This window comes from Haliotis cracherodii, unplaced genomic scaffold (assembly GCF_022045235.1).
Source record: "Haliotis cracherodii isolate W230 unplaced genomic scaffold, xgHalCrac1.p SCAF_2, whole genome shotgun sequence".
NCBI classification, from domain to species: domain Eukaryota; kingdom Metazoa; phylum Mollusca; class Gastropoda; order Lepetellida; family Haliotidae; genus Haliotis; species Haliotis cracherodii.
This window is the reverse complement of record NW_027266275.1, coordinates 42,539,274-42,683,452: the sequence shown is the minus strand read 5'-3', so window position 1 is coordinate 42,683,452 and position 144,179 is coordinate 42,539,274. Positions and strand designations below refer to the sequence as shown.

The window sequence follows — 144,179 nt, the reverse complement described above, 5'->3', positions numbered from 1 at the left end:
AACACACATACATGACTAACTCACTTACAATGTATTTCCAGGTTGCATGTTTCTATGTAAGTGTCTTTCAACAAAGTAAGTGGTTTCCCCGTTCTTGTCGTTGTGAGTGGACGGTACAACACATATCAGGGATGCACTGTTACGATTTTCTTGTATTTAAGGTAGTTAGTGACAGCGACATGTCAATTATATCGAAAAAAGCTCGTTTCATGTGTTAATGTCCCAAACATGTTGAAATAGAACACATCAAATGTGTATTTCATTTAAGATTGACACACATTCCTAAACATGTTTAGATCTAAACATGCCGTGTATGTGTTTACATTCTAAACACATATTTTATAGTGTATATAAAACAGATAGAAGGTTGAACATTCAGGCACACAAATAATTTTATGATTGTCAATCACCTGTACATCATCATGGTCAAAACCAAAAAAGGAGGCTTTTTAACCTCTAAATAGGTTATGTATTATGTGGGAAAGATATTCTGTATGAAGCCCAATACACAAAGTCCTGTATAATTATATAGTTAAAACGTTGGCGTTCCTTTAAATCAATACGTATTTTAGCTTTGGGCAAGAATTGGTCGGCAGTAATAACATTGTGTATCTTTCGTGGTCATGGTGGTGAAGTAACTGCTTACATTAACTTTGATATGGACTTCCTTTCATATCGTCCTGTCAGTTTTCTGGTAGATCTAAGGCTACTAATATCTGTATGATGGAATACGAGGGTTTACTGACAGAGCCTCACATAGAAGGAATTGCGTTATAGTGAAATCTGATGTTGTGGACATCACACGATATTATGGAGATAATTGAGCAAATTGTTTCTCTGTGACAAGTCACAAAACCCAAACCCGTCAATAAAGACAGTAAATACAAGGGATGGATTCCCCCCTTCCTATGTCACCGTAAAGAGGTGGGCATCTGGGTTAAAGCGTGGCAAGGAGAGCCTTGAAGACGACCCCCATCTTGGAAGGCCTGTCACGTAAGCAAAACATGCTCCAGAGAATCCACGATATGGTGATGACCTACCGGCGAAAGACTGAAAGTATCAGCTGGTTCCAAAGCTCCTGGCATCTTATAAAAAACCTGTCTCGTGATACTGTAGCTCTGTTTGAAGCTGATCCAGAAAGTTTCTTGCAATGATTTGTGACTATGGATGAAACCTGGGTTCACCACTTCCAAACAGCAACCAAAACAGTGGAATCATCTGACATCACTGCAAACAAAGAAGGCAAAGGCTTTCCCTTCAGATGGAAAAGTTAAGGCCTCCGTGTTCTGAGATGCCGAGTATGTCATCATATGGCCAGACAATAACGGAGCATATATTTTCAGGCAATTACGATATGAAATTAAGACTAAGACACGTGGAAACCTGAGAAAAGGAGTTTTTTCCCCACGACAAATTAGTCAGTGCATGAATCATTGTCATGGCTACACTGCATGTGTGTGTTAAGTAGTAAGTAGATGTCATGACAATACGTTTAGAATGTCGGTGTCAAGTAGTTAGTAGGCCCATATCTGGGGTTCCCCACCACACATAGTTCTGGAATATTGCCCACTGTCGGTGTCAAGTAGTTAGGAGATGTCATGACAATGTGTTTAGAATGTACTATGACTGTCCCTGAGTATATCAAGTAGTTAGGAGATGTCATGAGAATATGTTTAGAATGTACTATGACTGTCCCTGAGTATGTCAAGTAGTTAGGAGATGTCATTACAATATGTTTAGAATGTACTATGACTGTCCCTGAGTATATCAAGTAGTTAGGAGATGTCATGACAATATGTTTAGAATGTACTATGACTGCCCCTGAGTATGTCAAGTAGTTAGGAGATGTCATGACAATATGTTTAAAATGTACTATGACTGTCCCTGAGTATGTCAAGGAGTTAGGAGATGTCATGACAATATGTTTAGAATGTACTATGACTGTCCCTGAGTATATCAAGTAGTTAGGAGATGTCATGACAATATGTTTAGAATGTACTATGACTGTCCCTGAGTATATCAAGGAGTTAGGAGATGTCATGACAATATGTTTAGAATGTACTATGACTGCCCCTGAGTATGTCAAGGAGTTAGGAGATGTCATGACAATATTTTTAGAATGTACTATGACTGTCCCTGAGTATGTCAAGGAGTTAGGAGATGTCATGACAATATGTTTAGAATGTACTATGACTGCCCCTGAGTATGTCAAGTAGTTAGGAGATATCATGACAATATGTTTAAAATGTACTATGACTGTCCCTGAGTATGTCAAGGAGTTAGGAGATGTCATGACAATATGTTTAGAATGTACTATGACTGTCCCTGAGTATATCAAGGAGTTAGGAGATGTCATTACAATATGTTTAGAATGTACTATGACTGTCCCTGAGTATATCAAGTAGTTAGGAGATGTCATGAGAATATGTTTAGAATGTACTATGACTGTCCCTGAGTATGTCAAGTAGTTAGGAGATGTCATTACAATATGTTTAGAATGTACTATGACTGTCCCTGAGTATATCAAGTAGTTAGGAGATGTCATGACAATATGTTTAGAATGTACTATGACTGCCCCTGAGTATGTCAAGTAGTTAGGAGATGTCATGACAATATGTTTAAAATGTACTATGACTGTCCCTGAGTATGTCAAGGAGTTAGGAGATGTCATGACAATATGTTTAGAATGTACTATGACTGTCCCTGAGTATATCAAGTAGTTAGGAGATGTCATGACAATATGTTTAGAATGTACTATGACTGTCCCTGAGTATGTCAAGTAGTTAGGAGATGTCATTACAATATGTTTAGAATGTACTATGACTGTCCCTGAGTATGTCAAGGAGTTAGGAGATGTCATGACAATATGTTTAGAATGTACTATGACTGTCCCTGAGTATGTCAAGTAGTTGGGAGATGTCATGACAATATGTTTAGAATGCGCTGACAAACCCAGAAACATAATCGTGGCGAGCCGGGATTCGATCCTAGTTTCTGTCGTGCCGCAAATTGCGGCGCCGAACACACAGTGAGTGAGTGAGTATGGTTTTACGCCGCTTTTAGCAATATTCCAGCAATATCACGGCGGGGGACACCACAAATGGGCTTCAAACAATCTACCCATGTCGGGAATAGAACCCGGGTCTTCGGCGTGGGGAGCGAACGCTTTAACCACTAGGCTACCCGACCGCCCCCCCTAACACGTAGGAGTCAAATTAACTTGAAATTTCAGTGTTGACATGAAAAGTTAAACAATATGTAGGAGGGTGTGGGGTGGGTAGCTTGGGTAGAATTTAACAGATGTTGTTTATTTTGTATGTTGTTTAACGCCGCACTCATCAATATTCCAGCTATATGACGGCGGTCTGTAAATAATCAAGTCTGGACCAGACACTCAAGTGACTGACATCATGAGTATCGATCCACGCTATTGGGATACGATGACATACATCAACCAAGTCAGTGAGCCTGACCACCCGATCCCGTTTGTCGCCTTTTATGGCAAACATGGGTTTCTGAAGACCTATTCTACTCCGGATCTTCACAGATAAACAGATAGCAGACACACTGCGGATGTAGTTCTTGATTGGCGATGTGTGGGGAAGACAGAGAGATACATTAAGAGACGCTGTTGCCAAATCTGGCCCTAAGGTCAACCATAATGCCCTGACCGCAAGCACCTGACCCATTTGGCCACTCAACCAACCGAAAGGCATCAGCTGATACTTGAAACTGGCCGTGAAGTCAACGCGTATGATTAATAAGAAGTTGGAAAGGAAGGAAACCTATCTACAACGTTCGCAGGTAATTACGAACGGAGGTTAACACTATACTGGTGTATAATTACTAGCTGTAGAAGATGTAAAGAGCAAAATATGAGGCTACTAAAAAGTAACACATCCGTCTATGCTGGTCCAAACGAGGGCAATATGTGACTTCTATAAAACGTTATAATATAAGAAGCCACTATAATATAGTAGTGTTTATAATATAATTATTAAAAACATTTCAGACGTCTGATACGTGGTAGTAGCTCTTAATTGTTACACAGAAATAGCCTGCTGGCAGAGGATTCAGCCATTGTGTCATTGTTGTATACTGTTGTATTTGGCATTCATATACACAACAGCAAGACACAACATAAGAAGAGTTGGGATCGCTCAAGGCGGGTCATGATTGTGGAAACACGTATTGTCGATTTAAAAGGCTTGTTCCCAAGTTAATCTCAAGTGCTAAATTTAGAACGGCAAATGTAATTGAGATCTTTATAAAGATTCCAAACCATCAAAACAAATTGAAAAAACATTTAAGGTATTAAATTCCAACGTGGAGCCCCTGTGTGGTGCAGTCAGCGTCAATAGGTACCTGTGTTGAAACACGTAGGGCTACACACAAAAACACGTTTCAAATTTCGGTGAAAGTTGTTGTAAAGCAAAAAATATATAGGGGGGAAAGCGTTAACAGATAACATGGTTACATTTCAGGGATTGTGGGAGTAGTTGAGTGCGTGTGTGGAAAAGACAGAGAGATACATGAAAAGACTTTGTTGCCACATTTGGTCGTGAGGTCAAACAGTGAGGACACAGGACTACAGACGTCCTCATTGAGACAACGAAAACATGGACTACCATGTGCTCAACGTATACTGTCGGTGTTGCCTTGGAATGTATGGTTGTTGCAGTTCAATAGTCTAAGCATGACCACTTCTGTGCATTTCAGACTATTTAAAACAATTTGATATTTTGAAAAATAGAATGCCACTTAGACGAGAAAAACACGTTCCTGTGTATAGAGAATGGCATGAGATTGATTTTCAATTGACTTCAGCTCTTATAACATATGGCGGGAAGATGCGCAGAAGAAAATGTCAATTTTACATTTCCTTTTGTCTATTTGCGTGTAAATGCGCTCAGTTCACGTTGTTTTATTTCCTACATCGAAGGACACAAAGGTAGACAAATATCAAGGTTGAGTATTTTTAGAATTATCTGCACTTGGATATTTCACACATGAAATAAACCATTCGAAATATATAGAGGACATTTCATGTGTCAAGTGAAATATCATGTTTCTCTCATCGAGTGACGGAGGGAATGGAGTTATTTTCTTTTCCCCAGTCACGAGATGAGAGAAACATGATATTTCACTCGACACTTGAAATATCATATTTAGCTTTTTGTGTCGTTGTCTTCCGGAAAATTTAATTATTTCATTACAAATGAAACGTAAATTCTCCCTACCTAACTCAGAGGGACGTTCACCACCCCTTGTATTTGCTACTTAAAAAGTATAAACAAAAGTAACAAAGAATATCACGAGTTCAGGAAAGTCTTTATCATACATTTAGATATGATTCACTACAAAATCAACTATAACAATATCTATTCTTAAAATCTACAATATCGCTGTTGGAAGTGTAAGCATACACGCTGGTCAAGTTACAAAAATGGCGCTTTTGGAAACAAACAGTCTCAATTGACGAGTTAAATGAGACATTTACTGTTCATAACGAACTATTTTCAAGAAATTAAGTAACATCAAGAAGCGATATTAACTCAGTAATTGACCATCTGTCATTACTATGCCTTGTCAACGTGAAACTAATGTGAAAAGAAAGTCAAAAGTTTGTGTACTGTCCGACTCTTACGATAAAGGGAAACAATTTGCGGGGAGGTAGCTCGTGTATGACAATTGTTCCGTCAAAGTTGTTGAGCTTACTGCAGTGAAATATCAGGTGTTATTTTCATATCACGTTTCAACTTAAGAAAACTCAGTCTTTCACACTGAAGCACATTATAAATGAGAGTATTGTTGACAACAGAAAGGGTTGAGAATGTGTACAGTCACATCACAAACACGGGGAGTCAGAAAACAGATTGTACTTTCACATCAGACACGGGGAGTCAGATAACAGTCAGTTCTCTCACATCAAACACGGGGAGTCAGAAAACAGATTGTACTCTCACATCACACATAGGGAGTCAGATAACAGTCAGTTCTCTCACATCACACACAGGGAGTCAGATAACAGTCAGTACTCTCACATCACACACGGGGAGTCAGATAACAGTCAGTTATCTCATATCACACACAGGGAGTCAGATAACAGTCAGTACTCTCACATCACACACGGGGAGTCAGATAACAGTCAGTTATCTCATTTCACACATGGGGTGTCAGATAACAGTCAGTTCTCTCACATCACACACGGGGAGTCAGATAACAGTCAGTTCTCTCACATCACACACGGGGAGTCAGATAACAGTCAGTTCTCTCAATTGCAAAATACAAACGTGGAGTCAGATAACAGTCAGTTCTCTCACATCACACACGGGGAGTCAGATAACAGTCAGTACTCTCACATCACACACGGGAAGTCAGATAACAGTCAGTTCTCTCATATCACACACGGGGAGTCAGATAACAGTCAGTTCTCTCAAAATACACACGGGGAGTCAGATAACAGTCAGTTTTCTCACATCACACACGGGGAGTCAGATAACAGTCAGTTCTCTCAAAATACACACGGGGAGTCAGATAACAGTCAGTTCTCTCACATCACACACGGGGAGTCAGATAACAGTCAGTACTCTCACATCACACACGGGGAGTCAGATAACAGTCAGTTCTCTCATATCACACACGAGGAGTCAGATAACAGTCAGTTCTCTCATATCACACATGGGGTGTCAGATAACAGTCAGTTCTCTCACATCACACACGGGGAGTCAGATAACAGTCAGTTCTCTCAAAATACACACGGGGAGTCAGATAACAGTCAGTTTTCTCACATCACACACGGGGAGTCAGATAACAGTCAGTTCTCTCATATCACACACGGGGAGTCAGATAACAGACAGTTCTCTCAAAATACACACGGGGAGTCACACATCACACATTGGAAGCCTGTACTCTCACAAAGCACACGTGGATGATAGGGTAAGTGAGCAGAGTTATGCGTCACATATCTGGACGAGTGTATTGTGGAATAAAGTGCACCCAGTGATGGATAATGACAATACTGATCCTGTGGCCTAATGAAGGCTGCGGTAGGGAACTGAGGTGCAATTACGAAAAATGTGAAATACAGGCAATCTCACGTTCGTTAATGTTTGACTGTCTTTATAATCAATTTTAACCATTTTGACCTACTCAGATCTTTAAGTCATTATCTGCGCTTCAAACGTGTAGCTATGAATATACATACAGCTGTATTGATAGCTGGCTTCAAAGCAACCAAAATAATACCTCATACATAGGTAAATGTAGATTCAAAAACAGGGGTTGGACAACGATCCGGTTTATTTGGTTTGCTTTTTACAGTTAGATGTTGAAATATTATACACTTCCCTTGCCATTGAGTTTTAACGTCTTTCCTGAAGGAAATTTGACTAGGGTAAATATGAACCACGTTTCATACAGGTATTTCTGATGTCACCTCTGCTGGTCGACTCAGGTTCCAGACAGACTGATAGCGCGAGATACACAGATAATTTATAATAGAGACAAACATCGACCCCTAGAACTCTATGCTGCCGAGATTCGCGCAGAAACTGCTGACGCCTGAATTCAGAGACAACGATGAGATGCTTGATTGCCAAAACTGAGGGTCATCCGACACCCGCCATGTTTGAACACGTGGACAACAAATCAATGCTTAATACAAATAATTATCGAAGATCACTGGTTTTAAACGACAATAGCATGCAGAGTAGTTTATTTATATGGAAAGATTATGAACTTATAATGAAAAGTTTAAATCTATCATTTATGAGAACTATTAGTTTGTCATCAGGGAGAAAAAACTTTGAAATAACTTCGGCGACCGTGAAAACTTATTCTCGCCGTGTCCTGCTGCGTGATTCGATCCTGTAGGAACATATTTGCGATTCCTTCGTAGCTGTTTGTCCACTGCTTCAAATCTATAATGCCGCACTCTGGCAGCCTTAATCACCGACACGATGCTGCAGAGCGCCCCCTACGAGCACCGATCAGTAAATTTGCTGTCCAATTGGCCACGTGGTCCAGGGGGCGGGTTTTCGGGGGCCCCCACGTGCCCCCAAGAGATGTGGTGTAATGGTCTGGTTTTCAGAGAAAGAATTAACACTGAATGCCGCAGGTTACACACCAACCTGTTGCGATTTACTGAAGATTCCATGATTTGATTGATCAGTGTAATATTAATTGGAGGCCAGAAGGCTCACATGGTCTTCATTGAGGAACTACAGACGGGGTGAAGGTGGACGACATAGCTGCTGCTGCAGGCATTGATTGTAACATTCTGACAGAGAACTGTCACTTATTCCCATCTCATCCCACATCGGCCGAGTCGTGCCCCGCATTACTCCCACTCTCTACATTATTACGTTATGACTGTGACTGCGGTTATGAATGCGGTAAACTCTGTGGTTCTTCCTTCACTCTAGGATATCATTTTGTATAACGGAGACTTCGTGAACTTGTGTCAAAAATGCCCGCTTCTTTACAAGATGCACTTATGTATCGGACACTTGACCGACCCATGCATACCCAATATAAGAAATTCGAATGGGCCAAAATGCATGACCGTGGACTAAGTGCAAATGATCGGAAACGTATGGCACTTGCCTCAGGACATATACCCCTTCATGGGGGCATGTCACCTCGGATAGGCCGGCGTATGGGTCCTGGTCAGCCCAAACCTAAGGCCCAGCAGACCGTGGCGTCAGTCAGGAGGAACTTGAGCGTGGGCAGGGAGATGAGTCGAGACTTCCTCACCCTGGCCTGCTATAATGCAATAGCCACTGGTCAAATGAGTATTCTCAAGGCCATATACAAGACTGGCAAAGCACCCCAGGTGGATAAGAATGGAAACACCCCCCTACATGTGGCTGCTAAGTGTGGTCAACTGAGGTCATTGAGGTGAGTACTGGTCAGTCTAACAATGTAGTTAATATACATACGCCTTACCTGGATGGAAGTACATTCAGGGTTTATTTGACACCACACAATTACATATCATTACGTGCTAAAATACTAAAATAACCTTCATGACAGATGTCTTTTTATTATACTCCCATTACGATTCCGAAAGAAGTGCAGAATTTCTGCATATATTCAATTCTTTTAATTATCTGTTTTGTTAAACAATAATAATCAGAAGATATGCATAGACATTGCTTTAGCCGTCATCAGTAACGCTGCAGCTATTCTACATCCCTGGGGAGATGTGACAGGGGCATATTTCCCTGGAAACAGCTGAGGAACGATCAGCACTTTAAAATCTGAATGATTCCATGCTCCTTTAATCGAATGGGTGCTTCATAAATTATTGTGATCTTTCTTTAGACGATACCTATTCTTGGCGCAACCGTCTGCTGCTTGCGACCTCTTCTCATGGGCAATCCTTTTTTTTCATTTCGCAACATTCATTATTGTCCATATTTTAAGTAAGGGGACTTCCTGTCTGAAATTACGTTCAGAATACCCAGAATCTATTTCATCGTGATAGTTGGTCCGACAACGCATGAGACAAAATGTAACCTGGCCACACGAAAGGGTTGTAGAGACTGTCGCAAGTCATTGTTATGAGAGGTACGAAGGTCTGAATAGATACTCTGAAAACATGCTCTTTATCAGTTGATGATGCCGATCACTTAACGTGATATAAATCATATTAACTAAAACTATATCTATAGATACATGTGGGAATGTGTATATCCTGCGTCATGAGATGTGTAAAACGACAGTGTGGGCTAACCCGACCTGTAACCCCTGACAACTATTCTTCACGTCAGTACTATAATTAGTGTGTAAGTGGCGATGTCAGCCTGGGACTGCGGGTTATAACCCGATATGTATCGGTCTCTTACAGATAGAAGTTTGCAGGGTAGATTGCAGAGAACCAAACATATGCCAAATTCATTGAAGGGGGTATATTAATTGTTGAAAGGAACATATAAATCTTTTGGAGGGAACACATATATTAATGAAGGGAACATATTAATTGTTGAAAGGGAACATATATATTGCTGAAGGGAACATATATATTGTTGAAGGGAACATATATATTGTTGAAGGGAACATATTAATTGTTGAAAGGAACATATATCTTGTTGAAGGGAACATATCAATTGTTGAAAGGAACATATCAATTGTTGAAAGGAACATATTAATTGTTGAAAGGAACATAGTAATTGTTGAAAGGAACATATTAATTGTTGAAAGGAACATATTAATTGTTGAAAGGAACATATCAATTGTTGAAAGGAACATATCAATTGTTGAAAGGAACATATTAATTGTTGAAAGGAACATAGTAATTGTTGAAAGGAACATATTAATTGTTGAAAGGAACATATTAATTGTTGAAAGGAACATAGTAATTGTTGAAAGGAACATAGTAATTGTTGAAAGGAACATATATATTGTTGAAGGGAACATATATATTGTTGAAAGGAACATATATATTGTTGAAGGGAACATATATATTGTTGAAGGGAACATAGTAATTGTTGAAAGGAACATAGTAATTGGAATCATTATTCGCATATCACCTTATTCGTACCATGTGATTGCAGTAAATCCGCTCCGAAACTTCAGTGCTTGAAACTTCAGGCACTTGTTCCATTGGACTGTAGGTCGGCGGAGACAATATTCCACTGGGGAATTAAGCAAAGCCAGTAGTTAAGAAGCTACTGCTTGTGGCTTGTATGTATGGAGCCAGCTGACGTGTATACCAGAGTGTGGGTGTAGATCTGAAGCTGGACCCGGGCCGCTGTGACGTACGATACGTTGGACCATATTGAGTTTTGAATCCTGCAAGGTGCTACATAAATAGTTGACATGTCAGGGCACCTTGTGAGTGTGTGCCACAAGGTTTGAAACTAAGCTATTGCAAATACTGAAATATCACTTGAAGCTATATACACAATTATATATTGTCAAAGATACAAAGAGTTGATTTGCTTAAACGAACATATTTGACGTGGGTAGCCAAAAGTGCACCGTGACTCGTAAAGCGGTTGACACCGAAGATTTTGTCTTGGATTTGACATAATGCACCTCGTCTTTAGGAAAGTAAATCTGCTTAAGTTATAAAGAATTCGCGTTGCCGTTTATATCGTGTCTATGCAAACTTACGTCAGTTGGTGTCAAGGGAATGCCTATCGAAATATTATGATCGAGTGATAGGTGTACACGATGCATTTAACTACCGACATTACCGAAGGAATGGATGAAGAGACGATTTGAACTGACACGTATGTCAGCTAGAAGCGCAGGTATATGAACGATTAATTAAAGCCCTTTCAAATGTGGACACACACAGCACACAGAAAGGCTGAATGTTTAGTGCTGAGTGGTCACTGTTTCCCAAATGCATGCAAATAACCCTTTCACATTGAATTCCACACCGTATCTTCATGCATGACACTGAATCATCTGTATGTGCACCATTCCGAACATGCATGGGGGAATGTGCAACGGCGACATATCACCGAGTGAAGGCAGGATTGATTTGAAGTTTAGGAGAAGAAAATGAAGTTATATTTAAGGTCAAGGATGGGCATGATCACGTATACTTGCTTATCATCTTGCGTTTCTAGTTAATCAAGGCCAGCGTCACTATGGGCGGCATACAATGTACCGCTAACTGTCACTGACTATGAGCAGCCACGTGACACCAGACTAAGTGTTTAAACATACCTTTATGCGTTTATACTTTATAGTTTGGGTCAAAGACTTGCTCGTGCAAAAAAAGCGGCTTCCCGAAAAACTCTAAAATCAACTTTTTAAAGTAATTGCAGCCTTGCCTCTACATAAGTCCTGACGGTGGAAGTGTAGACAATGATGCAAAGTCTATTCTACTTCATATGAACACATCTGTTAATTTCCGTAATTATTTATTAAACTCCCCTGGGCCAACGAGGAACATAATCATACCTCGAAAGCTGTAATGGAAATATTTATTATCCTATTTCTGCGAAAGCACCAGCGGATAGATGTTGTTGTTGTAGATGGGATGCTACAGCGTCACGATACCGATATTCCACGCTATCTTGTATGTTTCTTTTAAATGAGTTACCACGACAACAGTGTTTTAGTTAATATAAACAAAATCCATAATTTGGGAAATTACCGAACTGTTACTGGGTATTGCCGGGCAGAAAAAGGATACTTTTGAATACTGGATTTGATCAAAGCACGACAAACGTTATCAAAACGTTACTAAGCTGAAATAGTTGCCGAAACGCTGCAAACGTAAGATACAAATAAAAACTGTGACACCCTTATCAAATACATCACCATCGAATGACCATTTCTTTTTTGTTTCATGTTTAGCCTCCATCCAACGTGGGTACTTGATGTTGCCCCGGTGTTCTGTACATTGACTCACTGGCTGCAGGTCATCAAGCCGACCCAGCCAAGTTACGTAGACTTTCAACCGCGTTCTCCGTAATTGCAAACATTTGTTCTCTGAGTCTAATTTCATCATTAATTAGCATGGTAAACACACGTGCATGACAAGGTGAAGCTGACACATCTTTGATTGTAAACTAAAATGTGGAGCCAGACCATAGGCATGGGAACTTGAGTGGTGGATGACAGGGTTAATCTGACGCCAGGGGTTGTAGCAGCTCATGTTGTGCACAAAGTTCATAAGCCAGGTACACATAGCATGCAACAAAATGAAAACAGCAACAGTTAGTCTAGTCAGAATATATATATACAAGTGATTTCATCAGGTGTATAAGTATTAATTAAATATAGAAAAAACAGTCCGTGCTTGTCCGTGCTTGTCAAAACTCCTTTATCCATACAAGATCTTTCGCCGTTCAACGGCTCTTCAGGTGTAATGAAAACTTTAACTTTAACTTTTCTGTGTACTTCGCCTGCTCCGGATATACACAGTGCTATGTCATTAGACGCCATGTCATACATGTTGCAAAACATAACAAACCGATGCATTCTCGTTGATAACCTGCTAAGCCTCGTGCTTGTTCCTGTTTCCATGCCCATTGTTTTAGCACACTGTAGGACACAGCAGTTATTTGCCCGACCCAACAAATAGAGGGTTAGAAATACAGGCTTGGGTGAGATCAAGCGATATCTACACTGTAGATATCGCTGCAATGAAATTGCATCACAATACTTGGCAGACCATTGTGACGTCAATGGTTACCATGACGTCAGAATCAAAGGACATCACTAATGGCTCTGCTACTGAAGCTGTTAGCAGTACTTTTTACACTTAAGACACTGCTTATTACTGTCTACAAACTGAAATTAGTTGGAAGAATGATGTTTGATGATAAATAAAATCTCACCCTCGTGTCTGTTGATATCAAATACATCAACACTCGTTGATAAAAGTGGAAAAAATCCTCGGCAAGCCTCGGAGTTTTTCCACTTTTATAAACTCTTGTTGATATATTTGATATCAAAAGACACGAGGGTGAGATTCTTTATGTCCTTCCCAAGACATGATGATCTGTTGATGTGAATATCTTCAGATGCGGACAGTTAATTGGATCGGCAGGTCTGTTACTTAATGTTAAGGTGAGGCGGCCTTCTGGTTTGCGACAAAATGTCGAAGATGTCAGCTGTAAACATGATTAGATAATATACATGGTTTGGCTATTGCTGTGTTAGGTATTGAGATTTACTGAAACACACAATTAAACACGTCACACTGTCGTTGATGAAAAAGCCGGACCTCTACATATTTTAAAGAGAGTAGTTTGAAACGGAAAGTGAGCATGCAAAAAGGGTGTTGAGACTGTTTGGCAGTCGAGTTGTCCTGGTGGGATTATCAGGAACATGAGGGAGTGCAACACTGTGTTCTGTGACAACAGACAGACACTGGCCCCGAGGCATTACCCCTGTAGTCACTGCCCTACCTAAGACATGTAACACTGGCTTCATATAGTCGAAACTGTAGATAATATTTGATTGTGTTGTTTCTAAGCAAGATGATCCGCATTTTAAAGAGGGCATGCTAAATTCATGCAGAATGATGCAGTTGACAAACTCACATGTGCCACAATCCGCCATAACACTGAGACGTTGAATACATGCTAGGACCGTGTGTTATGTCGTCACCGCCTGTGTTCACCCCGCAGTGTAGACCTTGTTCAAACGATTGAGGATGGTCGGAGGACATTTGGTTATTGGAAAAAAAGAATGTCTTATTTTGCTATCAAACTGAAACTGGGGTCGTTTCTAAATGTTGCAGCCGTTAATTTGCCGTGATGTGTGTATAAGAATTTCATGTAATCTCATTAAACCCGTGTCTCAAAGTAAAACCCCTTGAACGACATTCTCTCAAGCAGTGACAGGGATTAAGTACTGCGTGGTTTACCAGTTATTGTCCGTGGTCTTGACTTGCGTTTTCCCGCTGCAATGATGATACATTCAGGCACAAAAGTAGCTGATGTGACCTACATCAACTATTTCACTTATCAGTCTCAGGAACCTTTCCTCTCCAATACAGGCACAAGAAAATAGGATAATTACTGTTCAGATTGTTCAGCTAACTCTAAGGATCTAGAATCTTAGTCTCTGTCACCAGATTGGGCATGTTTGTATGAGCATAACCACTACAAACATTGAATACTCATTAACTGCATTTGACTTTGGTACTGTAATCTAAAACAACACAGAATGGACTGGTAATCCCATGTTTAACTGTATTATGTATGAACCAATTCTTTCTCCATAGACACTTCTTTATCATCATATTTCCATGTTTCTTTTATCCTTGAAGAGAAAAACTGTCATCAGAGATTATAGCTACAAACCTACTGCCACCAGGTAGTATAGGCATGTACGTGTATATGCATAGAAACATAACGTTTGTCCTGATGTAGATAGTGGAGGTAAATGAGTGACTGCTTTCATTAGCCATGAGTGAGACGAGGACAAGGAATTTATTATTAAGAAAAAGCTGCACATTTCAGAAGGTCTGTCAGGGTGACTCACAGTCCAGAACCCCAGAACATGTCGCCATGGTGGGCAAAGATCAATTATAGTCGATGTTTTACCTATAAAAGAATGCAGTAAATGAATGTCTATCTCGCTGTGCCCAGTGCAAGGTCAAGCATCCCTGAGCTAACTCCCTCAGCACTTGATCGAACTTCTACTGAAGCAAACCCGGGGTCAAGGTCGACGTTTTTCAGCGGTCCAGCTGCCGTCAGGGTTGCTGAGGGAACATAACAACTGTTTGTTCCCTTTCAACAATGTTGACAGGGTAAACAGTTTAACATTTAATCCTCCAATATCTGTCCAGCTTCAATTTGCGCGTGGTCAGATCCTTCATCTTATGTTGGTGTGCGTGAGGTGATCTCCTCGTGTCCACTGCTGACCCCCCTAGCCGCTCTCTCGCCGCTCTCTCGCCGCTCTCTTGCCGCCCACCAGCCGGTTTCACATTCTTCATCATTTTGTGTTGGCCGATCGTAATAACAGTTATCAGTGCTACAGCTGAATGTCACACGCCCGTTACATTACGCCACACCAAATTCGCATACTTGGACACGGACTACATGTTTAGTTTCCTTGTTCATTTAACCGTGAAAAAGGCATATATGGCATGGAACTGTTTGTAAATGTTTGGAAAAGTTGGAATCTTTTTGGATTGAGACCAGACACATCTGTCTGCATTAATGTTCTGGGAAGTTGCATTTGATAGGGTTCGGCATTGAATGTCTTAAATATTAACAAATTCGTAAGACATGATAAGAATTATACAATTTTACATATTTACAATATTATAAACGAACAGATACGAAGTAAAATAATAATTGTACATGCGATGTAACTGCAATGTAACTGCAATGTGACTGCGATGTAACTGAATGTAACTGCGATGTAACTCAATTTAAGTACGATGTAACTGCAATGTAACTCAATGTAACTGCAATGTAACTCAATGTAACTGTAATGTAACTGCGATGTAATTGCACTGTAACTGCAATGTAACTGCGATGTAACTGCAATGTAGCTGCGATGTAACTGCAATGTAACTGCAATGTAACTGCACTGTAACTGCGATGTAACTGCGATGTAACTCAATGTAACTGCAATGTAGCTGCAATGTAGCTGCGATGTAACTGCAATGTAACTGCACTGTAACTGCGATGTAACTCAATGTAACTGCAATGTAGCTGCAATGTAGCTGCGATGTAACTGCAATGTAACAGGGGCGGTCGGGTAGCCTAGTGGTTAAAGCGTTCGCTCGTCACGCCGAAGACCCGGGTTCGATTCCCGACATGGGTACAATGTGAGAAGCCCATTTCTGGTGTCCCCCGCCGTGATGTTGCTGGAATATTGCTAAAAGCGGGGTAAAACTATACTCACTCACTGCAATGTAACTGCCATGAAACTGCGATGTAACTGCAAGGTAGCTGCAATGTAACTCAATGTAACTGCAATGTAGCTGCAATGTAACTGCGATGTAACTGCAATGTAGCTGCACTGTAACTGCAATGTAACTGCGATGTAACTGCAATGTAGCTGCAATGTAACTCAATGTAACTCCAATGTAGCTGCAATGTAACTGCGATGTAACTGCAATGTAACTGCAATGTAGCTGCGATGTAACTGCAATGTAACAGGGGCGGTCGGGTAGCCTAGTGGTTAAAGCGTTCGCTCGTCACGCCGAAGACCCGGGTTCGAATCCCGACATGGGTACAATGTGAGAAGCCCATTTCTGGTGTCCCCCGCCGTGATGTTGCTGGCTTATTGCTAAAAGCGGGGTAAAACTATACTCACTCACTGCAATGTAACTGCGATGAAACTGCAATGTAACTGCAACGTAACTGTAGTGTAACTGCAACGTAATTGTAGTGTAACTGCGATGAAACTGCGATGTAACTGCAATGTAACTGCAACGTAACTGTAGTGTAACTGCGATGAAATTGCGATGTAACTGCGATGTAACTGCAACGTAACTGTAGTGTAACTGTAGTGTAACTGCGATGTAACTGCGATGAAACTGCGATGTAACTGCAATGTAACTGCAACGTAACTGTAGTGTAACTGCGATGAAACTGCGATGAAACTGCGATGTAACTGCAATGTAACTGCAACGTAACTGTAGTGTAACTGTAGTGTAACTGCGATGAAACTGCGATGAAACTGCGATGTAACTGCAATGTAACTGCAACGTAACTGTAGTGTAACTGCGATGAAACTGCGATGTAACTGCGATGTAACTGCAATGTAACTGCAACGTAACTGTAGTGTAACTGCGATGAAACTGCGATGTAACTGCGATGTAACTGCAATGTAACTGCAACGTAACTGTAGTGTAACTGCGATGAAACTGCGATGTAACTGCGATGTAACTGCAATGTAACTGCAACGTAACTGTAGTGTAACTGCGATGAAACTGCGATGTAACTGCAATGTAACTGCGATGTAACTGCAATGTAACTGTAGTGTAACTGCGATGTAACTGCAATGTAGCTGCGATATGGCTGAGACATGGTAGTGATTGATTGTTGCAAATGCATACATGAACTCATAGATATAAATTTTATACTAACAGGGTTCTGAGGCCTTTAGTGTTTGACCTACCAGTCTGTCGTTTCGTGTGAAATCTTCTTGAAATGTATTTGCCCACATGTTTAGTTAATTCACACGTATTTCAATTGTGATTCAAAGTGAATGTATTATTATTATTATCCCTCGCCACGAAGTGGGGCGGGAGAAATAGGAACGGAGTTCGTCTGTCCGCCTTAAGGCTTTATAGGACTCTTTTTTATATAGTATATATTCACTGCTATATGAACAAACAAAATTCTAATGTGCCCCATGGCGGGGGATAGTGATATCGCTGTTTTCTTCTTATTATTGTTATTATATACACATAACAGATGTGAGACGTCTTCTCAACAAATACAATAATAATGAAAAAGAGTGTCAGTGAAATACCGCTATATTTCTATTGTCATATTTTTAGAAAAATATAAATAAATCGTTTACTGAAAAAACAATTGTTTAACTTGAGAGGGTGAAACGTTATGTTTCCTAACCCGACACTGAGAGTTTAAGGCCGAGAATGAAACTGGTCATTATCGGGATTTCTTGTTAGTCCCTTATGAAATGTTTCTCTCTATTTTGTTGTGCACTGTGATCCCTTAATGCATGTAGACCCGCTTAAAGTGCAGTTCAAACACAGTTAATTCCCCACATTCCTAGGAGATGATCTGCATCTTCCTTGACGTCATGACTGTGACGCGGCGGCGGTCCCGTCACTGACTCACATATCGACCGGAGCTTCTGTAACTTCTCCAGTGTGCTTTCCTCTTAGCTGGTGTGTTTGTTACAACGTGAGTCACAGCTTACCCCCAGCGTCGTCAACAGCTGCCCCGGCTACACACTTCAACAGCATGCAGGTAGCATGTTGATAGCGTGCTGGTAGCACACCTGACACACCAACAGGCTTAGCTAGCCCAAACAGCTCCCCGAGCATTGAACACGAACCTGGCAGATTCCACCGAATGAGAAACAATAAATCATGCACAGTATCACTGTCTGTCAACGTGTCACTCAATAGTGGAATGGCCTTGTTATTTCCCACCAACATGACAATGAATATGAAGCTCTCGTTGCTGTTTGTCTTGTACCGATGTGGCACTGCCTGTTGTCCTCACACCTGCTAGCTGATGGACGTTCAGTAAAACAACACAATCACTGGTGAATACTTTTGATGCAATAGATTCCCTTCATACGACAATACAGATTACAATCTTAATATGATACAAATACTTTGTATAAATAAATAATTCTTTGGAAGTATATGGTGATGAACATGCTAATAAATCATGCTATATCTGTTAGTTCATGAGCAGTCTCCTTTGTTGTTCTGCTGTCGCCCATGTGATCCCCCGCCTGAAGATCACACGCGCGTTTTGTTACATAACTACACACGTCACAGGCTCTTCAAACAGTCTGTTCCACCAGAGTCTGTACAGTATAGAAACCCAAAAGAAGAGTTCATTTTTTCCTCAAATGCATGCGAACTTTACATATGAGTTTTGAAAGGGAAATTTGAAGAATCTACTTTGCATGTGTTGATTACAACATACGGCGTGAATGAATGGGTGGAACGGAAATGACAAGTTCAACATCTATTCTAGTTCTTGTTAATCCCAGCACATCACGTGGACATTTGGTTTCAAACACATCGAGCTCCCTTTATTTTCAGAACCGTATGCGACCTGCTGTCTGGAAGAATGTGATACTGTTTGAAATCACGGCATGGCCCGGGTTCCATTTTACCACTGTTCGCTAAGACAAACTGTCATTAAAGAGAGTCTGTCTGTCTTGAAATAGCGCATTGAGGGGACATGTTTAGTTGTTAAACACACCGAATAATACAACTGGTTTCTACTGACAAAAGACGTACATATCTATAGATAAACAAGCAACCTCTAAATCACTGTACCTGGTGCCTCGTGCTTACTCATTCGACTTTCCAAGTTTAAATATATTTGAGTGTTTCTTCGAAGTTTAAAATAATTGTCCCCATCTGTGTCACACCAGTTCAACATTGGCTTGAAAAACCCACACGATCGCGTTCTTTTTAAATACTCATTGTTTAAAGGTGAAGTAATACATGCAAATTCAGGGAATATTTTAAATTTCTTTTTTATATAAACTTCACACGAGTGCTATGATGTGTGTGCTTTGACGAATCCTATCAACAAATATACTAGTATGCAGGACTGATCTTGTTAAACAGATGTTACATGAGTGTCGGGTCAGTTATTCGGTTAATTAGTAGCAGGTACTTTCACCATGTTTTAGGAGTGGGTTAAGAGACATATGTTCATGAGTTCATGTTGCGGCTCTTGTGTATGGGAACCGTTGCTGACAAGTATATTCCCTCTTGTATGTAAACTATACATATTTGACTAACGCAAATGGTTCGGTCGTGACTTGGAACCAATATGGTTACAGATGGCATGCATTGTATAATATACGTTCTTGTTCACATTATTTGCCAATCTACTGATAGACACACGAGACACGCAGACACCGCCTAATAGTGCAGTGAGAGGCCCTGCGTTCCAGACATAATGACATCATGTTTTACACATATTTTGTTGCCCAAACCATTATTCATGTGTTTCACGTGCAATGTGGAGACTTACTATGCGGTGCTATAGATGTAAACGTATTATAAGCATTAAACCATTGACGCCCCTCATCCTACCTACACACTCCTGTATTTCAGATGGCTTCTCCAGCACTCCAATGTTCCTCTTCTGGCCAAGAACGCCCGTGGGGAGACATGTCTGCACGTGGCTGCCCTGCAGGGGCACCTGAAGTGTATGCAGACCATCATTGTGTGCAAGAAGGAGAAGCCAAGCATTGCCGTCTCTGAGCGCGACAACCTCGGCATGACGGGGCTCCACCACGCCACCATCGGCAACAGAGAACGTCTCGTACACTGGCTGGTTCAGGAGTTTGGGAAGGACCTGTGTCTGGTCAAATCTTGTGACGGTGTCCTCGCCATTCATCTCGCAGCTGCAGCAGGTGCGACAGTGACAATTCAAACATCCCTCTGTATATTTATAAATACGTCCATTGAATAACCTTACATAATTAAGTTTTTAACAATTGACACTATTATATCATTAGTTATCCACAAACTAGAATAATACAATAGTCTGATGTGGTGAAATGTTTCATTATAAGCCTTCATATCCTTTAAGTTAAAACCATTATCATTTATCATTAACCACATGGAATTAAAGCTGAGGGGAGGAGGGTGGAGTGTGTATAGGGTGTAACGGTTGGGGGGGGGGGGGGGGGGGGGAGGGGGAGGAACGCTATGAAAGCTGAATCTGCTACTGAGTCTATTTTCGGTCGAACCATTATTTCTATCAGTTCAAGTTTGTAAGTTTTGTGTGGTGACCGTGAGGTTAATATTTCGAGATGCACGTTCAAGTTCAAGAGTACAATGTAAGCATTGTTATGTTAATATTTTCTTCTTGAAGTTGAAGTTTGTGAGGGGTGTTTGTGGCTCGTGACGTTTTTGAAGTGATATCACTCTCTATATAGATCGCCAATCAGCATTTATGAAAAACAATACAGATCGCCAACACGTAACGCTGTATACACAGGACAAACAACTACACACAAAACAATCAAGGACAGTTAATCACGACTTTGTTCCATTAAATTATTTATCTTACTGAATGTGTGGTGTATATTTGCAGGCAACAGACAATGTACGGAGCTTCTGGCACAAGCATGCAAAGGATCTGTGAATATGACCGATGTTTTCGGTGAGTGTAGCCTCTTGGAGGGAGGAGGGCTTTATGTATGAACATAACTGTTTATTTGATACATTGACTGGGAGTGCAGAATAATGCCACGCTCTCATTGCTGAACATGACGTATGGAGAAACACAGACCCGTGCGTGTTTGAAATGACACTGTTGTTTACCTGCTGTCGGGCGCCATTGCAGAAAACCTGCATGTATAAATATTAACAATACTTTCTTGTTGTCGAGTCATGGCATTCTCAATTCCACAATGTATGATCAAATGTTTAATGTGTCTTTAATTTTAGAATTGCGATAACAAGATGGCGTGTTAAGGTATCCTATTACGAGCTTACTTTTCTTCACAAAACAGCGTTATTGTTTACACCTGGTATATGTTGGTTCTAACAACATCCACAATGCCTAGTACTCTCAGATCTTTGAGAGAGAGAACTCATTGTATTTGCTACTAATCTAACTGAGAGATATTTGAATACTACAATCTTAAAACAACTGCTTTAACAGGAGTAACATATACATATCAAAGATGTTCAATGCACATTGAACACTGATACAATTTAGTGCCCGTGTCATTGGGGCCATGATAGACAGAAGGCCATACTCCAAGAGGGCTTCGACTCTGCTAAAGGCCAACAAGAAGGGAATAGTCGGGGAGTGATGGTTTGTTGTCCTTGTTGGCACCACAAATACCTATTTCGTCTCGCAGTAGGCGACAATAGTAAAGCAAGGTTATATTACATGACGTCGTTACATTTAGAACATCGTTGCGTAATTGGAATGAGTCAATTCGTAACCGAATCAGTGCCATCACTTTCAGGAGAATATTGTTCTGTTCCAATCTCGTGTGCAGCCATAGCAAGACGTCATGTGATCAGCTGATAACTGATAACAGTATAAACCTTCACTGACTGTATGTAATCATCTGTATGTTGACCGCCTCCGTGGTCTAGTGGTAGAGCGTCCGCCTGGAGAGTGGAAGGTCGGGTGTGTTCGATCTCAGGCCGCGTCATACCAAAAGACGTTATAGGATGGTACTTGTTGTTACCCTGCTGGGCGCTCGACATTAAAGGGTTACAACCAGGACTGGTCGGCTCGGAGTCAGTATACTGTGTCTGAGTGGGGTATCTATGTAATCGCACGTACGCTATATAAGTGCAATAATCTTGAACGCCCCATTTCACCTCACCTAAACTGTATGTTATCTCTCACTCAGGGGCAACCCCAGTCTTCTATGCGGCACAGGAGGGACACCTAGAATGTCTGCAATACCTGATTGAACACATGGATGGATCTCTCAAAATTGTAGCTTTTGAGGGAATGACAGCGTTTCTGTCTGCTGCGGAAGGGGGACACCTACATGTGATGAACTACTTGCTGGAGAAGCAGGGTTCGGAAGCTCTGCTGTCCACCACCAACGATGGCGCTACGGTCTTTCACTACGTTGCCAGTAAGTGGCCATGTCTTTCATCTTTGGAATGCTATCTTGAGAAGTTTAATGATTTGTAATGTACAATTAAAGGATACTTATAATTCCATATTAACATGAAAATATATCATTTACATATAGTTGAAACTAGCATTGTTCTGAGGCTGAGTTTGTTTCTTTGTTGCTGAAGTCAGCAGTATTGCAACTGTGCCATACGGCCTGTAACACGCTGTAGTACCTACTATAGGGAGCCACGTGGCACGCACCCTGGCTACCATGACACCTAATCAACCCAGTACAAGTTGCTGGATCTATTCTAACCCTAATCTCCATTGAGGGCTTTCTGCGAGGTTCCATCAAGCCGAATATATAAAATTATATCTGAACTCCAGTCGAATGTAATCGCTAGCTGTATGTGGTTCCCCTATCCCTAATCAAAACGAAAGCCTCCATTAAACAAATGATGAACTTTGCCAAATCAATCATTGCTGTTTAACACGCCTCAGTCTTAATGTCCTATCCTATATCCTGCATTGCACAACAGATTGGTGTATGATCCACCGACACTCCACCACTTGTTGTTTTATGTGTCTCCGAGGGAGGGGTGGTGATTGGGGGAGACAAGCTTTGGAAGACTAATCTGGCACATTGTTAGAATGGTATCTGTATTGGTACCCGTATCATACATACTGCCATGGTCGGCACCTTCATTCACTCACTCCTTCACTTCCTGTGCAGGTACAGGTAACTTTCACGTCCTGCAGTATCTTCTGGAGATTCCTAACATTGGTGACCTGCTACGGGTCACTGATGCGTTCGACCGTAACCCCGCTCACGACGCTGCCGAGAACGGCTTCGTGGAATGTTTACGTATGTTGGTAGAGGCGGGCATCAGTCTGTATCTGCCAGACAAGGTAAGCACTGTACACCATGGACACATACATCGGCGGCTGGGCACTTGCTCCCACCACCTTCTCTCACGTTCTGTCAATAAATCAATCAATGCCGCTATGCACAAGGCACTTTTCAAACTGAGGGATATTTTGCGCCGGTGAAAACCTCTATGTCTCCTTTGTTTGGCGAAAGTCTTAATGTTACATTTAGTCTTCCGATTTTATTTCCAGAATGTTTACGTTATGCATATTTCAAAGGAATGGTATTTGTTAAGAGAGGCTTCCTGCATACCCCAGTGTTTAAACCCTACCATTGCCGTCTCCGTTAGTCACTTGCACACATGCTCTGAAATATACAGGTCGTACCTCAATACACGGATAAAAGGCGATCGAGATGCAGTTAACCCTTCACTGGCAGCAATTTACACTGTTCTGTCCTAGTTTGTGCATCTTCTGTGTAGATGTTTGTGTGTACGTGGTCATGTCACGCAGCCAATGTTCATGTGTTCCGTGCTGTCCCTAGGATGGTGAGACGCCTTTGTCCTTGGCTATGAGAAGTGGCAACCCAAAATGTGTACTGTTTGCTCGAGCTGTGGCCGACTCTACTATGGACATGGCGAGTCTCAAGATGCTCAAAAGTAAGTTCTAGAAAAGCAGTGCTTATTACAGCAGCATACAAGAGTTGAATTGGCACCTTAGCATATGTTTCTGTTATGCCTCGCCATACGTAACCTCAGATAACAATACGGTTGGCTAGATACGTCGTTAAATAGTATATATTTGGGAAAGAGAGAGTGAGTGTAATTTTAGCAATGCTCCAGTCATATCAAGGCGGGGAACTCAAAAGGTGCAGTTTTACGTTTTGCTTATGTAGGGACTTAAAACCGGGCTTGAGACGTTTCGATCAAACGATTCCACCCTTAGAGTACCACTTCTATACAAAACCAAGAGGCATGAGTTATGTATCTCACGCCTGTCTTACTTTTGTTGAATTAAACTTTCAAAAGAATATGAATCTTAATCAGAATACTAACTAACCTTTGGGTATACTGGGTCCAGTTGTCCGGTTGTGGCAAGGAAGGGGCAATTTATTAGGCGGTCTGGACAGTGTCCTTACAAGAGGAGCTCAGGGCTTCGAGGTAGGGTTGTGCTTCATGTGTGGAGTCGTCACCCAGCCTCAGTAGAAGACTCACCCAGGCTATGGAGGAAATATAAACCGGAGCTGAAATTACTTACTTAAATCCGTACACGTTGTTTTACTCGCTGTGATGAGTTTAACTATCATGTTACACCGACAGGTAGGTTGACATGCTGATGTGGATACGATAACACAATTAAAACACTGGCAAGGATCACAAGGGCTGTCGTAAAATACTTTGTACATAAGTACGACCTCCTGATTCCCGGATACGTTACGAATACATGCTCCCATGCAGCGAGCGATGTCACACAGATCGGCACTGCAGTACTCTAGACAGTCTGAACATACAGTTGACAATATAGTCTGGTTTATCAACAGTTGTGAAGTAGATCTCCTACTCAGAGAAGCGGGCGTATAATCAATGTAGTGTCTCCATTATCGCAGCGCTCGGCTATTGTCGATGTGGCTGGGGGCGAGCGACAATAGAGTACCATACCACTACATAATAAGCGAAGCGGCTGTAACAGTGTGGCGCGGGCGACGACCCCCTCGAGACTACATGTCAGCTGGGGAGGTAGGCGTGATAGGCACTCCCCCTCCACTGAAACAGTTGTACTAAATTATATCCATACTGCATGTGGAACGAGATTACTTTTACACAGACCCATACGCGATTGTAACAAAACAAAGCAGTGACAGTGTTCCAATTAACGATTACTGCAATGAACTCATCTTTGTTCTGTGTGATTTGTTATTAAAAGGACCCGTGAAGATCCGGGGTAGAAAAAGTCCTCAGCAACCCATGCTTGTCGTAAAAGGCGAATACGCTTGTCAGGCTCGCTGACTTGGTTGATGCATGTCATCGTATCCCAATTGCGTAGATCGAAGCTCATGATGTCAATCACAGCATACATGCATATCATGGGTAATAATTGCAAACACCGACAAAAGATGGCATGTCGTTTACGGGAAAACATAAATCAGACATACATATAAAACCGAGTCAAAAACATACAAGTACGGCCATAACGTAGTTTGTGTGGGATTAGTGATTGGAAAACAACTCATCGTCGGGTGGTTATAAGTACATACACATGTCACTATTTCAGGGCAGATTACTATAGGCCTATATACATGTGGCTACTTCAGGGCAGGTTACTATAGGCCTATATACATGGGGCTACTTCAGGGCAGGTTACTATAGGCCTATATACATGGGGCTACTTCAGGGCAGGTTACTATAGGCCTATATACATGGGGCTACTTCAGGGCAGGTTACTATAGGCCTATATACATGTGGCTACTTCAGGACAGGTTACTATAGGCCTATATACATGTGGCTACTTCAGGGCAGGTTACTATAGGCCTATATACATGGGGCTACTTCAGGTCAGGTTACTATAGGCCTATATACATGTGGCTACTTCAGGGCAGGTTACTATAGGCCTATATACATGGGGCTACTTCAGGGCAGGTTACTATAGGCCTATATATATGGGGCTACTTCAGGGCAGGTGACTATAGGCCTATATACATGGGGCTACTTCAGGGCAGATTACTATAGGCCTATATACATGGGGCTACTTCAGGGCAGGTTACTATAGGCCTATATACATGGGCCTACTTCAGGGCAGGTTACTATAGGCCTGTATACATGTGGCTAGTTCAGGGCAGGTGACTATAGGCCTATATACATGTGGCTACTTCAGGGCAGGTTACTATAGGCCTATATACATGGGGCTACTTCAGGGCAGGTTGCAGTAGGCCTATATACATATGGCTACTTCAGGGCAGGTTGCTGTATGCGTAGACACATGGGGCTACTTCAGGGCAGATTGTCAGTCAACTGCAGTTTGTCCCCTGAATATCGGGCCGAGACACGTGAGATATCTGCAGCTCACCAGGCTCAAAAGACGTGTTTACTAAAGACGCACGGTAAACACGAGAAGATGGGGGATCTTCACAGCGTCTGACGTCTCAGGGGGATAAGAATATTTGGTTCCGACCTGAGACACCCGCCCCCCTCCCCCCTCCCCCGTAACAAACTGTAGCTGATGTTGTCTGCTCCCTCAGGGTGCAACAAGGCTTGCAGATCAAGGCGATAGTTTTGAAATGTTATTGTTTTAAGTTCTGAGAATAAATATTTGACAAAAGAATTTTATCCTCATAAACGATCTGTTGTCACATCATGGGGTTGGTTTGAATGGTGATGTTTTGTTGATAGACATTGAAACGTCGACTGTTTGTGTTCGTGTTATTGTACATGACAGTGTGTTTTACATACCTCCACATGGCAACGGCAAAGAAGTATTACGACTGAATACTGTGCAAACAAAGAGTAAGTCCTGTCTGTAAACGTTGTGTGAGCAGGAATAGATCGAACTAGTAAATGGGTTCTCTATTAAACTTGGTTCCTGGGGAACAGTTATTACTGGAGATGAAGTTTCAGTGGGTCTGAACACACTATTGCATATCCATATACACTTCAAAATACTCTTAAAAGTTTTTCAGCTTTACGAATTTGGTAGGACACAAAATCAAATAGGTAATTTCAACAGTTAAAACTGTCCAAGTTTCTTACATTCCTGAAATTTGGTACGTTTGAGCCAGATTATCACTTCTTTATAATAGCAAAAGGCAACAACGGTATTCATATCAACGAAAATGCTAATGCGATAATGGTATTATAAGGATAATAAGTATTACGATAATGGTATTATAAGGATAATTATATTCGTGTTGAATTGAGAAGCGTATCAACAAACGTTCATACAGGTATTAAGTCATACAATTTTAAGACCGAGAAATAAATATCTTTGATAATCACACACACGTGTTTTCTTTCTATCAAGAGCTGCCTGTGTGATTGTATGCACTTTTGTTTAATGGCCCATTGTTGAGTGACGTGCAGACATGCTCTGAACGGCTGCACGGCTCACAAAGTGCGTGAGCCTAACACATGTCGGAGGGTTAGTTCGATGTAAAGACGAGCTTTAGGTAGTAATTCGGCGATGAGGGGTATTTGTGTTCTACAGATCATGTCTATAAGACCCATGTAGGCATTATGCGGGACACAACAACATTAGCTGAAACGAAAGAACGAGACAACCCTCAACGTGTCCAAATTTCCTTGGTGTTATAATAGTGTATTTATCCCCGGGACTTCACGTCACACACGCAGGGAATTCTCGTGTAGCTCAGCGAGGAAAAACGTTAAAACACCTATATTTAAAACACAAACCGATTAAGAAATACGACTATTATTGAAAATATTATTTCTATGTCTTATTTATATTTTGAAGTCTTATATGTGCCAGTGTAATCAGTTGAAAAGCTGTGGAGAGGAATGTTTGCCAACACATAACTAGAATACTATAAAGAGCACTAATCGATACGCGTGAATTTCTCACACAGAGAAACTTGGCTCCAAGTTTAACCAGATCAGCGGCATAGTGACAGTTCAGGCGCTGTCCAGGGATGCTGCTATATGCTTCAAGAGAGACAGGAAATCTAATACCGTAAGTACATGAGTGTTTACATACATAGATAGACATTTCTCTTCGAATGCCACTGGGTAGATGACACCTTCCATTCTGTATCCTAATCAATGCTTCTAAAACTCACACCAAAAAACAAAGTTGGTAACAGTGTTTATTATGTGTAAGCATATGTGTTCCGAACGTTGTCATGCGACACCTAATAATGTTTAAGACAGTAAATAACAGTGGCCCGATGAAGCAGTCAGACCTAACCGTCAAAGTACCGTATGCCCTAAGTGGTGGGAGTTCAACAACACATTTTGTTTCAACGTTCGGATTACACAAGGCACAGCTTTGACAAAGTACTAGATGCGGGTTATAGTACAGTCACAACAGTAGAAAGAAAGCAAAAGGTGAAGAGTGTGAACATTATGGGTCACATGATTGGATTCACACGAGAAATATGAATGGCGTGTATGTTCAATTTATTAATAGCTCATGTGATGGTTTCCTTGGGCTTACATATTAATTCATTTAAATCGATTCTTTAGGTGACGAAAAAACATAGTTAATTGCCATTAAGTCTAATTGAAGATGAAATGTTGTTTCCAAACTGTTCGTAACCCAGGTGTGCAGCAAGTGTATTCCCCAAAGGGCAAAGAACGAGTTGTTGCATATTCCGTATGGCAATAGGTATATGTTCTGTAAATGTAAATTGATATAATGTACACCCATTTTAAATCTTTTAAGGGGCCTTGAATACAGTTAAACGCTTTTCTCACAAGACAGGCCTTTACATTCGTTGGAGGTACACACGATAGACGACGTCTTGAAATCAGGTTAAATGTTATTTTCAAGACATGCTGAACACGCTGTAAATACATGTGATGTGAGCTTTTCAGATATTTAGAGGTCTGTCATAAGCCAGCGAGGTTTGTCATATTGTTGCCCGACACACTGGGGGAGGGGGGGAAATGTGGATAACACCTCGGATTTTCACCAACCAGAAAAAGTTGCACGTCGCTGGTACATTCGTCAAGAAATGTAATATAAGGTTAGAGAAAATGTTCTAAACTAATAGATGCTAAATGTATCGTCTTTACACGATACGAGTTTTTACAATGTTCGTAAAAAGCTAACGCGACTAAAATAGATAACTCTTTCTTTTCTGTGTTCATTATTGGGCCCATACAAGTCAGTTGTACCAGAATACACAGAAAGGCGTTGGCAATAGAAAACACACAAACATCAACGCAAAGTCTAAATGGCATAATAGTCTAACCCTTCTGCAAAGCTTAATTTCTTTGAAAGAAAATTTCAATTGGAAATGTTTCAATAACGAGCATGTCTCTCAATTTCTCCTTGCGACTCCTATATTTGTATTGGAGGAGCTGTAACATCCAGCATGCGTTCTTTGGTTTAATTATCAACCTGAGGGTTTTACCAAGTCCAATACACTTTCCTTTAACCGAACTGACATTTGGCGCTGGTGCGAGGGCGAGTTGTGGAGTGGGGAGTAGAATAGGGCTGTTTTCTCTCTGTTGGCCAAATTACCATGTTTTGTCATTAAGACAGGATTGTTAGCTGATGAACCTGGAACGCCTAGGGTATCTGCAACTGATTTGTATGCAATTAATTGAAACGTTTTGTAATTAAACATCACAGGGCAGGCTATTGTAGACGAGACGTGTGACGGACATAGAAACCCTCTAATCGCCAACTGCAACGCAGTGTCATATGGTGTCTTCTGTTTCCTTCTCCAAGGCAAACCCTGTTGATTTTCAAGGTTATATGATATTTCTATTCATTGTGTAGTTTGTAATCTGTATACGAAACCTCTGCGATAATACATGGGACAAGGAAATGTTCATCTCTGACGGAATTCCTTCTCATGTAGACTTGATTCGTGTATTTTTTATAAGATATAATCGTCTTAACAAAGTGTCATCGGTTAAACAGTACATTCACACGCTGGCCTCTGCACTGTTAAGTCTGGCTGCACTGCTGGATAGACTATATCGATGCCATTCTCCGGATTTACTTGCTTAAACTTCGGATTACACGTGTAAGTAATGCATTGTACTTGTATTTGCTTTCTTACCGAAACGTTTGTCGAAGTATATATTAATTTCATACAGCCTGTAGTCTATAAACGAGTGAATGATTGTAACGCATACGCAGTTAACACCAACATAGTTCTTGAGCAGGGCATGAATTCATATAATAATTAAAATGGATCTGTAGTTGTTGCATTATCAATAACTTGTATAAGAAGGACGTTTTCGTTTTCGTGGTGTAATATTGATGAATTATTGTTATAGAAGCGATTTAAGGACGACTTAATATGTTAGCACAACCCGTTCGAACATTACCCACTCTCCCACGAACACACACATACGCCCGCCCGCACACTCGCACCCCCCCGCACCACCCCACCCCACCCCCACCCCACCCACCCCACCCACCCCACACACACACACACAAACACGAGATCGTGGAGCCCCGCACCTTATGCCTCCCAAATAACCTAATTAGTGAGGAGTCCGATGTTGGCAGGTTGTTGTCTTCAGGAAGCGCGAGATGAACTGCGATCAGATAGGAGAGTTTACACAGGAAGAAAGACAATTGCCGGCTTAGTGTTGAGAGGACTATCACGAGAGTGATAGCCGTCCCGGGTCCTCCGTAAATACACAACTGCCCAGACCTCCAGCCAGGGCGGTACACGCCTGGTCGTGGTGAATGTGATGTTGTAACTTGCGACGCATGTGTTGATGTGCAACGTGCACACTTGATGCTACCTCTGTCACATATGTCATATGTATGAAATTTTAATCATGCACGCACGCATGCACGAACGTAAGCACGAACACACGCACATGGAATGTGATAAATACACAACTTTTTGGAATAGGCCCGTTCATAGCCTCAGACCTATCCAGGCCAACATATATGATCTTGTTATTTTTTATAAATCCAATGAAATCATTTATATCATTGAATTTTCTGCCCCTTTGGACACTAACGTGATTGACAAGATTCAGGAAAAAGATGGCAAATATGCAGACCTCGCTTTCGCAATGTCACGCTTGCATCCAAAGTACCAAGTTGTCCGACTCCTCCATTGTTCTCGGTGCCTTAGGTTTGGTGTCCCCCCCCCCCCCCCCCCCCCCCCCATTCTGTTGACTGACATTGGGAGAGTACCCGGGTTTGCTGCCGGGAATACAACCCTTCTGACAATGTGGGTAATGCAGAAGGCTGCAGTGCTGGGGAGTCTTCACATTCAAATGTTCTGGGTGGGTTCGACAAGCCATCGCTTGCTGGGAGATGACCAATTCGCTGTCTGGGCTGCGTGTAGAGGGGGCCCTGAGCTGATGATGAGCCTGTGCCAGGATCACCAAAACCCTCTTTGTCTGGGTTTGAAAACGATTATATACTGAAATACTTTAACTCGAAATTTAACTCAACTTTAACTCGAAATCAGAAAATAGGTTTTTGTGCTTATGGCCATCTCCAAACACATCGAAGGAGATTCGAAACCGTTAGAAAACATTATTGTGTTTGATTATCTCATGCCTACACCCAGAACAACTTCATTTGCTTTTGTGGCCATTTTGCCAAATATTACAAAAAGCTCGAATATGTACAGAGAACATGCATTGTACTTTTCATAAATAAGTGGGGCGGACGGGTAGACTAGTTGCTAAAGCGTTCACTATTTACGCCGAAGACCCGGGTTAGATTCCCGACATGGGTACAATGTGTGAAACCAATTTCTGGTGTCCCCACAGCGGCGTAAAACCATGCACACTCACTCATAATTAAGTGCAATAACACCCTGACTCGGGTGGAGCAGAGTTATCTGAGACAAGAAGTAAAATGGATTAACAAATTACTTCGCAAAGACAAGGATTAATCTATATTTGACACAGATATAATATAATGCTTGATTACGAGGGCCATTACACTGAGATATATTGTAGAAATGTAGAAGTTACAATGTGTAAATGACTTGTCAGTTGTCATATAAACTGTATTCAACGGCGACACGACCGTAGAGCATGCACTTGAACGCGAGTCACAGGTAAACTCACAGACTATGTTTAGTGATATAGTAGAAATGTAGGATATCTAGCCTGGCATGATGTAAAGTACTGGATTAGAACTAGTACTAACAAGATTGTTGGTTGGTTGTTTTACGCCGCACTCAGCAATATTCTCACTATATGGCAGCGGTCTGCAAATAATCGAGTCTGGACCAGACAATCCAGTGATTGATATCATGAGCATCGATCCAGGCAATTGGGATACGATGAAACACATCAATCAAGTCAGCGAGCCTGACCACCCGATCCCGTAAGTTGCCTCTTACGACAAGCATAGTCGCCTTTGACGGCAAGCATGGGTTGGTGAAGACCTATTCAACCCCGAATCTTCACGGGTCCACTATCAAGAAGGAGCGCACCACATATAGCCACAGACACTGACATCTTCCTTCTGAATATATAAGGATCACCTTCCGAACAGGGATCAGCCAGTACTTGCATTTAAAAAAGAATACAAAAACAGTTGTCGAATGAAGACACTGATCTTAATCTATTATGGATGCAAGCAAGACCCTCACTCTCTTGTCAAAGGCCCTCTCCTGTTACTCTAACCGAACTTTCAGCTGGTTGAGATTGGTATCGTACCCTGAGTTGGTACACTGTCAGTGGGGTGGGGGTATTAGGGTCCTGGCCAAGTCTGCTAGTTGCATGATCCCCACATCCGTGCTCCCTTCTGTACCGTGGCTCTGTGACACTCACTCCCTTTGCCGATCACCTGACCCCCTGGCGACACAAGGCGGCTGCGCCTTCCGCACACATAGGGCCTATCCATTGCACATATACTCTCATTTCCGGCATGCGTCAGGGGATATTTCTCTTTGTGTTTTTCATGAAGTGAACCCATTGTCATCATTATTCGATGTATGGTATCACAGCCTACGATCAGTAATCTCCATGTGTTACCTAAGTAGAAGTGAGTAGTGGCTGTATTAGAAGTGAGGGACTATATGTTAATGTGCGCCCTGTGATACATAGTTGACTGGATAGGTGAATGTCTTACTGTTCTTGTTAACTTGATAATAAACAATTTCGCCATTGAAATAGATTCATCCGAGTTCTGGGTTAAGACGCGTTGAATTAATCATATCTTAAAATGTACAAGTTAGTATCCAACCCAAACCTGACGCTTCTTGTAGCCCCCGTAATTAGCATAGCCAATAGAAACGTGCCGTTAATAGATTTGGTCATGATATTAATATTGACATTCTCGCTAACTTAATGAAGCCTGAGGCAAAAAACCAACAACGTTTCATACAATGATTGTATGCTTATTTTGTTATATGTTATGTGGTTTTGTGCTCAAATAGCGACGAAGTTTGTCAAAATGCTGTACTTCACGTTGAAACATTCATACTGGTTAGCAGTAAAATGTAACTCTATCAATGGCATCATGGTCACAGCTGCATATAATGGATTTCGATAATATGGCAGGATTATTGGTAGAAGAACTGAGACAAGGTAACATCTATTGTACAGCATAGTTCAGTCAGGAGCGGGATGAGAGTTAATCCAGTAAGAATGCCCAATGAGAGGGGCGTAGGCTGCAACCACATCCGCTGTGACCATCTGACCATCTGACCAGTCACCGGAAACGGCCATCATCATCAAACAAGTTCATTGGCTTTGTTATGGAATCCAGGGGCGTTCGGGTAGCCTAGTGGTTAAAGTGTTCGCTCGTCACGCCGACCACCCGGATTCGATTCCCGCCATGGATACAATGTGTGAAACTCATTTCTGGTGCCCCCCGCCGTGATATTGCTGGAATATTGCTAAAAGCAGCGTATAATCCTACTCACTCACTCACTCACTCACTCACTCACTCACTCAGTGTTATTGAATCCGAACATGACACTAACGTGGCCGTAGGATGTAGTTAGTGCCATTTCACCACTTGATAATTCGGACTACCTCATCCTTTCAACTTAACTACTTGGTACAAGTATGTTCTAACAATATACATCAGTGAAACGGACTTTTAGATATTTACGTTCAGGAATTATTGTCTTTTCCTATACGTCAATATTCTATTTCCGTCTCATTTTCCGCACTGTTGCCTTATGTATTATTATGCATATCTCCGCGAGAATTATACAAACAAAGAACTCCTAGTAAAGATAACAATATTGGTCAAAGCATGTATGAAACTGGAATAAAACATGTCAGAATATGTAGGCATTTCTCGTTTGGGCCCAATTAGCAGTTCCTTCACACACCTAAGCGCCATCGCCAAAGAAGATCAAATCCTCATTATTTACACGTGGGTCCCTAAAATGCATTCCTTGTGGCGTGTCCACATACTGCTGCGTCGGTCTTTGACAACACTAATATACAATAACAATGGCCTATTGACGTGCTTCATATTTCACATACATAAGGCGTAGGAGTCACTGACTGCGTCGCAGATCCTAGAGGTTTGCGCTACAGAGGTGGAGCCTCAACTGTCGTAATCCTCGTCAAACACAGAATCAGAGGTAATCCTTAACCAGCTTCCTAGCATAGCTGTCTGGATTCAGAAGTGGTTGGGCATACAAAGACTTCTCAAATAACCAAACAAACCAGCTAGAGTCTTGGTTCAACAACCATTTCTCTCGTTTTCCGAATTAGCGCAATTTTATTACAAACAGGGGTTGATAATTTGGCCGCTGGCTCCTTAAACGCAGTGTACCCCAAGCGTCCCACTCTTCTGACCGTTGCCAAAGAGGAAGTGGTAGCCCACTCGCCCCGAGGGAAAGTTACCGCTTAAGAGGTTAAGCCGCTGAAGATAGATTTTTTTGGCGACCAAAGATGGCTAGCATTTGTCTTCTGCTTCCATAGCGCTCATGACGTGCTTGAGGAGCTCTGGACTGTAAGGTCGGACTATGCAGTAATAATATACACCTAAATACACGTCGGAATTATACCATCTTCTTTTTGCAGTCTTCTCGTAAGAAAATGGGACAATACGAATCAAGTCACTCGGACTATTCAGAACTCCTTGCTCTGAAACAAGGAGTACAGATGTGGCCAAGCTGGCATCGAAGTTTAGCCTCAAGGAGGTCTCCAAGAGCCGCCAACAGAGGAATATTTCGTGGAGAGTTTATCCTTTTGAGGTCCTCACCCCCTGGTACTTGTGCAGGAAGGGACGGACGCAGGAAAGGCAGCCCTCAAAATGGTTATCTTTATGCACAGAGGAACCGTGAGTACAGATGTGATTTTGTTCCTTGAATGTCATTTGTAGTCGATCTTAACAATCTCACAGAAATATTTCAGGATTTCTCTTTTGATCTGGAAGTCTGTTACTCTGTATATTTTGTGTCATCAAGTTAACTGTTTATAGGAAACACTTACGTCACTGTGTTGCTTGTTGCGCCCAATTGGACGTGGCTGTCATGTGTCACATAATTTCCTGCTCTAGTTTTGAATCCGAAAAACATTGACATGGAAACGTTTAATACAAAATTATTTTACGTATTTCCTGTTTTCTGGATCTGTGTAGATGTGTAAATAGCCAACCACACCCAGGAGAAAAGACGCTACGTCAGACTAACTGCAGGATGAATGGGAAGTTTATATGCTCAGGTTACGGTTACCTAGTGGACATACGGGATGCATTACTGTGTATAATTACATGTTGTGGGCGTATGTATTGTGATTTAAATATAAAAAGATTAACAAAGATATACATTACCATTGCATAACTTGATATTGTATGTATTTAAGTAACGTTAAAGGTCAACATTGATATGTGACAAAGTTTGATTTTTAAACGAAAAGAAACAAAACATTCAAATCAAATAACATTTTTTCATGTAAACCTTTCATATATACATGTGACCGTACTGTCAAATAGTGAGATTCCTAGCTAAAATGTATTTTTGTTTGACCATCATGTTAACACTATTTTTATTAATGGCGGTTAGTGATGTGACACGGACATGCTCTTGTGACTGGTCATCATGTCCTGGTCTGTCATCTGTAGAGATTCACACCCATCATCGTGTATTCAAACAGCAGAAATGTCTAGCCAGTGCTTTTTGAGCCAGTTCTCAAGTCCTTGCCTTTCCTATCGACTTTTGTGTGAGAAACAAGTCACATTGTTAGCTTGCAAAATCGTTCTTGAATAAGTCGAATTTTCTGCCTACTCTCAATTTTTAGGAGCTATGTTTTGAGGTAATAACTCCGGTTTTGAATCCCTGCTAAGTGAGCGAGGGTGAGAATTGGAAGTGCCGATGACAAGCGATATCTTACAGAGCTAAAGCAAAATGTCCTTAAGCGGACAGACAAATGGTGTCGAACTGAAAGTGCCAGCAAAGAGTGCGTAACCCTGCACCTCTCCCCTCTTGACGCGACGCAGTGTGCCTTGACAGCTTTGAATGTTAGAAATTATGGACGCCAAAAGCGCGTTGGTGGTATTCGTTTCTTAAAACATCGTTTGAAGTGGCTTTGAAAAAACTACATTCCTAATCTAGCCCACTGAAATATGAATCATTGATCTCCATGTCTTGAAAGTACGTTCCTCATAGTTTGTAGCGGACAAGGATGAGGAACAAGTAATATAGAGCCTGTCTCAGATGTTGTAACCACCTTGTTTTGACAGTCAAAATTCCCGGGAAAATATGTCTCGCCTTTTATGTCATACTGGTTCCAAGAGGTGTTTAGTCTGTCTTGTCCGTGTTCTACGCATAGCGGCTGTAGAACATGTTTTGGCGTAATTCACCAGACGCCTCACAGTGCGAGTAAATCATGTTCGATACAAAGGGAACAAGAAAACGTTTCTAAAAAGAAACAAAATGCAAGGATTAAGAAAAGAGGAGCAATACAGCATGGCCCAAATCATTAGAAAGAATAACAGCATGAAGAGAAACATGTTACCGTCAGTTCTGATTCTTATACTTGATAAATACGCTTTCCTGAAAGAGCATACAACACACATTTAACTTTGTTTCCTTAGTGGCGAAAACCTGTTCTTATTTGAAAAGGAGTCTAAGTGTGAACGATGTTTGGTATTTGATGTTCCAAAATATTATACTGTTGAAGGAGTTTTTTGCAGTCCGTCACAGACTAGTATTTGAAGATGGGAAGGTTCCGGAAAAAAGCAATGGTAACCTTATTTACCAGAAATTGGCTTAATTTATACCAGTCAACCTTCCCCTGTACTCGATATTGTTATAAGTAGAAGTTGAATTATAAATATATAAGACCAGATGTCTGACATTAAAAGAGTTTCATTACTTTCTCCTCAGCAATTTTGAATTTGGTAATTCTAGTGGGCTTAGAGTGTCCTGTTCATACCTTATCTGTTGAAGGAAGTTAAATTTAGAATAACTTTATATGAGTTTATAATGAAACCGTTCATAGTAAGAAAGTGAATTTCAGAACACTTATATAATTGAGAATTGACAAAGACCTAAATGGTAAGATATAATTAAATAATTGAGGCATTGTAGCCCAATCTGTTTCTTCCCGAATCAGATTGTAAAATAGTTTTCTTGTATAAGATTATTTATGCGAAAAAGGCCACATGTAATCTCCATTCAATGATAGTGTTGATAAATTAGTATTTGCTGGGAATTTCTTTTACAAGACAAACTAGAAATAACCTAATCACCATAAGTCACAAGAACATCAGTTAGTAGCTCTCATTTACTTTTGATCACACTCCAAGGCAGTGAACACCTGCAAAATGTGCAAAATACTGTATGCAGAATCAGCGCAGTTGGTATGTGGTGTAAAGCGTTAGTCAAGGTTCATCTAATAATCTTGTCAATATTAATATGTGACACAGGGGGAACATCTAAGTCAGGGATGTTGCTAAAACAAGGAAACATGTTACATTACATATACTAAGGAAATAGGCCAACAGTGATACCGGAAGGGATGTGTCTGTCCTGGCCCCTGTTGGCAGGCACCTCTATGAAGCTGAGACGCTGAGATCCTGGCACAGGGTGTTGACGCGTGGTACACAGGGAGCATAAAGGTGCACTTGATTTCTTCTGGTGATATTAATCTTACAGGTATTTAATACTATGTTGGCGTGCTGTTTTGAGTAAAAAGTACAATTAACAATTTCCATTTTTAGCTAATGACATGACTGCAGTCTTCGATCTAGAATGTCAGAAATAATGAAATAAGACTGCCAAAGTACACGTTCTTATATGCACATAAAAACGCCACAGTCAATGCTCATTGTAACTAGTTTTGCTATGAAACATCAGTTAGTCGTGTAAAATGTATTCTCATGTGTTTTCACATCTATTTCTTGTCATAATTGTCTTTCATGTCCATTTCTTGTCGTAATTGCATTTGAATTTGGATTTTGGTAGATCACGTTGAAACCGAGTTACTGGGTTTCTAATTGTTCGAAAGACTCTAGTCTTCCTAAAAGTGTGGTACTAGGCTTCCACCGTGGTTAGTTCACAGCCTGGCATGTTCAATTACGCGGAGGTAAAACAATGTGAGAAAGTAAAGGGGATACATCTTTCGATACAACGATATGGTACCTTTGAGTGTTCTGATACCAATAACTTGGTGGGTTATTCATTCCGCCCCTCCAAAGTATGTTTAGTATGATGTTGTCATGTTGAGGTAGCCTAGTAGTTAAAGCGTTCGCTCGTCAAGCCACAGGCCCGGGTTCGTTCTCCACATGGGTACAATGTGTGATGCCCATGTCTGGTGCCCCCCCGCCGTGATATTGACGGAATATTGCCCACTGTCATGTTGAACCCTTTTTGCATCGAAAACATGTTAACGACCAGTCTCTCTCTTATAACTCACGCTTTACGTTAGCGCCGACCATTGCTTACAACGATATGTTTCTTTCCAGGTTAGTAGCAATGTGGGGAACGCGACACTAAACTGCTGTGTGGCTTGGGCATTTCAGTACACATGATAATCTTAACTAACTTCATCAAGGAACATTAGATCCAATGTATGACACACATGTGTACATGGCGATGGAAAGCCACTAGACAGTGTATTTCTAGATAATAGCAGGTAATGTTACTTCAGGCTCTTACGACCTGATCCTCGCTCGTCAAGTGACGACCCAGGACCGCTGTGATGTTAAGTATTGACTGGCGTGTGGATATGATATCAGATACCTGATGAAGAATATGACCTCCGTGAAGTATATTATTGACTGGTGTGTGATATGATAGCAGATACCTGATGAAGAATATGACCTCCGTGAAGTATATTATTGACTGGTGTGTGATATGAAAGCAGATACCTGATGAATAATGTGACCTCCGTGATGTATATTATTGACTGGTGTGTGATATGATAGCAGATACCTGTTGAAGAATATGACCTCCGTGATGTATATTATTGACTGATGTGTGATATGATAGCAGATACCTGATGAAGAATATGACCTCCGTGATGTATATTATTGACTGGTGTGTGATATGATAGCAGATACCTGATGAAGAATATGACCTCCGTGATGTATATTATTGACTGATGTGTGATATGATAGCAGATACCTGATGAAGAATATGACCTCCGTGATGTATATTATTGACTGGTGTGTGATATGATAGCAGATACCTGATGAAGAATATGACTATTGACTGGTGTGTGATATGATAAGTGAAACAAAATGACAGATTAGAACTACAAACGTAATATAACAAAACTACAGAAATGTACATTGTCTTTGTTTGTTAAAACCACTTAATTAAAAGTACAGTGTTCCTTTGTTTAAACCATCAGGTTTCGGAATAGCTACAATTGACAATAGTGAATGTTAGGCACATCAGATGTGCAAGATAACAAAATGATGTCACATGTGGTCCGGCACCGGGCACTGACATCTACATTTTAAAATACCCTTCTGTTGCCAAAGTGTGATCATGTTGGCTTGCTTTGAACTACAAAGATCACATGGCGATCAAAGTATTAGTATCTAGTTGATTATCGAATTCTAACAAATTGCATGTATAGCAGGCAAACTTCTAGTATTGTGCGCTGCATAAACAATCAACCTAACTGTGATAACTATTCATGGTAATCATGATTAGTGTTCATGCAGTTTTACTGCATGTATCTTCAGCTATATGATAATCTGATAACTATTAGTGCCATTGCACTGTACATCAACGCTCATTGTAGGAACAATCACTGCTCATTGTCGCACATTGCCACAACTAGTACCAGTTATGAACCAGTTACTAGAAACTATTAGTTTGTGTGTTCATTATGTGTGTGATTTTGTGGCTGTTTAAAAAACCCCTGAAATGTAGCAACACAAGATGACACTTTCAAAATAATCAGAATACGACGTGGACAATTTCGAGATTCTGAAAGTCATGGCTATGTTGGCATCGCTGGAGTTCTTGATGATGATACAATTACAAACCAATGGTTATTTCCCTAATACAAATTTAACAACCGACAAAGCATGAGCAGTGTCTTGTAATCAATGAAAATTTTATACAAACTATTTCACATCAACATGAAGCTACATTCTTTGTTTCAACCAAGAACTTGGGGCTTGAGATAGCAAACACTATGAGCCAACAATGTGTGGTTTACGGAATCCTGTGACGCTAGCCAGTGTGAAGTAGCATCGATTACTCACCTAGCTACACAAACAGGACCCGCAGAGCAGGGTATTAGGGAGCGGGATGGATAAGCTGATATTCCTCCTTTCAATGGTGTTATGAAGTTCTGGATTTGTTGGTGTAATTTTGGAGGTTAAGTTTTGGGGAAAAGAAAACTAGAGATACTGTTCAAGAATTCATGTGTGATGTTATTGAACATTATAAGAATAACAAAATGTGTCGGGCGTAAATATCAAGCGTACGTCATTCGACCAAAGCTGTCTTTTCGATGAACATGTAGATGCTTTCTAGTTTATAAGAGCAAATAGCAAATACCCTCTCACTTTCGCGCGTGGATCTTCAGTAGTATTTCGGAATAATGTAACATCATGTGATTGTTTTATAACCGATGCGTGGATTATAGAATGCATGGATTTACCTTGATCTTCCCTGGGTGATTTAAACAGCGAAACGTTTGTGTATCCCATGGAACATGCAGTGCAACGTGTGTGCGTCCATTCTCAGTGTTACCCCCGTGTGTTGTTATGGCCAGAAATTATCACAACAGTATAACCACATTACAACATGAAGATTATTTGGGGAGAGGTCATAGGCGTTAACACTTTAAGACCATGTTGATGAACCATCCCTTTCGTTCGGTTCCAAATTCAGTTTAACCGAATTGAAATGTATAGTAACCTAGCTCTACACTGAATCACAGTATGTCTATCTCCTAAATAACCGTACATGTAGCTATCTTACTAAAATGTTACCCACCACTCTTCTATATTTGCATATATCCCGAACGACCATGTGATTTGTTTAGCTATATCTACATAAGACATTGATCACATTTTGATGACGTCTGTGATGCCAACATGACCTGCTGGAGGGTTCCTCCAAATGGCGCCATGTGCCCAGTCATATGAAATAATGCAAAGAACAGAGGTATCACAAGAAGTGGTAGACAGTTAGCTATTTCATGTCAGGTGATAATCATTTTCGCTTTTTACATTTCTATATGAGAATCTCACTGAAATCAAAACAAAATGTGGTTACTGGATAGCAATTTAAAAATTGGCGATTTTATTAAATATAATCACTGAAATGTTTACCATTCTCCTTCACTGTGACACCATGGTCATGCGAATTCCTAGGAGGGTAGCACTATAACGTCTTCACAGAGGTCGATTCAGACGAAATCGTTTTTTTCAGGAAGAGAAATGCTTCAAGTAACACATTAAGGAACGATATCTACCGAATGATTACTGTTTTGTTGCATGCACCAGATTCTTTGTATAGTCCTTATAAGCAATAGCGAGGCCCATCAGAATCAGGAAATCTTGGCACAGAGAAGCCTGCGTACAAAGCTTTATCATATATATATATATAGATATTGCGTAGAACTATTCACAGATCAGTTTGGGGAACGTGCGACAACTGTTTGTATCAGTAAGCAGTTATAAATACACTAACTTCATATATCTTTGGAGTGAATTAATACGATAAACAAACTGGTATGTTTTCATCGATTACCAAATGCAACCTTCAAATGTTCGTGTTATTTTTTATTGGATCATAATGAAAATGCCCCCTGCTACAATTGTCCTAAAATCGTTCTTTGGTGTACTTGGGTCAAATTTTCTACGTAAAGATAACCAGGGAGATGCGTGATGAAGTTGTAGTTTCTGTTGAAGATAGACCGAGTCTGAAGTGTACACCCTGGTGCTGTAGAGATGCAAAGCCTTCTGGTACAATAGTAGGGTAGACATGCCTATTACTGGCCTGAAGAGTGCCCCCTGGGGTGGTAGATATGCCAAGCCTTCTGGTACAATAGTAGGGTAGACATGCCTATTACTGGTCTTAAGTGTGCCTCCTGACGCTGTAGAGATGCCAAGCCTTCTGGTACAACAGTAGGGCAGACATGCCTATTACTGGTCTTAAGTGTGCCTCCTGACGCTGTAGAGATGCCAAGCCTTCTGGTACAACAGCTGGGTAGACATGCCTATTACTTGCCTGAGGTGTGCCCCCGGTGCTGTAGAGATGCCAAGCCTTCTGGTACAACAGCTGGGTAGACATGCCTATTACTGGCCTGAAGAGTGCCCCCTGGGGTGGTAGATATGCCAAGCCTTCTGGTACAACAGCTGGGTAGACATGCCTATTACTGGCCCGAAGAGTGCCTCCTGGTGTTATCTATTGCCTACACTTTGACATGGTGCCATCAAGAAACCCGTAGTCGCCGTGTAGAACAGTAACTCATCCGATGGAATTATATTGACTTCTCTGGAATATTGCAGTGTGTTGAAACGACTTCAATGAATTCCACAAGGACACTCTTGTACAAACGGAGATGTTTTCTCTTTATCGTAGAAGTGCAAAATTCCACATAATGGGTTAAAGAAATTCCTCTATTTTTTATATCTGTGCAATGAGCTCGTTTTGACGAAGATGAGTCACAAATAGCAGTGAAAGTTTGACTCTCGTGTTGCCCCAATACGCTATTAAAAGCATCAAGTCTTGACATGTGATTGTGTACACAGTTAAAAGGAATTATCTACATATGTAAAGCATATACATTTACACGTCCACAGTTAGTTTTGCCTTTGAGTACATTATAAATGAAATCAGCATCTCAGTGATCTTGCAGTGAAGCAATTTACTAATTAATGTGACCCCAGAGCGAAGTTAGGATCGACAGAACCACCAGTTCGACGTAAGTTGTTATAATGATTGAATTAATACGGCTTGTCATTTCGTGAAGTGACCGAAATACGAGGGTCTGTTTTACTTCACCTGACTGATTCCATTCGATCAAGTAGCGTAAATCAAGACCAAACAACACTCGCATATTACTCCAATTAGCTGTTGCTTGTTAATTAGACCCACGAAGATCCGGGGTAGAATAGTCTTCAGCAACCCATGCTTGCGTACATAGCAACTATGTTTGTCGTAAGAGGCGACTAACGGAATCGAGTGGTCATCGTATCCTAATTGCGCGGATCGACGATCATCATGATTATGGTGTCTGGTCCAGACTCGATTATTTACAGACCGCCGTCATGTAGCGGAATATTGCTGAGTGCGGCGTTAAACAAGCAAGAAATAAATAAATGGTTGTAAATTAGTCTGATCCAGTTACTTTGGTCAATTTGACATGTTCCTGCCTTTTTGAGCTCCTGGCATTGTTCAGTCCGACTCTGGCTTCACTGGAGTTCACTACGCATGTCATCAAAGACATCCGAGACATCTGATTTGAGTGGGCTTTAGTTCATGGTAAACTACGGATGTTCAGAAGAAAGTGCTTGTAGTGTAAGCGTGTAGCTTTGATGAGTGACAGTAGTTCCCAAGACTCGCCATCCGCGATCCGGTATTACACTTGTGCAGTGTCCTAAAAATTATCATCATCATGCCGGCACCCAGCGCAGCCCATGGGCAGATGTTCGACATCTCTGCCTCAAGAGATCATCCAGTGTCTTCGGACTGAGCATGATCTTCTATCAATGTTGACGACCCCTGAACCGCCTCATCCAGGACCGTCATCTGGTCAAAGTACCATCACCCGATTCGATACCATTCTCTAATCCACGTACCATCACCCGATCGAGTACCATTATCTGATCCAGTTCCATCACCCGATTCAATACCATTCTCTAATCCAAGTACCATCACCCGATCGAGTACCATCACCAGAGATCGCTCAGCTTGACCAAAGACAAGATCAAATCGCCTTCCAACGGTCTGGAGCTAGGTCATCACAAGAGAAGCCGCATACAGTTATCTGCAGGTCAAACAGTATACAACGTTGGTGTCACCATACCTATGGTACATCGTGGGAGAGGTGACCCCAGCTATATTCTTGGTGTCATTGCTATTGCTACGAAGACTGGTATCCTAAATGGTACCTACTCGAGAAACCAATTTGACATTTGCCCACAGAAACATCTTACTGACTCACGAAATGACTAATTTCACACTCCAACTGTAACAAATATACCAAACTGCAGTTTCAGAGAGGGTCAGTTGATTCCTGTATGACTATTACCGCCAAGCAAACAAGTGCAAGAACTATGCAGTGGCATCCTCACAGCTATACACAGTGTCTCTATTGCCTCCAACTTGGTGTGTTGGAAATTGCAGTAATTGGTGGTTTCCTTCATCGCATTAGGACGATGTTTAGTTCAGAGTTTGATTGATACAGGCCCTGTGGATACTATTTTTATTTTATCTGTTAATGTCGTAAATATTCACCTTCATAACTTAGGGAGTATGCATGGAGTAAATATGATAATCGGAACTTTCTACGCTGGCATTATACGAACTTAAATTTCAGGATTAGTCAAAGAAAACATGGATGTCGGTCAGTTAAGCGAAATCATGTTTTAAAGATGAGGTATTCTGATCTAAAGTCAGTTTGCCAAAACATTTTTCGAACAACTCAAATCACGGAATATACGTGATAGGTTAAAACAGTAAGAATTAGTTCGATGTATATATTTTGTGATGAGAGCATGCGCATTGAAAGATTTGATACCATGCGTTGCAAATGATATTTTCGACAATGATCCTCGCGGGTTAAACAGATAGGAGAGTTGTCGGCACAAGGCGTGTGTTGTTTGTTTAAGATTCAGAGAGTCATATGGTTCTAGCGCTTAGACTGTGGGAAGATGTCAATGTACTTGTTTCGTCGACATTTGTTTCTTTTGGCCCTCTCGATGGATCAACCAGGGCTGTTTATCAGACTGACTGATGGCTGACAAAATCAGGGCACACATATGTTCCTTACCTGGACCTTAAATGGAATTGTTCACAATAACGAGTCAGTGATAACTTGTTTCACATATAGTGACTGTTGATACTTTTAAGCTGCTTCTACTAGTCCCCACTCACACTGTACTCACTCTGTTCTGCTTCTACTAGTCCCCACTCACATTGAACTCACTCTGTTCTGCTTCTACTAGTCCCCACTCACATTGAACTCACTCTGTTCTGCTTCTACTAGTCCCCACTCACACTGTACTCACTCTGTTCTGCTTCTACTAGTCCCCACTCACACTGTACTCACTCTGTTCTGCTTCTACTAGTCCCCACTCACATTGTACTCACTCTGTTCTGCTTTTACTAGTCCCCACTCACACTGTACTCTCTCTGTTCTGCTTCTACTAGTCCCCACTCACACTGTACTCACTCTGTTCTGCTTCTACTAGTCCCCACTCACATTGTACTCCCTCTGTTCTGCGTCTACTAGTCCCCATACATACTGTACTCACTCTGTTCTGCTTCTACTAGTCCCCACTCACACTGTACTCACTCTGTTCTGCTTCTACAAGTCCCCACTCACACTGTACTCTCTCTGTTCTGCTTCTACTAGTCCCCACTCACACTGTACTCACTCTGTTCTGCTTCTACTAGTCCCCACTCACATTGGACTCACTCAGTTCTGCTTCCACTAGTCCCCACTCACATTGAACTCACTCTGTTCTGCTTCTACTAGTCCCCACTCACACTGTACTCACTCTGTTCTGCTTCTACTAGTCCCCACTCACACTGTACTCTCTCTGTTCTGCTTCTACTAATCCCCACTCACATTGTACTCACTCTGTTCTGCTTCTACTAGTCCCCATACATACTGTACTCACTCTGTTCTGCTTCTACTAGTCCCCACTCACATTGGACTCACTCTGTTCTGCTTCTACTAGTCCCCACTCACACTGTACTCTCTCTGTTCGGCTTCTACTAGTCCCCATACACACTGTACTCTCTCTGTTCTGCTTCTACTAGTCCCCACTCACATTGGACTCACTCTGTTCTGCTTCTACCAGTCCCAATACACACAGTACTCCCTCTGTTCTGCTTCTACTAGTCCCCACTCACATTGTACTCACTCTGTTCTGCTTCTACTAGTCCCCACTCACATTGTACTCTCTCTGTTCTGCTTCTACCAGTCCCCACTCACATTGTACTCACTCTGTTCTGCTTCTACCAGTCCCAATACACACAGTACTCCCTCTGTTCTGCTTCTACTAGTCCCCACTCACATTGTACTCTCTCTGTTCTGCTTCTACCAGTCCCCACTCACATTGTACTCACTCTGTTCTGCTTCTACCAGTCCCAATACACACAGTACTCCCTCTGTTCTGCTTCTACTAGTCCCCACTCACATTGAACTCACTCTGTTCTGCTTCTACTAGTCCCCATACACACAGTAATCACTCTGTTCAGCTTCTACTAGTCCCCACTCACATTGTACTCACTCTGTTCTGCTTCTACTAGTCCCCACTCACATTGAACTCACTCTGTTCTGCTTCTACTAGTCCCCACTCACACTGTACTCACTCTGTTCTGCTTCTACTAGTCCCCACTCACATTGTACTCCCTCTGTTCTGCTTCTACTAGTCCCCACTCACACTGTACTCTCTCTGTTCTGCTTCTACTAGTCCCCATACACACAGTACTCACTCTGTTCTGCTTCTACTAGTCCCCACACATATTGTACTCACTCTGTTCTGCTTCTACTAGTCCCCACTCACATTGTACTCTCTCTGTTCTGCTTCTACCAGTCCCCACTCACATTGTACTCACTCTGTTCTGCTTCTACCAGTCCCAATACACACAGTACTCCCTCTGTTCTGCTTCTACTAGTCCCCACTCACATTGTACTCACTCTGTTCTGCTTCTACTAGTCCCCACTCACATTGTACTCACTCTGTTCTGCTTCTACTAGTCCCCACTCACATTGTACTCATTCTGTTCTGCTTCTACTAGTCCCCACTCACACTGTACTCTCTCTGTTCTGCTTCTACTAGTCCCCACTCACACTGTACTCTCTCTGTTCTGCTTCTACTAGTCCCCACTCACACTGTACTCTCTCTGTTCTGCTTCTACTAGTCCCCACACATATTGTACTCACTCTGTTCTGCTTCTACTAGTCCCCACACATATTGTACTCACTCTGTTCTGCTTCTACTAGTCCCCACTCACATTGTACTCACTCTGTTCGGCTTCTACTAGTCCCCACTCACACTGTACTCACTCTGTTCGGCTTCTACTAGTCCCCATACACACTGTACTCTCTCTGTTCTGCTTCTACTAATCCCCACTCACATTGGACTCACTCTGTTCTGCTTCTACTAGTCCACACTCACACTGTACTCACTCTGTTCGGCTTCTACTAATCCCCACTCACATTGTACTCACTCTGTTCTGCTTCTACTAGTCCCCATACATACTGTACTCACTCTGTTCTGCTTCTACTAGTCCCCATACACACTGTACTCTCTCTGTTCTGCTTCTACTAGTCCCCACTCACATTGGACTCACTCTGTTCTGCTTCTACTAGTCCCCACTCACACTGTACTCTCTCTGTTCTGCTTCTACTAGTCCCCATACATACTGTACTCCCTCTGTTCTGCTTCTACTAGTCCCCACTCACACTGTACTCACTCTGTTCTGCTTCTACTAGTCCCCACTCACATTGTACTCACTCTGTTCTGCTTCTACTAGTCCCCACTCACACTGTACTCTCTCTGTTCTGCTTCTACTAGTCCCCATACATACTGTACTCCCTCTGTTCTGCTTCTACTAGTCCACACTCACACTGTACTCACTCTGTTCTGCTTCTACTAGTCCCCACTCACACTGTACTCTCTCTGTTCTGCTTCTACTAGTCCCCACTCACACTGTACTCTCTCTGTTCTGCTTCTACTAGTCCCCACTCACACTGTACTCACTCTGTTCTGCTTCTACTAGTCCCCACTCACATTGTACTCACTCTGTTCTGCTTCTACTAGTCCCCACTCACATTGAACTCACTCTGTTCTGCTTCTACTAGTCCCCACTCACACTGTACTCACTCTGTTCTGCTTCTACTAGTCCCCACTCACACTGTACTCACTCTGTTCTGCTTCTACTAGTCCCCACTCACATTGTACTCACTCTGTTCTGCTTCTACTAGTCCCCACACACATTGAACTCACTCTGTTCTCTTTCTACTAGTCCCCATACACACAGTAATCACTCTGTTCTGCTTCTACTAGTCCCCACTCACATTGTACTCACTCTGTTCTGCTTCTACTAGTCCCCACTCACATTGAACTCACTCTGTTCTGCTTCTACTAGTCCCCACTCACACTGTACTCACTCTGTTCTGCTTCTACTAGTCCCCACTCACATTGTACTCCCTCTGTTCTGCTTCTACTAGTCCCCACTCACACTGTACTCTCTCTGTTCTGCTTCTACTAGTCCCCATACACACAGTACTCACTCTGTTCTGCTTCTACTAGTCCCCACACATATTGTACTCACTCTGTTCTGCTTCTACTAGTCCCCACTCACATTGTACTCTCTCTGTTCTGCTTCTACCAGTCCCCACTCACATTGTACTCACTCTGTTCTGCTTCTACCAGTCCCAATACACACAGTACTCCCTCTGTTCTGCTTCTACTAGTCCCCACTCACATTGTACTCTCTCTGTTCTGCTTCTACTAGTCCCCACTCACATTGTACTCACTCTGTTCTGCTTCTACTAGTCCCCACTCACATTGTACTCACTCTGTTCTGCTTCTACTAGTCCCCACTCACATTGTACTCATTCTGTTCTGCTTCTACTAGTCCCCACTCACACTGTACTCTCTCTGTTCTGCTTCTACTAGTCCCCACACATATTGTACTCACTCTGTTCTGCTTCTACTAGTCCCCACACATATTGTACTCACTCTGTTCTGCTTCTACTAGTCCCCACACATATTGTACTCACTCTGTTCTGCTTCTACTAGTCCCCACTCACATTGTACTCACTCTGTTCGGCTTCTACTAGTCCCCATACACACTGTACTCTCTCTGTTCTGCTTCCACTAGTCCCCACTCACACTGTACTCACTCTGTTCTGCTTCTACTAGTCCCCACTCACACTGTACTCTCTCTGTTCTGCTTCTACTAGTCCCCACTCACACTGTACTCACTCTGTTCGGCTTCCACTAGTTCCCACTCACATTGTACTCACTCTGTTCTGCTTCTACTAGTCCCCACTCACACTGTACTCTCTCTGTTCTGCTTCTACTAGTCCCCACTCACACTGTACTCTCTCTGTTCTGCTTCTACTAGTCCCCACTCACACTGTACTCTCTCTGTTCTGCTTCTACTAGTCCCCACTCACACTGTACTCTCTCTGTTCTGCTTCTACTAGTCCCCACTCACACTGTACTCTCTCTGTTCTGCTTCTACTAGTCCCCACTCACACTGTACTCACTCTGTTCTGCTTCTACCAGTCCCAATACACACAGTAATCACTCTGTTCTGCTTCTACTAGTCCCCACTCACACTGTACTCTCTCTGTTCTGCTTCCACTAGTCCCCACTCACACTGTACTCACTCTGTTCTGCTTCTACTAGTCCCCACTCACACTGTACTCTCTCTGTTCTGCTTCTACTAGTCCCCACTCACACTGTACTCACTCTGTTCTGCTTCTACTAGTCCCCACACATATTGTACTCACTCTGTTCTGCTTCTGCTAGTCCCCACACATATTGTACTCACTCTGTTCTGCTTCTACTAGTCCCCACACATATTGTACTCACTCTGTTCTGCTTCTACTAGTCCCCACACATATTGTACTCACTCTGTTCTGCTTCCACTAGTCCCCACTCACACTGTACTCACTCTGTTCTGCTTCTACTAGTCCCCACTCACACTGTACTCTCTCTGTTCTGCTTCTACTAGTCCCCACTCACACTGTACTCTCTCTGTTCTGCTTCTACTAGTCCCCACTCACACTGTACTCTCTCTGTTCTGCTTCTACTAGTCCCCACTCACACAGTCATCACTCTGTTCTGCTTCTACTAGTCCCCACTCACACTGTACTCACTCTGTTCTGCTTCTACTAGTCCCCACTCACACTGTACTCACTCCGTTTCTGCTTCCACTAGTCCCCACTCACATTGTACTCTCTCTGTTCTGCTTCTACCAGTCCCCACTCACACTGTACTCACTCCGTTTCTGCTTCTACTAGTCCCCACTCACACTGTACTCACTCTGTTCTGCTTCTACTAGTCCCCACACACATTGTACTCACTCTGTTCTGCTTCTACTAGTCCCCACTCACATTGTACTCACTCTGTTCTGCTTCTACTAGTCCCCACTCACACTGTACTCACTCTGTTCTGCTTCCACTAGTCCCAACTCACACTTAACACTCTGTTCTGCTTCTACAAGTCACAACTCACATTGAACTCACTCTGTTCTGCTTCTACTAGTCCCCACTCACATTGAACTAACTCTGTTCTCCTTGCCCAGGAGGAGATATATAGCCAAGGGGGGATATAGAGTCAAGGGGGAGATATAAAGCCTATGAGGACATATAAATCCATGGAGAAGATCCAAAGCCTAGGAGGAGATATAAAGCCCAGGAGAAGATATATAGACAAGGAGAAGCAGGTCGCGAACACAACACGACGCAGTAGCTGGTGAATACATATATATAAGAAATAAACGACGATTGGGAGTTGTTTATTTCCTGTATGAGATATCAACATTATGTTGGTTGGTTGGTTTGTTGTTGAACGCCGCACTCGGCAATATTCCCCCTATATGACGGCGGTCTGTAAATAATCGAGTCGGGACCAGACTATCCAGTGATTAATATTATGAGCATCACTCACGCAATTGGGATCGAAGACACGTATCAACCAACCTCACCCTCCGATCCCGTTAGTCGCCTCTTACGACAAACATAGTCGCCTTTTACGGAAAGCATGAGTTGCTGAAGACCATTCTACCCCTGATCGTCACGGGTCTCAACATTATGTACAGCCTCTTTAAGGATGATGATAAAATGTACAAGCTTTAACAATATTTACCCGTATTTAAATAATGATGACACCCTCAATAGAATCCGACCTCGGGAAGTCCATTTTATACACAGGTGGGTACTTTCCCCATCTCCTCTCACACTACACTCTCTGTTCTGTTTCTACTAGTCACAACCCACACTGTATTCTCTCTGTTATGCTTCTACTAGTCACAACCCACACTGTATTCTCTCTGTTATGCTTCTACTAGTCACAACCCACACTGTATTCTCTCTCCTCTGCTTCTACTAGTTCCAACTCACACTGTATTCTCTCTGTTATGCTTCTACTAGTCACAACCCACACTGTATTCTCTCTCCTCTGCTTCTACTAGTTCCAACTCACACTGTATTCTCTCTGTTCTGCTTCTACTAGTCACAACCCACACTGTATTCTCTCTCTTCTGCTTCTACTAGTCACAACCCACACTGTATTCTCCCTGTTCTGCTTCTACTAGTCACAACCCACATTGTATTCTCTCTGTTCTGCCCCTACTAGTCACAACCCACACTGTATTCTCTCTGTTCTGCTTCTACTAGTCACAACCCACACTGTATTCTCTCTCTTCTGCTTCTACTAGTCACAACCCACACTGTATTCTCTCTCTTCTGCTTCTACTAGTCACAACCCACACTGTATTCTCTCTCTTCTGCTTCTACTAGTCCCCATACACACAGTAATCACTCTGTTCTGCTTCTACTAGTCACAACCCACACTGTATTCTCTCTGTTCTGCTTCTACTAGTCACAACCCACATTTCTCCATTTGTCTAAATAAGGCCATCTGGGCATTTACCAAACTTTCCTCCTTTCTGACGCTAGTGTTGGTGACAATAATGAGAGTCGATCCAAACTTAGTTTATTGGTTCATGGGCATCTTCCACATTTGCCAGAAGTTGGTAAATTGAGCTGAAATGAATTTGTATGTATTCCATAACAGAAGGAGATTACATTACAAAAAAATCGTTCTTTTCTGAAATTCGTCTGATGAAAGTTTGAAATCAGCTATATCGTTGGCCTGTACATATTTGAGACAGTAAGGCCTGAAGAGAATGTTGTACCTTACATCAGATGAGGCTCTGCGACATCTCCAACTGAAATTCAAGGGATTCGAGTCAAGCTAACGTCAGTTTCAATTTGGGTTCGAATTGGCATAGAGCAATATATTTGCTTTGTTTGTACTTTCATTTCAATTGATGGTGTCACTCGACTCTTAAACTGCCGGTATTCACTATCTATCTATCTATCTATCTATCTATCTATCTATCTATCTATCTATCTATCTATCTGTGATTAAATGAACAAACCGGATGGAATTTACCTAACATGTTCAGGTACACAATTTTGCTGTTCCATTTCCACACGCCTTTGGTAGGTTTCCGATAATATCACCAACCCATCGCACTTCAGTTGAACGTGATGGTATTATCTCCATAAATTGGAATACGCTTTCAGGAAAATTATATTGTGTATATATACATTTGGCCAATTACCATCTTCTCGTTGATAAGGCTCTTTAAATTCTTTTGTTATATTTGAATGTGCTTCGGTGATAGCTACGCGATAAATCTCAAAGAACAATGAGGGGGTTTGATTCACGATAAAACATCGTTGTATCATGACGTCTTCTAGAGATTCGAACATGCGCTCGCAACTTGATGACGTCGTATTTTTGACAACGCTATTTTTGTGAGGGGAGTATCTAGTGAGTCGTTCCCCATAGATGTAACTGGGCAACGCAGATAATCGCGATTGCCGAACGATTGCGTCCCAAAGCGGGAGAAATATGACAATCGGTATTGGGAGAAAAGAGACAGGTAATCGACGTGAGGATTGAGAGGAGATGGGGAAAGTACCCACTTGTGTATAAAATGGACTTCCCGAGGTCGGATTCTATTGAGGGTGTCATCATTATTTAAATACGGGTAAATATTGTTAAAGCTTGTACATTTTATCATCATCCTTAAAGAGGCTGTACATAATGTTGAGACCCGTGACGAGTTGGTTGATACGTGTCTTTGATCCCAATTGCGTGAGTGATGCTCATAATATTAATCACTGGATAGTCTGGTCCCGACTCGATTATTTACAGACTGCCGTCATATAGGGGGAATATTGCCGAGTGCGGCGTTCAACAACAAACCAACCAACCAACATAATGTTGATGTCTCATACAGGAAATAAACAACTCCCAATCGTCGTTTATTTCTTATATATATGTATTCACCAGCTACTGCGTCGTGTTGTGTTATATCTCCCCTTGACTCTATATCCCCCCTTGGCTATATATCTCCTCCTGGGCTTTATATCTCCCCCTTGACTCTATATCCCCCCTTGGCTATATATCTCCTCCTGGGCTTTATATCTCCCCCTTGACTCTATATCCCCTCTTGGCTATATATCTCCTCCTGGGCTTTATATCTCCCTCTTGACTCTATATCCGCCCTTGGCTATATATCTCCTCCTAGGCTTTATATCTCCCCCTTGACTCTATATCCCCCCTTGGCTATATATCTCCTCCTAGGCTTTATATCTCCCCCTTGACTCTATATCCCCCCCTTAGCTATATATCTCCACCTAGGCTTTATATCTCCCCATTGATTCTATATCCCCTTTGGCTATGTATCTCCTCCTAGGCTTTGTATCTCCCCTTGACTCTATATCCCCCCTTGGCTATATATCTCCTCCTGGGCTTTATATCTCCCCCTTGACTCTATATCCCCCCTTGGCTATTATATATCTCCTCCTAGGCTTTATGTCTCCCTCTTGACTCTATATCCGCCCTTGGCTATATATCTCCTCCTGGCTGGGCTTTATATCTCCCCCTTGACTCTATATCCCCCTTGGCTATATATCTCCTCCTGGGCTTTATATCTCCCCCTTGACTCTATATCCCCCCTTGGCTATATATTTCCAAGGCTTTATATCCCCCCTTGACTCTATATCTCCCCTTGGCTATATATCTCCTCCTAGGCTTTGTATCTCCCCCTTGACTCTATATCCCCCCTTGGCTATATATTTACTCCTAGGCTTTATATCCCCCCCCCCCCCCCTTGACTCTATTTCCCCTCTTGGCTTTTTGCTCCTCCTAGGCTTTATATCTCCCCCTTGACTCTATATCCCACCTTGGCTATATATCTTCTCCTAGGCTTTATATCTCCCCCTTGACTCTATATCCCCCCTTGGCTATTATATATCTCCTCCTAGGCTTTATATCTCCCTCTTGACTCTATATCCGCCCTTGGCTATATATCTCCTCCTGGCTGGGCTTTATATCTCCCCCTTGACTCTATATCCGCCCTTGGCTATATATCTCCTCCTAGGCTTTATATCTCCCCCTTGACTCTATATCCCCCTTGGCTATATTTCTCCTCCTGGGCTTTATATATCCTACTTAGCTCAATATCTCCTCCTAGGTTTTATATCTCGTCTTAGGCTCTATATCGCATTCTCAGCTCTATATCTCCTCCTAAGCTTTCTATCAGCTCCTTGGCTCTATATCGCATCCTAGCTCTATACACCACCTAAAATCAATATATCCTCGTAGACTCTACATCTTCTCCTAGATTCTATATCTATGATAGGCACCCGATGAACCAATTGGCACAGGCATAGGGCACAGGACATATTATTAATTAACATTAAGTATAACTATTCCGTGACGTATAAATAGGTATATATACTGAAAAACAAAAGTTCCTGTGACATTGAATAAGATTTAATGCAAAGTTATGTTTTTTACCAAATCTGAAATAATTTCGGTTTGCAACAGATAAAACACTCCTGTAAGTGTTCAAATGGTTTAATTTGCCATACTAACTTCAGAAAATGCGTGATTGTATAAAAAAAAACATGAACATGGCAAAATGTCAATTTACAAATCAATAGATTGTGTGTCCACCTCTGGTTGCGATGCAAGCAACACATCTTCGTCTCGTGGAATGGACCAGGCGTCGCACAATGTCCTGTGGGATATCTGTCCATATCTGCTGCAGCATGTTTCGAAGTTCCTGGAGTGTCTGTGGAACACGTGGTTGACGTCGAAGGTGCCGATCCATCTCATCCCACATGTGCTCGATTGGTAAGAGATCAGGGGAGCGAGCCGGCCAGGGGATGACATTCACGTTGTTTTGTTGAAGAGAGTCCTGAACAAGTCGAGGCCGGGCGTTGTCATGTTGAAAGCTAATGCCTGGGCCATGACCACGCAAAAACGGTAGAGTAACAGGGCCGATGATCTCGTCGCGGTATCGCTGTCCATTGAGATTTCCCTCTACCACTATCAAACGGGTCCTCTGTCTTGCTGTAATCCCACCCCATACCATAACGCTGCCGCCCCCGAACCGATATTCTTCCATGACACAATGATTGACGTAACGTTCACCTCGACGTCGGTACACTCGAATCCGTCCATCGCTGTGGCTGAGGTGAAAACGAGCACGTCAGTGAATAGAACTTGTCTCCACTGCATGGCCGTCCAGCATAGACGCTGTCTGCACCACTGTAGACATGCTTGACGGTGGTTTCCTGTCAAAATGGGACGTCTGGTGGGTCTTCTGGCGACAATCCCTGCACATCTGAGGCGACGACGTACGGTTTGTGAAAATATTCGTCGAAGGCTTGGGATGCTTCTTGCAGTCATTGTTGCTGGCTGGAATCGATTTCGTAGGCGTGTTGTTCGAATCCAGTTGTCTTGTCGATTATTGGTTACGCGTGGCCTTCCAGTCCGAGGATGGTCTCTGACTGCATTCGTCTGTTGCCAACGTTGCCATAAACACCAAATGGTGTTTCTGTGGACGTTAAATTGTCTTGCAACATCCCGTTGACTCGATCCTGCTTCAAGCATACCAATGGCTCGCAAGACGCTCATTTTCGGACAGGCGTGGCATTTCGTAATGTTGATTAATTGCGTAATTTTTTTTTTCAGAGTGGTTGTTGTCAGCACGATGCCAAACAATGCATATGGAATCCCGTTAACGCACATGTTTTATACCCATTCTTGGGTAGTGAAATGCATGGGGCTTGCATAAAAGTCAACTTTTTATGCTTTTATGTAGCAGTTGCGTTTTTGTGACTAGATTCCGTACATGTACTACAATATTGAAAACCAAACTTTACTTGTTTGAAAAATACACTAAAATATTGGTGTCACAGGAACTTTTGTTGTTGAGTATATGTTACAGTCGTTTTACAAAATGACTGAAATATCAGGCAGAGTATTTGACAAATTGACTGAAACCTGTGCTTGTAAGAAAAAATAATAAATTAATTTCTATAAATATCTTTTTGACAATTTGGTTATTCATTGACTCGTTATTTGGTTTCATTTGTTGACTATCTTTCCATGGATTGCTCGTTATTTGGTGACATTGGTTGACTCTCTTTCCATGGATGTTTCGTTATTTGGTGACATTGGTTGACTATCTGTCCATGGATTGCTCGTTATTTGGTGACATTGGTTGACTATCTTCACATGGATTGCTAGTTATTTTAGTGACATTGGTTGACTATCTTCCCATGGATTATTCGTTATTTGGTGACATTGGTTGTCTATCCTCCCATGGATTGCTCGTTATTTTATTGACATTGGTTGACTATCTTCCCATGGATTATTCGTTATTTGGTGACATTAGTTGACTATCTTTCCATGGATTGCTCGTTATTTAGTGACATTGGTTGACTATCTTCCCATGGATTATTCGTTATTTGGTGACATTAGTTGACTATCTTTCCATGGATTGCTAGTTATTTTAGTGACATTGGTTGACTATCTTCCCATGGATTGCTCGTTATTTTATTGACATTGGTTGACTATCTTCCCATGGATTATTCGTTATTTGGTGACATTAGTTGACTATCTTTCCATGGACTGCTCGTTATTTAGTGACATTGGTTGACTATCTTCCCATGGATTGCTAGTTATCTTAGTGACATTGGTTGACTATCTTCCAATGGATTATTCGTTATTTAGCGACATTGGTTGACTATCTTCCCATGGATTATTCGTTATTTGGTGACATTGGTTGACTATCTTCCCATGGATTGTTCGTTATTTAGCGACATTGGTTGACTATCTTCCCATGGATTATTCGTTATTTGGTGACATTGTTTGAATATCTGTCCATGGTTTGCTTGTTATTTTAGTGACATTTGTTGACTATCTTCCCATGGATTGCTCGTTATTTTAGTGACATTGGTTGACTATCTTCCCATGGATTATTCGTTTTTCGGTGACATTGGTTGACTATCTGTCTATGGATTGCTCGTTATTTGGTGACATTAGTTGACTATCTGTCCATGGATTGCTCGTTATTTAGTGACATTGGTTGACTATCTTCCCATGGATTATTCGTTTTTTGGTGACATTGGTTGACTATCTGTCCATGGATTTCTAGTTATTTAAGTGACATTGGTTGACTATCTTCCCATGGATCATTCGTTATTTGGTGACATTGGTTGACTATCTGTCCATGGATTGCTCGTTTTTTGGTGACATTGGTTGACTATCTGTCCATGGATTGCTCGTTATTTAGTGACATTGGTTGACTATCTTCCCATGGATTATTCGTTATTTTAGTGACATTGGTTGACTGCCTGTCTATGGATTGCTCGTTATTTTAGTGACATTGGTTGACTATCTGTCCATGGATTGCTCGTTATTTTAGTGACATTGGTTGTCTATCCTCCCATGGATTGCTCGTTATTTGGTGACATTAGTTGACTATCTTCCCATGGATTATTCGTTTTTTGGTGACATTGGTTGACTATCTGTCCATGGATTGCTCGTTATTTTAGTGACATTTGTTGACTATCTTCCCATGGATTATTCGTTATTTGGTGACATTGGTTGACTCTCTGTCCATGGATGTTTCGTTATTTTTGGTGACATTGGTTGACTATCTTCCCATGGATTATTCGTTATTTAGCGACATTTGTTGACTATCTGTCCATTGATTGCTTGTTATTTTAGTGACATTGGTTGACTATCTTCCCATGGATTATTCGTTTTTTGGTGACATTGGTTGACTATCTGTCCATGGATTATTCGTTATTTTAGTGACATTGGTTGACTATCTTCCCATGGATTATTCGTTATTTGGTGACATTGGTTGACTATCTGTCCATGGATTGCTAGTTATCTTAGTGACATTGCTTGACTATCTTCCCATGGATTATGCGTTTTTTAGTGACATTGGTTGACTATCTGTCCATGGATTGCTAGTTATTTTAGTGACAATGGTTGACTATCTTCCCATGGATCATTCGTTTTTTTGGTGACATTGGTTGACTATCTTCCCATGGATTGCTCGTTATTTGGTGACATTGGTTGACTATTTTTCTTATTCAAAAGCATGAATTATTAATTCTGTTCCATGTAGATAAATCATTTCTGTTTCACGGTAGGTCACTACCTACTTTGTCCAACGTCATCTAGTCGAGTATCAACTAAGTCAGGTGAAAGAAGCATCTAGCTGGTTCTGATGAATGGGCCACACAAAAAACCCATTGGATTCTGTGTTCTCAATAGGATCGGGAGCATCCACAGAATGCATATACTCAAATTTGTTCGAATGAAGTTAGCTGTGAGAAATTCATGAAATTTATTCAGTTCTGTCTTGTCCCCAACGCCCTCTCGGAGATCATCGAAGTGATATACACAGATAGAACATGACCCGGTCTTAAACACATTAAACACGCGTTGTCTTTCTAAACAAATATGTACGATACTCCTTTCTTCGTTTCCAGCAGAAATATGTCTGACATGTTGAAACGCGCGTTTTCTATCTGTCCTTCTCGAATGCACGTGATGCCTTGTGTACTTTCACAACAACTCTTAAGTGGTTCTCTAGCTTAACTGGTTACCGTTCACAGCAGAGAGAATCCAGCGGGATATTGAAATAAAGACTGTTTGTGGTAACCCTAACCATGGACATACGGGGCAGTTCGAAATGTATCTATACGAGGGCTGGTCAAAAAGTTCTTAGCCTGCCTTACTTTCAACTATGGGTCATAACAAAGTGAACGAGTCGATGTAGTACATTGTTTGAGTAGTTCATTGCAAGCGTATTTGGTCTGTTGAGGCCGTTTTCATATAAGTGACAGCTAGTTGAACGTGATAGCGGTCCAAATGGACACATAAATGGTAAAGGAACGAGTACCGAGCAGTCATCAAGTTTTTGACTTTAGAGAAACGTACTCCCCAAGAAATTCATGTCCTCGTGTGTGTGGGGATAAGTGTCCTAGCTAGTCCACTGTTAAACGTTGGAGCGCTATGTTTAAGGCTTGGAGAACAAGCCTTGATGATGACCCTAGGTCTTGTCGACCCTCAACTTCCATCAATGAGAGATTCAACCAAAGAGACAGAAAAACTTATACTGTCAGATAGACGTATTACCATTGCTGAACTTGCAAAAGACACAGGTCTAAGCCATGTATCCATTGAAACTATTATTCGTGAACATTTACAGATGAATAAGATATCTGCTCGTTGGGTGCCGAAGTTTCTAAATTCTGGTCTTAAGGAAAAAAGAACTTACATTGACAGAGAAAATTTAGAGCTGACTGAGGAGGATTTCGTTAAATTCAAAAAGAGATTAGTAACCGTTGATGAAACATGGGACTACCACTATTATCCGAGTCAAAACGTCAATCCATGGAATGACATCATTCCACTTCTCCGGCACCAACGAAACTCAAGTCTTCAAGATCAGTGAAGAAAGTTACGGCCACTGTATTCTGGGTGTGATCCTTGTTGATTACTTAGAAAGTCAAAAGACGATTACCGGTGCCTACTCTGCTGATTTGCTTCATCGCCTGAGAGATTCTATCAAAGAAAAGCGGCGAGGAATGCTGACTGCTGGAGTTCCTCTTCTCACACCTCTCGACAATGTGGGTCCGAAGAGCTAACCCACCATCCATACTTGCCAGACATGGCACCACGTGATTTCCTAAACAGAAAGAACACCTTCGTGGAAAGCGCTATGACGGTGATCCCAGCCGTGCCTTGGGTTTTCAGGGTGGTTTCAGAAAACTACTTCCTCACTGGAATTGAAACGCATCACTATCGATAAGAAAAGTGCATTAAAAGCATGGAGATTATGTTAGGAAAAAAGAAAAACAATTCACAATTGTTGATTTTGTTTGTTAGCCTCAGAACGTGTTGACAAGCCCTCGTATCATAGCTGTGAAAATTAGTGAAAACTAGCGGATGAAAACTATATTGACAAACCGATGGATCATTACAATAACAGGTATGTTAGACGCGTAGGTATTGACTCAATATGGCTGAAATGGCTATTGCCGGTAAAGCCACATTTTCAGCTGAGTGCATTTCGCCTATTCTAGCGGGTAATTAATTAATCCGATTACCGATACCTTTATATGAGTGTCCCACATTTAAATTACTAAGCGCGGTACTCCCAGACTGAGCGAGGCGACCAGTTCCTACACCGTGAAGAACATTGATCATTTGTGTACTGCAGACATTGTATTTTGTGATGGTACATTTTATGCCTGTCCCAAGTTGTTTGATCAGATTTATTGTTTACATGCTGAGGTGTTTGGCCATATGTTTCCATTAGTTTACTGTTTGTTGTCCAATCGAACAAAAGTTATGTTAACATGTTTCAGTACCTATGCGATTTTGCTAGTAGAGGAGGTCTAGAGTTTGCCCTACTTACAATTCAGTTGGACTTTGAACGTGCAGCTCACAATGCCGTGACTGAGGTATTTCCTTGGACATTAGTTAGAGGGTGTTTCTTTCACTTCACCCAATGTATCTGGAGGAGGGTGCAGAAAGAAGGTCTGGTGTTGGACTATAAGGAAGATAAGGAGGAGAAAAAGCTGGTGACAAGAGCTGCTGCCCTCCCTCTAGTACCTTGTGACAAAGTGGATGATGTGTGGCTTGATGCCATTGCTGACTCTCCTGCTGGCCCTAAAGTGACTGCCTTCATGGACTACGTGACAACCTGTTGGGTTCAAGGAGGGGCCTTCATGCCAGAGATTTGGAACCATTTCGAAAACCAAGGCCACCGTACCAACAATCACCTGGAAGTGTTGCACAACAAGATAAAGAAACTTGCCAAGAAGTGCCACCCGAACATCTACGAGGTAGTGAAGCTATTTCAGCGAGAGCAGTCACTCAAAGAGTTTGCAGTCCTGAGACTCTCACACCAGTGATCAGAACCTTCACGAAGAAAGAAGTACAGAGCAATCGATGCACGTATTGTGTCCCTCAAGATTCAGCTCCTGAACCCACACCTGAGTGAGATGGAATATGCTGACTACGTGGGCGACCTCCTTCATCTGCATTATGATATTCATATGCTATTCATATTCATCAATGTAAAGTTTTGATGAATATGTTATCCTTGTTGAATAGAAAATGAGAAAACAAGACTTGTTTTGTTATATACGGTAACCTGTTAGAATCACAAAGCATGTTTTGACAGCATAGCCGCGAGAGCCACATTATACAATCACGCAACCATAACCATTGCCGCAAGAGCCACATCAATTTGGGCTATCTATTTTCGAAATGTGGCTTTGCCGGCCTGTAACCATTACAACATTTTCAACGCAATACATTACCCGCTTCTCACCTGTTGTGACTTCGATAGCCGTAGCAATCACATTTTAGGAAAAAGAAAGTATATGGCAGTTCACAAAATGTTTTATAATACTTCTTTATCTAAACTGTAGTTTTAATGCCGGGTAATAAAGTGTAGTGTAGTCCCAGACGACTAGAATGAGGACGGTTATGATGTGTGATCTGAATGTTACTTTCCCGGCGGAGATCCTCGTTACTCATGATATTGACCACTTGTTTACCAAGGTCAGGCTCGTGACATAGTATATAGATGCTACAACACGGTATATAGATGCTACAACACGGTATATAGATGCTATAACACAGTATATAGATGCTACAACACAGTATATAAATGCTACAACACGTTAAATAGATGCTACAACACGGTATATAGATGCTACAACACAGTATATAGATGCTACAACACAGTATATAGATGCTACAACACGTTATATAGATGCTACAACACGGTATATAGATGCTACAACACAGTATATAGATGCAACAACACAGTACATAGATGCAACAACACGGTATATAGATGCTACAACACAGTATATAGATGCTACAACACAGTATATAGATGCTACAACACAGTATATAGATGCTTCAACACAGTATATAGATGCTACAATACGGTATATAGATGCTACAATACGGTATATAGATGCTACAACACGGCATATAGATGCTTCAACACAGTATATAGATGCTACAACACGGCACATAGATGCTACAACACAGTATATAGATGCTACAACACAGTATATAGATGCTACAATACGGCATATAGATGCTACAACGCGGTATATAGATGCTACAACACGGTATATAGATGCTACAACACGGTATATAGATGCTACAACACGGTTGGCAATAACACGAACAGCCCCAAGAGTAGGTACACATGAGGCAATACCAACATGCTTCACCATACCCATTGTCTCGGCTGGGCGAGGACAGCTTGTAGGGAACACTGTGAGATAGGCACGCAAAACATATAGTAAATACAATACATTCTATAAAAAGTTGTTGGTTTTTTTCTTTGGAGTGATATAGAGGAGACAGTATGCCCCAGTCATGTGAGGTGGAAACACATGGATACTGTGCTATCTGTCACCATCCATTACCCCACATCGAGACAGATAGACTAATAATATGTGCCAAGGAAGATTAAAGTTGTAACACTTTTCTGGTCAGACACATATCTAAGATTGTACTGTCAGTTACATATTTCAACACTTCCTCTTGAATCTTAAACATTTGATATGAATGTTAATCCTTGAAGATCTCTCACATTTTTGCAGAATCATTAAATGGTAACATTAATCGTATAAAAACTGACCCTGAAATCCAAGGGTCACAAGGTGCAAACAAGGAGACCTTGAAGTTCTCGAGTAGGTGCCACTCTGCTGTTGTTACAGTCTAATATTTACACAAGAGCACTAATCCATAATTACTGTTGGTGAACTTCACCTTCGAGTCGGCGTTTGTGTGTGCCCCAGAGGCCGCTCAGCTCTGGCCGGCGCCATGTTTACTTTCTTGTGTGCTGGACTATTCCTTAGACTCATTGTAAAATACACGTGACAAACTTTTTAAGGGTAATGTTTTTATCTGGTAACTGCAGAATTTGTAGAAAGCCCACAGATTACAGGTCTAACATAAACGCGGTTAGACAATCACTAGGACAAATCCTCTTAACATACAGGCTCAATGTACATTTTTCATGTCGATATACAATGGAAAGAAGTAGTGGCAGTCATGTGTTTTAGATGTAGCCAAAAGCCAAGTTATAAGAATGTATGTAGCAATGTATTTACTGTCATCGTGTGAGCGTGTAACAGAGCTTGATAGTGATACTGTTGCAAGTCGGAGTTAAACCGAATACTACTACTTACGACAAGTTTCACCTAGCGCTGACTAGTGATGTTTCCGTCCATGATGCAATAAGGTTATGTGTACATATACTATATGGACGTATGAGTTGGTTTCACCGCCACGGTTCACAGTAGTTCAGGTGTGTCGTGTCAGATTAATGAGGAAGGGACGTCTTTGCATTTAGATCACAGAGGTTTAACACATGAGCATGTTTGCGATCCTGACAAGCCAGTGTTCATAACCAAGGGAATCTGGGACGAACCAAAGTCACTAGCGTCTGGAAATATAAGTGACGTATCTTTGCGAGGTGCTTACTTTTCAAATCACTGGAGCCCCTGTACAAGGAGTGTTATGTGCTTTCGAGTAACTTGTAAAGGGCATATTTCGTCCATGAACATTTTGTGGCGTTGTTGTCACTGTACGTATACTACTATTTAATCTTTACTCAGTGCTTTAATGGGGACACGCGTCATGATTATTAGTCAATGAGACCATCCGGTTACAATGTGAACGTTTTCAGATCGAGTCTATCGTTAGTAGAATGTTTCATAATTATGCAATTATAATTACATTAGACTGAATGGCTGAACTAGTGAAAAACGCTTCTGTTCAACTGTAATAGGTATCTTTCAGAAACCGAGCCAAAAAATAAGAATCATAATGCTAAACAATGTTTGTAACGTTCTGCAACATGATATTCTGATCATCTGTAAACTGTCACCTGATATTCTGATCATCTGTAAATTGTCACATGATATTCTGATCATTTGTAAACTGTCACCTGATATTCTGATCATCTGTAAATTGTCACATGACATTCTGATCATCTGTAAACTGTCACATGATATTCTGATCATCTGTTAAGTGGCACATGATATTCTGATCATCTGTAAACTGTCACATGATATTCTGATCATCTGTTAATTGACGCTTGATATTCTGATCACCTGTAAACTGTCACATGATATTCTGATCACCTGTAAACTGTCACATGATATTCTGATCATCTGTTAATTGACACATGATATTCTGATCACCTGTAAACTGTCACATGATATTCTGATCATCTGTAAATTGTCACATGATATTCTGATCATCTGTAAACTGTCACCTGATATTCTGATCATCTGTAAATTGTCACATGATATTCTGATCACCTGTAAACTGTCACCTGATATTCTGATCATCTGTTAATTGACGCTTGATATTCTGATCACCTGTAAACTGTCACATGATATTCTGATCACCTGTAAACTGTCACATGATATTCTGATCATCTGTAAACTGTCACATGATATTCTGATCATCTATCAATTGTCACATGATATTCTGATCATCTGTGAAGTGGTACATGATATTCTGAACATCTGTTAACTGTCACATGCTATTCTGATCATCTTTTAACTGGTACATCATATTCTGATCATCTGTAAAGTGGTACATGATATTCTGATCACCTGTAAACTGGTACATGATATTCTGATCATCTGTTAAGTGGCACATGCTATTCTGATCATCTGTTAACTGGTACATGATATTCTGATCATCTGTAAAGTGGTACATGATATTCTGATCACCTGTAAACTGGTACATGATATTCTGATCACCTGTAAAGTGGTACATGATATTCTGATCATCTGTAAATTGTCACATGATATACTGATCATCTGTTAACAAGCACATAGTGCTCAGATTTGACACGTTGAAACTGTGTTTGTTTGTTTGTTGTACCTGTGTAAGCGCATCATGTAACTATGTGTGATGTCTACCTTGAACTTGTGGTATATTTGTGTAGAAAGGTTCCAGCTTTAAATGTAGTTTGCCTGACTTCTGTAAGGTGGCCGATGTAAGCTCCCAGAGATGCAGCCAAGGCTTGCTCACTGCGGCTCTTGTTGGTTCATCGTCCGATTTCAGTCTCCATTATGGCTGTTGATGTTTACCACACGCAGTCCCAGACTAAGGCGATTACAGGTTTGAGCAAACATTGACCCCGGGTCAGTCACACTCCTGTTGGCTTCTGTTTCAACATTCAGAGTGGGCAAAAACTCATTTGATAGATGAACGTTTCGGGAACTGTGCTATCATCATTGTTGAACTGTTCGGTTCTACATACAATACATTACATTTAGGGACCCGTGAAGATCCGGCTAGAGAATAGGTCTTCAGCAACCCATGCTTGCCGTAAGAGGCGACTATGCTTGTCGTAAGAGGCGACTAACGGGATCGGGTGGTCAGGCTCGCTGACTTGGTTGATGCATGTCATCGTATCCCACTGCGTAGATTGATGATCATGATGTCAATCACTGGATTGCCTGGTCCCGACTACCGTCATATACTGAAATATTGCTGAGTGCGGCGTTAAACAACAAACAAAACAATCACAACATTACATTTAGCGAATCTCATCATCTTATTCCCCAATGCTTCAGTAAGATCGTTATAGGAATAGAGAACTGAACGTATACTTAGTATTAACAAGTGTCAGTACAAGCTGCGCCTGCACAGCAGTGTACATTTAGTGTCAAGAAGGTGATGCAAGCATTAAGCTGGCGGCAAAGGTCCACCCTTCCCCACGACATAGCAGGATGCAGACACCTGCTTAGTACTCCGTGCTCACGCATTCCTTCAGCGTCGCCGACCCTCTGAGCAACAAGCAATATTTCCGGTGCCCCAGTTGTATGCACTATGTTGCGCATGCATGCAAATCCCGTGCAAATCTCACCGACTGTGCCGGAATCTCGGGACGGCCCCAACTCTCTTCAAAATCCACAGCATCAAAATGGACTTTGTTTTAAGCTGTGACAGTGTTATGCAAATCATGTAGCCTTCCAAATGATAGGTTATTCGAGAAATGTAATGGTAGATATTTGAAGGAGTTACGGACGCCAGTTTCAACGACTGTAGACAGATGCCCTATAGTTATCTTGACGTTGATCTTTCCAATTATGTGCGGCGGCCGAGAAAGAGAGGAAGCGCACCTTAATCTCGAAAATCATCCGCAAAAAAGCCATTATTGTCAAAAATGTAGGTGAGCAACATCCTCGTCCTATCTTACATCCCGATCCTGGAGAAGCGAACAGCAGGATGTGTCAAATGATCGTCAAGAACAAACTCCCAACCATCTGATGTTGTAATACACTCAATATCGACATAGCATCTCCTCCTGAACCATAATTTAAGATCCAATCAACTGACGCAGCTTTGCAGCAACATACTGGTACTGAACGACACCATGATAGTGACACGGAGAGTTGCTGTGGCTTTGTGTTTTAATTATTTATACATTTTTTATTTGCATAATTTGTTTGCACAAAATTAACATACACCACAGTTGTTAGAAGCAAGATTCTTCCAAGTTAGGAACTGAATACTTTCCGTTTGCAATCAGTGGGTTATTACAAGTTGCATTACATAGGGCTCAGTATTTCAACTGTATATGGTATGGTTGAACTAAATGACTAACACACAGTTCTTCATAAATCCCCGACTGGCACACATGTACTTATTTTGAAAATGATTATGATCGATATTTCTTCATTACATCTTTAAACATTAGATCACGGAGTGCATAAGAATAGATATGAAATTGATATTGCCATGTTGATTACAACCCATTTTATGCCAAAGAAGGCATAACGGTTTTAATGTGCAGCAGCCACTGATGATAACGAAACAGACAATTATGAATATAAAATAATATGTCACTGTAAGTGGCCTCTATGTGTTTGCATTTGTGATCGTTATAACTATGACCATATATCTATGTTAAAATAGCCCGCTAACCTGATATTATAGTGTACAGTGAGATAACTCTGTTCCTCCCGTGTGTTTCAGGGCCGTGCCCAATCAGCCTTCCTCTACAGAAACACGAGTACCCAACCCGCATCCACCAGATCGAGGCTGAAGAAGAGTTGGACATCGACGACATAGACAGGCAAGTGAAGGACACCATTAACACAATCTGGTTTTAACTCGGATGTGAGACATATAATTCCACAAATCCCTATATGTTTGTGTTTTGTCCTCCATTACTTCATTACTCACAGTGAACATATATTAAGTGTAAACTTTTTTTATTTCATGTAGTTTTTAACTTTGTATTTTACAAGAAAGCGTGTATATGTATATGGACATTGAAAATGATGTGTTGAGCATGTGTATGAGAAATTTTGCTAGTGGGTCTTTTACTTCGCTCGTTGAACCGCCATTTTCCTGTGAACAGGTTCAACCACCGGTCACCGCTGGGCCTGATCCAGGAGTACAATGGCTTCCGTCAGGGGAGTCGCGAAACGTCGCTTGATGACATCCAGGAGGAAGAGGAGGAGTCGGACTGTATGTCCATCTACAGTCGCAGGGTCGGAGCCAAGAGTCTGGGCAAGAACAGCATCTATGAGGAGGCCGAGACGGTGTTCTCCTCTCATTCCATGATTGAGATTACCAGGGACTGTGGAGGTGGGTCAGGATTGACTCCAATCCATGAGGATAGCAAAAGAAACAGTCCTGTGATACCAGAGGAAGATTATAGCGCTGATGAATCCGGCATTTCCGCTCACTCAGATGCTGAGGACAAGACAGGCTATACACCGTCTAGTTCTGATGAGTCACACAACAAGAAATGCTGGGATGGATCATCTGATTCTGCCATGAGGGACTCTGACGGATCCTCTTCTATGTGTTCTGATGCTGAGGTAACTGCTACTGTGGCCCAACTGCATATACCTAAAAATGGAAACCCTCCAAACGTGGTTTCCAGTGATGACATGAGTGGCGACGATGGTCAGCCATTAGCCAAGAATAGTCTCCCCGACTCTGATGATACCGGCTTGTTTTCGATCAGTGAAAATACAGATGGACATGGTTCTGATGAAGCTAGTCGAGAACGCCTTCCTCGATTTTCACTTCCTACAGCAGAAAGCCGAAGTTTGAAGAGTCTGGACATCCCCCCGGGTCACTCCAGGAAGTGGAGCAGCACCTCCTCAAGTGATGATGAAGCAGCAGTCACTGTCCCCAACGTCCATCGTTACAAGTCTAGAGGAAATCATGCTTATCTTCAGTCATCTCAGAACCAAGGGCCCAAACCTTCCACATCTGAAGACGACCACCTGTACTCTGAAATCACAATTGTCAGTGATGCTGACGAGTCCGATGCCGAGGATACTGACATGGTTCCAAAAATGAGTGCCACATCTGCGGACCTACTCAAGAGAAGTCCTGGGCGAGGACAAACAAAGCAGGAGATTACAATCAGCTCGGGATCTCTTGCTGACATCATGCGACAAAGCATCAGCATGGGAACTTTCACCAGGAAAGGAAAGCTTATGACCCAGAAGAAAACGTGCAACCCGGTGTTTGACTCCTCCAGTATCAAAAAGGAAAGACAGGCAGCTGCCGAGAGGAGACTGTCTGTCACAAAACGACTGAGCCAGTCATCTGATGACGATATCCCTAGTCCGTATGACAGTTCAGACGATTCCAGGTCATCAAATGATAGCAGTAAACCCAAATGTGGGCAAAAGATTAAGGCGTTACAAGATATTCTGATCAAACAATCTCTTCCGTTTGCAAACCCTGCCTTCTTCATGGTATCACCAAAGAAAGAGGAGTCAGTATCTCAGCCTAGCAGTCCAATAGAAAAGAAGCCTGTTGAACATATCTATGAACCCAAGCCGAAAGTAGTGAATTCAGTACCAAGAACTGTCCCTCCCGGAACTGTGCCTCCTCCCCCACCCCCACCTCCCCCACCACCAAGTACTCTCCCCAAGGTGCAGAGACCAGTAGCAAAGTCGTCCAACTCGTCAAATATCATGCGTAGGGTGTCAGAAAAAGCTTACTGTAAGGGTAAGGATTCTGATGACTACTGTCTCGATACAGAGACGAAAACAAGGATTAAGTCCATCAAGTCCATGCTGCAGAGAGCCAGTAGCGTGACCGAGAAGGACGGTGCAGCCCGGACCTTACCAAGATGATGTTTTCACAATACTTCCTGTACCCAACGACATTGTGATGAATTCTATGACTGTGATATGTTGATACGACTTTTCACTCTCTATGCCATAGTAGACGAGGCAGAATAACATGTAGAGCAATCGGTGACACTAGAGAGTAGGATGCCGGATGACAGAAACAGCATTCTACATGCACAACTCTCCTTTTAGAGGGAAATCGGTGTATAGGAGTGAGTGACAGAGTGACAGAGTGATGTGGATACGAGGTAAATGTTGATGTTGATGACCTGGAGATACACATTGCGGACATCGGCGTCACCCTCAAGCTGAGGAACACGGTACACAGTGTGATAATACACCCAGAGACAGTGTACATAGAGGTTATGCTTGGAATATGTATGACCATTAACCTCCATTTGTAAGATTCAGGAAAGTCAAATCAAACATGCGCTTGTGTGACCATACTGTGATGACGCATCTGGAGAAAGACTGTACTCTGGAATCATGTGTGACCAATTGGAGTCACCTTAGCATCCACACATTGACAGTACATCATGGACCATTCGTACACCGTAGAGACGAAGTGTGTAGAGCCTCGTGTCAGAATTGTGAGGAAGACCACAAGCTAAATCTCTTCAATGTATGATCACGATTTGCTGGTGGCTTCACTGTAGGTGCGGACAGTGTGTAGACCAATGTGTGCTGGTGGCTCCACGGAACAGTGATAGAGAGGAGAGATTGTCATGTGCTGGTGGCTCCACGGTAACCATGTGCTGGCGGCTCCACGGTAAAGAGATAGAGACGAGAGACTGACATGTGCTGGTAGCTCCATGGTTAAGAGATAGAGAGAAGAGACTAGTATGTGCTGGTGGCTTCACGGTAAAGAGATAGAAAGAAGAGACTAGTATGTGCTGGTGGCTCCACGGTAAAGAGATAGAGAGGAGAGACTACCATGTGCTTGTGGTACGAGGATGTGTGGACATGTGTGGACATGTGTGGACACGGTTTGGAACAGTAATTCTTGGTAAAGTAGCTGAGCAAGGTGACAACTGATTGCACTATGACTTCTCTGACACTGCTGTAACGGGAAGAAGGTCAAGAGTCATGCCCCACTATTCACCTTCTATGATATGGATATACTTCTTGCACTATACGATATTGGTTGGCAGAGATGTTTATTTGGGGTCATTGTGAATAAAGATGCATGTACATGTCCAGTCATTATGACTTTTTAACTAAGCTGGTGTCTTGTAATCCCCAAACCAAATGTTAAAATGATAAATATGTACTACAAGTATTTAATGTAAATGCTGTATCGGCAGTTGTATCTGCTGAATGAAGGTTAGCACATGCAAATATTGAACTGTGTAAGGGAATAATCATTGCCTTGTATATAAGAGATGTATTATTATCTGTTACAGTTGTTATGTACATAATGTTTTTGATTGTTATCTTGTCACACGAAGAGGGTGTTGTTAGCACGAAAAGGGTGTTGTTTGTACGAAGAGGGTGTTGTCAGTACGAAGACGGTGTTGTTTGCACCAAAAAGGTGTTGTTTGCATAGGTCTGTTAATGTATTAGAGATCTTGTTTATTACAACTAAAAGTACAGAAACGAGATATATTTGCATTAATGTGGTTTAAATGTTTTATTAGTTTAATTGTTTAATGATTTCATCCAACGAATCCATAAAAAAAAAAAAAACGTCAACCGACACTACCGACCCTCACTGATTATCAGACAACACAGCTAATATCTTGTTATGCATATTGTTATATATCACATTGCCATATTATTCATATATATTATCAGCTTTGTAATACAACTTATTTTTAATAAAACCCTGAATAATATTCGAGATGGTTGACTGCCAGTTGTTTGTAACGGACTCAAGTACAAAGAAGTAGTGTCTACACAATGAACTGATGTGAGCAGCGTGACAACATATAATAGGGCGAGATGGTCACACATGTAAATATATAATGACCATTTCAAGGCAGAAGAATCTAAATGATTCATCAATGGAACAATATGTTTTTGCTGATGGTGGACAGTGATGATTATTAATCATAACCTAACTACCACAACACTAACCTAACGTTATACCGTAACACTTCCATAACACTATATTGTGACACTGAAATATAGTACCGTAACACTACGGTGATACTTACGGTAACACTACCAGAATGTTACACCGTAACTCTATGCCGTAACATTACCTAATATCATACCGTAATACTACCGTAAGATTAAACTGTAACACTACAGGATAACACCACATAAACACTACTGTACTCCTACCGTATCATTATACCGTAACACCATAGTGATACCATACCGTAACATTACCGTTCATAGTCATTACCTTTAATATATTAGCAGATATAGGATCATTATTCAAGTCTCACAGTGTATATCTATGCTGCACGCCCAAAAGAAATTGTGTTAAGTTTTATCTGGTATTAGACTATGTTGTATTTGTTTGTTTTTTAAATAGTGCCACTGCACTGTAGCTCACATGGATATGAAGTCAACATTTATAATGCCAATAAAGACAGACACTAAAAAAGGGTTGCCGCCAGCATTGATATAATCTGCACAAATACTGAAGACTAAAAGTCAACACTACAATTAAATGATTTAAACAAGACATGATATCATCATACGGAGAAACATACATGCCAAAGTGCAGCTCCCTCACTCAAATATGACTCTTTTAATTTAAGAGCATTGTTGGTCAACACAAGGCCCATATTTGAAATATTGCAAAAAGAAAAACACCGCAAAAATACCCCCCAACATATGTGTTGCAACTAAACAAACATCATTAACTGCTGACGAGGCGGTCATATTGGAAATCGGATTCTAAACTCTTGAACAAATTCGAATGTCCTGATTGGTGGGAACAAACATGGGACATTCATTGTCCTGATTGGTGGGAACAAGCATATGGGACATTCATTGTTCTGATTGGTGGGAACAAGCATGGGACATTCACTGTTCTGATTGGTGGGAACAAGCATGGGACATTCATTGTCCTGATTGTTGGGAACAAGCATGGGACATTCATTGTCCTGATTGGTGGGAACAAGCATGGGACATTCATTGTTCTGATTGGTGGGAACAAGCATGGGACATTCATTGTTCTGATTGGTGGGAACAAGCATGGGACGTTCATTGTCCTGATTGGTGGGAACAAGCATGGGACAAGCATTGGTCTTGTGGGTTTGGAGGAGATGATGTGTACAGTCTGAGGAAACGTATTTGGAGAGAATTAAGAGCCGGGACAAAGTATGCAGGACAAATAAAGGTCAAAATGGAAAATATCGCAAAAATGGAAGATCTGTGTTGAGCACCACTACTAACTACACATATACCGAAATTCATTTTGAAAAAAAGAGTTAGATGTGTATTGGCCACAAGAAATTTCAGCTTGCAATTTGGTCGAAATGCAAAGGTTACATCGAGGTCAAAATTCAAAACATTGGAAAAGCGGAACATATATGTTGAGCCCCGCTACTAACTACACTTGTTCCAAATTTCATTACAATTTTTTTTTCAAAAATGTCTGAGTAATGGGCAAAACTAGTTTTTTTCCAATACAGAGGAGGCGGACATATTGACAATCTCTTGAACAGTCCATTGAGATGGCATCATTGGTGGGAACAAGCATGTGAAATTAAAGCTACATCGGTCTAGTGCTTCCTGGGGAGATGATGTATACAACGCATGCGCAACTACGAGGAATGTCTGGCGACATACGTTCACTTGACTTTCAGTCAGGTGAGCTAAATATGCGCTTAGTCAACAATCTAGGAAAATCGAACGTCAGTGGAAATCACCCCCACCCCCCACCCCCCCACCCCCCCACCCCCACCCCCACCCCACACACACACACACATATACACACACCCACCCCAAACCCCACCCATGAATATAATATATGTCTCCAGTAATGATAACACGTGAAATTACGATTAATGTTTAAGGTGAGGAATTCAGCATATTTTACTCCCGCTTCAATTAATTGTTGAAACAACGAGGTACAGTAGCCCTGAACCAGTTCTGCTAAGCAATCGAAACTTTAAGATACTGTGACTACTGTAGTCGCATTGTTGGAACGGAGTCAAGATTTATAGGTTATCGAAATTATTGAATGTACTTTCAAGAGCCAAGTGTCACTCACAGAGCGATCAAATACAGATAATTCACAAACCACCTACCCCGTAGGGATTCCGGTTTAGAAAAGGTCCCTGCTGACATATGTTAGTCGTAAGGGGAGACTGAATGGATCAGGCTCGAGGACTTGACTGGTGTTTGTCAACGTGCCGTGACGGCATTGGACGGGATTAAGACGTGTAGATCCACTGTGCTGTCCACGTGGGTGGAGGCCTTAAACCCACAGTGGGCGGGGCTTATGTCAGCAATGGACACTATCTTCGGCAAAACTAGTTGACATCTAAAGAAAACATCTCTGCGGCTGTCATTGCGTGATAAGATGTACAAAGCATTATCTGCAGATGATGTGTAGAACATTTTTATGTGGATTAAGAGTGTTTCGGACTGCATTTTTGAGTCTCCTTTTTTTGATAAATCGTAATTTACGGAGTACACACGACTCGCTTATACTCACTATCCCTAGATATTGAAATGCCTTGGCTATATCCTTACGTTTCATAGCAATTTGACACCTTACACAGTAAAACCTCTTGGTACCAAAATCAATACTTATGCAGCGTTGTGTTTCGTGCAACTTCTAATCTGTCTCCGCGTATGGCAAAAGTGGGTCAGCTAATATTGCGTCACGGTGGGATGTCAGTGTGCACATCATGGGTTCCAGCTGTCCATATGAGCTTCAATCAGCCATATACACCATAGCGGGCTAAAACCAAATTCAGCTTCATTGCATCTCTGCCTTTTCTTAAGGACTTTAGTACACTTAAGCCAAATAATAGGTTTAAGACCTCCTGTAAGGGACCTTTAACCAACTGAAAAGTCTGAAGCGCATAATGATCGGGTAGTCCCTTCATGGACCCTCGAGGCTGTCATGAGCTGGTGCAGAGACCTCTCCTGATCCCCTTCAACATGCATAACCCCATATATACTTATTTACTCTCTCTCTCTCTCTCTCTCTCTCTCGTAATGGCGGACAATCAGTGCCCAGTCGAGCTTCACGGCTGGCCAGTATTTTTGAGAATTTGAAAGGTGTGTTAGATACCCCATGTATTGTCAAAGCTGAAACCGTGATTGCTTGTTATAACATTTACACCACTTTATATGATGCACAGTTACTTTTTCCGCTAGTATGTACATGCTATTTTATCAAAACCGGGAAGTCGTGCATAACTGCTGGTGCGGCGAGGTGACCCCAAGTTGCACGTGCCGATCAGTGTGTGTTCCTCCTCCCGTCCTGCAGAGGTGTCTCGGCAACCTTGACACATAGAGGCAACTGTGTAATAATGAAATATTTGGTGTGGCCATTACATGGTGTCATAGAGGTATATTACAAATGAGCAAATTGTTTCAACTGTGACAAGTCAGTAAAATAAGCATTGGTTTGTGACGTTTGGAGAGTGAACAAACTGGAGGAATGTGCAGTGATCAAGTACTTGCAGGAAAAGGTCCCCCACGAACATATGAGTACAATACTAGGGAAGTGTGTCCCTTTCCTATGCCACCACAAATTAAAGAGGTGGGCAGGCAGGCAGCAGTGTGGCCTTGAAGACGACCCCCGTCTACACTCTAAATCTGCCACAGAATATGAATGTTCTAATTCGGGCAGCACGTGTTCTATTGCTGAACTCCTGTGATCTGTTGTAGAACGCGTGTGTTCTCTCTTGGGAGAAGTCCATGCACATTTCCAGAGATTATGTGCTGAATATTGTTAGACAAATTTAAATTCGACCATATTTGTGTTTTCGGAATATTTATTTTTGAGAAGAAGAGAGGCTTGTAGATTGGTAAATAAAACAGAAAATGTGTATACGAAGGGTTATATTTTGAGTTTGATGAATGATAAATAGTTTATTAACATGGCATACTTTGTGTTAATAATAACTCATATGTAGTCTGACTAAATACAACAAGAAACATTACTGAAATACAACTCATTGCTAATACATGGAAATAACTTGCATTGGGGACATTTACGTGTATTCTGATGGCTTTCTGATGGCTAATTTTATGGGTGCTCTGAAACATATACGGTCTATTTGATGAACACATGCGTTCTAGGAGAGAACGCATGTGTTCTGCTGTGTTCTATAATCATAAGCAGCACACTAATGTTATAGGCAAGAACACGTGTTCCATTAATAGAACATCGGGATTCCGTTTTTCTAACTAGCATTCAAAGCTGCCCATGCCCTGTTTAGTGACACCAGACATGATTCAGAGAATCCACAGTGTGGTGATGACCGACCAAGGAATGACTGAGCGTCATATTGCTAATTCAGTAGGCATTTCTCAGTGGAGAAAACACTCCTTTATTACAGAAACCTTGACAATGAAGACAGTATCAGCAACAAACTCAACCTGTCTCGTCATAATCTAGCTGTTTGAAGCTGATCCAGAAAGTTTCTGGCAACGATTTGTGACTATGGGTGAAACCTGTGTTCACCACTTAAAAACCAAACAGTCTGCAGGTACTTGATCACTGCACGTCCCTCCAATGTGTCGTCTTTTCAAACGTCACATACCTCCGCTTATAGTACTAACTTGTCACGGATAAACAATTTGCTCAATTAACTCAATTTATTTATACCTCTATGATTTCACATCCACAACAAAATAATTCGCTATTACGCAATTCCTTGTACGCGAGGCTTTGAACTTATTAGTCAACCCTGAAATCGTGGTCAAAATAAATTTCTTGAAATTTTACAGCTCTACACTGCTGATCAATGAACAATCATTTATGATGCAGCCAATCTGCATAAATCCTATTGACATAGATTTTTATAAGTGTTACAAAATAATAAAACATACTATTTATTTATCTCCTAATGAACAGTGAAGATTCGCAATTTGTATGGACCACCTTCCTTGCACATTGCATCGCGCCAACGATCCGTTGTTTCGTCGTGCCGTTAATCTCCATTCGTCGCAGGCAGTCGCATTCCCAGTTTTACACGCAGCCTTTGTTTGGGTGTTGTTGTGAGACGAGAGAAGCCCGCCGGCGTTCAATTTCTTTCAGAGCACTTTTCAATTTGTCATCATGTGATTATACCTGGCAGAGTCCTCGTGAGGCTAGGAGCTTGTTCGGAATGTCAATTCTGAAGGTAATTTTGCATTTCTGTATTTGTTTCGTGAAAACTGTGTTTTGGCAGATGATTAAGACTGGATTGACGTGGTGTCGGGTTCAATTTTGCCAGGACTTGCAAGCTTGGGCCTGTCAACCATATACTAAACAACGAGGAGAAAGGCCGAGTAAATGGTTCCCTGATAGCGTGCGTGATAAGCTTAATGGCTCAACACATAAAACTACAATAAATCAATTTACAAGAATTGCTGTATAACAATGTGGAGAAAACGGGATATTGACTTATTTTTGAAATTAGGAAACGGGTCGTTTCGTTTCCTTTGCACGACAAATTTCGAAGTTCGTGTATTCATTTGTATGGAGCACCCACTCATTATGTCCGAGAAGGTTTAAGACCATGGCCGTTATCGGGACTTCCAATATAATCTAGCGGAACAAAGATAAAATTAGGTACTCGTTTTATCAGGGAAGCCCAGCTTAAGGCAGAATTTAACCCGTAACTAGGGACGCTTACGGCTAGAAACGCGTCTCGTCAAACGTTTGTGGCAGTAATAAGAGAAAGGTGACCTACGCGGTGATTTAATCCCAGCATGCTCACATCGCTCATTCACCAATAGCTTAATTGGGGAGACGTTGTTGTTGTATACTAGCTAATTACACGCTTGTTTAGGTTATAACAAAGAGGTTTACAGACATCAAATGCCTTTTTCTGAAAAAGAGTAAAGTGCTATTTGGTTGATCAGCTGATTTGACACATGTCTGCTAACAGGTTGGGGAAATGACAAGATGAAATTGACAACTAGCAACGCCCTCTGCTCCATCTATGTTATAGGAACATGAACACCATCAAGGTATTCCATGTCTGGTGCTTGTATGTTAATTGTCCTTCCCTTTTTGCATTTGGTCCTTCTGGTGATTGTTTTTACTGATCACAGTTTAAATCCCATGATTGTCACCTGCTCATTATAAACACTATCACATCCTTGCTTGTTCTTAACCGTTAATCAGAACTGATTTCACCTGATGCTTACTAACTTTAAACTATTTAGTGGGCCTGATCATTGTCGAAAATATTTCACAGGTATGTTTATGAAATCTCCCATTTGGTGAATGGTTTGGGTTGTAATAGGGTCCTTTCATTAGTTGATGTTTGCATCTTCATGTATGTATTTTACTGTGCATTTTATCTTACATATGACCCTGCTTAATGGCCTTGTGCAAAGACATTTAAAGTTTTAAAACTGAAGTGATATTGCTGGAATATTGCTAAAAGCGGCGTAGAACAAAACTCACTCCCTCACTCACTTAAAACTGAAACTGTTTCTCCTACTTTGTGTGATGTACGTTTTTGTGTTAGATTATTTCTTCAGGCCATTCCCCTTTGAGTTCATGGATGCATAAATAACCCCCTACATCATGATTGTTTTCAAGGAAGCCAACAAACAATAGGAGCTGATATCACCATCATGACAAAGAAGGAGGTAGAATTTGATATTTTTTTAACTGTTTTTTCTTAGTCTGACACAACAGCTTTTGCCTTGTCACGACCAGATGTCAATTTTACGTCCAACGTCTCACAATGTTTGCATGTCACAGATTAACATTCACACTTGTTGCCCTGGAGGCTGTTTGTATTTGCACACAAGTTTCATGATACTCCACACTTTAGATCTTTGAAGTTCAGTATGAATGTTATTTTTAAACAAATTCTCTTTCTCCGATTTAACAGGTGAATAATAGTTTCTACTGCACTGGGCTGTTCAACATTGTTATTCAAGATGCAGATTGTTTATAAAAACCATGTTACAGAATGTTTTGAAAATATGCAACAAGTTAATGTATTCTATTTGAGGATGTAACAATTCCCTAGTATTTACTCTGTGCCACAGTATGAATGTCATGTATCCAGTCCAAACAACAGGTTTAATTGTAAAATACTATTTCCTGACTTTCTGACTTCTATTTCTCCCTCAGCTTGTAATCAGTTAGCTCCAGTTTACTAAGTATGTTTTGTTTGGTTCTCAAACAGTGCTCAAGATAGACACTGTATCAATGTATTGTACCGATGAAATCTAGTCAAATATGGACAGATTGCAAACTACAACCATATCAAATGTGCCTGCAAACATTACTTTACGCTCTCATGAATAATTGTTACTGTCTCTTGTCTATTTATCCTCAAAGGCGATCTCCAAAACATTGTTAAACTTCTGTTTTAACATTTGACATTTCCTTCTGCTTAAACTTGAATGTCGTTTTGCGTCAGCATTAAGTGGATTTTCTCCCAATCCTGCATTGCCATTGGCTAAAAATCATCTTGGTTATGTTTACATTAGCTTGGTACTAAACTCTGAATGTGCAGCACAAGGTCTTTGAATGATGGCAGTGCAATATCATACCAGTACTCATCAATTCTACAAACAATCAGTACAGTTCTTATTAGTTTGACAAAGAATGTCAGGTACTCATTAGTTCTGACAGTGATAAGTACTGTACTCTTATGGTTGAAACTTATCTGGAGCACTGTCAAGTATTCCCTTGAGGATGGATACACCACCTCATCACAAGCACCACGTCTTCATGTATATTTTATATCACAAGGACATATAGCACTACAACTTTACTTGATGTAGTGCTTAGATATTAGGAGATTTGTTTCTTTATTGAAAGTTGCATGAAGTGAAGTCAAATGTGGCATTAATATTCTAAAAATGTTTCTAGTATTTATCTATTCCTTCAGTTGGTAGATTTGATAAAGCTCTATAGACCTGTATCAATGACTGACAGCCCTGTCTACACATCTAATAGACCTGTATCAATGACTGACATCCCTGTCTACACATCCTCTAGACCTGTATCAATGACTGACAGCCTGTCTACACATCCTCTAGACCTGTATCAATGACTGACATCCCTGTATACACCTCTACTAGACCTGTATCAATGACTGACAGCCCTGTCTACACATCTAATAGACCCATATCAATGACTGACAGCCTGTCTACACATCCTCTAGACCCATATCAATGACTGACAGCCTGTCAACATTTGTATAGACCTGTATCAATGACTGACATCCCTGTCTACACATCCTTAAGACCCATATCAATGACTGACAGCCTGTCTACATTTCTATAGACCTGTATCAATGACTGACATCCCTGTCTACACATCAATGACTGACAGCCCTGTCTACACATCCTCTAGACCCATATCAATGACTGACAGCCTGTCTACATTTCTATAGACATGTATCAATGACTGACAGCCCTGTCTACACATCCTCTAGACCCATATCAATGACTGACAGCCTGTCTACATTTCTATAGACCTGTATCAATGACTGACATCCCTGTCTACACATCCTCTAGACCCATATCAATGACTGACAGCCTGTCTACATTTCTATAGACATGTATCAATGACTGACAACCCTGTCTACACATCCTCTAGACCCGTATCAATGACTGACAGCCCTGTCTACACCTCTACTAGACCTGTATCAATGACTGACAGCCCTGTCTACACCTCTACTAGACCTGTATCAATGACTGACAGCCCTGTCTACACATCCTCTAGACCTGTATCAATGACTGACATCCCTGTCTACACCTCTACTAGACCTGTATCAATGACTGACATCCCTGTCTACACATCTAATAGACCTGTATCAATGACTGACAGCCCTGTCTACACATCTAATAGACCTGTATCAATGACTGACAGCCTGTCTACACATCCTCTAGACCCATTTCAATGACTGACAGCCTGTCTTCACATCCTCTAGACCCATATCAATGACTGACAGCCTGTCTACATTTCTATAGACATGTATCAATGACTGACAGCCCTGTCTACACATCCTCTAGACCCATATCAATGACTGACAGCCTGTCTACATTTCTATAGACCTGTATCAATGACTGACATCCCTGTCTACACATCCTCTAGACCCATATCAATGACTGACAGCCTGTCTACATTTCTATAGACATGTATCAATGACTGACAACCCTGTCTACACATCCTCTAGACCCGTATCAATGACTGACAGCCCTGTCTACACCTCTACTAGACCTGTATCAATGACTGACAGCCCTGTCTACACCTCTACTAGACCTGTATCAATGACTGACAGCCCTGTCTACACATCCTCTAGACCTGTATCAATGACTGACATCCCTGTCTACACCTCTACTAGACCTGTATCAATGACTGACATCCCTGTCTACACATCTAATAGACCTGTATCAATGACTGACAGCCCTGTCTACACATCTAATAGACCTGTATCAATGACTGACAGCCTGTCTACACATCCTCTAGACCCATTTCAATGACTGACAGCCTGTCTTCACATCCTCAAGACCCATATCAATGACTGACAGCCTGTCTACATTTCCATAGAACTGTATCAATGACTGACAGCCCTGTCTACATTTCTATAGAATGTATCAATGACTGACAGCCTTGTCTACACATCCTCTAGACCTGTATCAATGACTGACAGCCCTGTCTACACCTCTACTTGACCTGTATCAATGACTGACAGCCCTGTCTACACCTCTACTAGACCTGTATCAATGACTTACAGCCCTGTCTACACATCTAATAGACCTTTATCAATGACTGACAGCCTGTCTACATTTCTACTAGACCTGAATCAATGACTGACAGCCCTGTCTATACATCCTCTAGACCTGTATCAATGACTGACAGTCCTGTCTACACCTCTACAGACTTGTATCAAAGTCAAAACTCATTTATTCTCAGAAAAAGCACCCACGGTGGTACATGAGATACAATTATATACAATCTTTATTATATTCAAAATGACAGCATTTAACAAGAATACAAAAATATAGGATTCGTGGATACCAATACAATTTACCAATTGTATTGTACACATTGTTAAAGAATTTAGATAGGCCTTTTAGATCTCTTACACTGTTTGTGGTCATAATTTTCTTAAATTGGGACATATTTGGAAACTGAAGATAATGCTTATTTAGGAATTCATATCGCTGATGGTGGAAAGCTTCACATCGGAATAAATAGTGAAATTCATCTCCCACAGCAATAGAATCACTGAGTGGACACTGGCGGTCTTCCCTGGGAATGTTCAGCCATTGACCAGTTTCACGGGTAATCTATGGTTAGAAGGTCTGAATTTTAATATAGGGAGAAATATTGATTTTGAGAGCAATAGATATTTCTCAAATGAAGGTTGATTCTTCAGGTACTTGTAATGCGACCCTTTGGAGCTTCTTTCAGCAGTGGATTTCCACTTCTGACGGAATTGAGATTTTTATATATTTTCAACCATTGAGGCAAGCCATGGGGTGGAATATACCGATGGGTTTTGAAATACATATGATAGTCCACAATTATCTAATACATTCTTAATAAATTCTAACCATGGGACATTTTCAACTTCTATATATGGATAGTATACATGTATTTGTCAAGTATTTGGAACAGTTTATGATACACTTCTGTGAAAGCAAGGTTATGCCGAAAGGAGATAACACGTTTATAAACTTTAATACTTAGTGGTTCCCTACCCAGTTTGCTATACAGCAAAAAGTTTGGAATGTTGTTTTTTTTCAGTCCAGTAGCTTATTTAAGAAATTTTAGATGTACTCTTTCTATAATAGTTAGATTCTCATTTCCCCAGATCTCGACACTATATTATAGTATAGGGACGATGATTGCATCAAAGATAAGAGGCAATCTAATGGCATAGTAACATTTTGGGACTTTGTGAGTAAGCTGAACATGGCTTTAGTTGTGTTTTCTGACAGCGAATTGACTGCTTATATACATCGTCTGTTCCTGTGTAGTTTTAGGCCAAGGTAGTTATATGAATCTAGAGTTTCGATAGGGTCGGAGCCGATAGTGAAATATAATTTCAATTTGTTTGCAGGACCAGCACCAAAGATCATAACTTTTGTTTTTGTTCGATTAACATTTAACTTCCATAGATCACTGTAGTCAGAAAACTGATTTAACGATTTTTGTAGGTCTTTAGGATTATCACTTATTATAACTGTGTCATCAGCATAGAGCAGTATTGGGAGCTGCAAAAATACAGTTAGGTTAGTATTGATCAGATTTCCAAGGTCAACACATTTACACTCATTGTATTGTTCAAGAACATTTTGGAATAATGAACACAGGAGAGGGGAAAGGTTTTCACCCTGTCATAAACCATCAAGACAAATGAAATCGCCAGAGAACTGGTTATTAATGCCAATTTTAGATTTGATGTTGTGGTACATATTCTTGACCAGGGTGAAAAACTTTCCTTCAATTCCAAACGTTTTGGAAGTTTATGCCATAGACCAACTCTCCATACGTTATCGAATGCTTTAGTGAAATCTACATCAACATTTGCATTGCAAAGATGTTATCACAAGTAGAAAACCCTTTTCTAAAACGTGCTTGCGTAGGATTTAAAATGTTATTATCATCAACAAATTTAGTTAATCTGTTATTTAATATTTGGGTGAAAAGTTTGCCAAAGCAACTCAATATAGTTATAAGTCTGTATGAATTAGGACCTAGGCGATTGCCCTTTCCTTTATAGATTGGGTTCACAATCCCCGTAAGCCATGTATCTGGCAACAGTCCAGAAGATAATATAACATTTGTAATATAAATTTGTAAGAAATGGAACTAGGGTGTCAATAGCATCTATAAAATAATCATTCTCTACAAAATTCTGTCCTGTAGCTTTATACCTCTTCAGGCCTTTAATTGCAAATGTAATTTCTTCGGCTGAAATCTCAGTGTTAAGATCTGTAGTATCTAATGTAAGGTTGCCTAGCCAGTTGTCATCAATGGTTGTATCATATGTTGAACGTTCATTAATTTCAGTGAAGTAGGTGTAAAAACTATCTATATCTGGTGTAATTTCTGTTTTATTACTATCATTTCGGCGAATGTTTATTGTTTTTCTGGAAGGTGATATGTATAGTATTTTGTAACTTTTAATTAATTTATCAATACACCATTTGTAATTCTTAGACATTTGGCGGTAATGAGCTCTATTTAAAGGTGAATTTGATTTCCTAATTTTATTTTTAACTTTTTAAAACTTTTTACGCTGGATTCTACATTCCTTGCCAAACCAAGGCATGTCCCATTTCTTTTTATTGTCAGTATACGTTTTGACATTCTTCCAGATCGCGGGCCATGCCGTTGATCGCTCCCGATAGCTGTATCAATGACTGACAGCCTGTCTGCATTTCTATAGACCTGTATCAATGAGTTACAGCCTGTCTACATTTCTATAGACCTGCATCAATGACTGACATCCCTGTCTACATTTCTGTAGACATGTGTCAATGACTGACAGCCTGTCTACATTTCTACTAGACCTGTATCAATGAGTTACAGTCTGTCTACATTTCTATAGACCTGTATCAGTGACTGACATCCCTGTATATAAGAATTGTACGATTATGTATAACGTGACACATTCGATACGAAAACGTACTTGCTTTATGTGGCGAAAACAAATTTTCAGCTTTGACGTCAAAACACGAGGGCGATGTCCACATGTTCAAAGACAAAAAGGGACATAACTCAGCAATTCTTAACCTAAGTCATTGCAAAACTCGGTATCCGTCATCTGCTTTGGATCAGCACAGAATTTCAGATTTCGTTATAATATAGAAGAATGACCTATAAAAATCCTGAAAGTGCCCTTTGGCCAGTTGAAACCAGATACTTTTAGCTTATATCCTACTTTATAAGAAATCGGTACCACAAAAAAGTAACAACCATATTACCACTAATATTCGTTGATAGTATAGAAAATTTTGACTAAAAGAACACAATGTTGGCCTTATCACTACAACAGCTCCACAACCCCACACTCCACCCCCACCCACCAACGCACACCCCAACCCCAACAGACCATGACCCACCTCCACCCTGGAATCTCAAATGGTCTATTTTGAAATGTGCACCTGTGGCACTCTTTAGCTGTCAATGTTCCACCAATTAAATGATAAAATCCAAATGTAAAACAAATAGTTGTCCACACATGAGTTATACATTGATAAAAATATAACGTGACGAATTTCCTTCAGGTATACATTTACTTTAATTTAAGAAATGAAGGGCATGTTTTATTTAACCTATCTATATAAATTTGCCACAATGAATATTTCACAATTCCCCAAAGGAAATATGTATATGCTGCAGTGTGGTACATTCACAAAGCATCTTACAGGAAGAATAACACGATGAAAATCAATTTTCTTATGAGTTTCATAATTTCTATGGCATATTAGATTATATTAGAAACATGTACCCATTTTGCAGCAGTGTTTTATTTTACTGGGTGAAAAGATATTGAAGAGCTATGCAAATTATAATTGAAGATTGACACTGTAAACTACTTCATGAACTGAATCAGGGATGTGAAATCTCCGCGGAAACGCGGAAAATCGCATTTTTTAATACAGTAGTCCTCGGGAAAAATCATCTTCCGCGTAAAAATATAATCAAAGATTTTTTTAAAAACACTCTGAAAAATATGATCGAAAAACGGACAATCGTCGCGGATTGTCCTGTTTTCGATCAGAGCTTTCAGCAGCATAGGTTTTCGGACATCATACGTTTTCTATCACGAATACTTGCGCTATAACGTGGGGTGTGGCGTCACACAGAAATTGTAAATACTCAGAGTCAGATGATGGCTTGTTTTTAAGATAAAGTTGTCTTTTAGCCTGTAAGTGAATGAGTAGTGTTACAGTTGTTCATGTAATTAGCGAGAAAACTGTGAATGTTTCTTCAGCTTCCAAAAACCGATAACATGGGGATATATGTTGTATAAATGTCATGTTTGCAATGGAGTTTTGTTTTTTTCAACAAAAGGTAAGTAAGTACAAGGTAAGTTTTTTTCAATATGCTTCAACATGGGGAAAGTGTCAGACATTTGCACACTTGTGACAGTTGTCCTTGTGTCTGGGGGATGGGGGTTGAAGTTTATGGCAGTATTGCTCCTAGACCTGGCGGGTAGCCAGGTGCGCGGAAGCGATGCCCGATTTTTTAAAATTACCGATTTAACTTCGAAATTTTATTGCATCTGCCATCTTGTTTATTTGACTTATTGACTTTTGCCATTGACTTATTACATTTCTTGGTGTGAATGTTGTCCAAACTGCACGAAATTGCTTAAAATGCAATCAAATGTTTAAAAAATTTCTGGGGGGGGACTTTTCCTCTTTTTTAGGGAAAACCTGCTCACATCCCTGCTGAATGCATTGTGTACTAGTTCACCTGCACCTCAAAGGAAATAACAAATATGTACAACAATGTTGATGTTGACGTATACTAATATGACATCACTACTGGTAATCTCCCATCATAACATAGCGAGTTCACTGATAGCAGTATGTGGAATGTTTGGAGTAGATTTTACCGTGATCCCGGGATCAAATGAGTTACGTAAGTTAAGTAATCAGAATCAATCTGAAATCAACAAGTTCTGTTTGTTTTTATGTTTCCATTCTCGCCTTGATACTACGTGGAAAGCCAGACCAATACCGTCGTCAGTGTGTGTGATTTTGCGTCAATATCATGGCGTCACGTGGAATGATTTCTGTTGAAATTTTCAAAAAAAGTATCTAGACTCTTATAATTTATTCCTCAATCCTTGCAAGGATTGCATATTTGTAATAATCCGAGCTAATGTAGGCAACAAATTGACGACTAAATCTCTCGGAATAGTAGAAAATGTTAAGTAAAACTAGAAGTTTGCTTTTTTTACTTTTTTTTTAAATGAGAAGGCCCAATGGTAGGTTTCAGAGCACAGGATTTGGTTTCACACTTGAATATTGCGGCTGATTTCATTTGGACCGTTTGTATTAGTGACAAAATGTCAATTGATTCTTAATGGTATGATGAATTCAGGGATGTATGTATCATAGCTGAGTGTGAAATACATGTGATGTGATAGGCACTCGTCTAACGCGAAAAGAACCGTGATTTTCCAACGCTATCAACATAACGGTTCGGTCCAGAGTTTTTATGTTTCGAAAACGAATGTAGGGTTATTGGAGTCTTTTCGGAATGATGATTGGTGTTTTGACAAAGAGCAGACACCCATGTTTTTATAATTGAAATTCTCATGTAGCTATACCTTATTTAAATAAATAATCACTTTTAGAACAGTGAATTGGTAAAATGCGAAAATGGCAATATTTTCGCTGTACACTATTTTCAGATGTCGTTAGTGATACATATGCTTTGCCTAAAATAGTTGTTAATGGCATCACATAATAGATACTTTCCCACAGAATCTAAACCTGTGACGTGTATTTGTGTGTATGATGTATTTTAAGTTTTAGAAATGTATTATGGACCTAATCTCATCTTGGTCTACACTACAGTGTACAGTCACATAGCCTGTCGTTTCAAAAAACACTATGAACAGTTTAACCTGGAGAATTAGACTGATGCAAATGTCAAAATATATAATTTGGTACAGTGGTATTCTACGTACCTACTTTTCATAGGTCCTTTATTGAGTGGTGACACTTAGGATACCGAAAAGCAGAAGTTACCAACGTGAATCGGAGTCCCCATTTTTGTTTACAAATTGACGTGTAAATGTCACGTGATTTTCATACGTGTTTTGCTTGGCTGCGTTCATACTACTTGTCGCATGAAAATAGAGCATGTCCTGTTTCGTAATAAACTCACGTTGGACCGACTTGCCCGTTCACACGATGCGACGAACAAATTGTATACAACTAGTTATACCGTGTGAATGCCCCTTTACACATCTACTAGACCTGTATCAATGACTAACAGCCTGTCTACACCTCTATAGACCTGTATCAATGACTGACAGCCTGTCTACATTTCTATAGACATGTATCAATGACTGACATCCCTGTCTTACACATCTACTAGACCTGTATCAATGACTGACAGCCTCTCTACATTTCTATAGACATGTATCAATAACTGACAGCCCTGTCTACACCTCTTCTAGACCTGTATCAATGACTGACCGACCACCTGTCTACACCTCTAATAGACCGGTATCAATGACTGACATCCTTGTCTTACACATCTACTAGACCTGTATCAATGACTGACAGCCTGTCTAAACCTCTATAGACCTGTATCAATGACTGACAGCCTGTCTACATTTCTATAGACCTGTATCAATGACTGACATCCCTGTCTTACACATCTACTAGACCTGTATCAATGACTGACAGCCTCTCTACATTTCTATAGACATGTATCAATAACTGACAGCCCTGTCTACACCTCTACTAGACCTGTATCAATGACTGACCGACCACCTGTCTACACCTCTAATAGACCGGTATCAATGACTGACATCCTTGTCTTACACATCTACTAGACCTGTATCAATGACTGACAGCCTGTCTAAACCTCTATAGACCTGTATCAATGACTGACAGCCTGTCTACACCTCTATAGACCTGTATCAATGACTGACAGCCTGTCTACACCTCTATGGACCTGTATCAATGACTGACAGCCTGTCTACACCTCTATAGACATGTATCAATGACTGACAGCCTGTCTACACCTCTATAGACCTGTATCAATGACTGACCTGGATAATGTTGGCATCTGTTATGAATACTGTACCTGGACAGTAAGAACAATTGGGAAAATATTGGTTATGTTTTCACTTGAACAGTGCAGCTCAAACTTATACCTGCGTCTTTTCTGAATCAATCGAAATGATTTTAGGTTTGACAAAGACACATGCTATAAATCCTTGCATTACTCCCACCCTGGGTTGTGAACAGCAGGGTATGCAGACTGAAAACCAGAGACAAGTTTCATCAGGACTCTATTATGTACTTACATAGGCTAGTGTGGGCTCTGATTGTTTGTTATTGTCCCTGTTAGAAACTCCTACAATGCCAGACTTAATCCCATATCTAATAGTTAAGGAAAAGCCAATATTTCCCAAAGTAGTTTATGAAGTTAAGGTGTTTGCATGCTTCTACTTGTTTGGCATAGAAAGTCACCACAGAGGGATCGTTTCTAAGAAACATCTGGGACTGCATGAGACTAACAGTGTTCACCAGCACTCTCTGGAGTGTCACACTCTAGCTAGTTCGGACAGGATACTCCACAGGGGGAGGATTGACTCATCATGCTCATTTAGAGAAATGGGAGATCTTCTAATGTAGATACAATGTAATAACGAATGTATATTGTAGATACAATGTAATAACAAATGTAAATTGGTCAATATCAATGTGAAATTTGATATCAAATATTAGTTTATATGATGATTTACCATTTAAACTGTATTTCCTGTTCTGCTAGGCATTGTTTTATATGCAGAAATTATGATTACCATATGTATTTTCTTGAAAAATGGCAACCATGTTAACACACACATTTTCAACCATTCTAACTTTGCTTCCGTTAAAAAATATAACTTCAAAGAATATTGATGCAACGATTGGAAGTATTGTATTTGAAACTATTATTTTATCAGAATAATATGTTCTAATATTGTGTCATCACTTGGAGTTTTTACCATATGTATTTAAAATAATAATAACCATAACTGATTGCTATTGCCGGATATTGTTTATGTATGGAACAATTTGACCCGCCACTGTTAAGACTTCCTGCAGACCTGTGAAAATGTAATGTTGACATATAATAGTCAAACTACAACAAATAGGAATTAAATGAGTCTGAGTGTGGCATTTATGATATAGGTATTCATTCTCTGTAAACTAAAGTTCATTTCAAGGCATCAATATCGGTAATCTGGATGTGGTTGCTGTCAATAACAGGGAGTCACTTCACACACAATTTCGCAAGATTAATGTAAACAATATTGAATGAAATTTGAATATATTTTATAAAATTGGTTACAAACATAAGTGCATATAAAATGAAGACTTTTTATAACCAGACAGTATTATCACAGTATTAAATTGGTTAATTCAGTATGGATTTGTTGACATGGTATTTCCAGTGTTACATGCTCATGGTAATGTCTATAGTTAGCTTTAGGGAAAAAACATCAAAACACAATGTGGTGTGTTTAATGGCAAGAAGTGCACACTACACGCAAGAAAATATGGTATTTGTTATGAAAGTGATCCTTTATTTTATTTTAATTTATTTTTGCATACATGGATGTCCAACAGTAACTGTCAAATATGAGGTGGACATGACCAGATACTAGGGCTGGGATGAGTCCCAAATTACTACCTGGATACCCCCCCCCCCCCCCCCCCCCCTTACCTGACCCTAAAGGGGTACCCACTGTAGGTCTCAGGAGATGTCTCAAAATGTCCGATTGCGAACATGTTTAACACAGCCCTGGCAAAATGTATTTAGATACATGTATTACTGAAGTTGAATTAAGTTATATCTTTATTCAACCATATGAAAAAGTCCTATGTCAGAAAAAGGAATGGGTGCATAGTCAGAAAGAAATGTGAACATTAGTGACTTGTAGTGTAACCATGGAGTTCTAGATAATTTTGTCATTAAACAATATATCACGTGACTAACCATAGGTCCGGGTAGTCCTGTGGGTACCCGGGTCCTAGTCAGTACCCACCCGACCTGGGTACCCATGTTACCCTGTCCCAGCCCTACCAGATACAAATGTCTGATTGGCCAAAAAGTCTGCAGCCCCTGGCTTCCTTCTACTTCTAGGAGATAACAGAGCACTATTGTCAACTTCAGGTGGGCATTTTTATTGGCAGCCAAAATCTTTCAGAGCACAACCCTAGCTCAGACAAAGTCATCATTATCCACAGTTAGATCATCATACCACCATGCTCTGTTAATGCACTCATGTTTCACTTCTAATTGAACTTGTTGTCCCACAAGACTCGTAATTTACCCAGTTTGGAACATGTTTGTTATCTCTTGCCTTGATGTAAAATTGTCTTGTATCTCACAGATGGCTATAATACAGATCACTGTAGATTTGACAGTGCTAAACTGAAATATGCAAACATAGGATTATTGATGATATGGTCCAAGAGAAGTCCTCATCTGCAACCAACTTTGGCCATTGGCTTCGTAAGCTATATGCTATGTACTTGATGTAGTGCAGGAGTTAACATGCTGTGACACACAAGACAATATGGCTGCCATGTTGTCAGAGTCATATTATTGTATTTTGAAACTCTTATTTGCTATATCAGTATTAAGAATTTAGTCATGGTGTAACTGCCCAGGGTAATTGATAGAGTTTCTCTGTTAGACTGTCCAGGTTTACTGGAACATTTGTGGTTGCTGCATATGCCTAGCTTTACATGTCTGCAGCAGTAGCAGCACCCTGTGCAGAGGAGGGACCTCACCACCTCCCACCCCAATCACTAGCAAGCTTCTCTGTGTGTAGTATGTCCTATAATCAATCAATACTTGACAGTCAGTGTGTTGTCTGATGGCCCTACGTGTGACTCACAGGAATCAGGTGTGTTTGTCTGTCTGTCTGTCTGTTTAGTGTCTGTATGCGTCTGCTGTCTGTCTCTGTCACCAGTGTTCAAAATATTAGTAAACTACGATATCTTTGTTAGGACTTTGGTGATGCTGAGTCATCAATTATTGTTTGTTTGTCCGTGTTTACACTAAGGCACAGGTATTTTTCCATCTCTTTAAAGTCTGACCACCTGCATACCCCATCATCTCAAAACTGAACATTTATTAGATCAGTAATAACTAAATGTTATCATGACCATGTACTGTTAACATCACTACCAAGTTGGGTATTAATCTTTTGCTATATATTTTTGGGAGGCACTATGAATTGTCCTCAACCTACATGTCAACACTACCTAACAAAACACTTGCCTCATAGGCTTGAAAAGTGTAATAAATGTATTGTGTTATAGATTAAAAAGGCAAAGAACTTTTTAGATAGGTAATTTTCTATGACAAATTCCTCATGTTATTTGTAGGTCCTACAAGAGATTTATGTCATTGCATCATGTTGACTTGTCTGTAGGCGCCGGACTGTTTCAGTAAACGTCATATCTAACCCCATTACTCCTAGCATATGTGACCTAGTAAATATCACCAGTGTCAGGATTTACTATCCTACATTTGTGTTCCAACGTAAAGCCCACATCCACTTGAGAGTGATTTGAGCTGAAGTATTTATGTTCCATTCTCTGTCTACCATCACACTACAGTCTGCAGGCTATTGTTTGTCTCCCTGTCAAGCACCATTGGTATTGCTTGCAAAGTAAGTGTTTACTTAATCATAAGTGTATTGTTGTTTCTGATTGGTTGACAGGTATATTTGAACTGGGCCAATTCTGTCCTGAGTGAGGTGGGCCACTATGTGGAGGGGGTGTCTGCCGTACAGAATGGACGTGTGCTGTGTGAACTCATCGACATCCTCACCAACACAGCTGGACTGGTGGGAAATGTTCAGGTGAGGACTGTCAGCTGCTCACTTCACTAGAACATGCAACGACAACGCTATTAATGAAATGTAGTTGCATATATATACACTACCTATAAATTAAAGGCACTTTATGTATACACTACCTGTAAAATACAGGCACAATATACGCTATCTATCAAATACAGGCACTATATACGCTATCTATAAAATATAGGCACTACATGTATATACACTACCTATCAAATACAGTAGTGGTCTAACGATACGGCGATACAGTATTGTATCCCGATGCACAGCCCACGATTCGATGCATCGATTTGGAAAGCATGTATCGCGATATATACGATATTTTCATAACACAGTTTTACTTACCATATTTTCTTGAGTAAAGTGCTCACTTTTTTTCCAAAATAACACAGCTGTGTAGAAGGGGGTGCGCATTATACATGAATTAATGAGTTTTGATGTTTTTTCCCCCATGGAAAGACATTACCGTGAGCACGTTACACCGGAAATACCATGTCAACAAATCCATACTGAAGTTGGCAAATTATTCATGTAATTACACTGTCTGGCTATAAAAAGTGTTCTTTGTATATCTGGACTTATGTTTGTAACTCATTTCATTAATTTTATTCAAAATTCCTTTTAATATTGTTTTAATTAATTTCGGTGAAATTGTGTGTGAAGCAATCGGAAGATCGCACAACTCACCGTTATTAACAGCAACCACGGTCAGATTACCGCTATTGACGCCTTGAAACGAACTTTAGTTGACAGAGAATGGATACATATATCATAAATGCCATACTTTGATTCTTTAAAAGTCATATTTGTTTTTGTTGGACGATTCTATGTCAACACGTAATTCTCGCGATCATGCAATCATGTGCACAGGAGCCTTGACGGTGACTGGTCAGACTGGTCCCATGTAAAAAATAATACCCGGCAATAGCGATCAGCTGCTTCGCTTAGGGTTATTAATATTTTAAATATGTTTAGTAAAAGCTGCATCTAAATTAACAAGATATTGGAATATATTATTCCTGATAAAAATATAGTTTCAGATACAACTTTTGCCAATCCTTGCATTAAAATCCTGTAAAGTTATATCATTGGGTGTGTCTTGACCGAATCACCGGTCGATTCCAAGAAAACGTGTGTACAGCTGATTGCTGTGTCCGGCTTAGTTTACGAGAAAATACACAAGGTAATCTTAATCCCTGGATATAAAACAATGCCTAGCTGAACAAAAAATACAATTTAAACGGTAAATCAACATGTGAGGTGATTTTTTATCTCAAATTTCGAATTTGTACTGATGAAGTTTCTCATCACCCGTTCCTTTGCCGGAGGGGTAAAGGGGTATGGTGTAATTTTTTTCTGCGCATAATATTCAAATTTCTTTTTTACCAAAATATTGAACCCGCTAGAGGGGGGGTGCGCATTATACATTGGTGCGCACTATACTCAAGAAAATACATGAAATACGTTTAACAGTTTCAAAGCCAGTTTGTTGTTTCAGTAAAACATACTGTATTGCTGACAATTTGCTACAACAGTAAATAAACACCTTATATCTTCTTCAACTGTACTTGTCACATTTTTTAGAGAGCAGAAAGGCATCAACTTGGCTTAGCTTGTACCAGTAAAAACTGTATCGTGATACGTATCGTATCTTGACCCTCCCGTATCGTTACACCTCTACCAAACAGTAGATTTTCAGAGCCCACTTCAACAAAGTGATCTTAGCGCTAAGGCAGAAAGTAATGCCCATATTTTATACCTAAACATAGACTTACGGCAATCAAGCGCAAGGATAACTTCGTGGAACAGGCCCCTGGTCTAGACTCACTGTCATATAGATGGAAGTGTGGAGTGTGAAGTGGGTGCCCCTATGGGGAGAGTGTGAAGTGGGTGCCCCTATGGGGAGACTGTGAAATGGGTGACCCTATGGGGAGACTGTGAAGTGGGTGACCCTATGGGGAGACTGTGAAGAGGGTGACCCTATGGGGAGACTGTGAAGTGAATGATGTGATGTCCTGGAGGTATGGATTGTTGCTGCTGCTACTGATGTTAGTTAACCTGCCTTAGTCTGTAATTCAACTCACCCCTGCTTCATCATGTGGTCAGTTAGACTGGGATATTGACGAAGGTTTGACCTGTATGTGATAATTGTTTATGGACTTATACAACACTGAATCTTGTTTTGACCTGTCTCGAGAAATCCCACCACAAACTTAATAAATCTAAAACGAAATGTCTCTCTTCAAGTTACCTTATCTCATGGAACAGTCCAATGATATATTGATGTGCCCATGTATGTTTATTGGTGTGTGCACAGTCTGACAATGGAACTGGATTCTAGGATTACAACTAATCATTTCTGGACTGGAGTGGACTTCATTTCAGCGATATTTAAGCAATCAAAATGTCCTTGGTTGATCAATGAATGGAGCAATTCTTGAAGTCGAGTGTGAGGCACTGACTGTTGGTATTTCTCCCTTAGTGCAATATGGCTTTATCTACACTGCTATTGTGTGGGTTGTTGAAGTGAGTGTGGCTTGGTAGTGGTATGCGAAGCCAGCATTATGCAGAGGCAGTCAGGCAGTCCTACCAGCCTCGACACCAACACAGGTATGGCAGGTGGTTGTAAATGATATACAGCATGTCAACAATGTCCAGTGTGTGTGGGGTTGAATTAATTGAAGACAAGTATGCTCTGGTTCATAAACCAATACCTTTATCATGTTTATAGGTACTTGTGATGTTAGTCTGTACACCAGTCTGTACATCAATCTGTACACAAGTCTGTACATCAGTCTGTACACCAATCTGTACATCAGTCTGTACACCAGTCTGTACATCAGTCTGTACACAAGTCTGTACTTCAGTCTGTACACCAATCTGTACATCAGTCTGTACACCAATCTGTACATCAGACTGTACACCAGTCTGTACACCAATCTGTACACCATTCTGTACATCAGTCTGTACACCAATCTGTAAACCAATCTGTACATCAGACTGTACACCAGTCTGAACACCAATCTGTACACCAATCTGTACACCAGTCTGTACATCAGTTTGTACACCAGTCTGTACATCAGTCTGTACACCAGTCTGTACACCAGTCTGTACACCAGTCTGTACACCAGTCTGTACACCAATCTGTACACCAGTCTGTACACCATTCTGTACACCAGTGTGTACACCAGTCTCTACACCAATCTGTACACCAGTCTGTACACCAGTCTGTACATCAGTTTGTACACCAGTCTGTACACCATTCTGTACACCAGTCTGTACATCAGTCTGTACACCAGTCTGTACACCAGTCTGTACACCAGTCTGTACATCAGTTTGTACACCAGTCTGTACACCATTCTGTACACCAGTCTGTACACCAGTCTGTACACCAGTCTGTACACCAATCTGTACACCAGTCTGTACACCAGTCTGTACACAGTCTGTACATCAGTCTGTACATCAGTCTGTACACTAGTCTGTACATCAGTTTGTACACCAGTCTGTACATCAATCTGTACATCAGTCTGTACATCAGTCTGTACACCAATCTGTACATCAGTCTGTACACCAGTCTGTACATCAGTCTGTACACCAATCTGTACACCAATCTGTACATCAATCTGTACACCAGTCTGTACATCAATCCGTACATCAGTCTGTACACCAATCTGTACATCAGTCTGTACACCAGTCTGTACATCAATCTGTACACCGGCGGTGTCCCGGCTGTGCAATCAAAATGGTATGGTTTCCTCGATCTATCAGCTGAATTAATATCATGTCAGTACAATTTTGGAAGAGGGAAATTAGAGTGTTTGCCATAGGCATTCATGTTAACTCTACCACCCTATACTGAAGACATGAAAATCAACAAACTCAAGTCTGCTATGTCAGTGACAGCTTCGAACGAAGGGCAAGGTCACCACCGGAATAAGAAAAGACAACCGTGATCTACTCCCAGCGTTTTATGCTTGAGATAGGGAATGTTATTGTTCACATTTGAGCTATTTTGGACCACATAATCAGAAATCAGTCACTCTTCTGCGGAGTTTTCAAATGATTTGTATCAGAAATGGTCCCTTTGAGTGATCTGGTTGTGCAGTCGTGAACAAACGACTCCCGAAACAGTGCCACAAAATACGCTTCTGGACACTGATGGCACAAGCGGATCATCCCAAGTAAGTCAAGATATCTGTCCAGATAGTTTAAACTGACTTCATTTCAAACTGACCACGCTTATCCATTTATGTTAAATCAACTTGAAAGTTGCGTAAGTGGTCAGGTGCGTCACGCTCATGGGGACTCTAGATCTATTGATTGGTAGTCGTACATTGTATATGGATATAGCTCGATTATAATATATCTGTAGAAGCTCTATGCATATAGAGTGCAAACCGAATGTGATGCGTGTGACTTTCTGGTTTAGTTTAATAAAGTGTTTGTAAATATCTCTCGCTCTCATGAGATTGCTTCAGTTCTGCGTTGTAGTTGCAAAATGAATGACGTCTTGCGATTTTTTATGAATGAAAAAAGTAGTCCCGATGTGACAGAGGTCACGGTTATCCAATCAAAATGAATAAAATGAGGTCAACCTTGTATGACACACGTGTGACATACGGATTTAGTATCTTACCACCTGTATCTTCACCATGTGGGTAATAAGCCGGAATATTGCTGAGTGCGGCATTAAACAAGAAACAAATCATATTTCACTAATGTTCAAGTGCATGTGAAATTCATTCTTAAAGAATGGTGACATTTGTGATTGTTATCAGAACGAACATTTTTGTTAACTGCAGCAACACCAGCACAAATCAAAATTAGCAGCTCATGCAGTTGCTATTGAAGTGCTACATATCTAGGAGAAATATGAGCAGGCTATTTGCTACAGGTTGTTTTGAAATTAGTTCCGCATAATTAAATTGTCTTATGTTCCTAAACCCCATGAATTGCTCCTGCCTGTAGTTGGGAAGTTCATGGAGTTCCTGTACTGAGTGGTGGTCTTGTTGTAGTTGCAGGAGGTGGATGTGTTGGACACTGACTAACAGTGTAGTGTTTCTTGTACTTGCTGACTGTCTCCTTGGTTTAGTGATAGAGCATCTGCCCGGAGAGCAGAAGGTCCGGGGTTAGATGCCCACCTGCGTCATACCAAAAGATGTTAAAAGATGGTACTTGTTGTCTGGCACTTGGCATTAAGGGGCCCAAACAAGGACTGGTTGGCTCGGACTCAGTCTGAGTTGGGTATTCATGTTAAACTGCGGCATGGTATCTCAGTGTGCTAGCACTATAAATCGGCTTCAGTCCGGTGTAGTACAAGCAGCCACACACACACATGTGCATGCACGTCGCTATATAAGTGCAATAATCTTGGATGCGACATTAAACCCAATTTCACCTAACCTTTTGTACTTACTTACATACAAACAAATTAAGGTTTTAATTTTTTGTGGCGATGTCCTCTCGCCAAAAGTGACAGCCACATCAAACATGTTTCCACAATCCACTATTTAAACAGGGAAAATATGTTACCACTTTCAGAACTCGTCAGGGGAATCAACTCAACAGCAATGGATACAAGCAGCTCTGGATCACATGCGAAGCCATGGAATCAAATATACTTTCACTGTGCAGGGTGAGTACGTTCATGAAGGTGCCAGTTACCCTGAGTGTTGTAGGAAGCCACAATTGCCTCATTGTGATATCTATATGTTGATGATGTGTCATCACACGTTTGTGTTACAGACATCCTAGATGGCGACATCAAATCTCTCCTGGACGTGCTGTGGCTCATCATCCTAAATTACAGCCTGCACAACATAGGTAGGGGTTCCCAGGACACACTGCCATACCACTCCCCACACTGTCATACCACCCCCCACACAGTCATACCACTCCCCACACAGTCATACCACCCCCCACACTGTCATACCCCCCCACAGTCATACCACCCCACACTGTCATACCACCCCCCACACTGTCATACCACCCCCCACACTGTCATACCCCCCCACACAGTCATACCACTCCCCACACAGTCATACCACCCCCCACACTGTCATACCCCCCCACACTGTCATACAAACCCAGTCACACTATCATACCACTCCCCCCACACTGCCATACCACCACACACAGTCATACCCCCCCCACACTGTCATACCAACCCCCTCACGCTATCATACCACTCCCCACAGTCATACCACCACACACACTATCATACCACCCCCTACACAGTCATACCACCCCCTACACAGTCATACCACTCCCCACAGTCATACCACCACACACACTGCCATACCACCCTCTACACAGTCATACCAACCCCTACACAGTCATACCAACCCCTACACAGTCATACCATCTCCTACAGTCATACTACCCCCACATACACACTGCCATACCACCCTCTACACAGTCATACCAACCCCTACACAGTCATACCATTACCAACCTCTACAGTCATACCATCTACAGCCATACCACCCCCACACACTGCCATACCACCTCCTACAGTCATACCATCCACCACACTGCCATACCATTCCCTACAGTCATACCACCCCCACACACTGCCATGCCACTCCCTACAGTCATACCACCCCCACACACTGCCATGCCACCCCCTACAGTCATACCACCCACCCACTGCCATACCGCTCCCTACACAGTAATACCACCACCCACACTGCCATACCACCCCCTACAGTCATACCACTCCCCTACACTCATACCACCCCCACACACTGCCATACCACCCCCTACACAGTCATACCACCCCCACACACTGCCATACCACTCCCTACAGTCATACCCCCCACACACTGCCATACCACCCCCTACACAGTCATATCCAACCTACACATTCATACCACCGCCGTGACTGCCTTACCATCCCCTACACAGTCATACCCCCACACACACTGCCATACCACTCCCTACATAGTCATACCACCCCCTACACAGTCATACCACCCCCTACAGTCATACCCCCCAATACAGTCTAACCACCCCCTACACAGTCATACCACCCCCACATTGTCATACAGCTACAACCTGCACAACAAAGGTAGGTGTCCAAAGCCCCCTCCCCTCTCCCCCCCCCCCCCCCCCACAATGTCATACAGTAGGGCCATCATGCCATACAGTAGGGGCCACCATGTCAAACAGTTGGGGCCACAATGTCATACAGTAGGGGCCACCATGTCATACAGTAGGGGCCACCATGTACAGTAGGGGCCACCATGTACAGTAAGGGCCACCATGTCATACAGTAGGGGCCACCATGTCATACAGTAGGGGCCACCATGTACAGTAGGGGCCACCATGTCATACAGTAGGGGCCACCATGTAAAGTAGGGGCCACCATGTCATACAGTAGGGGCCACCATGTACAGTAAGGGCCACCATGTCATACAGTAGGGGCCACCATGTCATACAGTAGGGGCCACCATGTACAGTAGGGGCCACCATGTCATACAGTAGGGACCATCATGTACAGTAGGGGCCATCATGTACAGTAAGGGCCACCATGTACAGTAGGGACCACCATGTCATACAGTAGGGGCCACCATGTACAGTAGGGGCCACCATGTACAGTAGGGACCACCATGTCATACAGTAGGGACCACCATGTCATACAGTAGGGGCCACCATGTACAGTAGGGACCACCATGTCATACAGTAGGGGCCACCATGTACAGTAGGGACCACCATGTACAGTAGGGGCCACCGTGTACAGTAGGGGCCACCGTGTACAGTAGGGGCCACCGTATACAGTGGAGGCCACCATAGTAGTGTATTAAAGCGTCGTTGTGTGTGTGATGTTTCTACTCTATCCCTTGTGTCACAGATCAGAATGCTTACCAGCGCAGTGTGGGTATCGGCAAGAAGCACCTGATGGAATGGTGTGAGCTGGAGCTGGCAACACAGTTTGACTCAAGGAACACATTTGCCTTCAAGTAGGATTCATTTTGGTCACTCTTAACTCCTGCAAATACAAACCTCTATTACATCATTGCCATAAATCCTGTATTTTCACTGTCATCACGCTATAAAAAATCCTCTTCACTGTCAACTATCCATAATCAGTTGTACAAGTATTAGTTTCTTGCTGCCAACGCTTCTTGCATATACATCAGGCAATCTACTGTTTCAGTTTGTGTCAAGGCAACTGGTTCTCCAAACTGTTGCAGAAGTTCAGTGGAGATGGCGTAGTGGATGACGAGGTAGGTATGCCAAGATATAGGGAAACTGCAGGGCAGAATAGGCCACAAGCATATGGCACGCATGCATGTGGTAAGGGCTGACTCAAGGAGCATTGGGTGGTGACATCCTACTATCAAACACTGACCAGCATTGACTGTTTGCAGGCCACTGTCATCTCCCAGCTAAATGTGTTTCTAGAGCCTGTAGCACATTCACATCGCATGTTGATGGGTCTGTTATGAACAGCCCTGATCTATCTATTCATTTCTTTTAACAAAAAAGTACCAAATCATGCATCATAATAACATAGTTGCAAGGTGTTTTTCTTTAAAAAAATTCAGGCTCATAGCTTTCTGTAAAATAATATCTGGTTTTGCAGCTGAAGCTGAAAAAATATCTAATCTTGATACAAAATATAGGAATGGGTTCTGTCCGTCAGTCCTTCAGTCTTTCCATCTTTCCGTCCATTGTGTGTTAGTATGGAGCAGGTCACTGGCCACAGCTCGCCTCTCAGGGAACACACGAACCATTGTGTGTTAGTATGGAGCAGGTCACTGGCCATAGCTCGCCTCTCAGGGAACACACTAACCATTGTGTGTTAGTAGTGAGTAGGTCACTGGCCATAGCTCGCCTCTCAGGGAACACACTAACCATTGTGTGTTAGTATGGAGCAGGTCACTGGCCAAAGCTCGCCTCTCATGGAACACACTAACCATTGTGTGTTAGTATGGAGCAGGTCACTGGCCAAAGCTCGCCTCTCAGGGAACACACTAACCATTGTGTGTTAGTAGTGAGCAGGTCACTGGCCACAGCTCGCCTCTCAGGGAACACACGAACCATTGTGTGTTAGTATGGAGCAGGTCACTGGCCAAAGCTCGCCTCTCAGGGAACACACTAACCATTGTGTGTTAGTATGGAGCAGGTCACTGGCCACAGCTCGCCTCTCAGGGAACACACTAACCATTGTGTGTTAGTATGGAGCAGGTCATTGGCCACAGGGAATACACGAACTATTGTGTGTTAGTATGGAGCAGGTCATTGGCCACAGGGAACACACTAACCATTGTGTGTTAGTATGGAGCAGGTCACTGGCCACAGCTCGCCTCTCAGGGAACACACGAACCATTGTGTATTAGTATTGAGCAGGTCACTGGCCACAGGGAACATACCAACCATTGTGTGTTAGTATGGAGCAGGTCACTGGCCACAGCTCGCCTCTCAGGGAACACAGGAACCATTGTGTGTTAGTATGGAGCAGGTCATTGGCCACAGGGAACACACTAACCATTGTGTGTTAGTATGGAGCAGGTCATTGGCCACAGGGAACACATGAACCATGGTGTGTTAGTATGGAGCAGGTCATTGGCCACAGGGAACACATGAACCATGGTGTGTTAGTATGGAGGATGTTGAAATGGATGTACAAATTTGATGTCTCCCACAGTGTCATTCATTCACACTATCAATAGTACATTTGGCTCTCAAACACATCAAAATCAGGTAAAATACCTTGCACAAGGAATTTTATGTCTACTTTATTAAAGAAAACTTATACTTGTGTCCCAAATAAGTCGTTTTTGACGACACATGATAAGTGACTCTAGATCAGTTACTGAATGCAATATTATATGCATCATGTCACACTCTCAGAAGTATTGAACATCTTGTCAGAAAATACATTTATTTCTTCATTGAGATCGACTTTGTACATTTCAGGACCGAGTGACTGCCTTGACGAACCTCCTTGACTCTGTGGAATACAAGTATTTTATCAGTAGAGATATCATCAGGTAGAGTTATTCACAATTCCTCCAGCCTAATATTATTAACATTCTCACTAATGAGCTGGAATAGAATACTCCAAATATGGAAAAAAGAGAACAGGCAATTCCTTTGTATGTGTTGGTCAATTCGAAAATTTCAGCAGCACCATTTGTGTTTTAGATATATATACAGCAGTTTTTAGACGATGAAGCCATCAACAAGCCTTTTATCTTGGGAAATACCAATTATTGTTACCATACAAGTGAAGGATGCCGGCAATAATTTTCCCACACTATAAGACATTGTAGACATAAGTCATTTGTCTGTTAACATTGTAGATGTTTGTCATTTGTTAACATTGTGCCCCATTTGCTTTTCAGTTATTTTCATTTCATTAAAACTTGGATTATCTGAATCATATATCCATATTTTTAAAAGTCATAATTCATTTATTGATTACTTTGACAACTAAATAGTCTGTGACTATTTTGCGACATAAAAACAAATAATCTAACACCAAGACATTGGGAGAGACACAGTAACAGTGATCTATTACATCTAGGAACATTCATAGATGAGTGAGTGAGTGAGTGAGTAAATGTTGCTTTAAGCCGCATCAGCAATATTCCAGCTATTCGCCGCTATTATAGATGACCCTGTGTTGCTGGTTATGTAGTGTGAGACTATGTTTTACTGTGTTGCTGGTTATGTAGTGTGAGGCTATGTTTTACTGTGTTGCTGGTTATGTAGTGTGAGACTATGTTTTACTGTGTTGCTGGTTATGTAGTGTGAGAGCATGTTTTACTGTGTATTGCTGGTTATGTACTGTGAGACTGTGTTTTACTGTGTTGCTGGTTATGTAGTGTGAGACTGTGTTTTACTGTGTTGCTGGTTATGTACTGTGAGACTGTTTTTTCCTGTGTGTTGCTGGTTATGTCGTGTGAGACTATGTTTTACTGTGTTGCTGGTTATACAGTGTGAGACTGTGTTTTACTGTGTGTTGCTGGTTATGTTGTGTGAGACTATGTTTTACTGTGTGTTGCTGGTTATGCAGTGTGAGACTGTGTTTTACTGTGTGTCTGTGAGACTGTGTTTTACTGTTTGTCAGTGAGACTGTGTTTTACTGTGTGTCTGTGAGACTGTGTTTTACTGTGTTGCTGGTTATGTTGTGTGAGACTATGTTTTACTGTGTGTTGCTGGTTATGTTGTGTGAGACTATGTTTTACTGTGTTGCTGGTTATACAGTGTGAGACTGTGTTTTACTGTGTGTTGCTGGTTATGTTGTGTGAGACTGTGTTTTACTGTGTGTTGCTGGTTATGTTGTGTGAGACTGTGTGTTGCTGGTTATGCAGTGTGAGACTGTGTGTTACTGTGTGTCTGTGAGACTGTGTTTTACTGTGTGTCTGTGAGACTGTGATTTACTGTGTGTCTGTGAGACTGTGTTTTACTGTGTTGCTGGTTATGTTGTGTGAGACTATGTTTTACTGTGTGTTGCTGGTTATGTTGTGTGAGACTATGTTTTACTGTGTTGCTGGTTATGTACTGTGAGACTGTGTTTTACTGTGTGTTGCTGGTTATGTTGTGTGAGACTGTGTGTTGCTGGTTATGCAGTGTGAGACTGTGTGTTACTGTGTGTCTGTGAGACTGTTTTACTGTGTGTCTGTGAGACTGTGATTTACTGTGTGTCTGTGAGACTGTGTTTTACTGTGTTGCTGGTTATGTTGTGTGAGACTATGTTTTACTGTGTGTTGCTGGTTATGTTGTGTGAGACTATGTTTTACTGTGTTGCTGGTTATGTACTGTGAGACTGTGTTTTACTGTGTGTTGCTGGTTATGTTGTGTGAGACTGTGTTTTACTGTGTTGCTGGTTATGTTGTGTGAGACTGTGTTTTATTGTGTGTTGCTGGTTATGCAGTGTGAGACTGTGTTTTACTGTGTGTCTGTGAGACTGTGTTTTACTCTGTGTCTGTGAGACTGTGTTTTACTGTGTGTCTGTGAGACTGTGTTTTACTGTGTTGCTGGCTATGTTGTGTGAGACTATGTTTTACTGTGTGTTGCTGGTTATGTTGTGTGAGACTATGTTTTACTGTGTTGCTGGTTATACAGTGTGAGACTGTGTTTTACTGGGTGTTGTTGGTTATGTTGTGTGAAACTGTGTTTTACTGTGTGTTGCTGGTTATGTTGTGTGAGACTGTGTTTTACTGTGTGTTGCTGGTTATGTTGTGTGAGACTGTGTTTTACTGTGTGTTGCTGGTTATGCAGTGTGAGACTGTGTTTTACTGTGTGTCTGTGACACTGTGTTTTACTGTGTGTTGCTGGTTATGTTGTGTGAGACTGTGTTTTACTGTGTGTTGCTGGTTATGTACTGTGAGACTGTGTTTTACTGTGTGTTGCTGGATATGTACTGTGAGCCTGTTTTTTACTGTGTTGCAGGTTATGTTGTGTTTTACTGTGTGTTGCTGATGTTGTAGTGCTGCAGACATCATAGATGGCACAGTGGATGAGCACACGTTGATGATCTATGTTGCCCTGCTCAGGAGGAGGGTGAGTACTCATGTAGTGCCTGAAATAAATTAATGTCTCTCAGACAGCGAACATAAATTCAGGGACAATGTCACAAACTACATGTTTTCTCTGACATAGATGTTATAAACAAACTGACATAGATGTTATAAACTTACTACATAGCAAGTAAATGTGCATTCACAAATATTTAAAGTATCACATAAAGCACAGCCTAATGTAAAACAATGTTTTAGTCTCAGTGTTTCCGTTCTCCGGTAATTGCCGTTTTTTTACCGATAAAAATATCAACAAGCCGATAAATATGAACGTTGTCGGCTACCATGTCCAATAAAACATTGTTTGTTTTAAGATATGATCTTGTCAACAGTTACTTGCCTCATATAAATTGATAGGCTTTATTCATCAAACACAGAAACGCAAGCATCTGTCTCGCATTCCAGGGAACCCCCCATCTATTAATAGCATGACTATCCCGCGCCAATTAAGGTGCTTTGCTTTGATTGGATAATATTGTCTTGATAGATGACGTTGGTAATCATGTGATCTCTGACGCCTCATGGCACGAGATTAAACATGTCGAAGGCGAAGCAGACGAATCTTTCCACTTTCTTTGGGGTGGAGACGTCTAGTGCTAATCTGAAACAGAAACATGTGGCTGACGCGAGCGAATGTATTGAATCAAACACTCCCTCGACCTCGAAATCTTCGGACACAATGTCTAGCGAACCAGACTTGAAAAAGAAATCGAAATCTGTACTGCGAAAGTTTAATGCAGAGTGGTCGAATGAATTCAAGTGGCTTCGTTTTGAGGAGGAGGGCGACAAAATCATAATACTTTGCCGAATCTGCGAGGCAGCATTAAAATGTAACGGTTTCACTAAAGGTTGTATTAATCTCAAGAAATCTGCTTTGAAAGATCATAGAGACAGCGCCTCTCATCATCAGGCCGTTACAACGATGTATCACAAAAATGCAATGGCAGCGCATATGGAGGTGGCAGCAGACAAATCTGACGAGAAATTAACAGCAATGTTAAACACAGTTTTATTCATGTCTCAAGAAAATATTGCTACCTCCAAGTTTTCTAAACTTATCAAACTGCAGCAGCGGAACGGATGTGAACATTTACAGGGAGAAATGTACACTCATTCGGACTCGATAGACGCGATGGAGAATGCACTTGTTGAGAGTACTAAAGAACATTTAAAATCTAAACTTGCAAAAAGCAAGTTTATTGGACTCATTATCGATGAGACTGTAAATATCACGGTTAAAAAAAACTTATATTGTTTGTGAAAATCGTTAAAGACGGAAAGGCAGAAACAGTGTTTTTAGGAAATTTTTCAGTTCATAGTGGTACAGCCGAATGTATCATGGAAAAAATTCTTGAAATTTTGCCTCAATGGAACATTCCTTTGGAAAAAGTGGTCGGTCTAGGATCGGATGGTGCGTCTGTTAAGACCGGGAAACACTCAGGAGTTGGGAAGAGGTTGCAGGATCATAATTCATATCTTGTGCACGTCCATTCCATAGCCCCTCGTGTGGCACTTGCTTCAGCCGATGCAGCGAAGATTTCGAAGGTCGTAGCGGACTATAGAAGGACATTGAATGATATCTACAAACTGTTTGAATATTCAGCAACGCGATACAACAGATTGCGAGAACTTTCAGAGGTCCTTGAAGATTCTGACTTTTCAAGTTTAAAACAACCATGCAGTGTTCGTTGGCTTTCCGTGGGACGGGCGGTCAAAGCAGTGAAATCTAACTGGCCAGCTCTTGTTCTCGAAATTGAAGAGGAATCTGCCGAGTGAAACAACGCTGTTGCCACGAATATTCAGAAGAAAATTCGAACATACCCCTTTATCTGACTTACTTACATGATGACTGACATGCTCCATGTGATGGACAAAATTGTTACTCTTTTTCAGACAGAGAATATCAACTTGGGCATGATTATGCCAATTGTGAATTCTACGATTGACTCCCTTGCCAGTCTAGAAAACACAGCAGGTGAAAATGAACAGACTTTCTTGGATAATTTGAACAACGGGGATTCTCTTTCTGATTAAATCCTCCTTGGGGCACTAATTGCATTTTCCTTGCTCAAGAAAATCTACATGACATAGTTGTAACCATTTTCCTTAATAAAAAATGTTACCACACAAAAACTTCGTTTTTGTATGATATACGACCACCCTTACGGGGCCTCACCACCAACGGCGCCTCACGCCAGGGGGAGCAACTCTCACCCAAATCACTTTCCTTATGTCATCTGTAAGAGACAGACGTGTTGATTTTTCACACAAGACAAAATAAGAGAAATCTATCGTTCGACAAGAACCATGGCTGACCAAACTGTATGTATGGTACATTTCTTTCATTGCAAAGGTGTAATACCTCGCATTGTGAAGTTATAGAGTTGTAATTGTAATTGACGCCACATGCACGGTACCTTTGAATTCAAATGGCCGTAATGGCGTCCATATTGTAGTTCCACGGGCTGATACATGTAACACCAAGGCCATTAAGAAACGGCTTGGGGTTTTGTTATATCATACAGCATTGGTCTACAATTTTTTCCTTTACAAAACCCAAGGTGGTGTGTTAATTTATAAACTACACTTACCTTTTTTACGGGTTTTACACCTTAGCGCGTAACACGCCCCTTTGGTGTTATAATTATACTACGACATTGGCTATTAGTATCGCGTTACAAATCGCATTCTACATTACGCCTTTGCTTCTAGTTTCACAATTTATGCACGTATCTTTCCAATCTTTATATCGCACTGATACACGTTAATACCCTTCCCGCCCATCTCAGAAATTACGGTCGTGTTTACAAAGACCTTCAAACTGTGTACGGGTTGTTCTAAGACAGGCACGAGCGCTGCCTGATATGTCTGGCGGAGGACATTGCCTTTACCCCCCAAAAGAGACAAGTTGACTTGTTCCACTTTAAAGAGGTCTATTAAAGGCGGGGGTAGATATCAGATCTACTAAGACATCCCCCCCTCCCCATCTAAAAAGGGTAAAAAAGCTGCCGAGATTGTCTCCCCCGCTCCCTCTCCAGGGACCGGGGGAGAAGGCTCGAGGGTCCCCGTAGTAAGCACTGCACCCTCTCCTGCACTGTCTTTGGCAGACTGTTCTGCGTTACTTAAGTCGATGATGGAGGAGGTGAAGTCTCGGCTCCGGCAGGAGCTACAGGCTGAGCCTTCCCCGTTGTCGGCGCCGGACGCGGCTTCGAGATCTGTGTTATGCCCGGCGTCGGCCGAGGCAGGCCACTTGATCTCGGGGACGATCCGAGACCGGGCTTCGGCTCCGGCTCGAGGTCGCTCCCCAGCGGAGGGGTGGCGGGCGCCGGCCCGTGCACTACCGACGCACAATTTTCCCTAGCGGAGCCAGACGGCTCTTCCGAGGCCGAGGCTTTCACTAGTGGATTCGTAGCCCGGAGCCAGGGGGGTTCCCTTTGTCTCGGGGACGATCCGAGACCGAGCTTCGGCTCCGGCTCCGGCTCCGGCTCGAGGTCGCTCCCAAGCGTAGTGGTGGCGGGCGCCGGCCCGTGCACCACCGACGCACAATTTTCCCTAGCGGAGCCAGACGCCTCTTCCGAGGCCGAGGCTTCCACTAGTGGATACCTAGCCCGTGGCCAGGTTGGTTCCCTTTGTCTCGGGGACGATCCGAGACCGAGCTTCGGCTCTGGCTTGCGGTCGCTCCCCAGCGTAGTGGTGGCGGGCGCCGGCCCGTGCACTACCGACGCACAATTTTCCCTAGCGGAGCCAGACGCCTCTTCCGAGGCCGAGGCTTCCACTAGTGGATACCTAGCCCGGTGCCAGGTGGGTTCCCTTGAACCTCCGGCACCTCGGCACCGGGACTGGGCCTCGGGCCGGGTGCAGAGGCACGTGCGGGACAGGATTGTCCAGGTACTGCCTCAGGTGGCTGCGCCCATGCCAGAGTCGGAGACACCCAACTTGACTAAGGTCAAGCAGGGCGGTTGCCCCCCTTTTGCGGTGCGGAGTTGAAGGCTGCTTACATATGCTTCGAGGAGCAATATCATAATGCATGCCAACAGCTCCGTGTGTCCGTACACTCCGCGTATCTGTCGGCTGTACAGAGGGAGTTAGCGGGAGAGGGGCCGGTCGACTCTTCGGAGTTGGCCGCGCAACTAACGTAGCTGTGCCTCGCAGATGATGTGCGCTGTTATGGGCATGCGCAGGCGGTGGATGTCGGTATCTAAATACTCGACTTACACACGCCAAGACCTACTTGCTTTGCCGTATAACAGGGTGCCACCCTCTTCCCTGGGGCTCAGCAGGTGGTCCGAGAGGCCGCTCAATTGTATACTTCCATCAAAGACTCATAAGGCCATGTTGGAGGTACCAAGCGTTAAAACCGCGTAAGAGGGCCTCTCCAATTGTTCCCTCCTACGCTAACGCACGGGTCAGACATCCACACCTGCTTGGAAGCCGCCGCTTCCTTCAGGTATAAGGGCGCTGGGAGGAGCAAGAGAGGCATGGGCCGGGGCAAGGCAGCTGGTCGAGACCAACAGCTTATTCGCGGGGCTGGGAACGATGGGTTCCCATTAGCGCCCGAAGAGCCCCGGGTGAACCCACAGTCGCAAGTTATCGAACTGCCGACAGCCGGGGTCCACTGCCTCCAGCCGGATGTCCCCGTAGGCGGCCGACTGGCTCTATTCCTGAAGGAATCAGAGACAGTTACATCACAATCCCCGGACCCCGTCCATTTTAAGGGATGGCCATTTGCCTCGGTGGAAACATCATCCGCCCCTCCCCTTCTCCGGGATAAAGCACACTCCGGTGCCAGCTACCCGAGAGAAGGCGGAATTCCTCCGGGGCGACAGTGGATTTGGTCTGGCGGGGTGCTTGAGAATGAGTCCCATTCAACAAGCACTCTGTCGACTTTGGGCGAACTCGGAAGATCTCGAGACTGTGCTCGAGACTCCGTAGTGGCTCATTACACACCTCCAGTGGTGGACCGAGGTCGGGAATCTGTCCCGGGGGCTCCCCCTCGACACTCCCGTTCCGTCTCTCACAGTTCAAACAGACGCGTCACTCTCCGGCTGGGGAGGCGTTCTGAATGATCACACTGCCTCGGGACTATGGTCCCAGCAGGAGATCAAACTGCATATCAATGTGCTAGAACTGAGAGCGGTCAGGTTGGTGTTCCAACGCTTCCCGGGTCTGCTTCGTTGCTAAGTGGTTCGTCTAGAGATGGACAACCAAACAGCGATGACTTACATCCGGAAGCAGGTGGGAACGGCATCTCTGTCGCTTCGACGAAAGACGTGGCAGTTCCTACTATAGTGCGACTCTCACGATATCAGGGTGCTACCTGTTTATCTCCCGGGGGTGGACAACGTCCGAACGGACGCTCTGTCTCGCCGGATCCTCGCTCCTCACGAGTGGAGGCTCGACCCGGGGATATTCGGGATTTTCTCCCTGTTATACAGGCCGTTACAGGTGGATCTGTTTGCGTCTGGGATGAATCACCAGACACCAACGTTCTGCTCCCGAGTCCACGACCCGAGGTCGGTGGCACCGGACGCCTTCCAGCTAGAATGGACGGACAGAATTCTGTGGTCATTCCCCCCAGTACCTCTGATTTCCAAGGTCCTGTCTCAGCTATAAGCACTCAGCCTGCGCGACTAATTGTGCTCCTGGCACCTCTTTAGTCGGCAAAGTGGGTTTCAAGTAATACTCAGGTTTCTGGCTCAGCCTCCTGTTATATTACCTTTTTGACCGGACCTCCTATCCCAGAACGGGGCCCTCCACCCGAATCCCAGGATTCAATGGGTGGCTTGGCCACTGTCAGGAATCGCCTCCAGAAGAGCGGTATTCCTGCACGAGTTGCAGACACAATACTGGCTTCGCGGAGGGATTCGACAAACGTTCAGTACGATAGATAGGCCTGCTATGCGCCCTGGTCTGTCGATAGAGGGATTGCAGATCTTTTTTTCTGCAGATCTCGTATCCGTGCTTGAGTTTCTCCAGTCGCGACTAGATGACGGCCTGGCCGCATCAACAGTCCGGGGGTACTCTACAGCTATCGCAGCTTTTCACGTCACTGTCGACGGGGCACTTCTGGGTGCACACCCATTAGTGCAACGCTTTTTAGCAGGTGTGGACAGGATCCGACCGCCAGTCCGGCGGATCAGTCCCCCTTGGGACTTGTCAATCATTCTCGATTGGCTGTCCGGTCCTTCCTTTCGGGATCTGTCGTCTCTCTCTCTTCAGCTGTTGAGCTGGGAGACGGCGTTCCTTGTGGTGGTAACGTCCGGCAGACGGGTTGGCGACATTCGTGTTATGTCAGCCGATCCCGAAATAACTGTCTTCCATGCGGTCGATAAATATCACCGGGACAGAGTCAGTTTTCGACTACCGGACTCTTACCATCAAAGGGTCGCACACGCTTCCACGTGAACAGCTCCTATTGAGCTACCTGCTCTTTCACAGCCTTCCTCGTCGGGGACCACTGCAAGACATGCTCATGTCTTGGATGTCCGCACGACTCTCAAGGCCTATATCAGCAGAAATATTGGTGTCCGTAAGGATAACCAACTATTTTGCTGTTACGGCGGTAGGAAGGTTGGCTCACCTGCGAGTAAACAATCTATCTCGAGGTGGATAGTTTCAACCATTTCTACAGCGTATACGCTTACAGGCAGGGACCCCCCTACCAGGTTGAAGGCTCATTAGGTTAGAGCAGTGGCTGCGTCAAAAGCGTACGCCGCGGCTCTGCACATTGAGCAGATCTGCTCCGCGGCTATTTGGAGCCAGCCGAGCACGATTCATCAAACCTTACCAACTCGACAAACACTCAAGCGAGCGTACTCGGTTTGGTCAGTCAGTTCTCCGAACGGGGCAAAGTTCTAATCTCTAGCCGATTGAGCATTCGAGATTTTAGACAGTCCTCCGGTTATACTGCTCAGTAATGGTCCGGATTTTATCTTCTGCGGTCGATAAATATCAGTCCTTACTACTCGATAATACTCGTATTTTGCGCACGCGCTCCTTCGATCCACGGGTACCCTCTGGCCTAGCTCAGCGCTGGTTATGGTCTCTCGTGATCTACGCCCCTATATCACTTGTTCAAAAAAAGTGTTGGGGTGGGAGGTGTTTCGAGTTCTCAACTTATGACAAGCCGCAAAAACAGGCAATGGTCGACCACGACCTGTCTCTAGCCCCCGCCTTTCGACGGTGGTGCCTCACGATAAGGTTGGTTCCATTTATTGAACTCAGTATTTTATTTTGTTGAATAATCAAATACGATGTATTTATTTACGCCTGTTGCTGACGGATGCCACTTCCTAGATTATCTTTGGGAGACTGTCCTGATGCAATTAGTGCCCCAAGGAGGATTTAATCAGAAAGAGAATTTTACAAACCTGTAGAGGTTATGAATTCTCTGATGAAATCCTCCTTGGGGCACGGCCACCCACCTCCCCACATTCCGTCAGCAGTTGACATATGGAAAGTGATTTGGGTGAGAGTTGCTCCCCCTGGCGTGAGGCGCCGTTTGTGGTGAGGCCCCGTAAGGGTGGTCGTATATCATACAAAAACGAAGTTTTTTGTGTGGTAACATTTTTTATTAAGGAAAATGGTTACAACTATGTCATGTAGATTTTCTTGAGCAAGGAAAATGCAATTAGTGCCTCAAGGAGGATTTCATCAGAGAATTCATAACCTCTACAGGTTTGTAAAAATTTCGTGGAATTCAGGTCACATATGGGAACCCGTGATCTATCGGTGCGTTTGTGAAAACCCGTTGTGGGTTTATTGCGGAACTCTGTAACTCTCTGAGAAAAAGATTTCCGGATGACTCGCTTGATATCGTTACTTGTCTGGACAAAGTGCTCAACCCAAGCCGATTTCCCCAAACGCAAGAGGAACTGACAGCTCACGGAAGGGAATCCCTCAAGAAATTACTGGACAAATTCTGCCTCCCGATTGGTCCAGCTGAAAATGACGTCATCAATCGCATCCGGGCGCTGCAGGATTTCACACCTTTCAAGATGGCGGTCAACAACATAGGAGCCGACTCGTTCGAACAAAGTTGCAAGACAGTGATTTCTGAACTTTCAGATATTTATCCCGACTTTTCCACTCTGTGCTCGATAGCACTTGCTATCCCAGTTAGCAGCGTTGATGCTGAACGTGGATTCAGTTTGCAAAACAGGATACACTCGGCCAATCGCAAGCGTCTTTCCCAACAACGGATAAACAACCTGATGCTGTTGAATCTACACGCAGACGTCAACAAAACTGTCAAACAAGCTACGAAGATCTTTCGTAGAAAGAAACGCAAACTTTAATAAAAAAGTCAGTATGTTTTATGTTGTATTTTATTGAATTTATTAATGACTGACAAAAATCACAAATGACCGGTATTTTGGTACATTGCCGGCTCATCTGTCCCGCAGATAAAAATATGACCGGAAACACTGAGTCTGTTTTCAGTCGTACAAATGGGTATCTCATACGTCTAGTCGCACGTTAAAAGGAAGCCAGAAGCTGGAATGTAAACAATAAACTTGTTTCCCTATGACATGTCACAAATCTCTCAGTGCGCCTCTGAGCTGGTCGCTCGAGAAGGACTTTCGCGATAGACTGCTAGTTTGTATTCTACTAGTACTTATTGTGTGTCTACAGTTGTTGTTCTAATACAGTAATAATAATATGTCTTACCTGTAGATCCTTGGTAATCCATTGTTTGTGTTCAACACGTGTTTCACTGTTTGACTTGATTATACATGTGGCAACATGTCAGGTTTTTCTGCCTCGTGTCAAAGTATACTGTCTAAAGTAGATCCTCACAACTATTGTCCTTCCTGCATAATTAAGGACGGATTTTCAACTTGTTCGTGGGATAAACGTTGTAAAGAATGTGATCACTTTAATAAACTTTAATTGGTATCTTCAGGCGTTGGCGAAGCGGGCTACTGACCAGCGCTACAAGCAGAGTAGGTCATCGGGACTCTGCAGCCTCTACATCTGGCCCTGGGGGTGGCGCGTCGGCCACACCCAAGAAATCAGTTGATAACGACCCGCCCTAGCCAACTTATGTTTTCGACAAGACACGTGACTGTTCGCCTGCTAATGATACTACCCGCACGACTGATCTTCGTCAATCGGTTGATCGGGAGCGTCACTCAGCCACCCCCGTTACGACGGGACCGGCTCGTGACGAGGACCATGTGGGGACTATGGTCCCCAGTCGGTCCGTCTCTTGTCCTACCAACGACGATAGGTCGACAGTGAACACGGATCCCACTCTACAAGTCGTTCCCGCCCAGGAACGACAGGTCGAGTGCCTTGTCGAGAGACGGTATATGACACGAGGATGTTCGTTGCCTTCGAGGTCGTCGGGAGTTCGATTCGGACGATAACTACGATGGGGATCGTAGTCCTTCTACAGTTAGAGATCGTAGCCCTCGTCCCCAAGGGGAGGTGCGACGCTCTCGAAGGGAGTTTCGGGGACATCAGCGTCGTAGAGATAATGATCGATCGTCCCCCTCGTCTCACTTTCATATCGACCCGGCTTTGATAGGCCAGATCATGTCGGCAGTACTCGCCTTGACGGCGTCGACCGAAAAGGGTTCAACTCCGTCGACTACGTCGGAGGTCCATGGACCATCGCCCTGTCAGCCAGTTCCTTTATCTACGCCTACACAATCAACGTCGACAATGGATTCTGACGACATTGTCGTAGAGATAATGACCGATCGTCACCCTCGTCTCACTTTCATATCGACCCGGCTTTGATAGGCCAGATCATGGCGGCGGTACTCGCCTTGACGGCGTCGACCAAGAAGGATTCGACTACGTCGGAGGTCCATGGACCATCTACCAGTACACCAGTACCTTCATCTACGTCTACACAATCGACATCGACGATGGATTGTGACGACAGCCTGGCTATGGCTTGGCTATCTCACTTTTTTTACCTGAGTTATCAAAAGATGATGACAAACCGACATGTGCTGGCTTTAAGGTCGGAGATACGCCACAGTATCTTCAGTATTCTCCTCCCGATATCTTCAGAGCCTTGGCTCACGATATGAACCAGAACTTGCCTCTGCTCTGCCGGGGCAGAGTTTCAGCAAACCACCTGTTCGATCGCGTTACCTGATCTATGGCATGCCGTTTTCGTCACCCATGAGTAGGGACTTGGATTGGGGGCTACTCTTTAAGAAACCAGCGACCTCCCAGATTCTTGTAGTAGACAGGCATTGGGGATCCATGGACACTGCTGTTCGTCACCAGCTATAACCGCTTGCTATGCTGTCGACAACGAGCCAGCGGGGGAGGTAGTGAGGTCCGTTCCCCAGCCGTCACCGTCGTCGCTGTCTACTACCTTTCAGACGAGCTACCGGTAGGGGGAAGACTTCATCACACGGATCAAGAAGAGGGTCCTACGGGCGACAGACTCACTAAAATACCGGAATTGCAGAAAATTCTACGTGCCTTCATGGTTGAAGATGAGTCACATTAATTCCGACTGCCGGCCTGGGACCTCGATGTCGTTCTGCGCTACCTGTCTAGTTAGACTTACGAGCCTTTCAGAAAAGCCTAGTTCGTGCGCTTCGTATTTCCCTGCAGCGATCTGAACAGCGACGACAACATTTTCGACGGCTGTTCATACCGCTCTCAACCAATGCAAAGAAAGAGATTACACGTAATACTCTCTCCTTTTGGTTGAGAGCAGTCATTCTCAGAGCTTACGAGGCGCAAGGACTCGCACCTCCCACCTCCTCTCATCTGCATGAAGTTCGAGCCATAGCTTCAACATGAGCACACAGTTTGGTCCACTCGTAGTGGCACAACCGATCTCCCAGAAAAGACAGTGAATTTGTGCTTTATTCACTTTGGACTTTTTGCTCGACACTTCGTGCCAGATAACAGGTTACAATTAAAACTGTTGGTGAATGTACGCATTCTTATGGTTTTTGTTGCATGCAGTACTTCGGCTGTTTTATTATGGTTATTCGGTGTATGCATTGTCTTCCCATACTTGATAGTACTGATCGTATTTTTTAGTTACCTTGTATACTGCGAGTTGCACTGTAACTAAATTATATGCCGACCACTTCGATCGCAATTCAACTGTCGTGTGCAGTTGTCCTGTCGCATCGATAGTTACTTGTGGATCGAAGAGCATTAAACATGCTGTTTTAGTTACCTTGTTTACTGCGAGTTGCTCTGTAACTAAACTATACGTCGACCACACTTCGATCGCAGTTCAACTGACGCGTGCAGTTGTCCTGTCGCATCGATAATTAGTTGTGTGTCGAAGAGCATTAACCATGCTGTGCGTTCGTGATAAACAATTTGTCTCGTCCGTGCATCTGGTCGAATGTTCTATTGTCACAACAGGGGTGAGGAACTCGGTACATTCGACGTGAACAAGGTCACTTCCTGATTACTTTCGCGACCCTCCTTCTAGTGTTCTGTCGAATTCTACCCATTTGTACGACTGAAAACAGACTAAAACATGGGTTTTTCAGATTAAAAACGATGTTTTATTGGTCTGTTTTCAGTCGTACGTTCCCACCCAGCCATCCCCACAGGGAAGTGATCCAGTCCAGTCCTGCTTGATGGCTTATTCTTCGAGATTTTTGACATGTCATAGGGAGGTGCGTGCGCAACCGGACGGAAACAAGTTTATTGTTTACATTCCAGCTTCTGGCTTCCTTTTAACGTACGACAAGAGGTATGAGATACCCATTTGTACGACTGAAAAGAGACCAATAAAACATCGTTTTTAATCTGAAAAACCCATATTTCTTTTTCAGACCACACCATTTTGATGACTTGATTTACTCTCATTAATTTTAAACATTGCCCCCCAAATGATAAGTCTCTCAGGACCAATCGCCTATACATATATTTCCAACTTATTACTTATCATAAACATATAGGTCCAAGGGAGGCAACTCTGATCATGTAACATGGAGCACAAATAGGCCCAGGTCACGGCTGTGTGTTAAATAGTGATGTCAGCATCAAATGGTATGATTTATTATGCCTGATGTGCTTGATATTCTACTTGGTGAGGAATTTGCTTACATATCTTTTAGTCAGAAAAGTATGTTTTGAAATGAGTGAAACTATTGTCACTTATAAAAGTGTTAGAGATATTGTGAAGCCATGGTGATTTATGAACATTTATATTAATGACAAGATGCATTTTCCCTAACTATTTCCTCCTCTGGCTCAAGAAAAATAAGGGCCATAAAACAGATGAAATGTATGCTTGCATAAGTATGTTATGTGTATCTATTTTGTTTTCAGGTTGGGGGAGACAACAGAATGTTAAATGCTTTTTCAAGATTTACAAAGGTAAAATATTAAATATCAGATACAGCCTCAGCTATCATACACATAGCAATTCTTTGTAATTTCTTTCCAAAAGAATTTTACTGCACTTAATCAATAATGCCAGATCGATTATGTCAACCAACTTAAGTACATGGCGCACTTTCATGACTTCAGTCAACTAATTTTCACAATCACATTTGTATGGATGTATAAATGAATATCTATGCATGCTGATGATATATCCATGTAGAAGATTACTAGTTTGCTTGTCTTCTCTTCCCTCTGTGTATATTGATGGTATTGTGGGTTGTTGCAGCCTCCGGGGGGCATGAACCTGGAGGTGGCCGATGCCATGAGGAGCGCACCCACACGATACAAGGCCAACCAGGACGAGGACAGATATATGTCGGACAGTGAACTCTGCACTGCAGACCACATGAAGAAGAAGCAGTCAAGTGGCATGTCAGTTTCCCCATATAAGTCTAACAGTATTGGAAAAGGACCATCTGCTTTCACTTCCAGGAAACATGGATCTGCAGAAGAACTGTCTGACTGGATGTCAGCGTCGTCCCTAGTGTCAGTCCATAGTGAGAGAAATGGGCTGAATCAGTCTCCCAATGATGATGCCCCGATTTCCTTGAACTCAGATGGTGAGAGTATGTTGAAGGAGACAATCAGTCAGCGGGTGTATGAACACATGCCCCAGTCAGAGAATGATGAGGACAGGGACACAGGTTTAATGACACACAGATTAGATGACTTGCAGCCAGAGGCTTCCAGATTTTCCTCAGGTGGAAGCTCAGATAGAAATGCTAAAACATCTCAAGCAGCACTGGGATCTTCCTCACATACAAACAATGGGATGTTGACTGATGGTAGTAGAACTGAGAAAATATCTGGAGATGTTAAAATCAAAAGACCCAGAGATTATTTCCTGCAGTGGGAGGAGACACTTGATAGGCTGTCCCAGGGACCATCAAGCTCATCAGATCTCATTCAGTCTTCCAGATCCCAAAGTGACCTTGACCTAGAGAGTCTTAGTGGAAGGTCAAGATCAAGTTCCAGATCAAGATCAAGGTCACACGAATCAAGACAAATTTTACATGATAGTATTGCATACAAGTCTTCTTTGGATCGAGAAAGGGGGAGAAGGTCTGAGAATATGTTTCGAGGCAAATCTCACAGTCAGCCAGATTCAATGACAAAATACAAGGAGAGCAGGCAGGGTAGGGTGATACCCGATAGTGAGATGCCTGATAATCAATCGAAACTTACTGCCAGTGCTGAGAAAAGTGCATCTACCTCTGATGTCAACTTGGCAAGCATGAGTGGAACTAAAATTAGTGATCTTCAGTCTCACCCCATGTTTCCAAATCTGAAATCATTGCTGTGCAGTATAGACCCTCAGAGGTTGGATATATTAAATAAATCAGGTGACCCACCTGATGTTCTTACACTACTTGATAACATAAAGAAAGCACGTCTGGCAGTTGACAACACTATGCCAAAAGAAGACTTCCGAAGTAGAAGGGTCCAAGACAAGAAGGACCAGACCAAGGTGAAGGATGTCAATGACCCCAACAGAGAAGGGAGACCTGAATCTGCCATTTCTCAAAGACTTACTGATAAAGCAAAACATGCTGACACTTCTTCATCTGGCAGACATTTACAGGATCTATCTGTTTCTGCTTCCATTAGGAGAAACCCAGACTTACATAGGACAGAAACCGACAGAAAGAGGTCTCCATTACAGAGGTCACCAGAGAAACCTGCTGCTTCCAGCCCCCGACTAGGCTCACCAAACATTGCCTCGCCACACACTCTCCTGCAACATGAGCCAGGTCTGCACGATGAAGAACATTTGTATGACTCTGATGGCAGCTATGGTCACCTGCCTCGAAGGGAAGCTTGGGAGAGATCCAGGGGACGCAGTGAGCTGCCTGATGATGGAAGCAGGATAGATTCCTTAGCTCAGGCCAAATTTATTGAGGTGCTGTGTAAGGAGATAGAGGAATTGAAATACAAGATTGAAACAATGGAGGGCTCTGGAGAGGCAGGACGAGCTAGTCCAGTTGCCAGATCACCTTGTGGTGAGAGGAGGACGCCAACTTTCCAGATAACGGGGACAAAGATTGAACCTCTAAGTCAGTTCAGTGATATACATGAACAGAATGGTCATATGGTTTTTGAGTCATCTAGAAGTAGATCATTGAGTCCAATCTATACAAGACAAAGAAAGTCACCAGATTTACCCAGGAGGATTCCTCCAGCAGGTAGCAGGTATGAGAGAGAAGCAAGGAAGAACAGTCCTGACTACAGTAGAAGCAGATCATTAAGTCCTACACTAGAAAGACAGAGAGATATCGAAAATATGCTTAGAAATGAAATATCACCTGACAGATTCAATGGATCAAGTGACAGATACATGGAGAGGACAAGTGCAGTTCAAGACAGTTCATACAGAGTGAGTCCTCTACCCAGTAGATACACTAGCACTCTCGACTCCATGTACATGGATGATAGCTACCAAACTAGATATAGTGCAAGACCTTCTTCACCACCTCGAGGTCCTTCAAGAACAGGTAGCTTGTCTCCGATACGAGGTTTACAGAGAGGAAGCTTCGCCCTTCATGATCCAGTAGATAGTCATCTACCTGGAAACCATCTCCCTGTTGACACTGAGCATGATGATCAGACCAGGTCCATCAGTCTGGGTTACAGCAGTCCTGTGAGGAGTGTCACTCAGGAGATCTGGGGGAACAAGTTGAGTGTTGTGAAGGGCTTGGAACCTGAGAGACAAGACAGATGGAAGAATCTCATTGCCATGAGGGAGCTGTCAGATGAAGATGTCATTGAGTTGAAACAGGCACTTGCAAGTTGTATTGTGGAAAACGACATCCTACAGGCCAAGTTAAGGAATGCCAAAGCTGATGTGTCAGAAAAGCTTTTTAAGACAAATGATGTCCTTGATGATTGTCGTAGACATCTGGCAAAGTCACAAGCCGAGAATATGGAACTTCGTAGCAACCTTGAGCATGAGCGTCACAAGAATGAGGGGCTTGAGGCCAGAGCGAAAAGCATGGAAGAGAATGTGTTAAAGGCTCATGCTGAGTCTGATCAAATGAGGATAGAACTACAAGAGACAACTGCAGCACTCAACAATGCCCTCAGTGAACTAAGACCTCTAGAGGACCTGCAACAGGTCAACCAAAGTCTCAGGATGAATTTGTCTCAAGTAGAGAGCCAAAATGATTCTTTTAGACAGGTGAATACAAAAGATTTCCCATTTGGCAAAGTCAGATCTTAATTATATGCAGATTACATAGATTACAGAATATTTTATGTATTTTTTTATTCCTAAATGCAAAGAATGAGGCAGTGACTAAAACACTAATACTATAGCCCACATCAAGATATCATGTTCAGAAACACTGACACAGATGTTTAGAAGTTTGAAATGAAAAGGACTATAATGTCCTGGTTTTAAAGAGACACACCCACTGCTGCACAAGAAACATTTTTCTTTTGAAACCGTAATCAACAAATGGTGTCATAGAAATTTGAATACAAACTTGTTTGTTTATTATTAATTCAGCTTATTCAATATTCAAACCATTTTGAATATATGTATTATATATGTTTTTAGGACTTTGAGGAGATACAGTTCAACCAGGAAAAGGCTCAGAGCACAATCAAGGAGCTGCGAACATGCCTTGAGGAAGTGAGACAAGAAAGGTCAAAGTTGTTTGAAGAGATCAATGCTCTCCATGCCAGCAATCAGAAGTCCAAGGTAGCTGACATCATGAGTCACTACACAGAGAAGGGAGCCTGTGATGAGGTGGAGAGGGAAATAAGAAGACTGACAAGCAGTCAACCTTCATCCAGACCTTCAAGTGCAGGCCGCTCCCGGACGTCAAGTATGGGTCATTCATCACGGCCCAACATGAGTAATACTCACTCTAGAAGGTCCAGAATTGATGACTACATTTCCCCAAGTCGTGAAACCATGGACTCTTCATCCCGAGCCCATCGACGAACAAGTACATGGAATAATGAACTGGAATCCACTCCTGTGAAGCTCAACTCTTCCCTGAACATGTCAAGCACCCTTGATAGTAAAGACACAGGCTACAGCACAGAGGATATGATGAAGTCACCGGGTGTGCCATCATCATTCCGGGAGATCTACCCACACCGGAAAGTCCAGTATTACCGAGACAAGCAGAGAGAGTCCCTGATGTCCCCAATTCCCTTTGTGGACTACTCAGATCTGCAACAGTATCCAACCAAACTCAATTATTCTGATTATGATGCAGAGGACACATACAGGATTTCAAGGAATGGCTCTGGTGAAAATGGAAGTTTTAGAGAAAGTTTACTTCAAAGGCAGCATCAAGATAATCTTCACGGAGACAACTACACTGACGACTTGAATCGATATGAATCTAGTCAGAATTATAACACAGGGAGAGACATGATAGAGACAGTTGTTGAGTCATCATCCACCAGGTACCAGCAGCCAGGCACAGAAGTCTCAGACAGGCTCTCTCGGAGCATGCAGGAGACCTCTCGACGACCTCACCATGATCGGAAGGAGCCGTCAGACAGACTCAATGTGTCACTTAATTCAGTTTATGACATGCGTCAAAGGAATAGTGTGAGCCCAAATTCTAAGAAAGGGATCCTAAAAAATGGGAAGATAGAACATTTAAACCATTTACGAGAGAGAAGCTGTAGCCCTGTCCTCCAGAGATGTGGCCGGTCTCATTCACCACCAACTAAATTGTCACCTAGCAAGAATGCTGCCATAGAAACAAAGTCGGGTCATCGCAAACCAGTGTATGGAAGGTCATCCAGTGCTCGGCGCTTCACAGGGAAACTGACAGAGGAGCTCGATGGAGGGAGAGAGTCCAACCTGAAAGCAGGCTACTCTCGAGCTCAGTCCTGGTACCAACTACAGCTGTAAGTATTAAACTGTCTGTTAGCTGTCATACATCTGATCTGGACATTAATAGTTGGATGTGTTTCTAGCTTAATAGGCAGATTCCAGATGATTTGCAGTCATTATTACTACAGTTAGTAATGTCTTGTTAGATACCGTGGGTCATGCCTCAGGTATTTGGGGTAATTCTTGTCTGCATGTTAACATCCACTAAACTGATCAAGTGGTAAATGTAAAGGAATCTGTAGACTGCTCACGGCTTGAATGTGTTAAAAAAATTATTGCGCTTGTAAATAAGATCTAATACCTTGAGGTGGGTAATGAAAAACTAATAGGTTTGGAATGAGTATTAACCAGCTGATAAGGAAGTATGGCTTCGAATTAATCTGAAGTTGACAAGTTTGGGCTGGCTTCACTCACTGTTCTCTCAAGCTGGAACACCACTATCATGTATTACTTGAGGAAACAAATCCAGGTTGTCTGCATGGTTCACATTTTACACACACATCCTGCTGGTGTTACAAGACACTGCTGGTGTTACAAGACACTGCTGGTGTTACAAGACATTGCTGGTGGTATAAGGGACGGACTGGTACAAGACACTGCTGGTGGTATAAGGGACGGACTGGTACAAGACACTGCTGGTGGTATAAGGGATGGACTGGTACAAGACACTGCTGGTGGTATAATTGACGGACTGGTACAAAACATTGCTGGTGGTACAAGAAATTGCTGGTGGTATAAGGGACTGACTGGTACAAGACACTGCTGGTGGTACAAGACATTGCTGGTGGTACAAGATATTGCTGCCGGTACAAGACATTGCTGGTGGTATAAGGGACCGACTGGTACAAGACACTGCTGGTGGTACTAGACATTGCTGGTGGTATAAGGGACCGACTGGTACAAGACACTGCTGGTGGTACAATACACTGCTGGTGGTACAATACACTGCTGGTGGTACAAGACACTGCTGGTGGTATAAGGGAGGGATTGGCACAGGACACTGCTGGTGGTACAAGACACTGCTGGTGGTACAAGACACTGCTGGTGGTATAAGGGGGGGATTGGTACAGGACACTGCTGGTGGTACAAGACACTGCTGGTGGTGTAAGGGAGGGATTGGTACAGGACACTGCTGGTGGTATAAGGGACCGACTGGTACAGGACACTGCTGGTGGGAGGAGGGTGGGGGGTTCCCCAACTAGCTATGTGTTGGCTTTGTTTGCTTGTATAGTGCAGCCCAATGCAGTAGTGTATGCTGGAAAGGTTATTGACTAATATATAATTGAAAACAGAAAAGCAAAAGAATCTGGCAATGATGACAAAAACAACCGAATAGCTGAAATTACTGACAAATTGGGGTGAGTATTGTGTACTGGTGGTATGAGTATATGTGATCTGTTTGACCTGCTGGCTTCCTTCTTTCCTTATTTGCATAGATTAGCTAGTATTGTCTCTGTCCCTTCACTAGTTCCAGGAGCCTCCAGGCCTCCTGCAACCTATGCTTGTCGTAAGAGGTGACAATAATGGATTGGGTGGTCAGGCTTTGTGACTTGGCTCATTGCATGTCAATTTGCTCATAATACCAATCATTGATTTGTCTGGTCCAAACCCTATGACTCACAGCTTTTGATGATATAGCTGCCATACTGCATTATTCAACATTCACTGACTCGCTGTTATTGATAACACTTCAGGAAATTTGAATATCATTTTTTTGTTAAACAATAGGAGTGTGAAGAGGCATATAAGACCTGTGTATGTCACTGTCCAAGGTCAGGGTGATGGGGTAGCCTAGTGGCTCATTGTCCAAGTTCAATTTTGGATGCTTGTTCATCTGTATTTCCTCCTGTTCTGTGTGATGATCTGGGACCATGACACTGTGTGTTCTCTCCTCTTACAGACAAGTCCCCACTGTTTTCAAAATCTGTATTCATGTCTTTTTCATATTTTTTAGATGTGACTCTCTGGTTTCCCTTTATTATATATTTGCTATCTACTAATTATAATATTTTTTACTAAACAAGACCTAACTTGACTTTCAAAAGCCATGTCCTTTGATATGCTTGTATGTTTTACATTATCTGTGAGATAGGGAATATAATATGTCCACACCAGTCCTTAATTGTGAGAATGTTTGAAGAATAGAAATTTGTTTATATTTTTCTTTTTGTCATTTGGGACTTTCATTTTGAGAGGTTTATTTGGAAATAAACACCAAAGCAAAATTTTATATATTTTATTTGTCAACTTGTCATATTGTTCAAGATATGTCACATGAGACTTCAGTTTGAAAGTTATATTTTCTATTCTGCATAATGAAATGTTGGGACTCATATTAAGTAGTATTACCTTTTGTTTTGACTGCATCCGAGGTATGGTATATTGTGTGGCTGTGTCACTTCTCCCCCTGTCTGCACTGTCTGGCAACACCTGAACACAACAAACAGCCTAAGGGAAGCCACTTTATTTCATGAAATGCAGTCATTTTCATCGCACAAAACCCAATGTATATACAGCATCCTAGAAGTACATTGATGAGTGTCTGATACTGGTAGTGTTGGAGGTGTGATGCAGTCTGTGTGCTGACCGTGGTGACAAGCATGTACTCATGTTGATGTTGGCAGTAGATACAGTAATTTACAACACACTGTTTACATTAACATTCCATATTGATGAAATAATAGTTGGTCTCTTACCCATACTACTGAAGTTGGGATTATTGAATGAAGAAGTACCATTTGCACAGTACAAATATGTATGTAATTTGGACCCTAAAATATATTGCAATATATATGACAATACAGCGCTTCATATGGAGATATATTGCTATAAGATTTATGTGCCAATACCTGTGACTACCTGGCTATGTCTGTGACACTGTGATCCATGACTGTCATGCCTGCCTCTGTTGCAGCCTGGAGCCCACAGTGTTGAGTGATGCCCAGAGGCGCTATGCTGACCATCTCATCGAGAAGTATACAGGGCAGAGGGCGGACCTGATGGACACGTAAGCTGTGTGGTACTCAACAGGGGACATGTCATGTTATACCTAGAAGGTCAACAGGGGACATGTCATGTTATACCTAGGAGGTCAACAGGGAGACATATCCTGTTATACCTAGAAGGTCAACAGGGAGACATATCATGTTATACCTAGGAGGTCAACAGGGGACATGTCATGTTATACCTAGAAGGTCAACAGGGAGACATATCCTGTTATACCTAGGAGGTCAACAGGGGACATGTTATGTTATACCTAGAAGGTCAACAGGGAGACATATCCTGTTATACCTAAGAGGTCAACAGGGGACATGTCATGTTATACCTAGAAGGTCAACAGGGAGATATATCCTGTTATACCTAGGAGGTCAACAGGGGACATGTTATGTTATACCTAGAAGGTCAACAGGGAGACATATCCTGTTATACCTAGGAGGTCAACAGGGGACATGTTATGTTATACCTAGAAGGTCAACAGGGAGACATATCCTGTTATACCTAGGAGGTCAACAGGGGACATGTCATGTTATACCTAGAAGGTCAACAGGGAGACATATCCTGTTATACCTAGGAGGTCAACAGGGAACGTGTTATGTTATACCTAGAAGGTCAACAGGGAGACATATCCTGTTATACCTAGGAGGTCAACAGGGGACATGTTATGTTATACCAACGTCAACAGGGGGACATATCATGTTATACCTAGGAGGTCAGCAGGGGACATCATGTTATACCTAGGTGGTCAACAGGGGGACATGTCATGTTATACCTAGGCGGTCAACAGGGGGGCATGTCATGTTATAACAAGGTCAACAGGGAGACATATCATGTTATACCTAGAAAGTCAACAGAGGGACATGTCATGTTATACCTAGAAGGTCAACAGGGGGACATATCATGTTATACTTGGAAGGTCAACATGGGAACATATCATGTGATACCTAGGAGGTCAACAGGGGACATCATGTTATACCTAGGTGGTCAACAGGGGGACATGTCATGTTATACCTAGGCGGTCAGCAGGGGGGCATGTCATGTTATAACAAGGTCAACAGGGAGACATATCATGTTATACCTATTTGGTCAATAGGGGACATGTCATGTTATACCTAGAAAGTCAACAGAGGGACATGTCATGTTATACCTAGAAGGTCAACAGGGGGACATATCATGTGATACCAAGGTCAACAGGGGGACATATCATGTTATACTTGGAAGGTCAACAGGGGACATGTCATGTTATACCTAAGTGGTCAGCAGGGGACATATCGTGTTATACCTAGGAGGTCAACAGGGAACATATCATGTTATGCCTAGGAGGTCAACAGGGAGGCATGTCATGTTATACCTAGAAGGTCAACAGGGGGACATATCATGTTATACCTAGGAGGTCAACAGGACACATATCCTGTTATACCTAGGAGGTCAACAGGGGGGCATGTCATGTTATACCTAGAAGGTCAACAGGGGGATATATCATGTTATACTAAGGTCAACAGGGGGACATGTTATGTTATACCTAGGAGGTCAACATCTGGCAGTGCACCTCTACACTGATGAATAGAGGCTCTTTTTTAATTGAATAGTAATCACTCCATAAGACATTTTCATCAACTGTTTTCATGAATCTTTGAATTTATGTAACATTAATAAAGCTCTGTTTGAATACACTTGTTGAGTTTTGGCAATATGTACGAAAATTCAGATATGATATCTTTGCATGAGTTAGCTATATTGTTTCTGTTTGTTTTAGGTTTTGATACTTGGATATTGACTCCCTGGAGCTGGTGTAATACGACTGTGACTCTCTACATGACTGCAGAGAGAGACAAGAGATTTAGTAATGAAGCATCCATTAAAACATGGATTTTTGAGAGATATGTCCAATCACTGAAACTTCTTTGTAATTTAGACGAGAAATAATTCCACCAATGAAGTAACAGAGAGTCTACTGTATGGGAACAATATGTACTGTAGCACTATCAGGGAAGGACAGATTGTGAAGTCTGCTTCCTATGTACTTATAATCTTATATTTCTCTTGGTTTTCGTTCTTAAAGGAGTGACTTGACGTGATAATGTGACATATAACATAGGTGCATTTAGAAATTAATAGATTAGTTTAAAAATTCTTCATAAAACATTTGGGGATTCAAACTCTCAGGTTGGCTCTTGCTAATTATGAAAATAGTTAAAAACACTTTCTCTCCCAGGAAATGTTATTGTACAATTGTCTTTTTGTCCTCCAAAAGGTGAGAGAAGTCTGAAGAGACAATAGGTTTTGCATAATTTCTACAACTGACTTTCAATCAATAATTTGTGATAATTGGTTAATAGATAAAAGGTGCCTTTAGGAAATATTGTTGAAATACAGTACTTGAGTGTATTAGTCTGTGTTACAACTGTAGCAGTATCAAAGTATTATATACCTAGTGTGATACAGTATTAAGAATACTTGACTACAGTCCTGTAGGATTATTATTGTTGTAAATCTGGTTGTGTTATTTTATTTTATTATTTTCTCTGTGATATACAAGGAAGTGATTCCGTCCAATGATGATGCAGGTGTAAAGTTGTTGTGTTTGCTTTCTCAAAAAACTTTGTCAGGATACAGCTGTGATGGATTTCTTTGTATTTTGTCCAACATTTTTCATTCCATGCAGCATTTAAGGAAACAGTATTGAATAACATGTAACTCAATTCTGACTGGAATATTAATGGGTCAGCCATTTGCCATATTTTTTAACTTATCCTGCATTACTCCTTAATGCAACAGCTTCGTCTTTCTGTAAAAAAAACAGCAGCTTATGCTCAAAGGAGTAATGCAAGATAAGTATACAAATGTAAGAAATATTTAGATTTTACTCATTTTTTTCAAAAACTGTTTTTTCCATATTTGGTTATGAGCCAACTCCATCAGAACAACAGGCAGTTGTGGCCTTTCTTCACCTTCCCCACTCAGATTAGGACAGATGTTGAGGCCATACATTCTTGAAGCACCCTGAAATTCCTACAACATTTCTGCCTCTGATCAGGTAGTGGTGGAGAATATTACTATATACTGATCCTTTTAATTGCCATCCATTCCATGCATAAACAACAGTAAGATATTTTTGTTATTTCTGATATCATATGCTTTGGGTAGTTTTTTGCCATGTACACCTGTTTTACTGTGCCAGAAATGTTATTATGATGGAGATAATATGCTGAATTTATGATAACTTGATTTTAGAAAAAAAGTTATTAATTGTTATGTGATTGTACTGTATAATACCATCTATTTATTTGTATATAAGCATTGTGTGTTGACCTCTTATTATCTGTGATAATTGCTTAACAATGTACACAGATTTGGCATGGATTTAGCAATTTAAGTTTAAGCAGCTACATGGTTAGTTGTTAAGAAGAAACTTTAGCTACTTCAAATGATTGTCAACTAAGTTTATACAGTTCCTTGTGATAGGACTTGTGTGTATGTGAGAGGGTTAGGAAGGGGTGTGTCCTGGGGACAGTGTGACCAGTTTCATCCTAAAGGTTACACAGAGCTCTGCAAGTGTGGGTTTGTCCAGTGCTGATTAACAATCTGGATCTAAACTGCCTCGGGAGCAGTATGTATGATAACTAGTCTTAACAACAGTTCAGGGACTGGATGTTACAATGTGACCACTGGTGTTTAGTCCATACTTGATTATTTACCCTCATAGATTATATAGCTGTAATATTGTCTACTTTTGTGTAAAACTAGTTTACCTCTGACATCTGATATCAGTAGCTCTCCAATGGATAACTTTGGTCTTAGGTGACACTTCTAGCTTTCAGCTACATAACATGTTACAGGTGTCACCTGAAGCTCTCACCTGTGTAATGTGACCGGCAACACCTGTAGCTCTCAACTGTATAACATATGACAGGCAACACCTGTATCTCTAAGCTACATAACATGTGTCACATGTAGCAGTCACTTGTGTAATGTGACAGGTGACACCTGTAGCTCTCACCTGTCACATTCCACAGGTGAGACCTGTAGCTATCAGCTAGATAACATGGGACAAGTGACACCAGTAGCTCTCACCTGTGTAATGTGACAGGTGTCACCTGTAGCTGTCAGCTACATAACATGTGATAGGTGACATCTGTAGCTCTCACCTGTGTAATGTGACAGGTGTCACCTGTAGCTGTCAGCTACATAACATGTGACAGGTGATACCTGTAGCTCTTACCTGTGTAATGTGACAGGTGTCACCTGTAGCTGTCAGCAACATAACATGTGACAGGTGACAACTGTAGCTCTTACCTGTGGAATGTGACAGGTGTCACCTGTAGCTGTCAGCTACATAACATGTGACAGGTGAGACCTGTATACATACACACCACTGTATATCCAACAGTAGCAGTATATTGTTTATCTTATTGACTGGTGCTGTGGGGTGTTTAGCCACTAGAGTTATTAGATAGGAATGTTTTGATCTTTCACATACAGTATTTAAAGGCACTGTTACTCTTAGAAATTCACAATTAAGTGTGCCTAAGAGGTAAGGTTGTATATTCCTCTGATGTGTTGTTCTTAATAATTAAAATTATTTTCCTTTCATTAACTTCATTAATTCAGAAGTTGGGTTTAAGTTTGGTCTACAGCATCTTTATACTAGTGTGATGCCTACCTTGTCTATTCATGATAAGTGTGCACATATTATCACAACTTAACTCCAAGAAAGAATAATCCACATCTGCATCATGGCAAAAGACATTAAAAGGTGGTACTTGTTGTTTCCTAATATAAGTGGATACAAAGACTGGTGGGTGTAAAGTAGTCGGTGTCAGGGTGGGGTCATCATGTTAAACCGTGGCCCATTAGTATAACTACAAGTAGCCACATGCATGCACGTTGCTATATAAGAGATATACATGTAGTATTGAATACAACCTTAAACACAAGTTTACCTGTTTCTGTTGACTGAGGTTTGTCAGAAAAGAACCTCATACAAATTACCCTGTGTTGGTACAGTCTTACATATAAGAGCTCTCATGGGAATGCAGACTATATTGATTAATAATTTCGAAATATAGGTTTGGTCATGAAGTATAGTTTTACACTTAGAACTGATAGCTGATCGAAAGAATGTTTGTGTGGCCAAGTCACAGCTGAATGCCCTGATCTACCTGTCTGATGAACAAGTCACTAGTTTTCATTCTGAAAGTTTGTGATAAAACAACCTTGTCAGCTGAAGTTTCTTCACAGGTCTTTATGATAACTGAAAAAAAAATAGAGAGTTTACTTGTACAATAACAGTTGAAGAAATAGAATTGGACAAACATCACATAGCATATTTTGTAACGAGGTAGTGTTTTGTAGCAGACTTGCCTTATAATGTGTTGTTGTAGCAGACATGTTGTACAATGTGTTCTTGTAGCAGACATGTTGTACAAAGGGTTGTTGCAGCTAACCTGCTGCACAATGTGTTTTTGGCAGAAATGTCAATGAAATATTATGGAAAGATTCTTTGATTGTACTTTTTATTTTATGTAATTTGATAGATAAACTTCTGTGATATTGTATCAATGCATTGGATGAATAAAATGTACTTGATTATAAGTGTATTATCCGTGTTTCTTCCCACATGGATGTATTGCTCTTTCAATATCATCTGTCCATACCATACATCGGGTGAAGCAAATCTATGTCTTGTCTAACTAAGCAAAGTGAAAGATGGGATATGTTTTGTACGAATAAAACGAACTAAACTGCATACTTTAGGGTATTCCGACCTGTGCCTCTGCCACATGCCAACAAAGTGAATCCTTACAACATGGAAGCCATAAACAGAACAAACACACAGAAAGCATTGTAAAGAAACATTGTGTTTCATGGTCAAGGTCACTGTAGAAGTGGCCTCGTAACCCTTGAGGGATATCGGCATGTTTTGATCCTGACATATTTGGGTTTTTATGCTTATGTGTGACACATATTAATTTTGTTGAATCCCCTTTCCCAATTTGTCGTGCTTCTGTCCAGTAATAATCTTGATAATTAACTTTAATGAGTATAGAGCAGTCACTAAAGAATGTTGATGATTGGTTGCATGCTGTTTGGGAGGAAGCTGCTCCATCCCATGCCACAGATAAACATTGAGTGAAAGAGTTACACACTGGGATAGTGAGTTCCACCTTCCCGAGGAAAGGGAATAAAAGTCCAGTTTCCATTGACTGCAGGATTTGCAAAGCATGTGTACTGTCAACTGGGCATCGACAGATATTTTCAAAATCTTTTCATGTTTTTATTCAAGGTGCTCAAATGATTTGATGCACTTTTCAAGGTAAGACCCATTTTAAAGAGTTACACACTGGGATAGTGAGTTCCATGATTGCGCGTATCTATCAAAGAGAATGTAGTGTCCCGGGAACTTGGACGTGGTGATCTCCACCAGGGCAATACTCCAGTTCACACCAGTCACGTATCTCATCTGAACTAGAAATAACGGAAACCAGTGAGACTGCCTCATTTGTGTCATATGATAAAGATTCAGATCGCCAAAAGACTCTCAACAAGACTGTGTGACAAGAGGGATGACTTCAACTTTCCATTGGCAACTTTCCCCTTATGTTGAGCAAAATACCTGCAACACCGGGCCTTTGGTGTCTACAACTTCTGACGTACAATCCAGCATGCTCTTTCTACCAAGAACACCTGGTATCATCACTACTATTGGATAGTGATTCAGAAAAAAACATGCTCATGATAAAGTCGATATCGTACAATTGATTTTTGAGTGAGATTTCTTATGCATTTGGAAAGAGTTTGTCGCTTTTATTTACATATCCCAGAGCATATAAAACAATAACCCCTGTTCCTCCCCTCGCTCCCCTCTCAGCTCTATCAGCCAATACTCAGCCATTATCAGCTTTGAAATTAGGAGACTTAATACACGGGGGTTCCGTTTCAGAATTATATCTATTTAACCTTATACATAACTTTATTTACGGGACTTTATGTTAGTCTAGAAAATGTGAAAACGAGCTTCTAATAGTTTACCTTAATGACCAGATCTGGCCCATAGTGACTACCACCTGTCTTCAAATTGTTAATAAAGACATTTGTCCCCACTTTTTAATGGGGACCAAGATTTGGTTGCTGCTGTGGAGGGGTGGTTGACAAACATAGATTTGACCTACAAGACAGAGATAACGGACCTAAAGTTTTGTTTGTTTGTTGTTTAATGCCGCACTCAGCAATATTCCGGCTATTAGACGGCGGTCTGCATTAACCGGACCCGTGAAGATCTGGATTTATAGAATAGGTCTTCAGCAACCCACGCTTGCCGTAAAAGCTCGCTGACTTGGTTGATGCATGTCATTTTATTCAAATTGCGTGGATCGATGTTCGTGTGGAGGAGGACATGTGTTGGATATGGCACGTATTTATTGTCAACAGAAGCATGGGTTGGTATTATGGCTATTTTACGTGACAGGCACATATACTTTCTTTACTGAGCCTGCTATGTGGATTGATACTATGGTATTCCAGAAGGGACACTGTCGTGTTGTAATGCTGTCTTTACAATAACAAACAAAAAGTGTCAAAACTAGCCAAAGCGCAACAACCTGACACTGCCACATTTTTCAAGGTCATAGTATGTGGCATTGTCGAGATTGTTTGAGACGGAATTAAATGAAATAGCAATTATTCCTTACATTCAAGTCCAACATCTTTACATGCAATACAATCTATATAATGGAGGAATTGTTTGTTATGAAAGATTACTGTAGTTAATCGAGGAAAATAACGTTCTTCATGGTCAAAACGTTCTTAGCCTGCCTTACTTTCAACTATGGGCCATAACAAAGTGAACTGGTCAATGTAGTACATTGTTTGAGTTCATTGCAAGTGTATTTGATCTGTTGAGGCCGGTTGTATATTAGTGACAGTCAGTTGAACGTGATAGGGGTCCAAATAGACACATAAATGGAAAGGAAGGAGCAGTCATCAAGATTTTAACTGTAGGGAAAAGTACTCCCCAAGAAATTCATGACCGCATGTCACAAGTGTATGGGGATAAGTGCCGCCTAGCTAGTCCACTGTTGGGCAGCTATGTTTAAGGCTGGGAGAAGAAGCTTTGATGATGACCCTAGGCCTGGACGTCCCTCAACTTCCATCAATGAAGTTGCAATCAAGGGGATAGAAAAACTTATACTGTCAGAAAGACGTATTGCAGGTCTAAGGTAGACACAGGTCTAAGCCACGTGTCCATTGAAACTATTATTTCTGAACATTTACGGATGAATAAGACATCTGCTCGTTGGGTGCCAAAGTTTCTAAATTCTGATCTTAAGGAAAAAGAGCTGACATTGCCAGAAACAATTTAGAGCTAAATGAGTAGGATTTCGTCAAATTCAAAAAGAGATTAATAACGGGTGATGAAACATGGGTCTACCACTATGATCCTGACTCTAAACGTCAATACAAGGAATTGCACCATTCCACTTCTCCGGTACCAAAGATATTCAAGTCTTCAGGATCAGTGAAGAAAGTTATGGCCGCTGTATTCTGGGACTTAAAGGGTGTGATCCTTGTTGATTACTTAGAAAGTCAAAAGACGATTACCGTTGCCTACTGTGCTGATTTGCTTCATTGCCTGAGAGATCCTATCAAAGAAAAGCTGCGAGGAATCATGGCAATGGCTCTTCTCACCTCTCTCCACTTGCAAAGGCTGCTGTACCACAATGTGGGTTCGCGGAGTGTCCTCTCTCTCCATACTCACCAGACCTAACATTTCTATCTTTAGGAATTAAATAGATTAATAATATCACGAAGGTAAGTTTAGATGACGGTAAGCTTAAAATATTGGCGCATGTTGTATATTTTCTTTGTTTGGTGAAGTGCTGTTGCACAGACTTCATGCATCACGTGGCAAGTCTCAGTTTCCACTGGTTAGGTTATGGCGAACTTATCGTTGGTCGTCGATATGAATAATGATTTTGATGGACAGGGCGGATGTTAATATCCTAAATATATACTGCGTCAAATTAAAAACTTCACATTTTTAAAAGTAATCCCATATATGATATACAACAGACACATGTATCAGAGAAGGTAATTTTTAATCATTAATGTCCAAAGAAGGATTTTAATTAACGGTGGTAACCATAATTTGTTCCAAGCACCTACGGTATTCGGTAATAACATCAACAGTTTAAATCATAAGTCCCAAGCACGAGAATCTGATGGCACACAAGTTCAGTAGCGTGTATGGCCACCATGTGCGTTGACAACTGCCACACAACGCCTCTGCATGGACCTAGTGATGCTTGTGAACACATGATTGGGAAGACGAGGCCATTGTTGCTGCAAAATGGTGCCAAGATATTGCAAATTCTGTGGTTGGTTCTGGAGAGTGCGCAGACTTCTGCCAAGAGCATCCCAGACGTGTTCGATGGGATTGAGGTCGGGAGACCTTGACGGCCAGGCCATGACGTTGACTCCCGCATTCTGAAGGAAATTCCTTGTCAAAATTGCTGTGTGGGGTCTAGCATTGTCGTGTTGGAAGATCAAACCGGGTCCATGTGCTGCCATAAAAGGGCAGAAGTTCTGGTGCCAGTACCTGGTCGCGGTAAGCAGCAGCGTTGAGGTTGCCACGGATGACAAGAAGCCTGGAACGTGCATTGCCACAGAAAGCACCCCACACCATGACACTCCCGCCTCGAAATCTGTCAACTTCCTGTACACAACACTGGGCGTAACGTTCATGACGGCGCCTCCACACCCTCGCCCTACCATCAGCAAATCGAAGATTAAATCGGGATTCATCACTGAAGACGACTTGATTCCAATTCCTCTGAGTCCATCGTAAGTGTCGCTGTGCCCACAATTGACGTTGACGTCTGTGTAATTGAGTCAGAATCGGCCCGCAGTATGGCCGTCGTGCTTGAAGGTGAGCCGTTCTCAGAGGGTTTCGAACAGTTTGCGCACTCAGTCTACCCCTAAACAGTTCATTTCCGGTTGATGTAGCCGTCAAAATCGGTTACGGAGGTGACGTAAGACAATCTGACGATCCTCTGCATGTGACGTCACACGTGTGTAGTGGTCGACCTGGCCGAGGGTGATCAGCAGTGGTACCCGTTTGCTGTAGACGCGTCTGTAAATCATAAACAGTCCGTCGACTACAACCCATCGTCCTTGCGACTTCAGCTACGGACGTTCCCGTCTGCAACATGCTGATGGCACTTTCACGTTGCACATGTGAAAGGCATGGCATGACAAATGGCCGTAAAAACTTTTGTTTTCTTGTGTTTTTCTTTTTTTGTTAATGACTGCTAACAAGTATGGCTGAAAACACGTGCGGTATTATGGCCACGTGACCAGTTGCACGTGAAAAAACACTTTTGCCACTAAAGTGTTGTGCACATGATTTTGATCGATTCACCTGCACAAAAACGGGTGTTATCTGAAGACAATACGTGGCCATTACTGTTTGAATACACAATAAGGGCCCACAATGATAACTGGTCAAAATGTTATAATTTTAGGATTGTGAAGTTTTTAATTTGGTTCAGTATATTTGAGGAAACATCTACAATGCAGATTTCACCGACAAATACACTACGTGGTGTCCAAAAATTGCAAACACAATGACATGTCTCACAACAACTTGAACACTAGCAATTGAATGGTTTATAAGACATGAACGTTAACGTTGTAGTAGTAGTATTCAGTCAGTAAGAAGGTCCGTAACAAACCTTGTGGGGGTCCTAGTTCTTAATAGTGGGAGTATTTCCTTACTAAGATACTAATGCCCTATAATATTGTAACACCCTTAGGGTGCTAGTGAAAGCGTAACAAACCTTGTGGGGGTCCTAGTTCTTAATAGTGGGAGTATTTCCTTACTAAGATACTAATGCCCTATAATATTGTAACACCCTTAGGGTGCTAGTGAAAGCGTAACAAACCTTGTGGGGGTCCTAGTTCTTAATAGTGGGAGTATTTCCTTACTAAGATACTAATGCCCTATAATATTGTAACACCCTTAGGGTGCTAGTGAAAGCGTAACAAACCTTGTGGGGGTCCTAGTTCTTAATAGTGGGAGTATTTCCTTACTAAGATACTAATGCCCTATAATATTGTAACACCCTTAGGGTGCTAGTGAAAGCGTAACAAACCTTGTGGGGGTCCTAGTTCTTAATAGTGGGAGTATTTCCTTACTAAGATACTAATGCCCTATAATATTGTAACACCCTTAGGGTGCTAGTGAAAGCGTAACAAACCTTGTGGGGGTCCTAGTTCTTAATAGTGGGAGTATTTCCTTACTAAGATACTAATGCCCTATAATATTGTAACACCCTTAGGGTGCTAGTGAAAGCGTAACAAACCTTGTGGGGGTCCTAGTTCTTAATAGTGGGAGTATTTCCTTACTAAGATACTAATGCCCTATAATATTGTAACACCCTTAGGGTGCTAGTGAAAGCTAGTGAAAGCACAAATAACACAAGCAAAGATGAAGTTTGGCAGTCCAAGTTTGTAATGGCGTTTACAAACTTTATGTTTAATTTTGGTTTTAAATGTCGACAATGTGGACACAAATTATTAACAATGTGATGAAAAAATGATGCCAATAAATACCCCCAGTTTTGATCAACTACTATTAAGTCTATTAGATTTTATTAACAGGGCTCAGTCTCCAAAGAAGTAATAATATTCAGTTATATTAGCTTTATTGTTTTGAGAAAATGTTATTTTAAGTAATAAAATGTCAAGAGATTTCTTCTAAATTTGGTCTAAAAATGTATCAAAATATGTACCTAGTGGAAGTGAATGATAAGTAGAAGTGTCCTAGACCTTGACCTGTGATCGTATTTATAGGCATAATTAATAGGTCATGTGACCTTTCTTAGCCAATCAGAACACAAGTTGGATGGCCTTCATATCACAAGTAAGTGATAACAAAATGTCCTTGTTTTGTCCTTTTTGTCCGAATACAATTAGGACACAGTAGAAATGGGACATGGAGACAATCTGTTATAATTAAAATGGACAATATCTTTACGCCAACGTAGCGTCAGTGGCCGCCATCTTGGTTGGTGGTCATCTCCGTTACACGTGAAATTTACAAAACAATCAGTTTCTTTTATCAATTGGTATTGTCCTTATACTGTACAAAGTGTCCGAATAGATCGAACATGTTGAACAAACAGAATTTGTGCTAATATCTGATACAATGATATTTAGGACAAGGATAGATTCAGACCAAGCGACTGAGGACAGTTTGACAGACGTCAAACGTACGCTAAGACCATTGGCAAATATAGGCCTATAGGAGAAAATATGCTCTCATTCCAAGTATTTATGTTGTCCTATATGTCCTTTAATAATTCGGACAGTAACACGATTCATTAAAATACTTGGCAAATATGTTGTCCTCTATGTGTCTGAATATTGCAAATCTAGATTAGACTGCAGGAAAATACTTTATCATGAATCAATGACTTTGATGTGAAAACGGACATCCAAGTTATAAACAGTCACGATGCCAAGCGTAAACATAATTGACAGGTCACCGTAACCTCAGAAATGTCAAACAGATCAAATTAGTTATTCAGTGCGATCAAGTGCAAATAGAGAATCTCACACGAGTGTCTTTTGATATCAAATATATCAACACGAGTTGATAAAAGTGGAAAAATTCCGAGGCTTGCCGAGGATTTTTGCCACTTTTATCAACGAGTGTTGATATATTTGATATCAAAAGACACGAGGGTGAGATTTTATTTATCATCCAACATCATTCTTCCAACTTTTTCAATTTGTAGACAGTAATTAGCAGTGTTTTCGATGTAAAAAGTACTGCTAACAGCTTCAGTAGCAGAGCCATTAGTGATGTCATTTGATTGTGACGTCATGGTAACCGGTGACGTCACAATGGTCTGCAAAGCATTGTGATGTAATTTCATTGCAGCGATATCTACAATGTAGATATCGCTTGATCTAATCCAAGTGATATCTCCCGTGGGAGCCAGTTTTGGATGATAATTATCATTAATATCCAAAGTGAAATATATATACTTTGAAACATTTTAGAGCAAGAAAGTTATCGGAAAATCTTCAATAACCAGTGTATTAGGTCATTGTTTATCTAGATCAAATGTCAACTTTCTGTCTAAAAATAGCCACGATGCAAGAGTGTATACAAGAAATAGTCCCTGACAAACACTGTTCTTATCACTCAAAATACATCATGAATCCAAACAATGAACAAATATAATCACAAGGTAACATGGAATGCATCAACCTGTACAATAATAGTGCATAATGATAACAGTAGGTATATTATTCATGGATGTAAATAGCGTAGTGTCACACAGTGGTAATCAGGTCATGTCTGACAAGTGCTGCTCGCGCGAACGTTCAGTGATAGATAAACTTAGCTATCAACAGTGAACATGACCCACAAAGTTGATTCAGATAGATGAAGTTCATTTCCAGGTAATTATCTATCATACTATAATCCTATCATTTGCCTTAATATGAAAATTGTGAATGGACATTTGCAGATAAATCGTGTTATAACGAAAATAGGTGACACTTATGATGGACAAGGTTTACTAAATGTACTCTGATTACAATCACCGTTTATATTGGACTTCTATAACAACATACAACTTATAAGGCTGATGTATATTCTCAAGACATTGTTGAACGACCAATTAAACACGCTTGTATAATATAATAATATATATTATGCGTTTATATCCAACGCTCGATGTATCATCTGAAAGGATGGATATTGTTGATGGATTTTGATTACATCAAATAAGTGAAATTATACACCATATAGAGAAGGAGTGTGATTCTAGACTTAGATTATATCAAAAATTATTGCAGGGCTGGGAATGCTCTTGATGGAGTTGACACTGCACTTGTAGCAACTAGCATGGGACTTAGTGAAGCTGGTGTTGGGATATTATCCATTATAATCGCCAAGTCTATCATACTTGGCTTGGAAGTAGCAGCCGGAGTCCCAGGACTGGCGGGAATACCTCTTAAATATATTTCTTGTAAGTTGCAAAAGAAAGCTATTCATGTATTGGCTGAAGCAAAGATATCCGAGGAGGAGTTTCGTTTAGTGTTGTCAGAATTCACCAAATACAACACAATGAAGCAGGAGATTCGATTAAATTCTCGTAGGACCAGAGGCAGTAGTAAAGATGAGAAAACAAAGTTCATAGAACAGGGGAGACAGCAAGCGCGCCAAGTATTACGTGCCAAATCCAAACTACTGGTTGGGGATTAAGAATAAATTGTTTTCTCGATATGCATCTTGATCCTTGACGATCATTGGATCGCATCGCAGAATTTGCATCAAATATTACCTCTGTAGGAGCAAACAAAGAGTTCGGGCCGGGTCTAGGGTTGTTTGCGGCAGAACCCCCATCACCTATACTACTGATGTTAAAGTCCAAATATGTGCCAGCTTGTACAGATAACCCGCGTTGTATATACAACTTCTTAGAAATGCCATAATGCTGAAAATGAAAACAAAGATTTGGTCAGGTTTTATTCAGAACTTCAGTTATCGTTATTGTCTGTGTCCTTTTCGTGTTTTCACAGCAGGGAAACAACTCTTTGCATTTCTATTTCATTTAATTCCGTCTCAAACAATCTCGACAATGCCACATACTATGACCTTGAAAAATGTGGCAGTGTCAGGTTGTTGCGCTTTGGCTAGTTTTGACACTTTTTGTTTGTTATTGTAAAGACAACATTACAACACGACAGTGTCCCTTCTGGAATACCATAGTATCAATCCACATAGCAGGCTCAGTAAAGAAAGTATATGTGCCTGTCACGTAAAATAGCCAACCCATGCTTCTGTTGACAATAAATACGTGCCATATCCAACACATGTCCTCCTCCACACGAACATCGATCCACGCAATTTGAATAAAATGACATGCATCAACCAAGTCAGCGAGCTTTTACGGCAAGCGTGGGTTGCTGAAGACCTATTCTATAAATCCAGATCTTCACGGGTCCGGTTAATGCAGACCGCCGTCTAATAGCCGGAATATTGCTGAGTGCGGCATTAAACAACAAACAAACAAAACTTTAGGTCCGTTATCTCTGTCTTGTAGGTCAAATCTATGTTTGTCAACCACCCCTCCACAGCAGCAACCAAATCTTGGTCCCCATTAAAAAGTGGGGACAAATGTCTTTATTAACAATTTGAAGACAGGTGGTAGTCACTATGGGCCAGATCTGGTCATTAAGGTAAACTATTAGAAGCTCGTTTTCACATTTTCTAGACTAACATAAAGTCCCGTAAATAAAGTTATGTATAAGGTTAAATAGATATAATTCTGAAACGGAACCCCCGTGTATTAAGTCTCCTAATTTCAAAGCTGATAATGGCTGAGTATTGGCTGATAGAGCTGAGAGGGGAGCGAGGGGAGGAACAGGGGTTATTGTTTTATATGCTCTGGGATATGTAAATAAAAGCGACAAACTCTTTCCAAATGCATAAGAAATCTCACTCAAAAATAAATTGTACGATATCGACTTTATCAAGAGCATGTTTTTTTCTGAATCACTATCCAATAGTAGTGATGATACCAGGTGTTCGTGACATGGTGAGTATACAAAGTCGCACAAAGTCAAGACAGATGATCACCTAAAAATACACAGGAACATATGGTTCAAGTCAAAATAGGAAATAAAACTTTTTGAAAGCCGTACTGAGGCCTTGAATGTTGTAACCTTGATCAAGCAACTTCTGCGCAGGAGTTGTATGACGTTGTTTGAAATCTGGGTAGAAAGAGCATGCTGGATTGTACGTCAGAAGTTGTAGACACCAAAGGCCCGATGTTGCAGGTATTTTGCTCAACATAAGGGGAAAGTTGACTATTGGAAAGTTGAAGTCATCCCTCTTGTCATACATTTTTTTGGAGTGTTTTGGCGATCTGAATGTTTATGCATAGATCTAAATATGACACAAATGAGGCTATCTCACTGGTTTCCGTTATTTCTAGTTCAGATGGGTAAAGAGATACGTGACTGGTGTGAACTGGAGTATTGCCCTGGTGGAGATCACCACGTCCAAGTTCCCCGGACACTAGCTTCTCTTTGATAGATACGCGCAATCTGTTCAATATGTTAGCATAATATACTCTTCAAAAAAAGAAACTTGACATAGATGTAAAACCACTTTTTGCCAAATATCTAAAATGATTACATTAAATGAGAACCAAATAAGTCAAATGGAAAGATGAAGTGTCTATAATTCGCGAAAACACATGCAAAGCACATAAACGTAGCGTTTGGGGATCAATTTTACGGCTTCATCCAAACGCAACCGCCTGTAAAAAACGTGCAGCACAGGATCCTGCTTTTAGGCATGCAGGCCCCCCTGCTGAATGGGTATAAAAAACACACCGACGGCTGTTCATACAGACCTTATAACGGCAGTAGGGGCGGTGACAGAATGCCAAGACTGAATGCAGTTCAACGGAACAACGCCATTGGGAGATTACAAGCTGGAGCAACTCAGCAAGAAGTGGCCAGGCACTTTGGCGCATCCAGACAGAAAAACTCCGCACTGTGGACCCGATACAACAACACCAACAGAGTTGACGACAGACCAAGGTCAGGAAGACCAAGGGTAACAGCCCAAGCACAAGATCGATACATCCGGCTGCGACACCTCCGAGACCGCACTACCACAGCCACGTCTACAACCACACAGGTCCCTGGGGTACGCAGAATATCAGATCAAACGGTGCGCAACAGACTGAGGGAGGCTGGACTTTTTGCACGAAGACCTGTTCGACGTCATGTATTGACCCCACGTCATCTGGCAGACCGTCTGCTTTGGTGCCAACAGAGGGTTAGTTGGGCACGTGCAAGGTGGAGAAATGTACTGTTTACTGACGAGTCCCGTTTCCTACTCACACATGCTGATAGGCGCGCACGTGTCTACAGACGTCAGGGTGAACGTTACGCCCCCAACTGTGTGCAGCAGGTTGTCCCATTTGTCGGCGGGAGAGTCATGGTATGGGCCGGAATTCATCACGGTGGTAGGACGCCTCTCGTACATGTGGCAGGTGCATTGACAGGTGTGCGTTACAGAGACCTGATCCTACAGCCTTACTTTCTTCCTCACGTCAACGTTCATGGCGGACAGTTCCAGCAGGACAACGCTCGACCGCATATTGCACGTGCTAGTCAGGACTTCTTACAGCACAACAACATCCAGACATTACCTTTGGCCAGCCTGGTCACCAGATTTGTCCCCGATTGAGCATCTGTGGGACGAGTTGGATCGACGCGTTCGCAGAAGGAATCCATCGCCCCAAACACTTCCGGCGCTTCTTGATGCACTTCAGCATGAATGGCAGCACATCCTAGAGCGCGTTATTGACAACATGATTGCATCTATGGGTCGTCGGTGTCAAGCGGTGATTGCTGCACGTGGTGGGCGCAACCGATACTGACATTTTCTGTACCCCTGTGACATTAACTGTATCGTGTACGTGTGTCTGTCTAGGTGACACGATTAATGTTTTGAAAATTGTGTACATAGATCTTCAAACAGTGTTTCAATTATGGTTTCTGTGGCCTATTTTGAAACAATCGCATTATATTACATTTTGAAAGTCAGTGTCAAGTTTCTTTTTTTGAAGAGTATATTAAGCTTTCCTGGTTGTTCCCCGTGGCAAATATTCGATGTGTATCATGCCTTTGATGTCCCAACACTCTTCGTGGATGTTTGTGATTTTTGTCTATTTTAAACATCTTGGTATTGAGAGACCCGAAGTGTTTCAACTCCATGGATTCTTGTTTGCTCTCAGAATCATTGTGATGATGAACTTTTTCTGGGATGGGATTATATCTGGTAAACAGGGCATTAGAGGTGGAGGCTAGGAGACTGCTCATGATATTTTGGCCCATCTTTGAATATCTGACGACGGTTGTTATTGTCAACAATAAAGTCACCAGTGATTGGAGCACCTACAAGTTGGTAGCAGTATGATGAGTCTTGGCAGCCACACGTATTGGAATTTACCTCATGAGCTGCAAAGTCCACGTTTTGCAACACGTTCATACAATTGAACAACTAGGATGAAATGAATGAAATCGATGGTGGTTCCTGAAATATTGCGGGGACTATTAGGTAATTGTCTGAAAATGTTACTTAAATTTAAGGCATCAATTTCATTGATTGCAGATTTCAAATACAATGACATGCAGCCTGTCTGATTTAGTTGAGTCAAATGTGGTCAAACGTTTCAAAACAATATGAAGTAGTATTCTCTCAAGTCGATCATGTGGGCACTTACTGTTAGTGTACCCATCCATCAGCAAAACATTATTTCAACTACCTCATTTACTTGAGGTTGTTGAGTACCAGCTTATAGATGGCATCAATGTCTTCTTTTGTGGTGTTGGGGTGGGTTGTTCACAGCTGGTGCTATCTTCTGAACTCCCGATGCAAGGGTGTTAACTGACTATGAAAGTCAAGTTTTCAGCCTTGCCGAACTACGCTGGACATCGCTGGTCGATTGTAGCGCCACCAGCCGCTATTAAGAGTGATGTCCGTTCTCTGTCCATCCTATTGACCGATC

At 41.8% G+C, this 144,179-nt stretch overlaps 2 protein-coding genes across 2 annotated transcripts; both read left to right on the top strand.

Moving 5' to 3' along the window:
* Positions 1–8,557: 8,557 nt before the first annotated feature.
* LOC139467617 (espin-like) lies at positions 8,558–30,854 on the top strand. The gene is made up of 8 exons (XM_071249147.1): positions 8,558–8,901; positions 20,222–20,523; positions 21,210–21,278; positions 22,492–22,725; positions 23,443–23,618; positions 24,121–24,235; positions 28,153–28,256; positions 30,774–30,854. Exons 1-8 carry the CDS (start codon positions 8,558–8,560, stop codon positions 30,852–30,854), a joined length of 1,425 nt encoding a protein of 474 aa, XP_071105248.1.
* A 46,412-nt stretch (positions 30,855–77,266) lies between these two features.
* Positions 77,267–131,062, top strand: LOC139468126 (serine-rich adhesin for platelets-like). The gene is made up of 13 exons (XM_071249884.1): positions 77,267–77,376; positions 92,650–92,790; positions 98,332–98,425; positions 98,536–98,613; positions 100,643–100,751; positions 100,949–101,018; positions 102,715–102,788; positions 105,234–105,306; positions 117,600–117,647; positions 117,943–120,891; positions 121,273–122,588; positions 125,489–125,581; positions 127,328–131,062. The coding sequence occupies exons 1-13, from the start codon at positions 77,362–77,364 to the stop codon at positions 127,332–127,334; spliced, it is 5,067 nt and encodes a 1,688-aa protein (XP_071105985.1). The 5' UTR covers positions 77,267–77,361; the 3' UTR covers positions 127,335–131,062.
* The last annotated feature ends 13,117 nt before the right edge of the window (positions 131,063–144,179 follow it).

Coding starts and splice junctions, on each gene's coding strand:
- LOC139467617 (XM_071249147.1), top strand. CDS start 8,558: ATGCATGACCGTGGACTAAGTGCAAATGATCGGAAACGTATGGCACTT. Junction 21,279..22,491: donor GAATATGACCGATGTTTTCG/GTGAGTGTAGCC, acceptor TCTCTCACTCAG/GGGCAACCCCAGTCTTCTAT. Junction 28,257..30,773: donor GAGACAGGAAATCTAATACC/GTAAGTACATGA, acceptor CGATGTTGGCAG/GTTGTTGTCTTCAGGAAGCG.
- LOC139468126 (XM_071249884.1), top strand. Junction 102,789..105,233: donor ATCAGTAGAGATATCATCAG/GTAGAGTTATTC, acceptor CTGATGTTGTAG/TGCTGCAGACATCATAGATG. Junction 120,892..121,272: donor AAAATGATTCTTTTAGACAG/GTGAATACAAAA, acceptor ATATGTTTTTAG/GACTTTGAGGAGATACAGTT.